The 123,252-nt window shown below is 49.3% G+C and overlaps 3 protein-coding genes across 7 annotated transcripts in view; all 3 read right to left on the bottom strand.

Annotated features, from left to right (window-relative positions):
* Positions 1 to 1,734: 1,734 nt before the first annotated feature.
* Positions 1,735 to 51,751, bottom strand: NCKIPSD (NCK interacting protein with SH3 domain). Its single transcript, XM_036390751.2, has 13 exons — positions 51,516 to 51,751; positions 29,962 to 30,074; positions 29,022 to 29,223; positions 24,570 to 24,657; positions 21,839 to 22,464; positions 16,844 to 17,014; positions 15,600 to 15,686; positions 14,112 to 14,250; positions 8,864 to 8,944; positions 7,531 to 7,659; positions 5,632 to 5,724; positions 3,946 to 4,118; positions 1,735 to 3,381 (listed from the first exon to the last, which is right to left on the bottom strand). Exons 1-13 carry the CDS (start codon positions 51,684 to 51,686, stop codon positions 3,178 to 3,180), a joined length of 2,277 nt encoding a protein of 758 aa, XP_036246644.1. The 5' UTR covers positions 51,687 to 51,751; the 3' UTR covers positions 1,735 to 3,177.
* Positions 51,752 to 59,973: 8,222 nt separating this feature from the next.
* IP6K2 (inositol hexakisphosphate kinase 2) lies at positions 59,974 to 83,470 on the bottom strand. 4 transcript variants are annotated; one of them, XM_036390935.1, is made up of 7 exons: positions 83,374 to 83,450; positions 78,137 to 78,237; positions 66,935 to 67,233; positions 64,588 to 64,810; positions 63,609 to 63,784; positions 62,179 to 62,354; positions 59,974 to 60,758 (listed from the first exon to the last, which is right to left on the bottom strand). In XM_036390935.1, the coding sequence occupies exons 3-7, from the start codon at positions 67,134 to 67,136 to the stop codon at positions 60,261 to 60,263; spliced, it is 1,275 nt and encodes a 424-aa protein (XP_036246828.1). In that variant the 5' UTR covers positions 67,137 to 67,233; positions 78,137 to 78,237; positions 83,374 to 83,450; the 3' UTR covers positions 59,974 to 60,260. The 4 variants fall into 4 exon arrangements, with proteins under 4 accessions (XP_036246828.1, XP_036246829.1, XP_036246830.1 ...); XM_036390936.2 differs by lacking the exon at positions 83,374 to 83,450 and adding an exon at positions 83,259 to 83,361; XM_036390937.1 differs by lacking the exon at positions 78,137 to 78,237 and having other exon boundaries at positions 83,374 to 83,470.
* A 27,262-nt stretch (positions 83,471 to 110,732) lies between these two features.
* ABHD6 (abhydrolase domain containing 6, acylglycerol lipase) overlaps positions 110,733 to 123,252 on the bottom strand; it is a 15,178-nt gene continuing 2,658 nt past the window's right edge. The window contains exons 1-10 of one of the 2 annotated variants that reach the window (XM_036391105.2): positions 122,561 to 122,666; positions 122,363 to 122,432; positions 120,541 to 120,688; positions 117,077 to 117,233; positions 116,550 to 116,663; positions 116,189 to 116,321; positions 114,802 to 114,959; positions 113,946 to 114,000; positions 113,405 to 113,505; positions 110,733 to 112,564 (exon numbers count right to left, since the gene is read on the bottom strand). In XM_036391105.2, the coding sequence (XP_036246998.1) occupies positions 112,388 to 112,564; positions 113,405 to 113,505; positions 113,946 to 114,000; positions 114,802 to 114,959; positions 116,189 to 116,321; positions 116,550 to 116,663; positions 117,077 to 117,233; positions 120,541 to 120,659 (1,014 nt within the window). In that variant the 5' untranslated portion in view covers positions 120,660 to 120,688; positions 122,363 to 122,432; positions 122,561 to 122,666 and the 3' untranslated portion in view covers positions 110,733 to 112,387. Of the gene's footprint in view, positions 112,565 to 113,404; positions 113,506 to 113,945; positions 114,001 to 114,801; positions 114,960 to 116,188; positions 116,322 to 116,549; positions 116,664 to 117,076; positions 117,234 to 120,540; positions 120,689 to 122,362; positions 122,433 to 122,560; positions 122,667 to 123,252 lie in introns of those variants that run through there. The other variant, XM_036391104.2, reaches the window with a different exon arrangement.

Here is a 123,252-nt window from a genome sequence, read left to right as displayed (position 1 = left end):
CTGCACACAGCTCACCCAAGAAACCTCATTTAACGCAGAGCAGCTCATCACTCACGTGCAACAGGAACATGCTGGCTGATCATACATCACACCTCCTCAAACTGGGGCTGTGCCATCAGGAAACCAAATCAGGAGAGAGGCAATACTTCTTAAAAGTAATGAAGGCTTTCAAGTTTATTTGTTCTAATTACCCAGCTGACAGCTCAGGGGAGGAGGAGAAAATTATCAGGGTATTACTGCCACAAAATAGTTGTAATTGAATCATTCCAGACAATAAAGCAGAAGCGCAGGTCACAGGCAACGTGTCACTCCCCCCGCGCCAGCCACCAACACCTCAGTGTTGCACCACAATAAAAACACCAATACAAGGAGACACTGCTCTAATTGTGCATTATTACAGCCAACAATCTCGAGTGTCTCACCTACATGGAGAGCAGGATCTGCTGAGCAGGCTGGGGACAGTGAGTTCACATGCTGCAGTTTGATTCCCTGTGATGGGTGAAGGCCTCTCCTGTGCAGCAGGTGCATCTCTCTGGCTGGACTCCCCAGCCAGCTGCCCCCCAGCTCTTCCAGCCCTTGGCTGCAGTGGCAGCAGGGTGCTGGGGCAGAGGGTGCTACGCTACTGTGCAGCTGGGACAGGGTGAGCAACCCCATGCACAGCAATGGATGCCAATGGGAGCCACCAGCTCTGCAGTCTGGGCTCCTGGCACATAAAGCCACGGGTCCTGCCACTGCTGGGTTTGCCTGGCACAGCAAAGCCTGTGCTGTGTCACTGAGGGCAAGTGCCAGGTGAACATCTCACCACAGCAGCACATCATGGCCAACAACAAGCCTCAGCAGCACTGGGAAGCAAGCCGAGGCTGGCACAGGGGCACGTGAAACCATGTGCTGTACAGAGCAATGGGGCACAGGAGAGCCACCTTGGGGGACACACCAGTGAGCACTGGCAGCCCTTATGTGTCACAACTGAGCCAGGTGTGCAAACTGCACACATCAAGACCACATGCCTGGGGACTTTGGAGACACAGGCCAAAGAGGCAGGAGCTGGGACAGTGCTGGCCCTGATTCTGCAGGTAGCTGAGTTTGATGCCATCCCTATGTTTGGAGTGGCACAGCTTGCACCTGGCACTTACACCCCTGCCCTGGCAGGGCTGTGCCCGTGGCCTGGCTGGCTCCCTTGGCACAGAGCCAGAAGCAGACACCAGTTTCCTGCTGCCAACCTGGTGCTCTGCCCCGTGCCTGCTGTCCTCCCCTGCAGAACCCCTGCCATCCCAGCAGCCCAGAGCTGCAGGCACGGGCTGAGCTTTGGGAGCACACATCCACAGCCAAAGCACGATTCATTACACTTGGTACAGACCATTAAACCCTTCCCTGCCCGGGCTGGCTGCCGGGGCAGCTCTGCTGGGAGCCAGCTGAGGCTACATGTACCTTGTGGGAAGTGAACTGTGAGTCCAGCTCTGCCAAACTCTTCATGTGGAGCAGCGATGCTGGGCAGACCCCAGGAATGATGGCTGTGCCCCTAGCAAGGGCTGCTGCCCTCCACCCTTCCTTGTCAGTCAGCAACATGGTAGCAAAAGACAAGGCAAGAAGCTGAATAAGGGAAAACAACTGCATTACCCCCATTTGGAGATCAGTACCTACTGCTCTGCCTCTGTGGGCAGCAGGCATCCAACCACTCCTGATGCTTTGGTGCCCCCACAACAGGACTGGCAGGCAGGGCTACACTCACAGAAGTCCAGTTTAAGACATTTTTATTCTTCTGCAGGTTACACTTAGTGTTTAAGAAAATACAGGATCCCTTTTGACATTCATACATTTTTACAGGGAAAAAATAGGTTTCTCTACTAGGGTGGTTATTAAGCTTGGGCATTCCCAGGCTGACTTCCTTGCCCCCCCTTGGCTGCCAGGCCAACACCCTCTCTTCTCAAAGCATCACTGCCCTAGTGGCCAGTCCAGGCCTGCAGAGCTTGTGTCATCCCCTCAAGCTAACAAAAGAAAAGTAATTAAAGTAAATACAGTGCTCAGTATTTCCAGTTTCACAGCTCCTACACTGGCTACTGCAAAAGAAGACCTGGAGACAGGGAGTGACCACACTGTGCACACAAATATCTAAGAGACCCACGTTAGTGTGTGTGACTATCTGGACCAGGGAAGCAGGTTAATCCCGTTTGCTAGAAACCTAGAGGAAATAAAAATAAGGGTTCCCCACAATTAGCATAGTCACAAACAGCTACTGGACACCAGGCTCACGCTGCCTCTGAGTGCTGCCAGGGGACAGGGAGGGCAGCGAGGCAGAGCTACTACGAAGCTCAAGGCAGGAAATGCACACGCTGCACGACCCGAGCGCGCCTGCCCAAGGGCAGCCCCTCTGCTCCAGGCAATGCTGCGACAGAGGTGGCAAGGGGCAGCTTCACTTGGCAGGACACGGCTTTGTGCTGTGTCCAGCCAAGGGCTTCCTAAGGGCAGTGTCATCCACGTGGCTCTTACTTCTAGGCTGCCACAGTGTGCAAGAAATTCAGATTTAAACATCACTATAGAAAGCAGATTGAAAAGCAGCTGCTGGGGTAAGACCTCCACGACCCAAGGTGGGCTGCTGCCCAGAGGCAAAGCTGAAGGCTAGGAGGGAGCGAAAGGCTCACTAGACGAGGCGTTAGACAGCGAGCAGCTACTTTCCCTTGGCAGGGCTGCAGCACATTGGCACTAGCAGCAGGAAACAAAACAGATGTTACAAAAGCTTCTTCCAAGCACCAGCGGACTCCACTTGGTCACTGCGGGGAGAGAAACGCACATGGAAAAGAAGTGATACTCTAAGGCAAAGGCCTTTCTCTTCAGGACCTCGGGACACCAGTGCAGCTAAACATCCCCCCATGCTGGCTGCTAAGCCCCCACAAGCTCTCTGCCCTTCCCACCAACACCAGCTGCCCAAATAGCTCCTGCTGAGTCTTGCAGGCAAACCACGTGCCAGCGCCCACCCTGCCCCAGGCACCAGGCCCCGGGGGCACCCCTCACCCTCTCTGCCACTGGCGCTTCCACAGGGCTGGAGAACACTGTCCCAACCTTAGGCCTCACACAGAGGGATGTAAGGTATGAGCTGTACTGGGAGGGAATGGGGACAAAGTGTCAACAAAAGACATAGTCCATCCAAGTGGATCAGACTCCAGTCCAAGCTGAGGAGCATTAGCTGGTACCAGAAGAGATTTCTGGGAACTCCTTATAAATCTCCAAGATGATCAGTTTCTCCATCTGGCACTGCTGGTCCTCCTCCTCCTCGCCCAGGATGCGCTGCAGGATGCCCTGCAGGTCAGTGAGGCGGTGCTGGTGCTGCAGATAGGGCGTGGAGCGGATGATGGCATGCATCAGGGACAGATACTCCATCCTCAGCTGCCAAGTGGGAGGGGAGACAAAACACAGAGCACAGTGAAAGATTTGAAGTGAGGTAAACAAGTATGCCAGCATCCATGACAGCATGAGCACAGGAAAACAGCTGTTTGCTGCTGCACCATCAACCAGAGCACAACTCCAGAGGCACCTGCTTTTCCTTAAGTATCATTAGTAACTATGGAAAACTCTGCTTTTCCCACAGCAAGAGTGCTGCTCCTCCCCTGGCCTTGAACACATGCACATCCCCCACCTCTTGCAACAGCAAACAAAAGAGATTCCTCCTACTACTACTCACAGAGGGTCTCTCTTCCCAAAGGTCCCTGGTCAGAAGTGTGCAGACCACCAGAAGCCTGGCAGATCTTTCTTCAGCTATGCTGGTGTGCTGGGCAGGATAAATCCTCCCTTCCTTCTCAGCTCCCAAGGTTGATTTAAGCACCCAGAAATGTTGTGCCCACCCCAGAACTCTGCTCTTGCCTGCACCAGCAGCCCCCATGAGGGGGCAGGACAAACACCATTGCTCTGGGACTGTGCTCCCACCCCCTGCCTGTGAGTTACTGTGAGCACCTTGTCTCCAGGGGAGAGATCCGCAATCTGCCGCACCAGGATGTCGATCAGGACCATCATGTCTGTGTGATAGAAGATGCTGGCTGTATCCTTGCTGGCAAAGATATCCTGCAGAAACTTCAGCACTGAGTGTGGTGGCTGAGGCTGATGCTTGAAGATGCAAACTGGATCATCTGGGGGAGGCAGGGACACTGCTGAGCCACATGCTCCCCGCTGCCCCTCTGCTCCATCCTCAGTGCACTTCCCCTCATTAGACCCTTTAGAGAGGAGGCTGCCCTGCCAGCCACTCCTTGCCCATGGATAGCTTTGGTGCTCAAAGATGTGTAATCAGGATGGCAGCTCTGCAGGCTACCAAGATGAGAGCAAACTCATTACGATGAGCATTAATCACTGTTTATGTTTCACTGACCATCCCAGGTGAGAGCACATTAGCACACTGCCTCTCAGTATCTCCTGTTTTTGCTCAACAGCCACCACTCATTTTCTCCCTGGTTTATTAAGAGGGGTCCAATAACCTCTCTGAAAAGCCCATCAGAGCCTGTACCAAAAACAAGCTTTCACCAGAGACCAGGCTAGTACTGTTCCAGAAGCAAGAAAAGAAACACTTCCAGGTTGAAATGAGCCACCACATCCTGTTCTCTTGCAAAACACATCCCTGCAGACTCCAAGAGGGGCTCTGGGCCATGGCAGCTCCTCCAGCAGTTGTCAGGAAGGCGGGCAAAACAGAAGCATCTTCATTAGGTTGTGGCCCCCCTTTTTCTTCTCCCAGCTCCTCACTGTAAGGTGATCTCTGCAGGGAATCTGGCAGGGAAAGGGCTAAACAAAGGCTTTGGGAGGAGGCCAGACAGAAGAGCACCGAGGTGCCTGCTGCCCTCAAGCTGATATAGTGTGGAGACAGTGATTTGCAGCCCCAAAGAGAACTAAAGCCAGAGTAAGATGAGCTGCATGCATCACAGGATGGGTTATTTCCAGCAGCTCAACAAAATGATTTCTCTCAGGCAGCAAAGCTCCTGTGCTCCAGAAGGTATTAGCAAGCACAATAGTGGCCTGCAGCACAGGCTGAAAGACCTGGCACCACTCTTCCTGCAGAGATCTCCAGCGTTCCAGCAATCTGCTCTGCAACAGCTCTACAAGTACACTGGATTTCACTCCATGCCTGAAGCAGACACAAGGCTAACCCTCTGCTGGCAATTCAGAAATGGAAAGTTCCACTCCAAGCAGCGTTTCTGAAGACAAAAGCTCCCTCTGCATCTGTCCCCCAGGGCAGATGTTTGCCAGCACAGGCAGAGGTTTCTATGCCAGCACACACTGAGTCCTCTGCCTGTCCAAGGACAGAAGTGGCCCAGGACCAGCTTTCCTCCCAGACAAGAGCTTGCCCATGGCAGCTGGTCCATGCTCTGAGATGGAGCTGATCTGACACAGAAGTATGGAAATGGCAGCCCCTCCTCTGTCCCTAGATGCCTTTAGCCATTACCTTATTCCTTGTGCAGCTCCATCCTCAGCAATGCAGACTGTCACCCTCACAAACTCACCAAGAAGCAGCACAGCACAGCCTGAGCTGACAGCTCCTCAGCCACCTGCACCCCTGACATCCTACCCTGTAAGGAGCATGGCCATGTATCCCCAAGGATCTCTGTGCACCCCCTGCCAGGCATGTAACAGTGCCACACACACACACACTCTCACCTCCTCTGTTCAGCAGCAGCAGCAGCTTCTCTGTGAAAGTCTTCACGTTGGAGTGCTTGCTTATTGTAGTCATGATCACACTGTGTTCTGGAACTAAAAAAGAAACCTGTTCAGCCTCTCACTTTTCTCCTGAAGACCATGGTGATAAAAACACACAATGGGTGGCCCCTATTTAACATCAATACTCTGGGGTGCTTTGGGGAACCAGAGTCTATCAGGGCTACAAAAAGTTTCAGGCCACAGAGTGGGTGGGCAGGGAGAGAGAAGGCAAAATAAAATGGAAACAGCACATGAAACACTTGCAATTTGGTGGGTTCTCCATATATCTGATTCATGTGTGGGTTCCCAACTTGCCAGCCAAACACTGGGAAAATACCTTGCAAAGGCTTTATGTTGTCAAACATTACCTCTGCTCACAACCCTCTGCAGCCAAGGGCTCCATTCTTTGGTACCTTCTTCCTTCCTATCAGCAGTACCCTTCTGGAACTTAGAGTCTTATGAGTTCTCCTAAGAAGCATCCCAGAAGAGAAAAGTTTTTCCCAGCACTCAGCACTGTGCAAGGGCACAGGCTGAAGACTTCTAGGAACTGTCCCCCTGCCTGGTCTGGGAGTGATTAGCTGAAAAATACATTTACCCTAGCAGAGCTTTTGTGTGTGAGTGTGCACACTCAATCACATAAACAGCTCAGTGTGGCTATTTCTGTGGCCTGTAATATTTCACAGGCTGCAGAGTGTTTCAGGATCCTGAAGGCCATCAATATAATATGCATTTAGGAGAGGTTTTGAACTAATGCTGTACAACTGCACTGCATGACAGATGAATCTTGCAGACATAGGGATAAAAATTCAATCCACCAATAAGCAATGTGAACATCATTTAACATGTTCTTAGCATCAGAGAACAAGTCACTGCTCTCAGCTATGCCCCAGGTGGGCAATAATCCCCAGAAACACACTGCCTGTCATGCATTACTGCCTAATTACAGTAGCCAGCAAGGATATGGGTAAGTGTGGGAAGGGGTAATGAATGAAAGCAGCAGAGATATACTTAATCAGTTTCTGAGCACTCAACTTTCACAGGAAATTAGAAGCATTTTAATGACTCACAACCCAAAATAACAGGTAAATTACTGGACATATTGTTGCTGCTTTATCCTCCCCTCTCTCCAAAAAATCAAGGATAATGTCATGAAGTAGATCAAGGGTAAATAATTAACTAAAGACAATTGGAACAACAGGAGACTGGGTTAAGGAATGGCCTCTCTTAGCAGGACCTGGAACTACACTCCAATGTTCCAACAGGCTTCAAAATGTGCAGGCAGAGAGAAGGAAGATGCTCTTCCCTAAAGACCTGATCTGCTGTCTGTCCTCGTGGAGCTCAGCAGGGCAGGGAGGAGAGAAACAAGGGCAAAGAGGGGAGAGCACATCTCAGTCCAGTGCTGAAGGGCCTGGCCTCAACAACTTGGCACTGAATGAGCTTCAGACAGTGTGGACAGGGAAGCAGAAGCTTTGCCAAGACTTGCAGAAGGCAGAGGACTTTTGTTGTGAGCTAGTTTTGAGAAATGCCCACTGAAGCATCTTCTCTCCCAGGTCACCCACGCCTATAAAGTAACCCCACTCATGCTCTGCCAGTACACCCCAACAACTCTTTTGACTGGGCACTGTGGAAGCCCAGTGACAAATCCACTGAGCTGCCCAGAACTGCTGGGCAGGGGCTCTCAGACCATTTTTTCCTCTAAGGTTTTGCACTATATTTAAACCCAGTGTAGTGCCAGAGACTAGGAGAGCTGCTTGGTGGTTACAGCACCATCAAGACCCAGTAAGATTCTCCCTCCCCATTTTTCACACTCTCACTCCAGCCCACTGAAATCCTGCCAAGGCAGAGCAGCAGCAGTTCAACCTGGAATGTGGAGATTGAAGGCCAGAAGGACGTTGACAAATAAGTCAGGCAGCTGGTCAGTGGTGTCTGAGGGCAGCCCGTCCTCAATCACATCCAGCAGGAACTGCACAAACTGGGAGTTGAGATGTTCTGCACAAGGAGAAAGGGGAGTTTACAGCACAGTGAAAATAAACCAAGCAACAAGGGACCATCCAAGCCACTTTTATTCTTAAAAACCATTAGTGTCAGCCTCTGGGGAATGAAGGGCTCTTCAAGTGGACTAGACAGACCACTGAAGCATCTTTGTGTGAGACACAGTGCAGGGGATTGCTGAAATTCGGTACCCCAAATGGAAATATTTTTTTTGAGTAAACAAAACACCAAATCCTGCTCTAGCTGTTGCAGAACCAATGCCACCAATGAAGGCTTCAGGGTAGGAAGATATTGGCATTCTTGGCCACTGGTTCAGTTAATCTCTTTTAAAAAAACCCCTAATAACCTAGATCATTAGTAATAACCCAGTTTTCAATTCAGCTATTAGGAAAGCTCAGGAGCTCATGCAAATAAGTCCACCTGCAGGAAATAACTGTCAGAGTTACACAAGGAGAGAAAAACAGGAGGTGTAGAGGCTCATTCCATTCTCTGCTGCACCACTTTAAATCTTGCACAGGTTTACCCAGGGTTAAGGTAAAGCTGCTGACGAGATATTTATAAAAATCTCTACTGCATTTCTAGGAAAATTAAGCCCAGAATTTCCCAAATACAAAACAGCCGTGGGAAGAAGTGGGCAGGGCTTTCTGGCTGAAATGAAAGGACAGAGGATAAAACAGGGAGACTATTTGCACTTTGTAATTGACCACAATACCCTTAATCATCTCCACTTTCCCTAAGAGCCTGAACTACAGAGAGCTGCACTATCCTACTAGAAGAGAGACCAGAAAGAGGCCACATTATGCAGCTGACAGCCTTAGTGGGTGTTTGTGTAGGGATCTGGGATCTCAGCCTCATCAGCAGACAGTCTCCAAAGCAAGTAAGAGGTGTGTGCTTTCACACAGGCCAGAGGTAAAACAAAATTCCACTTAGTCACAGGGATGGGCAAATCCATGTTGCCTGCAGCATGGCATTCAGTCCTCCATTGCTCTAACCCAGATTTGTGCTGCTCTTTGCAAATCTGGCACCTCAGCCGTGTGCTTCAGCCACCAGGCTCTATTGGTAAAGAACAGACCCTACTCTTGCTAGGCCTTCCACTGAGCTCTCCCTGGCCTTGGCCATCAGGAGAAGCCCCTTTCCTGTGTCTGCCAGCATGCTCCAGACATCCCATCACCAGCTCTGCCATGAGCACAACCACTCTTACCATAGTGGTGATATGGCAGGGGCTCCCCCATGGAGAACATCATGGCCAGCACCAGTGCAGAGTAACACATCTTCTGATGATCTGCAAGGCAAAGGTCCTGTCATTAGTTCTTCCCAAGATGTGAAACCTTTCCCCAGCTGCAGCTGGGAAGTCACACATTTCATACAGGCATTTACCACTCCTCATTCCTGTACTGACTGAGCAGTAAGGGTGTTTGTCCCCATTTTAGCACAGCACACGCCTTCTGTGCCGTGTGTTTCCAAAGCAATTTAAAAATAATCATAACAAGAGTCCTCTATTTTTTTCCCCTCTACTTCAGAGGATCTGGGCAAACTTGATCTGAATAATTAAAAACCTCCCCTGCACAGTCCCAGGACACATCCCATAGTTACGTAATTATTGAACCCAGAAAAAGCATCCATCTGGCCAGCCCAAAATACTGCCTGTTCCAACCAACACCACCCCCAGACATGCTGCTTGTTACCATCTCTGCACTGCTCTACTTTTGCTACCTCAGCTCTGCCTGAAGGTATAAGAGGTCCCTGGGGAGAGCAGATCACTGCTCAGGCTGTGCATCTGCCCACCTCCCAGGCCACACACCCCCAGCACTGATACATCCCACAGCCTGCTCGTCCAACACAATTTTTGCTGGCAGCAGCTATATGTGAATGCTCCAAAGAGAACCCCTGCCAGTGTCTTTCCTGAATTTTAATTAATGGCTCATCAAATGTGGCCTCTGTCCAGTTCAGCAAGTCTGAAGGCAATAGGAAAATGAGTATTACTTAGGTTACCACAGGTACTGGCTAAATAAAGTTCAGCTACATCTGCCAGAAAGAGCCCTGGGGCACAAGGAAACTGAAGGTGTAATTATGAAAAACTGACCAAAGCTACTTTTCATCAGAGGAGAAAAAGGCCTCTTCAATCTATGATGCTTTTCCTGGCCATACTGCTGCCCTGCACAATACACACCAGTTCCAGTGCCCCCTCCAAACCCTTTAAGATATTTCACTTCTCCATGCACAAAGCCACCATCTCTAAGCCTCTGCACCCTGCAGTTTGGCTTTGACTGCACAGGCTGATGCCTTAAATGTCACCACTTACTCCTGCACTTGGCCAAAGGACTTGCAACACTTGGCAGCTCTCAGGTTTACTGTCAGCATGAGGGAAAATGCTATGGAGTCATTCCAGCCCCATGCCCCCTGGAAAGGCAGCTCTGTCAGCAAAGCCTCTCCACTCAAAGCACACTCACACTGTCACAGTTCCATACGATGCCTCAGTTTTCCATCAGCAAGTACTTGGAGTAAAAATAGATCATTTGCAGCTTAAGCAGATACTACAGTATGAACAAGATTAAGAGTTTGTAGACCATGTGGCAGCAAAATAAGGCTGAAAACTGCTGTTTACTCTCTGTAAACAGAGAGGGAGGATATTTAATGACTTCAATATAATTCATACTTCTTATATAAGAAGTTCTCAGCTATAAGGTGACAGTAATGCCAAAGCAGACTGTAGCAGAAAAGGGATCTGACAAACTGTTCACCACATGATTTCTTCATTCTTCCCTCCATGGCTACAGGAGCTAGGTCTCAGAGGAAGGACACTGCAGTAGTAGACACAGGGAGCTGCTGTTTTCATGCTCCTAGAAAGGCTTTCTTTTGTCAACAAAACATTTTCCCTCATCACATCAGCAGCAATGAAATAAAACAGAGCCAGAAGCTAGTGATAAACATGGCAGTAGCAAATATGGAGGAACAGACTAGAGATGGAAGAGTCTAGTTTTGTACCTCCTTGGTCCATCTGCCATGAACTGATGTCCATTCATCTTGGCTGACAGTAGTCTACATGACCAGCAGGCAAATCTTGTTCTATTTCCCTAAAGATGACAAATCAAGGAATGCTGAAACCAGCCAGAAACCTGAACTTGGGGCAAATCCAGATGAACCCAGGACACTCACACTGCATAGGCTCTACAAGTTTTAGGGAGCATCCCAGCTGCAGCAGGACAAGACTCCCAGACTCACCATGCTGAAGAACAGAGTAACTGTCAGTCAAAACACAGCTTTTGGTTTTTACCTTACAGAGCAGCACCAGTGGCTGTCAGAAATTAGGCAGCATCAATGCAGCTCTCCTGAAGCAGAGGAACTGCTGACAACAGACTGAAAAGCATCACTGAAGCAGCCATGACAGGTGGGAGAGATACAGCTGTTTGCTTACCAGCCTGCATTGCTCAAAACTGAGATAGTGGTGAGAAACTGCAATCATGTATAATGTAAAAGCATTTCTCAGAGGCCTTCGAAAACCTTGCTTCCACCTTCTAAACACAGCAGTGTGAAATGTGGGCACTGGAAGCAGACACAATTGTCTATGACTGAGGGGAGAAGAGCCTGACAGCTGGCTTGCATGTAAACTGTGCTGCAACAAGGGAGAAAGTCATGATTGTAGGCTGGATTATCCCTGTCTGTTTTCTTTGGAATTGTTCTGGCCAATTCTGTCTTGCTGTGGCTTATTATAAGGTGTTCTAACATGGACAGATGTGCAGGCCAGCTGCAGCAGAGGGAAGGAGCTGTCCAGAAGCAATAAGACCCAAGCATCTGCAGAAGAACTGGCCAGCAGCCAACATGCCTGCATCAGTCCCAGGGTAAAGCCCTTCTCACCAAAGGCACCCAGCATCCACAGACAGAGCTTCTGCCCCAGCTGCTCTTCAATAACAAGTCAGGAGGGATCCCACAGAGCTGCTGCAGCCAGTTCCAGCTCCCCAGCTGTGTAGTGTTGGCACTGACTGCCCTGGCTGCAGTCACCCACAGGAGGGATTAGCTATTCCACAGCATGTCACGGATCAGCTGCTAGTCCCCAGTTTTTAGTACCAAAATGAGCTCAAGTCATTCTAGGATTCAAGGTCATGTTTTCACACAAGCTTGCCATTTGCTGGCAGCACATGAAGCAGTAAAGCACCAGCATGGCAGGAAGGAACTACTAATGCCCTGAAACACCTCTGAAGGACAGACACATTTTGGCCAAGGATGGTTACCCCCCTGCAGCCCCACTGAAGGCTGAGAGGATTGGATGATGCACAGATGCCATTGCACAAGTGCCTACCATAAAGCTGAGCACAAGGAAAGCAGCACAGGATGAGGACACTGATTTGTGAGGCTCCTGTATCCACACAGTGGTCTGTCAGCAAAGGAGGAGCAGCTTTTCACCCTTCAACTGGACCACCTTACAGCAAGGAGGGAAAAATTCCTCACCTTGAGATGATGCTAGGGAAAGGGAAATGCTGCAGACTGGCAGCCCAGAGGACACAGTAGAGCCACTTCTCACCCACTTCCACTGCCCTACTTTTAGGACCCCAAAGCAGAGCTAGGACTTGCTGAGAGACAGGCCTGCTCCAGCCTACCTGGAGATCAGCAGAGGTGTGCAGAAGTCACACAGGTCAGAGCTCAAAGCTCCACACCCACCAAGAGGCTGAATCAGCTGTGCTGTCTGGGATGACACAGCCCCAGGCAAAACACAGCATCACTGCAACCAGCAAGGAGTAAGAAGGGTGACCAGCCCACTCTGCCTGCACAAAGACAGCTCAGGAACAGGGCAGGAGACAGAACCCTGTTTGGGAAGGTGCACAGGGTGCTCGCTTGGAGACAGTCTTTGTGAATGAATGATGGAGGCACAATAAATGACAGCACAAAATCAGGAGAAATGCTGCTGCAGGAGCACAGTCAGAGTCCCATAACTAAGCAGCATTTGCTTCTTGGGCAGTAAAACCTCAGCCTGGAGAAGATGCTTCTCAGGCATAACCAGATTAAACACCAAGTGTGTGTAAGTTCTCAGCACAGAATTTATAAGCAGCAGTAACAAAAGAAGAAGCACAGCCAGCACAGGAGTAGTACTTGCAGTCCCACAGCACCAGCCCTTCCCCCTGCCCTGAAATGCCACCCTCCTCACCTCTGAAATGCCTGCACTTCAAAGCATCTAGGCAGAGACAAGTGCAAAGCCTTCTGCAACAGGATTGATTTTCATCTCCCATAGCCCCTTCCATGGGCAGACATGAGATGAGCCCTGTTAATGCTGCCCGCAGAGTCAGGTTGGCAGGGACTCATCTGAGGTGGGATGCTGGGACAGGAATGTCTATTATGCACGTTCACAGTGGTCATCCAGGACATTTACTCAGCTCACATAAAATGGATGGGCCAGCCCCTGTTCTCTGCAGACCTGTCAAGCCCTACACAGCCTCATCACCAAATTATACCCCTCCACAGCTCCATGACAGCCACAACAAACTAACAGACTGCAATCAGGGCAGCAAGGCTGCAAACCCCAGGCTCTTCTAATTTGATCCACGTGGTCACTCAACAGCTACTCTAATTGTGGGTCACAATTAGCATAAGACAATGGATTTTCATGTCCTTTTAAGAGGAATATGCCACTGCCACTACTGGTAGCCTACAGGTTGGCTTCAAAATGGGGAGCAAAGCTGTGACTGTCCAAGATCAGGCATGTGTGGGGAGCTGGAAGCTCTGAGGAGTATTACTACACGTTCACCTTACTTTTAGGCTTTTTGCCAGCATGTCCTTCTGGCTGCCTGGAAATAAAGGACACTGGGCTGAGCAGGAGCTCTGAGGGCACAAAGGACATTTCTGTTAGTAGCAGGGACAGTTCATCCTAACAAATGGAGGAGGATTAAATAGAAGAAACATGAGGGCAAAGCCTGAGAGTACGGAAAGCAAAGAGCTGGGAAAACGTGGGCCATGGCACTATCCCACAAGGACCAGGACTGCAATGCTAACAACAGCACTACCATCTCTCTAGGCACAGTGGTGGAGAGAAGGCCCTTTGCTTTAACCAGCACACATCTCACTCACCACAATGAAACATCACAAAAACTGGGTATAGAACACTCAAAACAAACTCTTGAAGAAAATGCAGAGATCTTCCTTGAGATCTGCAAGTGTCTCTTGTCAGCATTATGAAACAAAACTGGAACAACTCAAAACAGTGTTTTAAGACATCTACAAGAAGTGACACAGATCATTAATGGCATGTTCAAGAGCTGGAGGACCTGGCACCATTGGACTGAAACATCCCTTCCTGTGCATTCCCAGTTACAGAGGTAATAACATGAATAACTTCAGAACCAGACACCATTCCCCCCAGGCATGTGGAGCAGCCAAGCAATGGGGGTCCATGCTGCTGCTGCAAATCATGTGATGGGAGCACACATCCCAGGGCTGTGGGAACAGCAGCTCTGGCTCACCCTGTGTGTGGGTCTGCATGTCCCGGGCCAGCTCCATGGGCAGCACAGAATTCACCAGCGTTGAGATCACAGCAGCATCCAGGTTACACATGGCTCCAAAGCACTTCAGCAGCAGCAGGCGCAGGGGCACCCTGTGTTCCTGCAAAACCAATTGGTTACATCAAACCATGTCCTACAGGAGGGCTCACTCTAAGGCAGAGACACAGCTTCTAGAAGCTCCTTTTGTTGGGAAGCCACAGACCTCCCCAGGGTGACATGAACCCAGAAGCTCTAAAAGCTTTTAGCAACAGTACAGGAATCACTTTGCAATAATGTTCACAATTGGGCTGGCTACAGGTTGTTGGCACGTGTGGTCAGAGGGCATGTGGCAGCCAGAGCTCAGATCTGAGATGTCCCACATCATCCACTAAATCTGGTAACACACCAACAACCCATACCTGTCCCCAGCAAAGAGACTGAATGTGCTGGGTAGCCAGGATTCTCTGAGCATGCTAAGGTTTTGTGAACACTGCTCTCATTAAGGTTTCATGACAAGGTAACATTTGCAAGCTCTCTTCAGAAAGTTTTGGGGCATGCAAGGATTCCAGCAAAGATGATGCTCAGCCTGCTCCTCCCATGCAGGAGCTCTAAAGCTGAGGTAACCTGCATACTCCACCCTCAGCCAACAACTCCAGGGTTCAGAGAACACAAGAGAGCCAAGCCCTGGCACTGGGCATGACAGCAGCCAGGACAGGACACCCAACTGCTCCTTACCTGGTCAGGCTTCCTTGGAATTGTGGTCAGAGAAGAGCAGGCAGTGAAAGTCAGCAGGCTCTGACTGCCCAGCCTGCCTTCCTGCTCTCAGCTATGCTACAGCCCCCCAATGCTGAGATCTGGGTTCAGACACACAAGTGCTAGATGAAAGCAAAATGCCACGAGACTTGATGTGCTGTAGCTGGGGACGTAGGGACAAGATGGGGAGTCCTAAAACAGAACACTCCAGGAAGGAGGGGGGAAAAGCAACACAGCATAGGTGTTTAAGGCAAAACTTCCATTTCTTCCTCTAAACTGATTTCCTTCCTCACTCCAAAGGTTTCTACTCATTAACTACTTTCCTAATCAAAGTTATTTACTAATGCACAGGACTGCATCAACTAAGAAGAGCAATCACAGCCTGTCAGATCTCCCAAGGCATCCTCTGAATTCCTTCCTCTAGATAGCAGTGATGGCAATGCTGTCCCTCATTGGGCCAGTAAAAGCAGCAAGCTTTACCCTTGCCAAATGCTAGCTACTGCTTCAAAGTCTCCAGCATCCTCTGCTCTTTCACACAGCTTTCATGCACAGCATTGAAATTAGCCAGCACTCAAAGGGATATGCTGAAGTTTCAGTGAGACCACAGAACTGCCCTATCCAAGGGAAACATCTTATATACATTCATTGTACCAACCCTGCTCTTGTGCATCTTCAAGGAAATCTTAAAAAGACATTTGGTGCATTTTGCCACCTTACCATCTGATAATATGCCACAAGGGATAGGACAGATTCAAACTCATTCTTCTTGCACATTTTCTTGCAAACTTCTGGGTCTGCATCTGTCTGGAAGAAGGAATTGACAGGTAACCCAGTGACACATCAAAGCAGAAGGTGCCTGTGCAGGGCCTCGAGGGAGTCCACTGCTATCAGATCTCAGTAGCCCCAAAATCTCACAAAGAAACTGAAGGCAGAGCACAGAAACAGGTCAAGAACCATCACTCTTTACCATCAAAGTGCATTCTTGAGAAATGCTTCTGCCATAGAACATGTCTTGGGCTGAAAATATCTAAAACACAACCCAAACAGCACCTGATTGAGAGCACCCCACAGTTACACAGGGCAGCTCCAGCCCTGCTCCCATCCTGAGAAGTGCATCTTCTCCTATCCCCAAGTTAGGAGGAAATGGTTGCACAAAATCCCACTCAGCCTTGCCCTGCAGGCCCACAGCAGGCAGCACAGGCTGTATGCAGAGTGACAAAGACCCTGGCATTTATAACAGAAAATGTACCTGTTTTCTCCAGAACTGGAGAGGACTATAAAATAGTGCCAGAGCAAACCCCACCAGAACCCCTAACAGAGACCATGCCACTGCACTGAGGGCAGTTCCCAAATCATCCCTGGACACAGATGGCCTTGTACATACTAGTGAGAGTGCCGGGACAGTAATCCCACTGCTGCTCAGCATGGGCAGGTTCCTCTCCTGTATGCAGAGATGTGTGAGATGATTTATACTTTCTCACAAAAACAGCTTTAAAACTCACTTTCAAGGCAACCAAAGAATGTTCTTTGCATTTAATGAGCTTAACCCCACAGGTACCTCCCAGCAATGGAGGATATCTTAAGTGGAAGATGTTTTAAATGGGCTTAGGAGTGCAACAACCCTCACCAGAGACTTCCAAGTTTTCTGTGGCAGGTTGGGTTTTTTGGAGGTGAGGGTTTATATCCTCTTGTGATAGGTAAATACCAAAAGTACCATGAACAGCTTAGTAATGCTTTTCAGAACAGCTCTGTAAGGTGGAATGGAGAGTAAAGGCAGCTCAAGAGCACTGCAGAGCCCACAGAGAAGGGTAGGGCTTACTGACACTAAAGGATGCACAAGAAACCTGTGCCCCCAAAACAGTAGATCCAGTGGCAACACAGGGGTGAAGGAGGTAAAAAAAAAAGGAGCTTCACCAGCACTGTCTGCTCTGGTCTGCGTGTAAAGAGAGGAATTTACTCACCAGGATGCGAAGCAGCTCCTCCAGGTAGCAGCAGATGACATTCTCATCCTCATAGAGTGCCCAGCTGCGCTGCTGAGCATCATCCTTGTGCCTGGCCAGATCTGCAAAGATCACCTCCAGCCGCTGCTCATCGTGGCAGATCTGGCCCGAGGGCAGCCCCGCACTCAGGTTCTGCACGACAGCAAAACCACTGGTTAGTGGGGCCCTGACAGCTGGCTCTTGTTTGGGTGCCTGTTCACTGCAATCTTGTCTCACAACTGCCAGCTGACCTCATTCAGTCAAGAGCTGGCAGTATAAAACCAGTAAGTTTATGACACATGTTATTTCAGATCTCATACTTTTGGAACCTCTACCCTCTGTAGATTCTGGAAATCATCCTGAGAATGGGAAAAGCCAAACCAGCCCAGTGTGGGCCAGGACCACTGCCAGGCAGCAGCTGAGCACCCCCAGTGCAACAGACATGTCCTGGACAGCAGACCACCACACTGCACAACTGCCTTCAGGCAGAAGTTGTTCCCTCTGCTGCCCAATCCCTCCAGCCTGAAAGGGACACATCTGCCTTGAATTCTTGGCTCTTGTATGGTGCTCTCCATGCCAGCTGCTCTAGGCCTGGATCCTCTGCAGCAAGAACAGGAACCAATTCATCATGGGCTGCTTTGGTTTTCATTCTGAACAGCAGAGCTTCACTGTTCACTACAGCTCTGAAGTGTGTGGCCACCCAGTAAACCTTACTGCACACAGTCCATTCTCAAACTGCTGTCAACTGCATTCCCACCACTTCTGCCTCACACACAATCCTTGCCATAAAGGTCTCACTCTTCAGTTGCCTTTCCTTTGCTCTTCCTCTCCTTCAAGAAAGAGGGGAGTGGTGAGGGTGCATTTAACCCACCTGAACAGCCGCTGTGCTCTGGGATTTGGGATAAGCCTCTAGGACCTAAGTATATCACATGAATCACTTGGTTTCCTGAAAGCAAGGCAAGAAGGGGGGTTCAGTACATGGAACTGAGCTGATCACAGGTGAGGTGCCCAGGCACTATTAAGAGAAGTAAGGACTAATTTGTGAAAGAGCTTAAATTACCTACACAAGGGTTTGGCAGCAGTGACAACAAGCAGCAGGAGATCAGCGAGGTGGAAGAGAACCAAACAGAGAAATTCAAACAACAGGGAAAACCCACTCACTGAGACCAAATTCCTAAAAATTTTTGGATGAGGCTGTCTTACCACATGCAGCAACAAGTCATGATCACTCAGTGAGAAAAGGCCTTTACAACTTACCAGCCAGGAACCTGGAACCTCAGGTAAGTCTTAGTCCTTCCAACAGGCTGGCTGTGCAGGCAGGGGCACAAGCCTTTAGGCAGACTTCACTCTGGGAGCAGAGCAGATGGATTTTGCACAGAGACACAGCCCATGTCTTGTGCCAGTTGTGACACCTGCACATGGATGGCCAAGTGCAGAAGCTGCACCCTTCCTGCCTATCCCCACCCTCCAGCCCTCTCTGGGAAACACTCCATGTTTAACAGTAATGTCTTGCCTGCTCTATTAGATACAGACTTGTTAGTCATTTGCTTTGGGATATGAACTAATTTAGGACTTCAAGTCCATGCTTCAGTCATAAAATAAAGACATTTTCTTGTTGCTGCTTCTTATATAATTTCTGTCAAGCAGGTAATGAAGGAAGAAGCATGCAGGTTTAACACAAGCCTCTGTCCACACTTGAAATTTTGGGAAGCTGTGGGTGGCCTAGCAGAAAAGCAGATAGCCAGCTGTAAGAGAGCACAACAGCTTTCAGGAGCTGAGTACAAGCATAAGAATTTCCCTCTGAATGGTGATTTATCAGAAGCAAATACATTAAGAGACTTGCTTCATCTTGCCACCCCCCTGCTTCTCCTAAGGAGGACCTACAGCACTTCAGTGTCACCTGCCTGTCCTCAAGTGTCCCAGCTGCTTGGGAGAGGGTTCTCCATTATGTGCCTTACATCCTCCTCACTGGAGCACTGCAGGGCCAGTCCCACCTCAATCCACTGCTGGGACTCTTTTTGGATGACCATTTTAATGAGTATTCATTTTAATGATCCCTCTACTCAGCATCTTACCACTAATCTACTTTCTCCAATCCTTCATCTGCAGCCCTTAATGACTCCACTGAGCATCAGGCTTGGATGGACTTGGATGAGATCAATCCATTAACAAGCTATTCCATCTGACCATGTAACTACACCTCACACTGTCTCAGTGCACTTTCAGCACCATTCTCAGCCCTCCCATCACCAGGATCAGGTCTCTGCTTATTAAACATCTTGGCAGCTACTACAACATGCAGCATCATCATATGGCCATTTCCAGGAATCTGCTGGAGAGCCCATAAGCAGAAGGAGGTTTCAGTATTTCTAACAATGCCACTTTACATTATCTTGCTGCTTCAAATAGTTCCCTGCCCCCAGCCCAACAGAACAAGCTGCTACAGGGATTTCATTCTTCCTGAGCAGCCCAAAACCATTTTGGGAACTTTATCATACCCACACTGCTCAGAGGTGGCCACATCTGCCATGCAAACCCAGCTGCTGTCCTGGCCATTTCTTCTTTTCCCCTGCCTCCCTCCCCCATACCCCACCAGCAAGTGCAGTGGATCACCAATACCGTGGGTACACACACCTTCCCTCCAGATGAGCCCCAAAATCATACAGCAGGTTTTCAAACACACTTCATGGGGACTGCTCTGGGAATTCCTCTGTCCTCTGGGCAGCAAACCATTCCCACAACATTATCCACAGAAACCAGACAGCTAACACTGGACCCAACACATGCAGACCTCCACGCTCCTCAGTGAGTTCCCATGAAAGCCAGCTCCAGTTTGGACAGTCACTGCAATGCTGCCTTGGAAAAGAGGTTTCAGTTCCTTTGTGCATCTTACGCGGTCACTGTGACATTTATCAGGAGCTAGCTCGTGGACAAGAAGAGGGACCATTTCCAAGGCCAGGCCAGATGCTGACACAGGGAAGGCAACCTGCCAGGATTGCTCCTGCAGATCCCAAATAGTTTGGTACCTCTGAAGTATCTTTCCTCAGGTGTGAGCTCCTCAGCACCCTCTTTGTCTCTGCTGTTCCCCCAACTTAGTCTCAAATTACCTCTCAAAAAGCAGCAGCAGGATGCTGTCCCAGCATCTTTTATTCTCTAAAAAAACCATGTGCCTGTCCAGACTCCACGCTGGAGGAGCAGCAAGGTAAATAAGATGGAAGTACTATTCAACCTTCAGAAGGCACTGGGGATAGAAGAGAGGTAAGGGATTCTGGAACAGATTTAGTCAACCAGTGAGCTGACTTTAAATTAAGACTGCAAAATAATAGAAAGGATATAGCTAATTAAAGAACATGATACAAAAGGTTGAAGCAGGTATGGTATCTACTATGAGCAGACCAAAGCTTTAAATCAAAGCTGATATCTCACCCTGTTTTAGGAAGTAGAAGAAAAGCCTTGAAAAATATGCAAGAGATGAATTGCCATGTATTTGCATGGATTGGGGAGTAGAGGGATTTCAAAAGCTACAAATTAAAGAAAAAGTTCCTTGACCTAGAACTGACAACTCAGCAACAATTCTACAAGAAACCCCTGAGAGTGTGGAATGATTTGGTATAACGAACAACACAAAGTCAACAATAATAATTTGTACCACTAAACCACACTAGTGAAGCTGCAGCAGTGCAGCCACCCCACAAGCACACATGAGCACCCTTCCAGCTGTCAGAGCTAGTTCAGTCTTCTGCACCAGGTGAACAACCTCACCTGGGACCAGGCCCCCACCTATCAGCAGAGCTGTATCATCTGGCTGGGACACTGAGAAAAAATGCACCCCACATCCACAACATTTACACCTGAGCACTGTGCAAACCCATCCAGGCTCTCCTTCTGAAAGCAGTACTGCTCAAGATAGGTATGACAAGGTATTACGAGATGGGAGAGAATCTTCTGCTGTGTCTCCATATATTATTGGTCATTTTAAAATCCCACAGATCTCCTAGATGACAGATATCATATCAGTTACCAGAAGATCCATACTATTCCCTGCACCAGCATCACTTTCTTCCCATCCTTTTCAGGCTGGTCTGCAGCAATGGCCATGAAATTGAGGCTTTCAAATCTCCTCTGCAGAAACTTGGCACTAAATAACTTCTGTGGAATTAAGCTTATTGTGTCCTGAGTACAGGTATGAATGATAAAAAAAAATATTCAAATCTTGGACAAGGTGCAAATCTAGAAAACTGAACTTCTCACCATGCAAGACAGAGCCAGAACATTTGCTTGAACCAGCTAAATTTTTTTGCTGAATCTAGATCACACATTGACAGGGCATTGTTATTGGAGAAGGAAGCAATTAACCACTGGGTTATGGCCATAGAGACTTGATGATTGCTTATAGGGCCCTCTATTCAGTACAAACAGTCAACCAGATTATGATTTGATGTAAAATCTGAACGTCATTAGTCCTCCGTATTCAAATGCCTCCAAACAGTTCATTATAATCTTGCTATTAGCAATGGAATTCCAATCTTAGAAGTTTGTATGATGTGCACCCCTCAGGGCTGCACTGAGCAAGTGGGAGCTGAAATTTATTATCCCTCCAGCTAAAGCAGAGGGCTGCCCAGGTGCACTTCACCATTTCAATGACTGATGCAGAAGGAGAAAGATAGGATTATTTTGACATAAGGCTTATTTAGAACAAGCTCAAGATAATGCTCCAACTCAAGGCTATGTTGTACATCTGCAGCTCACCTGGGGAATAAACTCACCTGTTTCCCACTTCTCTGCTAACAGTACTAGGACCCGGCTTAAACCCCTGGTTCCCCTGGCTTGATGTTTACCCCCCTCTAGCACCTTTCCATTTGGGATCTCACTGCATTTCTCATCCCAAACATCAGGAGCTCACTGAGCTCATGACACCTTATCCTTGATGCTCAGAGGTGATGAGCAGCATCCCCACTCCAGCCTGACACACATTACCTTACTCTCCACCACGGAGATGAGGATCTGCTCCATGATGCTGCTGGTGGCAGGGACAGAGGTCTGGATGTGGCCGATGACGATGCCGATGGCCACGCGGGACAGCTCGTAGCTGAGGTGGGTGTTCCTGCGCACCAGCTCGATCAGTTCCGCACCGATTGTCTTGGGCACGGAGGCCACCAGGCCACCGGCTTCTGCTGGCAGCGACTCCACCCCAGCTGCCTTCTTATCCTCCAGGCAGAGGTTGCTGAAGGCATCCAGGCTTGCAGGGGGGGCCGGGGCAGTTTTCTTTACCTGAGAAGTCTTCTCCCCATCCACATTGTGGGACCTCTGGGTCCCCCCTTCGGCTGGCGGAGCTGGGGCATTCCTCTTGGACTGGGGAGATTTGCTGGTATCCTTTGGGGAGGTCCCGTAACGGGAATGGGAGACGGAGCCGCTGTCCAGGTTGCGGGTGATGGTGGTGTGCACGCTCCGGCTCGGGACAGGGGGTGGGGTGTTGGCAGGACTGGAGGTGGCTGTGGGGAGAGCGCTCTCGGACACAGAAGAAGCAGTGTACAAGGTATCCAGGGATGTCGTGCTTATAGAGGAGGCACTAGAAGCTGACCCAGGAATAATTTCAACAGCATCTGAAAGGGAACAATTAAACATGCCTTAGCAACAGCATCAAAGGAAAAGAGAAAAAACCCAAATTGCTACAGCACAGTCCATTAAAAGGCTCATTGTGCATCCGACCAGAGCAGTTTAACTCCTCTTCCTGCCTCCCTTATCTCAAAGCAAAATTCTACTAGCTCTCTCCGGAGCATACCCACACAATCACCTCTTTAGAAAGGGGAAAGCTACTCTGTGGAGATGAATACCCTTCAAAGGGCTTAGTGTTTTACACAGGGGAAGGGAGGGTGAAATGGACAGAACTAAGGGACAGAAGTCTTCTCCCGCTGGGTTAGGCTTTCTCTGTGTTAAGGACATAAGCCCTCACTTTTGAAAGATGGTGCCTCAGATTTGCAAGACACAGAAGGCTTCACACACAAGCCTGCACCTCCCTCTTGCACTGACCTCACGCTTAGCACTGACAGTGGAGGAAACACTTGACTGACAACCTCTTTAGTCCCTCCCTTTCAGCACTCTCCCAGCATTTGATCATGAGCCCTGCAGCCCTGCTGGCACCCACTGATTTCACTAGCCTCCACACTATCTGCTCTACTGTATTTCTCCCCCCACCTCTAGTTTTGACTAGCTCTAGCAGTGGGAGTCCCACCTTCCAAGGGAAAAAATCCACAACAAGCAAATAGATATTAAGATTTTTCTGTCCTTTAACCTGGTCTTATATATAGTTTTGGTTAATCTTATCCATTAGTTTCTAGAGGGCACAAATGTATCCGAGTTCTTCCCTGACTATGAAAACAGTTACTTGGACAAACAGTGGGCTAGCTGGAGCTTCCCAAGAGCAGCTGGTGTTAGTGCTGGGAGAGGAGCTGTCCCCCGTGAGGAGCTCAGCTCTCACAGAGGACAGTTACCCACACACATGCCCAAAGGAAGAAGCAGTGGGACTGATGTGAAATGCCTTTGCTGCCCTTCCACAGGCAACTCCAACCCTTCCTGCTCCATCAGTGCTAGGAGCCCTCCACCAGTCCATCCACCACTCCTCCCAAAGTAAACACCACCTAGGCAGAAAAACTGGGCCCTTCACTCCCACACAAGTTCAGCATCCCCCTTTTTCCTCCTCCTCACAGAGGATCTTTCATGACTCATAGCTCCCCCTATGCTTCTTTAAGTAATGAGTTGAAGGAAACTGACCTTTGCAAATTCCCACCACTCCAGTGAAAAATGGCTCAATACCATTAAGCACCATTAAGGAAGCTGGTGCCAGTCCCAGGTCTCAATTACCTGCAAGTCAATAGCTCTGCCCTGCTCCACACAAGGGGACACGGGTGGGCTTGAAATGGGCTGAGTGTCACCAATGGCATCACTGTCACAGCACAGCAGAGCACTTGGGCAAGCTGGCAGCAAGTCAGAAGGATAAGCACTACTCTGTCAGCCCAACCACGCTGAAGATGGAGAAGCTCCAGCCCTGACCCCATGGTCCTGCCCTCAAGTGTTTCTCACTAGCAGCTCCTCTGCCTGTGGGCAGCACATAGGCAGATGTGTCCCTGGTATTATTACTGTTCTTTACAGGTACCAGACACTGAGTTAATGGAAATCCAACCACTGTACAAAGAAAGTTCTCAGCAGATTGGAAGTTGAGACTGCATTAAAAGCCAGTGAGCTCCCCTGGTAAAGTATCACACACTGCAAGGGAATGCTCCCTCTGCCTTGTTGGGAGACAGCCATGGTGTCTGTGGGAGAAAAAGGATCTTAAACCACTGACTCAGGGCACTAGCCAGACTAGCCACATGAGCAGGCAGAGAGTTGCTCCTTGGAGAGCCACAGGCACTGAAGGAGCAGGGGGATGCTGTACCTGGTACCCATCTACAAGCTGCTCAGACCCTCCCAAATCAGAACAGGCTTGAAGGAGCACTGGTAACCAGCTCAGGACCAGTAGCATTAAAACCTATAGGAATCAGGCTGTATACATTTCATAGATATATTTGTAAGGATATAAACCATAATCAGAATTCAAGGAATGCATAAGGATGCTCATCTAAGCACAAAGCAGAAGCATTCAGGCCTCATGGCTGTTACATCATCCAGTGTCTGCTTCATGCCCAAGACCTGGAGAGCAGCTTGTCCTTACTTTTAATGGGAGCAGCAATCTGTGCGTTCTTGCGCTTCTCTGGAGGTGGGGGGGTGACAGGAGCAGCACGATGAGCCTGTGGTGGGATCTGTAAGGAGAGATTGCAGAGCAATCAAAGGAGGTTGACAATAAACATATTCTCTTTATGAAGGCTTCTTTCTCATGTGCATGTGTAGATTTGTCCTTGCATCTCTCTTGTCATTTGGGGCAGTTTTCTCAGGAGGACAGATGCTAATGGACAGCCTCCCAGAAGAACAAAGCAGGACTCAAACTGACTTCATCCTCTCCCTGTGACAGGCAAAGCAGCCCTTGTTTAATTGCTGTGTTCAGAAGCACATGGCACATATGTCGTGTAGACCTGTCAAGCATTTACTCCTCCTTTATTCCAAATGCAATCCCACACACTTAACATGTCTCCACATTACTCTCAATAGCTCCACAGAGGCTGCAAACAGAGTGTGTATTTACACACTCTTCTGGAGAGATCCATTACATCAGCTACAAATACCCTTGCAGAAAGACAAAGCCAAGGACTGCAAACATGTAAGTGCCTTTTCCATGCTTTCAAAGTTATTTCTGCTCATGCAGGGAGAAAATAGGGTTTGACCCTCTGTAATACTCTGTTACCTATAGCAAGACACACTGGGAAAAGCTTTGCCAGGGAGTTGCATTAACTCTCCACATCTGGGGTTTCTTGTGCAAGTCTCTCCTTCTAGGATTGCCAAGCCAGCAGTGTACAAGCCCCAGACCCAGACTCCTACACTCATCTTTTCCTGTCAGATCTAAACACCATGATCACCAATATCACATTCACCCACAGTTACTCCAGTGAGGTGCAGCCTCAGGGTTAACCTCTAATCAGCAGAGCGTTACTGAACACAGCAGCCAAGCTAGGTGGGACCGTATTGCATCACTACACCAGTCCCCACAGCCCAGCAACTCAGGGCCAGGAGACTCTGCTTGGGACCTCTCAGGACTGCTGGGATTCAGAGCCTGCTGCCTCAAATGTGCCTCTGCTTTTATGAGATATTGCAATCACTGTCTGTGGCCAAACTTCCTAGGGGAGCACAGGAAGGGAAAGGAGGTGATAGCCTGAATGCCATGGGTAACCTGGCTTTCAACCATTTGGAAGCTACAATGACATTCAGTCCACCACAAGTGAAAATTTTCCAGGTTTGTTTAGCCCCAGAAGAGAAGTTTTTCTGTGCCCTGTCATTGCTGCATAGACCTATATAAACACCACTGAGGGCACAGAGCTCTGCCACTCTGCCACCCCAGAGTGAAAATCCAAGACAGGCCCCTGAAGGGTCTCTATCTTACATTAGCTCAGCAGAAAAAGAATGAGAAATGTATTTTTACCCCCAGATCTAGGAAGGGCAAAAACTTCATCTGAAATGGGAGCAAAGATATTCCTATAAATAGAACACCTTCAAAAGCCACCTCAAATATTCACAACTCCATGCCAAAAGCTGACCATGTGCTCACAGCCTGTGTCTAGATCCACTAGACAAGTCAAGACAGCAGTTTACACAAAGACTTTTAAAAAAGGATCTCTTAGTCCCTTTCCCACCCAACACCAAATACATCCAACCCTATACCATGCCATATAAAAAGTCCCTTTACAAGTGCCTTCAGCCAGTGAATTAGCACAAGACACTGCTGCAGACTCCCTGCCTGCACACTCGGCTCCTGTCAATCCACCCCACATTGTTCTCTGGGTGGAATGCTATCCAATACTTGCATACAGCTTCAAAAATTATCTGTGTTGGTCCAAAAAGAGACTGCACAGCTGAGAGAGGTCAAGCAGATCAGGAGGGGTCTCTGCATTGCCATGGTTGGCAGGCTGGCCCCAAATCCAGAAAGCTCAGCTGTGCTAAAAGCAGAGCTCTGTCTGCAGAGTGCTGGAGCTGACAGCACGAGTTGGAGCTGCTTGGCATGGCACAGCCACGATTACTGGGGCAGTGGGATTTAGCAGCCAGGCAGGCTCAGAGCTTAGCACAGATGCATGACATTGTTTGGAGATAGCAAGGGTTGGGTCATTCTGGAGTATTTCCATGGCTTCCAAATTTACCACACAAATTTAAGAGTTATCACAGGCGGGTGCTTAAATTAATAGATGTACAGACAATGCTAGCTCAGCCCCTGCCAGTTTAGACAGCCACACACCACAGTACAAGTGGCTGTAAGAAGAACATGAAGCATCACAGGAATTTCCCTGTGCTTGCCTGAGCCACATGATCAGGAGCTGTGGGGTGTAACCAATGGCCATCCCCTCCCTCCACCCCACATCCTAGCCACTACCTGGGGCCAACGGGAGGATGTAAAACACCAAAATCCCCAAAGGAAAACCTCCCTCCTCTGTGCAGCTGCCATGCACAAGGTGACCACAGAGGAGTCCTTGAAGTTCAGATCCCACCTGTCCAGAGGGGAAAAGATGAGGGACCTTACCAAAGGTTTAAATAGAAGCAACTGGGCTTGTGTTAAAACTCTCCCTTTCCCCAGGCCTCTATTAGGGCACTGTGAGCTTCCTCAAATCCACAGATTTTACACATCTGCTGCCTGTCCTTTACTCTTTTTCAAGGACTGATAGCAGGCTGTGCTCCCTGTGCTGCTCAAAGACAAGAGCTGACTTTACCACAACACTCTCATTCCCTTTACAGCCAAGCAGGCAGAGAACATCACCACTCTGACTCCAGGGAGCACTGTTATTATAGTAGTACCCTTTAAACAAAATAATAAAACAATAAACCAAATTAACAATCTCCCACCCACCACCTCCTCCAGGCAAACTCTGCCAAGACAGACACATTGGTCTGTAGCAAAGGTTTCTGGAGATGAGCATCACAAACTCACTGAGCATGCACAAATGCAGCAGACTGACTAAAATACTCCAAGAACCCAACCTCCACCCTTGGCAGCTGGTATGGCAGCAGCCCCAGCCTCCCACCTTATGCTGACTGTGGAGGAGCTGAAGCACAAATGCCCTCACCAACTACTGCAGCCAGTTCAGTCCTGGGAGCAAAACCACTGAGAGGAAATCTCAAATTTTGCTTAGGTTTTCAGATGCAAACAGTAAATGCACTTGAAAATCCCAAGCAATGAAAAGCACATGCCAAGACCTCTGCTCCTCTGGAGCTAGTGAGAAAGTTTAGATTTCAGTAGGTCTCCTCTTAGGCTACTGCATAACCAGTGGAAGAAAGCAATGCTGCTTCCTCTACTTTGTGTTTTCAAAGCACTCAGGAAATTCACTGAGCTGTTAAAATCTCAAGGAGCCCTTTCAGCACAGGGCTAAGCTGGAAGCTCTTCAACTGCATCCTCAGTGCCACCCAGACAGAAACAGTTCTTTGTCAGCCAAGGAAATTCGTCTTCCTCCTTTTTGGCAAGCAACCAAACCACAGACCAGATAAAGACAGGGAATCAGCATGGAGAATGGGCTGTAAGGTGCCCCATTTGCTTAGCCCTTAATGTACAGGCTTGAGAATGGAGCTAGCTTGACTGCCAAAGAACAAAAATGAATGCTGAGGAGAAAAATGGGGTTTGTAGGAATTGCTGTGTTCACCCAGAGCTACCTTTCATCTCCCCAAATTCACAGTTCTTCAAGTGTAAAACAAACCTCATCTGCTAGGGGTGACAGCAGATCAGTGCCTTATAAACACAATACCTCCAAACACTCAGTCCAGAGAGATGAAGAAAAATTACAGTGCATGTATTCATCTGTAGGAGGAATAAAATGCTCATCCTTGCTTGGTGGCTTTAGCCCTAAGATCCAGCTACACCTACACAGGGAAATCTGGCACATCATTCATCCCCAACAGCCACAGCCCCATCCTGGGCTGCTACTTTGAAGCCTCACTGACGCCACACTGTAACCTTGGAACTGCGTGTCGCTGAGATAAAAAAAGATCTGCTTTAAATATTATTTCCTGCAATTTGCCTTTAATTCACCATGATAAGCAACCTTCAGACAAAGCAGGATCTTTGGGGTTTTTTTGGCTTCTTGTTTTGTTTGGAGTAGTATAAATAGGCAGCCACAGCAGATAAAATGCTTAAGGACCAATGATCTTGTGCAGACATAACAAGAGGGAAATGAAGCAGTGCTGAGTGCTTGGAGGGAGCTCTACTGCTCATGTCAAAACTGCTTTTCAAAGCATTCTCCAGGGAGCCTGCAACTCTTTTAGAAAGTTGCCAGGAAATAGTCACACAGTACAGAGTGCATTTTGCATGTTACCATAAAGCCATGGACCCTCAAGGATTCCAAAACGCGTGACAACTGAAAATGGCAGAGGGACTGTTCCAGATTTCTTAGACGCCAACACTTCACACTGCAGTAATCCCAGGTCAGCAGCACAAACACCTGATTTGTAACTTCAGCTGCCAAGGCATTTTATTCAGCAGGACAAGAAACATCACAGCACCAAAGGAGGAACCCAGCACGTGTCCAGCCCCTGTTACCTGGTAGAGACCTTCATCCTCGCCCTCGAACTCGGTGTTGGGGAGGCTGTGGTGCCGCTCGTAGCCGGTCCTGCACACCCCGTTGGGCTGCCGGGACACATCCAGGTGGTGGTCACTGGAGGACTGGGTCATCACTGTGCCCTGGGGGGTGGGAGAGTGGCTCTTACGGGACACAGTCTCCTTCCGGTGATGGATCAGCTTTCTGAAATGGAATGATGACATCAGGAAGGGCAACGCTCAAGGGAGTGACCGTGCTGCAACACTGAAATTATTTTTTAATGATTTATTGCTTTTGGGCTATATATACCAGAATGGGCTACATTACTCTGAACACCAGCTCCAGTTTCATTAACAACTAAGGAAGCACTTCTGGGGGAGGAAGGAAGAGGCTTTGCAAAAGCCCATAATTTATTCAGCAGTTCACTGGAGAAAAATGCCTCTTCCTCGGGGGAGAGTCACATATTGCATTGCAAGCTTCAGAAATTGCCTGCACTTTAGAATTGCTGTTCAACCGAGATTAAACCAGCATGCCTCAGCACAGAGTCTGAGGTGTCAGAAAAAACAAAAATTCTCCTCACAAGCAATTATTTGAGAACGTATTAAAGACCTTGTGTCACATGCCAAAAACCTCTACAATTCCTGGCTGGTAAAGCAGAGAAAATGCAGCCAGGAAGGTTTTGGATTTCTCCTCGAAGCCTACAGTGTGGCTGAGAATCTCCTCTTCTTGGCATACACAGAGAGAGAGGAGCAAGGCCAAAGCTCTCCTTTGCTGGACACAGTTGTCAGGAGAAGCAGCAGCAGCTCAAACACTGGGAAGCAGCAGCACTCTTTGAGGAACAGAGGCTCAAACCAACAACATCCAACATCCCCCATGGACAGAATGACACTGTGATCACCCTCCATCTCTCAGCCAGCTCTCCCATGTGCCCATCATACTTACTGGAGAACATCTCTCTGCTCCAGGTTGTATTTCCCCCCATTCTTCATGGCTGCATTGTGCACAGCCTCAATGGCACGGTCAATGGACTGGAGAACCACATCCTGCTCCAGCACCTGAAAAACAACATCCAACATGTTACTGTGCCCTTCAGCTGAGGTTCTTTTGCACCAGAGGTTATGGCAGGAGAGAGCACAGTACAGTAAACTCCCAGAGTTTATGTTTGGGAAAGAAAGTCACTGTTAAAAGCACCAAAGTCCAATGATCCCTACAGGGAGATCAGAGGCAAAGCTTCAGGATCATGCAGCAGCCTCGAATATTTAGCCTGCTGCAGGGAGGTTTTGAGATCCCACTGCAAAGCCAAGTTTATCCCAAGTCCAATTATTCCTCCTTTTGCTGCCTTCCTGTGGAGCAAATTCATAACTGTGAATGTGACAGCTGAGATCTGGTGGTCTCCCAAGTCCATTTGCTCTGAATGATTTTTTTTGCTCGCTTTTTTCTTGATGGTTTTTTTTTCTTGTTTTGTAACTTGAAACATCTTTTCCAAATCACAGAATCACTAGGTTGGAAGAGACATTCAAGATCATAGAGTCCAACCCAGCCCTAACACCTCAACTAAGCCATGGCACCAAGTGCCACATCCAGTCTTTTAAAAAACACATTCAGGGATGGTGACTCCACCACCTCCCTGGGCAGACTATTCCAGTACTTTACTACCCTTTCTGTAAAAAACTTTTTCCTAATATCCAGCCTTTATTTCCCTTGGTGCAGCTTAAGAAAGCTGTGTTCTCTCATTCTGTCAGTGCTGCCTGGAGAAAGAGACCAACCCCCACCTGACTACAGCCACCTTTCAGGGAGCTGTAGAGAGTGATAAGGTCACACCTGAGTCTCCTTTTCTCCAGGCTGAGCACCCCCAGCTCCCTCAGTGGTTGCTCACAGAGTTTGTGTTCCCAGCCCATCTCCAGCCTCGTTGCCTCCTCTGGACTCACTCAAGTGTCTCAAGGTCTTCCCACACTGAGGGACCCAGAACAAGGTGCAGCCTCACCAGTGCCAAGTACAGGGCAGAATGACCTCCCTGCTCCTGCTGGCCACACTGTTCCTGACACAGGCCAGGGTGGCCTTCTTGGCCAGCAGGGCACACTGCTGGCTCATGCTCAGTCAGATGTTGACCAGTACTCCCAGGTTCTTTTCTGCCTGGGCACTGTCCAGCCACACCATCCCCAGCCTAGAGCATTGCAGGGGGTTATTGTGGCCAAAATGCAGGACTCAGCACTTGGACTTATTAAATCTCCACCCAAGCTGTCACAGCAACATTTATTCCTCCTGCCAGCTGGTTTAGCACTTGTTACTGCAGTTAAAATAAACAGCAGCCTTGAAACACCAAAGACGCCACTCCCTGGGCTCCCAGAGGAGGCTGGAAGGGGAACAGGAAGATAAAGCAGGTTCCTACACTTGTGACAGTCCAAAAGGCTTTGTTTACCAACAGTTGATATGCCTACAGGAGAGAAGACCTTTACAGGACTAAGGCAGATGGCAAAGGACACGATACTGAGTCTCTGGCCCACAGGTCTCCCATAAGCTGCCCCTGGTGCCAGCACCACCCATTCAGTCCCACTGCTCCAGCCTCAGCCATGCACGAGGGGAGGAGGGGAATGCTCAGACTCTAATGCTCACTGCAGCTGTTTGAACACTAAATCCCTCTTTCACTTGCTTTGGCCCCCCCTCTGTGCATCAGAGCCACTATTTATCCAGCCAGGCAGCGGCTGGATTCTCATCAAGGAGGCACCTTAATTGGCCTTAGGGGGCTGCAGAGCACAGAAGGGAAGCCCTCCCCACCAGGGCCAAAAGTGCCTGCCTCCATAACACTGGCATGCAGTTTCCTGATAACATCCTATGTATTATTTATATCCTGGTTAATTGCTTAAGCAAATGTGAATTAACAGCTACCACAGACTGTGGGGAAAAAAGCAAGGTGTGGATGAGAGACCTCTTCTGCAATACTCAGCTTTAAAAAATTTAGGAGGGTTTTTTTGTTGTTTTTTTTTTTTTTTGTTGTTGTTGTTGGTTTTTTTTTTTTTTTTTTTTCTTTTTTGCTGGTTTGTTTTCCCAAGAAAAATAGACAGGGAAGAAAGCAACTGGGGAAAACTTTAAAAATAAAACCAAATTTGTTAAAGTATCAGGTCAAGAACAAAACCAACACTCAGAATTCAGCTTTGGGATGAAACCTCCAAGCAGCCCCATGTGGCCTAGGGATATGGCCTAGGGAGCATTTCATCACCTCTAACCACAGAACGAAGGAAATGGAGCAAAGTGTATTTGAACACATTCCAAGGAGGGTTGGAAGAAACAGCAAGTTATTTCAGCGAGTTCACCTCATTTTCTGAAAAGATAAGAGAAAATTACAGCAAGCTGCATGCTCTCTCTGGGAAAGGGGAGCACTGCAGAAGTCTCCAGGGGAATGCCAGTATTGCTCTGAGTGCCACAGACCCCTGCCCTCTGCACACCCCACCTGCCCTCCTGCACTCCCACATGAGTCCCCGCAGTCTGATCATCCCAGGGAAGATAGCAGTACAGAGCACTGAATCCTACTGAACAGCTCAGCATCTCTGCCCTCTTCCACAGGGCACATCAGCACAGTCCACAGGAATCCATCCACAGGCTGGAATCATAGAATGGTTTGGGTTGGAAGGGATCTTTTAAATCTTCTAGTTCCAACCCCCTGCCCTGAGTAGGAATGTCACTCACTAGACCAGATTGCCCAGGGTCCCATCCAACCTGGCCTTGAACACTTCCAGGGATGGGGCATCCACAGTTTCTCTGGGCAACCTCTTCCAGTGCATCACCACTCTCCAGTTAAGGAATTTCCCCCTAACATCCAATGTAATCCTTGCCTCTTGCAGTTTAAAACCATGCCCCCTTGTTTTAGCACTACCTGCCAATGTAAAAAGTCATTGTCCATCTTTTATAAGCTCCCTTTAAGTACTGGAGGCAATGAGGTTTCCCTAATGCCTTCTCCAAGCTGTACAATACCACTCTCTCAGCCTGCCTCCACAGGAGGGGTGCTCCTATGGAGCTGCTCCTTGCTCTGCAATGCCATTTATTATGGAGAGGGTGCTTCCTTTCTGATAAAACACAGCATTTTCACACTAATGCAGCAGGGCTGTGACAACTGGCTTTTAGCTGCTGTGCCCTTTCCTTTTGTTTCTGTTCCCAACCTTCTATTAACAAGGCCCTGTCAAAGGGCTGGAATAAAGAAGCAGCATTAACTTGCTACTTGCACTTTATGACATTGTTGATGCTGCTCACAAACCATCTCCCTTGCTCAGCTGAGTTGGGAGGGTACATGTTGGGGAAATGGCAGGGCCTTCAGCACAGGGGCTGCCCCACATTCTGGATTTGCAGGACAGCCACCATCAGGGATCCCCTGCTTCGTAGTCATGAAGTTTAAAAGTAAGTATCAGTATCCTGGATGGATCATGTGAGTCAGAGGAATCTGCACGCTCCTTGGGTTAACCAAAATGGCACTGCTTTGTTTAAAGGGGGATGGATGAAAAAGCTCATTGCAGCTGAAATGAGCACAGGTTGCAAGAGGGCAAAAGTCTGATTTGCCAAGGTCTCACCTATGATCTCCTCCTCCCTAGGACTCGAGGGATTACGTGCTCACAGCAACTCTGGGCAGTGCCTCGCTGTTCTCCCCCTGCAATCCAGGGAGATCAGTCACTCTGCAGGACAGGGGAATCCTGCTGTATCCAGCACCCATTCCTGAGGATGCTGGCAGCTGAAACAGGCAGGCACATCCTCAGCAGTACCTCAGCTCACTCATTCACAGGCAGCCCTGGCCACGCATGGCTCTGCAGCCTGCAAAGGAGAGAGGCCACAAAGTGGCAGCAAGAGCAGAGCCCTGGAGTGCAGGCAGGGCTGGGTGCTCCAAAGTCCTGGAGAATCCTGTGCTGCAGTCCTGACCCATCCTATGCTCTGGGCTACACAGATGAAACCCTGTTCATAAGCTAAGGCTCACATGGAAGCAAGGGAATGCATGAAAAGGGCATTGCTGTACAGAGGGCTGCCAGAGGAGACTACCAAGCAAAGCCCAGGAATTCAGCTGGATTTACTGATGCTGCATGGTGGGGGTTGGCAGAGCCCTGGGCAACCACTGCAGCACGCAAGCTGTTAACTGTGTCCTTCACCAGTTTACTGGCTTGCCAGGCACAGGCACAGCCATGCCAGCCACCCTGGGAAGGCAGAAAAGGTGGCAGGGACAGGGCAGAGATGGCAGTGGAAGGCACTGGCCCTCACAGGGTGAGCACTCCTTGGTCAGCAGGGAGTGATGGTGCCCAGGCTGTGGCCAAGAGGCACCAGCCTCCTGCCCAACATACCACAAAGATCAAGGAGTATTTGCTGAGGTTTTGATAACACATTCCCACCAGTGCTTCACCCCAGAAAGGAGTGGCTGCCACCCCTTCTGTCAGGTATTTCTGGTTTAATCAAACAACACTGCAGCAGAGAAATGTTGGGCTCTATACACAGCCTGTCTGCACCACCCTGGTGACAGCAGAGAAGTGACCCTTGGTGATCACAGGCCATACTGGCCATGGGCACTGTATCAGAGAGCCAGGGCTACCACCAGCACCCCACAGGCCAGCTGCTCTGCAAGGAACATGGTACTGCTCAATTAGAGCCATGACTATCAGCCAGGAAACTGAATTTCTTCCTTCATAGCCTGGTGCAGGAAAATCACAGAAGCATTAATAAATCATTATTTCCTCACTCCTTGCTAATAACAGAAGGAAACAAAGGGTATCCCCAGAGCCTGCTCCTAATTTCCTCCCCACCTGATGAGGACAGAGCCAGACCTCAGCACTGCCTTGGGATGATTTGCACACCCCAAGGTGGTTGGGGAAGGATGCCTTTCCCAGGGCCAAAGACAAGCTTTTAAGAAGTAACCTTCCAGAATGCCTTGTGAGTACCTAAGCATGGTCTTGCAGAGACAGGAATGCATCTATCCCCATGCCTCACACTGCTCTCATCCTCACTGCCCCAAAAGGAGCAGTCTCCCCAGAAGGAGCACACCTGCACAGATGTGTCATACAGGCTGGTGAGAGACCTGAGCAATTCAGAAGACACTGCATGTGTCCTTGTTGTACAGGCAGACAACCTCCTCTCCTGCCCTCCCCAGGCTATCAGAAATGTTTCCCCCTCTCTCCTTGTAATCTTTCCACATGTACCACTAGTGTTGTTTAAATGCACTCACACAGAAGAACTTGCTCAACAGTCTAGAATAATCATACCTTTCAGAAAAGCATTTTCTAGACAAACAGGCTGACAGCTGCATCAGCTCAGACAGGCTGAGCCACTCTGTGTGCACAAGGCTCCCACATTTATGAAAGTGGCCCATTAACTTATGGCAGGCTTTTCTTTGCCTCCACAGGGGGCTGATCCAAGAAAACATAGCTTTTTTTCTCCTCCTACCGCCCCATTCATTAGTGATCAAGGGCATTTACTCTTCTGCATGTGCAGGAATCGGTGCCCTCACGCCTGCAGCTGCCTCTGCAGCCAGAGGGGTGCCCAGGCAGGGCTGCTCATCTTCACCCTCATCTCATTGCCCCAGCTTTCACAACATGACAACAAAGGACAGACAAAGTTTTGTCTCCAGTGACAGCTCAGTTTTCATGCAGCTGCACTGACACGGACCACTGGTGAAATTAGTATATTTATCCTGCTGGCATCCACAGGCACAGGCTGGTTCTTTGTTTCACAAATCAGAGAGGAACGCCACCTCTTAGGTCACATGCCCTTCACCCCCAGTCACCGCCAGACTGTCTGCATGTTTATTCCTTCCAGACTGAAATGATCACAGCACCAATTTACAAATATCAACTATCCTTTGTCCATGGCTCAGTGATGTGCCAGATCAGAGTTCCCCCTTTGGGACCACACAGCTCAAACAAATGGGCTGAATTTTGGTTTTTTGCATTGCTGGGGAAAATTCAGCTCCTTTCCCTTCCCTTTTTGCAGCCCAAATCAGAAATTTTTAGTCCTCAGGCTAAGAGAGATGCATTAACTTATTCTTGCCAGCATGAAGATATTGTGCCTCACAGCACACAAAAGCACACAACAAAAACACAAGTGAAACAATGGGCAACTGCCCTGGTTACTGAGCAAATAAAGATGAGTACAGCTCCAAACAAACCTGCAGCATCTCTGACTCCGAGCGAGAAAACAAAGACATGGCTGAGCTCTCCTGACAAAGAGGCAGCCCAGAAGCAGCCCAGGAATTCCTGCTGATATGCTACAGCGCGTTTCTCACGCATCCGTGTTTTTCCACTGTGTGCTGACAGCAGCCGCTTGAGCAGGCAGCCGGCACAAATGGGAAATGAAAAGAAAGGATAGCCAGGGAAAGGGCTTAAGCTGTGCAAATCACGCTAAAGCAAAAGCCAAAGCTCTTGGCAAAGAGATACACTAACTAGGGACAGGGCAGGCACAAGAGGCATTCTGAACAAACAGAACCCTGAAGGCAGCAGAGGGATGCGCAGCAACCAAACCTCAACCAATTTCTCTCCCAAGAGCAGGAGAGAAGAGGGTCAGGGAGCAGGGGGCAGAGACAGGCTGAGGGACAACAGAATGCATGCAACCCAGCACTGCATGCTTGTACTTCCTGAGGTGGAAATGCTTCATCCTCAGTCTCTTCCAGCCATGCTCAGACCCTGTTTACTGGCCACGATGACCAGAATCGGCCACTGATTCCTTCCCCTTATAGTTTTTCACTCTCCAGTAACCAGAACACATGTCTCATGCCGAAACAGTCTAAGAGGATAAAAGCAGAGACAGAATTTTTTAAAATAAAACAATCAACACATACTTATATATCTTGCTGTTCCCTGCTGCTTTGTTACTGCTCTCAATGCTTCCCTGGCTCAGCCTGCCCCAGGTGAGCAGCTGCCAGACAACAGAGCTGCCCCTCTCTTTAGGATCACCTGTTCAGTATCATTTTGCACACAATTGTCAAGTCAAGTCAGTATCTGACATCATCAACGTGGCATTTGTGCAGGAAAACTTACATTTCTACTGACACATACATAAACATAAAATGTATATACATACACAAACATAAATGTATACATACAACATAATGTATATACATACACATACTCGAGTTTTCATCTACACTGAAAAAGAAAACAGTAGATAACCTCTGCTTTGATGAAAATGCAGGATTATGAACCAGGATCTATCAAGGTGAAAGGAAACATACTGCAGGGCAGCACTAGAAGTATACCAAGACTTTTGACATATTAGCCTCTGAAGTCAAAAAAAAGCCCAACAGAAGGGGTTTTGCCAGACTTTGTGTGGTCTTCAGTTTGTAGCCAAAAAACTGCTACAGATGTGATTTGCTCACTGAGATTCAGCACAGCTCCAAGATCACTTGCACACAATTAGCACAGGTCTATAAGACAATCCCTATATTAATTATGATCAAAAATGCAACTAATTTCTAAGTTCCCAGAGTGCTGGGAAGAATGCAAGGTGCTAATCTCAGCCCATCTTTGTTTTGATTGAGTTGGCAAAAACATGGATGTGGGATGAAGATCCAACCACAGAAACTCTCTTTGCAGTTAATCAGATTTGCCAAGAGCTGCCAGAACAAGGAGCAAGGTCAAAGCCCAGAGGAAAGAACAAGACTGGAAAACTCTGCAAGTCCTGGCTCTTTTTCTGGCATTCAAAGAGGAAAGCTCAGTTTCCCCCCACAATTTATTTCCATGGCAGAGACTGTAGCAAAATGCCAGAAAGGTGACAGTTATATAAAACCTAGGATGAAAAAATTCAAATTTCTGCCACGATTGAGAGAACTCTTTCCCTTCCCAATCACCCTTGCCTTGGAGCACATTCCAGTACATGAGGATCAAGTAAGTAAAAGTCTCCAGGGGTCAAGCAGGAAAAAGATCCAATTACACTGTTAATTCAACTGATGCCCAAAGACACATGCAGAAGAGCCCATATGTACATGTTAACCAAAAGAGACTTTCCTCCTGCATGCCACAGACTGGCACTGATGTAACAGCTTGCAGTTACATGTTTGAGAAAGAGGTAATAACTTGTGATTCATCTCACACAGGAATTTATGATTTATCAGCTTTTCTTCCCAAATCCTCCCTGTCCCATGACCAGCATTCTGGCAAGAGTCAGAAAGCAGCAAACTGGAGTTATGATGTGCTTTGGGCATAACAACTGTGTTGGCCAAACCTAAAACCAGGGGCAAATTAAAAAGTGTCTCTTAGACAGACAGAAAATGGGGAAAGGCAAAATTAATTGGACCTGCTGTCTCAGTCCCAGTGAACATGGGAAGACAGGCAGCAGGCACAGGTCTGCAACCCAGGAACATTGGCCAGGCAGGAAGGAGAAGGGGCAAGGAGGGTGCACAGGCCACCATCCAAGGAAGTGCAGAGCCTGTGGGTTTGGCAGGAACAATTTGAGTCTGCCACATGGAGAACAAGTGCTGCTTTCTGGTAGATGAACAGCCACATGTACTCCAATAAAGCCATCAATGAGGGAGAAGAGATTTCATCCTTAAGAGGTTACCACAGAAAAGTCATCAGCCAGTTTTAGTCTGGACAGTTGTAAATTGCACAAAATAGTAAACCAGACATGAATCCTCAGGATCTTTTGAGTAGCACCAGGATCAGACTGCCAGACCTGGCACAGCCCAGGCTCTTTTCTGCTAAGCTGTCACTGTGAGATGAAAACCTGTCTTGCATTACTGTGAGCAAACCTGAGAGAAGCCCTGGAAAGTTCTCCCCAAAGATCATTCTAGTCAGGAGGATCAAAGGCAGCTCACTGCTGCAGGATCAGTTAACAGTCTGGATAGAAAAGAATTTTTCTGTGTTTTGGACTCTACATGAAGAATAAGCATGGCTTTCTCTGCCATGAAGGGACACAGCTCCCCTGCACACTGTGGCAGGACATCTACCCCTCCCCTCCTCTACCACAGGTACTTGGTGCATAGAGAGAACCTGGCTGAAAGGCCCAGCAAGGGGTCATCTCTGGCTCCAAAAAAGCTCAGGCCTCAGCTGAGAATGTATGTCTTAGTCTGGAGAGCGGATGTGGGAAGAGATAAAAGAAATATTCTTGACTGAGAGACACTGTTTTACAAACTATAAAAGACATATAAGTTATCACAGAGCAAGAAGCCTCTTACACACACCCTAACCAGTGTTCAAGACTTCCCCCCAGAGTTTGGATGCAGATTCCGTGGTTGGTTTCCTGGGAATTGGGGGGAAGGATCTCAATGTGTGCCCCACCAACAACTGGATGGTAAGATACACTGAATCCTAAGTTATATTATTTCTTCACTAGCTGTAATATTAATAGGTAGCTTTAACTCCACGCTGTACATATCTACTAGTAGTCTCTTTTTGTCCTTGTTCCCCTGTAGTATTAGTTTAAGTATTATGTCTGTTAGTTTTGTGTCTATTAAATAAATAATTCATTCTATATTAGACCAAATCACCCATTATTAAAGAAGTTGTGAATGAGAGTGGATTTTGGGGTGCTGGTTACCTCAATAAAGCTACTGCCTGCTGCCAGAAGCTGGGCAAAAGGCAAGGACTTATCTAAACCCCATCCATTCGTAACACACACCCAAAATAAAGAGAAAGCCAGCAGGGCAGGAGCAGAACACACTAACTTATAGAGAAAACCCAGCATTTTCCTCTGTAATGAGCATTTCCTTTCCTCAAATTATTGGTGCATCCTACCTGAAACTCAACTTACCAAGTTGTGTGATCAGATCACACATGCAACCCCCTCTGAAATAAAATGACCCTTAGATCACCATATGGAAAAACCTGAGCATTTTTTACCACGAGTAAAATGGCTCCAAGCAAATACAGAATGGCTGGGTTTATGCTGTTCCTTTGTTCAAAGACAGCAGGTCCACATTCTCATTTGAAGGTGGAGGGATTACTTGCCAACAGTACTTTTACTATCATCCCTTCACACAACCCCTAAGCACAAAAGATAAACCAAGGTCCTTGAGCACTTCTCCTGCTAATGATGTTTCAGGCCAGGGACCCAAGACAGCAAACATATTGACAAGGTTTCTCCAAAGCAGACGCCCATATAATGTTCCCACAATATGGATCTCACAAGCAACCTTGCTTCTCTCCACAGCTCCCTCTGGGTCACAGGAACAAAGATTTGAAACATCAGTACTGGGAAATCCCAGGATACCCAACCAGCTTCTCCCCAACATTTTCAAGCTGTACTGAACAGCTCCCACCAGCATTGAGGAGACACATCTCCCCTTTGGTGGGGACGTATTTCCCAACATGGGAATCCCAAGTAAGTCCTCCACCTATGCAGAACAGCATGTCCAGACCCAGCGGGCTTCTTCCAGCTGCTAGGATTGTTCATGACTTTAGACTGCTACAAATTACTCATGCTGGGATTTAAACAATGTAACAACCAGACTCTGTGTAAAAGATAAACCTCACATGCTCATTTGCTTTCAGGTGGGCCACAGTAAAGCTATGGCAAGAAGGAATATCCTCCAAAAGAGGATCCTGTGCCATGGGTTTTGGTAGCTATATATTTTAACATGTTCAGAGTAGCACTATGGAACAGAGGATGTTATTCGTGCTTTTGGCTTATCAGTGCTACAGACAAGAATTCCATCAAGTTAGGTGTGCCAGCTAATTCTAGCAAAGCCATTTACAGACTGTTGAGGGTGCAGGTGTAGGGCAGCAATGGAGGACGTATCAGAGGGGTTGAAAACTCCATACACATCGCACTGTCAAGAGGCAGATCATGGTAATTGGTCACAGACAAAATACCCAAGTGTGCACACATCCTTGTTAGCTGAGAGCTGCTTCTGCATGCACATTTATTCCTTAAAGTAGGTTGGGTTTCTGCTGATGTTTCTATTCCTGACTCTCACCAAATCCAGCAAGTCAATGCAATCATGCTTTATGGGGACAGTGATAAAACTAAAGCTAATTCATACCCCAAAAACAGTGAAGATACCACTGAGATCTGCAGCAGTGTCTTACACTATTACATGTGTGATCATAAAGACAACAGCACAAGCCAAAATAAACCCCAGAAAATCTTGAACTAAAGATCCTGCAGTTGTTTTTGACTAGCAGAGAGCAGAACACTACTTTTCTGTGCTGCAAAACTTCAGCAGACTGACAGTTTCCATTGACCTACAAAAGTAGCTTGAGAATTGCAAGTTTAGCTCTGTTCATCAAAGGAATAAGGCTAACTTGCTGTTATCTCCAGATTCAGTTCTAGAACAAATTCTGGGGTTTGTTCAGTGAGCTTTTTTATCTTAAAAAAAATTAAAGGGTTGAACTGGATTTGCTGACACTTCACCTATAAGGAAGTAAGAGTCACAGAAGCAATTCATTAGTGTCCACACTATCTTCAGGAGAAAACCAGCCTCTGCTTTAGCTGCAGTTTATAATCCCATCTCCTTCTGCAGCTTAGACTAGCACAGACTCCTCAGAAAACACAAAGAAATGGGGACAGGAGGGGAATGTCCTCATAGGACAATGTGCTTCGGGCAGCAAAACAGCCATAATCCTGTTTTCCTCACTTCCCGAGGCAGTGAACAAAAAAACCTGCCTTTGTTATACTGCTCATTTCCCATGTGCAAAAGTTGCTCCCAGCTCCCATGGCTCATTACAGACTTACTGAGGCAGTTAAAGACCGAGTGTGACTCGAGGACGGCGGTGGGACACCTCAGGTGCCTCCCACCAAGGCACACAGCGAGGACAGGGCACCAGGTGAGGCACCAGGAGGCATGGGCACTGCACGTGGGAGAGGGGACAGGTGAGACAGGCACGTGGGAGAGGGGACAGGCGAGACAGGCACGTGGGAGAGGGGACAGGCGAGACAGCTGCACTAAACCCCGAAACCGTGGCACGCCGCTTTGCCACCAGAGCGCCCTGCAGTCATGCCAAGCCACCACACGGGTCCCACAGCAGCTCCCTTGTTTCCTGCACAGAGCCCTATAAAAGGGGGTGCCCAACAATAGAATTTGGCTGACAATGTGTTCTGTTGCATGCCTGTCTCCAACATCAGTGACAATCTGGAAAGGCACAGAACTCACCGAGTTTACACAAAAAGGAATTGTCACCACATCAGATTCAGAGGCCACGGAGGTTTGCATTTGTCTGCTCAGTGGAGAGCTTCAACTTGATGTCTCTAGGCAGCCATCTGGTTTCCACAGGAGCTGCCCTGGTTCTTATTGCAGCACACAGACATTGAGTGAACTCTGCTAACAAAGAGCCCTCCATCCCAAAAATATGTCCAACCACTTCCATCCCCCAGGTGCAAGTGGGTGAGAGGCACCTGTGTGGTCCCTGAAGGCTTTCTTCACACCTCCAGAGAAAGAGGATGAAGCTCAGAGGCTGAGCTCAGCCTCCCAGCCAGTCAGCTCAAGGGCAGTGGAGGGGGAGCAGCAGTAGGAACAGTGGGAGATGACATCCCAGCTACCTCAGTAGCTGAGGAGGTATGGCCCCAGGCACAAACCTCATGGACAGGCATTCAAAGACCTTTTCAAGACATCATCCCAGCAATTCCTGCCTCCTTGTGGGTGAGTGTCTATCTCTGCAGCTCCTGCCTCACCCTCTCCCTTAACCCTTTAGTTTTTGTTCAATATAATAGAAGCTTTGGAGTTGAGGCCTGCCCTAAGGTTTCCATACTACAAGGCATTGTCCCTACTTGTACTACAAAAAACCCCAAGAAATAATTAGTAGTTAATACTTAGAAACTATCTAATCTGAACTTTAAACCTGTGATTTAGCAAGAAATGACCCACAGCCTGGAATTATCTAGCATGCCAACAGCTTGGTTTTCTAAAAAAAAAAAAAATTTAATTATAACTCTTGAGCAGCTGAACAACCTAAAATACCAGTCTATGGTGGCATTTCCAGATCACAGAAAAAATCAACACCTTGCAGACCACTTTCACACACAGCACCCCAGCCTAAGCAGCAAAGGGAGACAAAGCAGCACAGATGTTCCCCCCATTCCCCCCACGGCATGACAGGAGATCCCTATTCAAAAGCCCATCCCACTAGCATGAAAGGCAGCCTGAGTCAGAGGAATGGCTTCACTGCACTTGCAGCTGGGTGACACTGCCTTTTTAGCTGGTCCAGATGAACAGGAGGAAGCATCTTCCAAGGAGGATAGGAATGACAACTTCTAAACAACTTCACCAGGCAAGCAAGTAACCAGGGAAAAAAAAAAACACGGACTTCCCACTTCATCTAAAAAGCTGACAAACTCTTACTTCCCCTTCCTGCCTAAACCTCATGCTAAAAGAGGACAAGTTTTACTTCTTTTCTCCCTTGAAAGGGAAGCAAACAGCTCTGCCACACAAGCTCTGCAGTGCAGGGCACGAACACAGATGATCTCACATGAAGCTGAGCCTCCTCTCCCAAGGTGGTGGGTCCTGTCTTTTGGACAAGACTCTGTTTGTCTGTCAGCACTGAGAGATTTCCACAGAATTGTGCTCAATATCCCTGTGGTGAGAATGCAAAGGGGAGCAAAGACAAACAGCTGCAGTCATGAATTGTGTCTTCTGTTTCACTTCTCACATGACAAGCTTCAAAACCCTGGTTTTAAAATCAAAGGTTTTCCCATGTGATAAAAAGTCAAGACAAATTAGGTTTGACAACACCCTCTTTTAAAGGTCAAAATTTGATTTGTGAGCCACTGGCTGGGGAAGGAAAGTGATGCTCCTCCAGAAGCAGGACCAGGACCCACAATTCCTGCTGTGACTCAGACCTGAGGCAATGAGGTCAGTCAGGGTCCACAGAAAGAATTCCAGTGACCTGCCATTTCAAATGAGAATTTCTCCTATAAATACCACAAGGATTTTTCAGATCCAGGTGCCAATTCACAGAAAAAGCACAAAGTGGGGTCCTCCAGGAGTGCCAGCACCCACTTCTCTCGGAGAGTGTCAGCCTGGAAGCAAGACCTCCTTCCCACTAGAAGCTGGGACCCATCACAATGCAGTAGCAACTCTGGCAGACAGAGATCACCAGCCCTCACAGCCCCTGCAAGCTTGCACAGAAATACACTTCTTCAGTGAAATAAATGGAGTCAACTCTTACTGATGTGGCCAAGATGAAAGCCTCAATTTAAGTTTTGTCTCAGGATGAAACACAATGCACATGCATTTTAATTTAAAAATCTCTGAATACAGAGCTCTGTTCGAACCTGTGTCTTGAAAAATTTTGGTTATGGCAATGGCCACATAGACTGTTAGTATCTGTGAAGTCTAATTTTCTTGCAGACCATCCAATGCTATAATTGCATACTAAGGCTGCTTGTACTTCTCTCCTTATAAACCCTTCTGGAATTCGTACTTCTTCCAATACCCAGGCTGACAGCTCACACACTGAATACATAATCCTGTCTAGGAATGACAAAGTTTAAATTGCTCATGAGTGAGCAAATCTGGGATACTCTTATAAACTGTTTGTTTTTATGTACAGCTAAGATACAAAAGGAACAGAATAGAAAGAAGGCTGCTTCTGCTCCAAAGCTCTCCTCAACAGACAGGTTCAGCTGTTTTTTATGTTTCAACCACTGGCAGATGTAAATACCCACTTTACACCGTAGGATTTGACCTCCCCCATAGGCATTTGTATGCCCAAGGCCTTGCAAAGGATCATCTTAGGTCAGCCAGTGACCATGATATAGTCTGCTTTTGTCAAAGCCTTTCCTCATTTAGAGGCTGCTCCAAGCATGGAGGTTACTCTTCTCTTGCAAGGAGGAGGACTCTTCACACTGTTTTCCCATCGTCACTAACAGAGTCCATTTTTCTCCAAAGACAAGCAACATTAATTCCTCCCTGCTCTTCAGTGTCTTGCTCCCTCTGTACTTCACACAGAGCAACAATCACAAGAAAATCAATTTCCATGAACTTTCTGGTTTATTGGTTTCATATTTCTTTCAATACAAATCTCTCCTCCTTTTTTTTTTTTGCAGTTTGTGCTTGTTTTTTCTAATAGGAGCTCACCTGATGGGATGCTGGAAATCCTCAAAGGAAACACAAGAGTGGGATTGTGAGAAATGATGCAGAAGCACAAACAGAGCAGGATGTTCCTAGTTCAAAGCTGGCAGTTCTTCCCCTTGCAATAAAAAGCTCATCATTATCCAGATGTAAACAAGGAAAGAAAGCCTAGCCATCTTCTCCTGATGAAAAGCATTCAAAAACCATACAGTAGGCAAAAAAAAACCCCAAAACCACAGATTTGATCAGTAAAATTGCAAAGTAACAGCAGGTGATCACCTGTGCAACACTGTGAAATGCTCACAGCCGAGCACTAGAAAGCAGATGTGCAAATGACCTGGCAGACACTATGACCCTGCAGGGAAGCTGGGAACCCATCTGTGTCTGTCTGCTCTGGGTAAGTGCCTCTTCAAAGGCTGAAAAGAAAATGGCACATTTCCTCTTTCCAGTCTGTCCCCTCACCTCGCCCTTCTTCCAAGACAAAGAGAGCTGCAGTCACATGGCTCAAGAGTGGACAAGGATTCTCAGACATGTCCCTACTGCCTGATCGCTTCTGACCAAAGCAGCCTTCATGCTGTTCAACTCTGAAACAGGCTTAATATTTCCAGCCCAACAGAGCCATCCATGTATCCACCAGCGTCACTCCACCCCTGACACAGGAGTGATAAGACCACGCCACCAATGCTGCTCATACCTGGGTGTCCAGGCCACAAAGACAAATTTTATCTGGTATCAAAAAGCCTAACTATTTCTAATTGGAGTAAAAGTGAGAAGAACATGTCTTCACAGCCAAGACTAAAGATCATTACCATAGCTCTTTAATCATTCTGGACCGTGAAAGATTGTAGATCTTCTGGCTAAAATTTCAAGTGTTTAGCTACAGTAATTAGAAATGGTTATAATTCCCTTGACTGTGTAATTTAGTCTCAAGAATAAAACTATATCTCAAAGCACAAGCAACTCTGACACAACAGCATCTCTGCTATGGTGAGACCCCAGAGAAAAATGCTTCGTTCTTTCACTTTCTTGCATGTATCAAGAAACACAGCCTCAGCTACAAAGCACTACCAGCTGCTCATTCTCCAAAATAAAACTTTATTTTTAGCCTAAGCACTTACTCAGGATCTGTGTGAGTATTGCAATTAAGCTCTCACGCCCATTGAAAGCTCTGTCAAACCTGCAGCAGATGACAAACAACGCTGCAGGCTCCAGCGCAGGGGACAGTCCGTACAGCAGCCTGTACAGTCACCACCTGTTCAGGAACAACAGGAGCAGCTCTGCCAAGGGGCAGAGCACCACAGTTAAAGCTGGATTTTAAGCAGATAAAGGGAGAAACTCAAGCTAACAACAACTGCCAAAACTTAGTTTCCAGCAAGCCCAGGGAGGTTGTAGTATCTCCCTCTCTGGAGACATTCAAATCCCACCTGGACATGTTTGTGTGTCACCTCTCCAGGTGGCCCTGCCTTTGCAGGGGGTTGGACTGGATGATCTCCAGAGGTCCCTTCCAACCCAAACTATGTTGTGATTGACAATGTACAACCAACTGGGGAGCTGCAACTCCACGATCTTTAAAGTCCCTCCCAATTCAAGCTATTCTACGATTCTGTGTTCCACAACCATCATTGTCTCCATGGCAGTGTGGAAGGTTTGACACTACCTGAGCTGCCACAGTGATCCCACACAGCACCAGCCTTGGCACTGCTGCTCCATCCCTGAACCAATGCACATGAGATCCTGGCAGAGAAGCAACACAATTACAAACAAGGAGTTTTCCAGCAAGCCAGTGAACTGAATTAACTGAGAGTGGGGGCTCACAAGAGCAGAGGCAGCTTAGGGGAAGGCTGGACAGCAGGGCTGGGTGTAGCATGTGGGATCAGGCTGGAGGAGTGGCCATGAGCTGTGAGACCCACACTCTGAGCCCTGGCATGCCCTGGTCTGCAAGAAAAGGCAGCTCCTACACTACCTCACTCTGCACCACTCACTCTGTCCTGAACACAGGTCAACGCTACAACAAGAAATAGGGCAGAATGGTTTGGGTAAACAGAGTGCTCAAATGTCACTCCCTCACAAAAACCTGTCTTCTTTGCAGCTGGGGAGGTGACACACCACTCCTGTGCCTGCCTGATCAGGACTACCTGTACTCTGCCACTATGCACTTGCTCGTGCTGCAGGAGGATTTTAGTTGTTGCTAGGCTGCACAAAGCAGTCTCTTATTTTTATCACATGTCTGTTTATTCTTGTAGAAAAAGATACTGCAAACAGCAATCCAAGGCATCCTCAAAATGCTTGTTACACTCTATGCTTGGCTCCATTTTCTCACCAAACAGTCCAAAGCTTCTTGGCCATCAGCATACACACCTTTGCACCCAAACAGACCTTTTCTTGCTCCTCCAGAGGTACCATGTGAAAGCATGAACAGAGATTCAAAATTCAAATTACAAACAATTTTTCAGTTATTCCAAATAAATTTAAGGTAATTTTGAAAAGGATATCAATAATAATTTCAAAGCCGTTTCCTAACGGCTTAATACAGCTGGAATAGCTAATTTGTAACAGCCAGCAGGCTAAGCCATTCCCACTTCATCAGGAAACATCTCCCTGTGACTTAGCACTTATTTTTGCACCCCTGACATTTACCAATAGAGCATTTTAAAGCTGCCATTGCCCTCCCCAGCATTTAATGTTAACATTTTCATTGACGGACAATGCAGCCTGGGTCAGTGCAGACACGAGACGAGACAAGATCAGCTGTGGTGCCAGGCAAAGCTCAGAGCTGAAGTAGCCCTGCTGCTCCTGAATGTGAGTCCCACAGCAGGAGCAAAGCACCACGGCCAGCCCCTGTCCTGCCAGGAGCAGATCAGCTTTCCTGGCAGGCCAAGTGTCACCCACACTCAGCATCCTCCAGGACAACCACTCCCTCCGTGCTCCTGGTGCTGCTGTGCCACAGCCTGAAATCTTCATCCAGAGCTGGAATAATAACTCCACATTCCCTTACAAAACTCCAGGTTCTATCATAATATTAGCAACATAGAGCTATTTATCCCACAGAAAGGAATCTTATTATTTGCTAGACTTAGCATTTGTCCCTTTCTGACACTGAGTGAACTTCCTGTGCCTCAGCAAGCTTTCCAAATTGAATCTTTTACAGCTGCACATAAAGCTTTGAAAAGCCTATCTTCTGGAGTGACTGTCTGACTCCAGAGGACACCCTAAGCTCCATTTTAATCTCCGTATTTTTCAGCCACTCATACATCACTTAAGCATCAGCACACAGCTGGAGACTAAAGACCAACCTCATGCTGACGGGCACCTTGCTGTTCAATAGGAAGGCCTGGCACTTGAGCAGACAGTTTTGCTGCAGCAGTATTCACCTGGCATTAGATATTAGCACATTTCTTGCTCCACCAGTAGCTGCAGGCCACTACCCTCGTTCTGTCACTGGCACAGTGCTAGGTACACATTTTCACTTGTCTGGCAGCAGCACCCACAGCCCCTGAGTACATGACCTTGCTGGGCACTATCATGCCTGCTGGTGTCAAGGCCTCCCAAGATCTCCACCAAGGGCATGCAGAGCCAGGGCAAAGCCATATCTGAGGCCACTGTTTCAACAAGCAACTTTCTCTGTGTGCAGTCCACAAGCTGCCCCATTCAGCAGCACAGCCCAATCCTCCCCTCTCGCTGTTTTACGGCCTCAGCATCTATCCCCAGAATGGCACTCAGCTTGAAATGACTCTTAATAACCCAAACAGGAGCTAAAAGGGAACTACAGAAGAGTAAAATCAGCAGGAATATCAGCTGAAGTTGGGCGTTTCTAATTGACTCAAATTAACTTCACATCATCTGTACCTTCTGGTGCTCTGGCTGGGCCCCAACTTGTTTCTTAGGGGCATTCTAAGATGGATTTGTTGGTGGAGCTTTTCCCCCCCTACAACTAACTCTCCTTTAACAGCAATACTGAGCCACAAGGATTTCAATACAAAATCCTGCAAAAAGACATCAGACAAAAATAAGCATTAAAAAATAACTGGGAATTAGTTTCTTCTCTTAGAGAAGCCAAGGCATCAATATCCCATATCTGTGAAAGCTGAGAAAAAAACAACCCTGAAACGTAAGAGGAGCTCAGAAGAAAAAAAATGTTCCTAACAGTGCTCAGCAGCAAGAGCAGCCCCAGCCTCCCTCGTGAGGTTGCTGTGAGGGGCTGTGACTGTTCCCAACCTATTGCTCACCTGGAGCCTTACTGCGCTGCTGAGGAAGGCCAAGCTTACCTTTACAATGGTGACTCCTGTTGGCCAGCTCTCTCCCTGCTAACACCAATCATTAGCGGTGCTTCTCCCTGCTGTGATTGGGGCAGCATTAATTACCTCCCGAACCGCTGGCACTAATTGGTCTCTGTGCCCTTATTAAAACAAAACTGGGCGACAAATGTTTGCACTCCTCCTGGACATTGAGCGAACAATCTCAAGCACATTCTTGGTGAGCAGATGCTTTCTACCATGAATAAACACATGTTTTGACTTCACATCAGCTCTTCAGAGCTGGCAAGATGTAACAGCAGAAAGTCAGTCACAGACACGCAGGATGACTGCAACTGCAGAGCAGCAAATTAGATCCTGCTGCTTCACACATCATCAACAAATTCAGGTGCTGGAAATTTAATGGCCAAAACACAGCTGAGCAGATGCAGGGAAGACTGTTTCCTACAACAAGGTCTAAAAGCATTTGGGAAAGTTACAGCTGAGCTAGAGGGAATGCTCACAAAGTCACCAGCAATGCTGCTTTAATACCAGTGCATTACTAACATGTCAGGAGTTAGCCTGGCAGGCTGCAAGCTGTGTTGAGGCTGCAGCAAAATATAATGTTAGAAAAGAATGTAAAGTCATAGAATAAATACTTTTCCTGTAAGATTTTGAGATGCATACTAGCAAGGTACCTGCAAGAAAAACTGGTATGAGTGAGCAGCCTAGAAGAAGGCTCCTGCACCCACAGCAGCGAGAAGACGTCATGCCACACAAGCAAATGAAGCAAGAGACTGCAGAGAGGAAACTCATGAGCAGCAACCTGGAGCTATGCCACTGTGGGGTTTTAAAATCTAGCAGTTAATAAGGTCTTTGCTCTGTAACTAAATAGCTCCTGTAAAGAGCTTATTAAGGGCTTATTGATACACAAGATGTCCCTTTCTGTCAGGCCATCCTGCCAGGCTGCAGAAGAGCCCCAGCTTCACAGGATGGATGGACCAAGTGGCCATCAAAGAGACCTGGTGTTGCCCTGACACACATACACACTCTCCTGTTAATGCTTGTCTCACTGGAGTGCTCTGCAAAGCCCACACCCACACTTACTTACAGCTTGAGTTACTGCTAATCAGAAATTCAATGGCATCTGAAGGAGCAGCAGCAGCACACTACAATAAAGAGGGTTGTCACCATTTTCAGACAGACTCCAAAAGGCCCCTTTGTAACATTCACATGCATTTCTGTGCAGTTACCCATTCACTGATGCAAAGAGTTTTCAGCATCCAGGTCCCACAGCTATCCTGTGGCCCAGAAGTACCAAAATTCATGGCCTCCTCCATTAATTAATTCTATATGAAATGCCTATTTTAATTTTAGAAGCCATGTTTTCCCACTAAGCAGCCCCTGCACTGTACAAGCCCCATGTAACCTCTTTCCCTTGACTCTTGCATGGCACAGTGCTCACACCCAGCAGTAAAAGGTGCACTACATCCTCTGACCCCAGTTAGGGCCACAGCAGGTGCTCGGACCTTGGGTAACGCCCAGTATCACCAACCTGGCTGTCAGTGCTGCCAGGGCTTCTCCAGGCCCCCAGGACAGCAGGGGTGTGCTGTGGGTGTCGTGCTGTGTTAGCGGAAGGAGGACAATCATCCCTCACTACTCACTGTGGGGGTACCACACACACGGAGCCCCCAGGCTGAACAGCCAGCACGGGAAGGGCCATAGGAGTGCCACTAACTTACACCAACCACAGCTGCTGGCCGGGACACTCCGGTTTACCTGCACTCATGTTTACTCCGGGGAGGAGAATCCCCCTCAGCATCTCCCAGGGATTTTCCCATCTTCCTCTCCCAGTTCTGCAGGAGTGAACAGCCCGTCAGACTTTCAGGCCCAGGAGATCCGTATCCAACCCCCTTCCTAGGGATGAGCGTGCTGAGCTCTCACTTTGTCCCTGCCCCGCAAGGCTGGTGCTCCCCAAACCTGACACCACGGGAGATGTCTCCTGCCCCCTGCCACCACGGGACTCCCATCCCACGGTGTCCCAGACCGTTCCCGCCTGCCGCACACACGGCAGGGGCAGCCACGGCCACAGAAATCGCGCACCCCTTTCCCCAGCCGGGCCAGCGGCTCCCGGAGAACACACGCGAGAGGCACGAGCGGCTGGGGCTGGGCTCTGCCACCGCCCCGGCACTAACCCAGCCTGGGACGGCCAGCAAAGCCCCGCTGCCCGCGAGGGGCCAGGGCAGCGCCGCCCAGCCCCGGGACCTCCGGCAGAGCCACCCCCGCCCGGCCCGGCCCACCTGCAGCCGCTGGAGGTAGGAGGCCGGCGCGTAGCCCGTCTCGCCCGAGCCGGCGCGGGTGACGAGCCACCAGTGCTGGTTGCTGCGCTCCAGCAGCAGGAAGGTCTCTCCGGCAGTGAAGGGCAGCGAGTTGGGCTCGGCCGAGCGGAAGCTGTACAGGGCCCGGTACATGGCGGCGGTACCGGCGGCACCGGCAGCACCGGCACCTCCGCCCGCCCGGACCGGACCGGGCCCGCCCCCGCCGGCCCCGCCCACACGCCGCCGCCGCGCCCCGCCCCCCGCGCGGTACCGCCCCCTGGCGGCGCGGCGGCGCCACTCCCCCCTCCCCGCCGGCCCCGCCCCGCCCCGCGCCGCCCGCCCGAAGCGGCAGGGGGCGCCAGCGGCTCGCGCAGCGTCCTGAGGCGGCAGCGACCCGGGCACCGACCCGGGCACCGACTCCGGTACCAACCCCGGCACCGACCCCAGCACCGACCCCGGCACTTGCACCCGGGACTGACCCCCAGAACTAACACACGGGACTAAGCCATGAGACAGACCCCCGGAACCCGGGCACTGCCCCCGGGATGACCCCCGGCACCGAGGGGCCGTCGGCAGGATCCAGAAGCACGGGCGCTTTCCCGGCACCGGCCCGTTCGTGTCCCTCCTCAATCACACACCGGCCTGGGTCACTGCCGGCTCCTGGGGTCACCGCTCCCGCCCCCCACCCATCGCCCACCGCGCCTGGCCCCTCTGTCCCCCGCCATGGCCCAGCTGGCCCCAGGCACATCGCTTCCCCATTAAATCCGCCCGTCCCGGCCAGTGTCCCCGAGCAGCCCTCCTCTCGGAATGCCGTGTTGGAGCACCCGGTACCACTGAGCCCACCAAGTCCTTGTGTGCCCGCCAGTCCCACACTGGGGGCCCCGAGGGCTCCCCCGGTAAGCTCCCCTGGGCCAGTCCCGTTCCCAACCACTTCCCCAGCATGGGATCGGGACACAACCAGGGCTGGCTCTGACCTGCAGCGAACACAGTGACCTGGCAGGTGGCCATGGGGACCTAGGACACAGCCCATCAGGCCTGGAGCTCTCCATGAAGACACAGCAGCCCCCAGCCCCATTCATCTCCTTGTCCCATTCCAGGAGAACAACCCTTTGGGACACTACCCCCAGTAGCCCAAGACCCCTGCAAGCCGCCCCACCTCCCTGAGGCATCAGCAGCTTCCCTTGATCCCTGCTTCCCAGGGATTTGAGCCCTTCTCGCTGTCCCAGGGGAGTGGGTGGCAGCCCTGCAGGGCATGGTGCCCCCTCCCTCTTCCCCAGACAGGGCTTTCTCCATGCTGCCCTAGGAACAAGACAAATTTTCCACCTGAAAAAGCCAGCACAGATAGCCTAGGAGCAGGGTGGGTGGGGACCTGGTTACAGCACCCCAGTGGAACTAGTACATACTCCTGCAGCCAAGCCCACCACAGACACCCCTCATCCATGCTGCCCACCCCTGCCATCCTGCTGGAATGCAAGAATGCAGAGAAGGAACAGTCCACAGATCCCGGCTCACAGTTACAGGGGGGTTTAACTCATCCAGAAAGCATTCACAACCCAATCCAACCAGTGGTAATACAATAAAAACCAGGCTTGCAGTGGCCACAACCCCCTGCCTGCTCCCAGCACAGCCCACCCAGGCCCTCACTTTCCCAGCCCTGGCAGTGAGATAATTCATTCTGATCCTGGTTACGCAGGGATGGAGGATGGAGTGGGAGTGAGCGGTTGCCTAGACTCCCCCACTGCGGCGGGTACCGGGAATCACTGCGGTGTATGAGCTGGAGTTGGGCACACTCAGGCTGGAAAAACAGCGGGGAGCTTTAACTGACAACTGTGAGATGTAATCAGGGCTGAATCCTTCAGGAGCCCTTCAGGTCTGAACTTCCTGCCTGGTCACTGTCCCTTCCAGATGCCCATCAGGGAACAGCATGACAGTGGGCAAGGGCTGGGCAGCCGGGGATCGCCACTGCAGGAGAGAAAACATTCCCATTTGTGGAGTCATCCCTATCCCACAGGAACAGAATTCTCTGCTTTTCTGTCCCCGTCCTGGTTTGGCTGCAGTGTTCACCCTGCCTGTGTGTCCCCACTCCAGGTGAGCCCTGGCCATTCCCTGGCACAAGCCCAGCTGTTTGTGCTGGAATAACGGTGCTTTGTTTCCACGAAGTCAGCAGCACAGGCTGTGCTGGCAGGCAGAGGCAGCTGAGGGGGATGCAGGCACCCACAAACCACATCCCACATGCACAGCAGCAGCAGCAGCACCCCAGTCTCTTCCTGTGCTCAGCACAGCATCCCAGCTCTACCAGACAGAGGCTGGGAAGGATTTCTCTGTAAAGGGCCCCTTCTTCTGCATCTGGCTAGAATGCAGAGCCCAGGACAAATTCCTGCTGCTGAGTAATCAGCTCTGAATTGCAAGTGCCAGGTGATTTATATTGGCCAGGGAGGGGCAATGAACAAGGATCCTGCTTTGTCACTTGCAGGTGACTTTTAAAGCTGAACTTGAGACCTCGGGAAAATAATACTTGCATCCCTTGTCCTCAGAGCCTTGGGGGACTGGGATCACTGTAAGCCATGAAGGGCTCAGTGCGTGTGTGGCAGCCCCCACACTCCTGTTTTCCTCCAGAGCTGTGGAGGGGAAGTGTTGCACAACAGCACTCATATGATTGGAACACAAACTTGCCAGCTCCACATACACTTATATAATTCTGCACCGTCTGCTCGTCAACACGTTGCAAAACAGCAGTGGGATCAATCGCTCTACTTTTAGGTATACAAATATTATTGCACTCTCACCAGCCCTCTCTGGGTGAAAAGTCGTAGGGATGTGAGGTATTGTGAGGACCCCAGGCCCACAGCTCTGGGGACAGTGTCTTCAGTGTGTCCTGCAGGGGCTGGGGTGTCCAAGGCCAGGATGGCCAGGCATGTCCTTACTTCCCAGTGTCCTGATGGCCCTTCCTCCTGGAAAACCTCACTAAAAGGCTGTAGATAGGACCCTGGAATTGCATACATCAGTATCACTTCCAGAAGATCTCACCTCCCCAACTACATCTGCTCCCTTACGGGAGAAGCCCCCAAACCTGTGCTGCCTGCAGGGAGCTGGGAAGGGTGCTCCGCCGGGCAGGAGCAAGCTCTGCTCCTGCCCCTTGCAAGGAACACAGTGATCCGTGCTGAGCCCGAAAACACCCGCGAGGCGCTGCTGTTTGACGGCCGCTTCTCCGCAGAGCACATGTGGAGAAGCCGAAGCTGCTGGGGCAGTGGGTGGCTCTGGGCCCGCTCTGTTCCGCCTGCCTGCCGGGCCGAGGTGCCCGCAGGGCTCCTTGCGCAACGCGTCCTGCACAAAGCCGGGGCTGGCTGGGGCCCAGACCCCTCCTGTGGCCGGAGGAAGGAGCAGCCAGTGCCTGCCAACAGCTGCACTTCCTAGAAACGAAGAAGACAGAAGGTCGAGAGAGTTGAGGGATGGTGGAGGGGGGCCCGGGGGATGCTGCGGGGAGGATTGGAGCGCTGCGGGTTCCGAGGCAAGCAGCACACAGCCTAGCCTGCCCTGTAGCTTCTCTTCAGGAAAACAAGCTCTTTGGCTTCACACAACAGCTCCCTGTTCTTTGTTAAACTCTGCTCACGTCCAGAGCTGAGCCCCTTCCAACCCACGCACTCTGTGGGCCGGCACTGCTCCTTCCCAGCTCTCCCTGCCGGGGCAGCTCGCAGCCTCCAATGCCATGCTGCAGAAAACAGTGGCTCAGGACAGTGCCACTTTCTCTGCCACCAGCCCAATAGCCAGACAGAAGGCATTGGAGGCTGAGGGAAGTGGGGCACAGGGGTAAGGTGCTTGGCAGCGAGAACACCACACCCTGGGTTCCCCAGGCTGTCCTTCCAGCTGCAGGGCTGCCGGGTGAAGGGCACTCCTGGCTTCACATCTGTCTCCAAGCAGGCCAATGCTGCCTTGCCCAACACCACCCTGCTCACGTCCTTGTCTCATTGCATGTGGGAAGAGTTGCAAAACAAGGGGTTGCCTGGGGTGCAGCAGTGGATCCTGACTCTGTGGGCTGCAGGAGCTCCTCTGCTTCTCTTTAAAAGAGAAATTGAAAGGACTCTACACAGGGCCAATGCAGCCTGTCACAGCTGAACTGGTGGGGACACTGCTATGGTGCAAACCCAAGAAAGAGAAGACAGAGCCTATCACCTCATCTGGAGCTGGCAGCCCAGCACCATGTGAGGCTGTTTCCAAGGGTTACCCTTTGCTGGCCATATGGTTTGTGAGGCAGGAGGGACAGGGACCATGGCCCTGCTTACATCCTTCCCATGAGGAGGAGCCCTGGGCTGGTGGGTAGATGCAGAGGGCCCTGGTGAGCAGGTGAGGGTGCTGGGATGGGGATCCCCACTAAGGGAACACGGTGCTCAGCCTGGTGGGGCCGTCTCCAGGGTTTGTTCTGCTTTCATTCAGGTGTCTGAGTTACAAGCTTCAAACAAAGGCCAGGCAACAGAGGGCTGGGGGAGGGCGCTTAGCCAACCCTCATTTCCATACCATTGAAAGAAGGTGGCTTTTCTCCCAGACAGGGACACAAGCCATTCATTCCCTGTCCCCTCTGCCCTGCCCTACATGACTCCAAGGCTTGGGCACCATTGGAGATGGCCACAGGGCTGTGCAGGACCCTGACCCTGTGCCAAGGATGGATCCATGCACAGGATGGACAGACAGTGGCCCCCAGCCTCACTACAGCATCACTAGTTTTGTTAGCCTCCAGCTAAGCCCACCACCATTAGAAACAGGGAAGGCACAGCTGCAGGGCCACACACAGCAGCCACTGTCTCCAGCAGTGAGTGCCCCAGAGCCATCAGGGCACAGGGTCCCTCTGCCCTCGTGTGCTGAGAACCACCTGTGTCCCCAGTGGCTCGGGTCTGAGCCCTTTGCAGCCCCAGGGCCACAGAGTGAACCATTCTTCCCTGGGCAGGGAGCACAGCAACTTCGGGCTGCTGCCCTGTGAGATGTCACTCTTGGCAACAAGGAAATACTTTGTTCTTACTCCATTAAAGGCATTTGTGTGTCCCTCCCCACTGGCACAGGCCCAGCTCAGGGGAAGAAGTCCAGCAGCTACTCAAGAAGCAGCAGCACAGGATGGGGACAGTGCAGGGACAAAGGTGCCCTCTCTCCAGCAAGGCCAGGGCCTGTCCCCTGCCTCTTTTTGCTTCTGCCCTGCCTAACCCCAGTGGCAGGGAGGCTACTTACCAAAAGATCCTGGCAGGTCCACCGAGCAGCATTGCTCACCCCCCACCTCAGTCCCCAGTATCCTGCCAGCAAAGCAGAGCTCAATTCACTGGAGAAACCAGTGCCAGCTGCAGGAATGTGTTTCATCTCCAGCCAGCTGATGCATGGCAATTCCCATCAGCCACCCCAGTTTTGGGCTAGAAGTGACCTATTTATGTAAGGCAAGCTCTCCACAAGCCTGGGCCTGGTGCAGCACCCTCCAGGGGCAGCCATAGGAAAGCAGGAGCTGCTGCCTAGGGGCTTGGACCTTGCCAGGCTGGACTCAGGCTGTCTCTCACGCAGCCCCTCAAAGCCACCAGTGCAGGGTCAGAGCCAGCCCACTGCAGCCACCCTCGTCAATGGCCCTGCTAGGGCAGGGCTGGCAGGAAAAGGTGGGTCTTCTCCAAGCATCAGGAAGCAGACAGGGAGGAGACCAGACACAGGGGAGCCTTGAGGAACAGGGACGTGCACGCAGCATTGTCCTCCACAGGAGCAGAGGCTGCAGAAATTACAGAATGGGGGCTCCCTGCCAGGGCACAGGCTGTTCCAGCTCCTGTCCCCCATCCCAGCAGCAGGGCTGGTCTGTGGAGGTGCCTCTCCCATGGTGCAGGGCTCCTCAGGACACATGAGGGAACCAGCCCAGCTGCTCCTTCCCAGTGCCCTTTCTGGCACATCCAGCACAGAGGGAAGCTCACAGTCCAGGGAGGACCAGAGCTGTGGGGAGCCATGCTCAAGAGCATGCACACAAAAAACCATAAAAGCCTTTGAGTCTATTCCTGAGCATAACTACTGCTCTCCCATTATTCCACCACTCTGTCCTTTGCCATGGTCCAACAGGTCACCACCAGACCACAAACAGCCGCACCAAATCCTGCTCATCCCATTTCTGTCTTCCAAGAAGCCCAAGCACAGGGCTGGAGAGCCATTTACAGGAATTGTGGGAACCCCTTTCCCACCCCAGCATGCTGGCAGTTACAAAATTGCCTTTCCACAAATAAGGCATTGCCTGGAGGGGTACGTGCAGAACAGCATGGAAGAAAGAAGAAACTGCTCTTGAAGTTTGCAAGATAATATCCGATTTAGGTACTTGCACAGGGGTTACCCCTTTTTTAACCTTCAAGGATGTGGCTCAACGAAGGGATTTTTCCTCTTGATGGCTTGCTGTTACATAACTCGAAGTAACTAAGGAAAAAGGTCTTCTCTGTTCCTGCTCCCTCCCTCCCAGCTGCTGCAGCCCAGGAAGCTCCCAACCACCTTGTTGCTGTGGAGCCCTGGCACAGCATCTCTCAATCCTCAGACAATATTGGCAAAAAGATTTTAGCAGTGCTGGCCTGAGCCACAGGTGCCTCCACCTTCCTGCAGCAGCACCCATTGCACCTGAGGGTTTGCTATTATTCTGCATGGACCCCCCAGTGCTCCAGGTCTGGCTGCTGACACCAAACTGAAAGCATGTCCAGCTGAGCTTACCCTGCTGGCAGGGTTTCTGCAGCTCCCTGCCTGTACCCAGGGCCGTGTCTGCAGGCTTGTTCTGGAGGCAGCTTGCATCAGAGCAAAGGCGATTGTTCTCATCGGATTTTATGAATTCCCTCCAGAGTTCCTACGTAACACAAGTACATTAGGGGACTTTATCCCTGCTAATTTGAGACGACAAAGTCAAACCATGTATCAGATGAATCTGCACAGGGAGGCTTATTCATAAGTAGCAGCAATGATAGGGGACTACAGTGCCTGCCAAGAGACTCGTCATTAGCTCATTAGCAGAGGACATCACATCCTAAACGGGAGAACTGAAAAGGAAACATCACCTTGCAGCCATGGCCCCTCTCCTTGTGCTGAGTGCATCTTGGAGTGCAGCTCATCAATGCTGAAGGCATTTTGCAGTTGAGATGCCAAGAATAAGTAGCCCCATCCTCCCCTCCTGCCCAAGGGTTTTTGCAGCCAGTGTCAGGAGTGGTTCACAGGGCCCTGTCAGCTGCACTCACCACTGGAGTCTCACCCAGAAGCAATATACAGCCTGTTCATGCTGGACAAGCCCATCTCCAGAAACAGCAGCCCCTGTACTGGCATAAAATATTGAGGCCACTGCAAGATCTAAAAATACCTGTTTAAAACCAACATCAGTTGGTGCCTGAACACTGGAACAACACAAACCCGAACAAAACCCAAACAATAAAAGCCCACCCACAAACTCATGTTCAAGCAAAGGTTAAAAACTTCTTTAAAAAGTACAAAGGAGCACAGAAGAGCCATTAGACAGATTTTGATCAGGAGAAATTGATGGCAACTGCTGGGGAATATGAAACTGAAGCTACAGGACTACAGCCAGCTGAAGAGGATGACTTTCCACAAGCAGAGCTGCAGCCTTCCTGTCACATCCCACCTCTCCTAAGCAAGCCTGCAGGCAAAGTACGGGCCAGGGAGATGATTCACCTGACTCTTCTGCACAAACTGACTACTTCATCTTGATTATCTGTAACAGGAACTTTCCCAGCCTTACCTCAGCACTTCCACACCCATTTTTCTCTTGGCACTATCATGACGTAGGTCCTGTATCTAAAAATGGTTAGATAAATGCTTCTTGTACCAGAACCGTTGGTTTAGTTACTCTGTTATTTCAGTTACTCACTACCCTCTCACTTTCTGATGCTTCCTTCCTGTAGGTTTGTATCAAGTAAGATTTTAAGCTGCTTAAGGTTCTTTTCAGGCCTGGCAGCTCTGCCCTGGTTGCTGCTGTTGCAGCTATTCCTGTACAAGTTTTACACATTATGCCTCAGCTTAGGTTCAATAACATCTCTAGCTCTCTAGAAAGAGGTTACACAGCCTCTTACTAGATACATAAGACCTACTTACAAGACCCGGGAACAAGAAATAGGTTGTTGATTTCAAGAGCAAGTTCTCACTGATCAGTCCTCATTCTGGCTGGAAGGGACCTCTGAAGGCTTCTCAGAAGCTGTCTTGACCCCATCTACACAGGCTCTGTTGTCCCAGCCTCTCCTCAAAGGGCAGGTGCTGGGCCCTGCCAGCTCAGTGGCTCTGCTGGGCTTGCTCATTACTCTTGACAGGAGGTCCAGGACAGATGTGCTATCCCAGAGGTGGTCTCATGAGGCAGGTAAGCCTTGCTGTTCAAATGATGCTTCTGCATGACACCAGAGACCAGAGATCTGAGCTTCATCTCCTCCTCAGCCACCAGCAACAATGGAAGCATCACTTACAACGAACAAAAAGAATTTTATTGGAACATATACACACAGGGATAACAGAGGTATCTGAGTAATCAAATATGGAATGTTTAAGAAAGTTAAAATAAATAAGGATACCAAGTTTTGCCAGTGCTAGGTCCAGCACCAATGTAAGTAAATGCCCTCTGAACAAGTCTGACTCTGACAGGATTATCCCTGCAGAGCCTGTAAAGATTCCTACCACCAGAAAGTGGCCAATAATTTTGGAATACAAAGAGTCACAATAGTGCTTTCTACTGATGTGCATTCACACTGTTTATTCACTACTTTCGTCTCTTATTTCTTTAATAATATCTATTAAATTCTGGAGTCCAAAAACGTAACCCGTGTCTTGGCCCTCGTGCACCACAGAATCTTCTCCATAGTACTTGCAGGTTGTGTGGGCAAAGTCTATCATGCGGACATCGACAGTGCTGGCAGTTGGTTTGTAGGCATAGGCTCCTGCCGACTCATCTGAAGATTCCTCTGAAAGGTCCTCTAGGTCCTCTGGATCCGAGTCAACGGCAACTTCCTGCCTCTCCTTCCCATCATAGATGATCAGCAAGGAGCTGGAATAGAAGCGATAGGACTCCTGTTTCTCCAGCACAGACTTGAGTTCAGTGAGTTTTTTAATAACAGACTCAAAGAGTTCCCTGCGCAGGTATTTGCCGTTATGAAAGAACTGGTAAAGTGCTTCTTTGAATCCTTGGACTGAGAGTTTTCTTCCATGGTATTTATTCATGAACATCAGCTGGCCAGTGCCTGCCTGGTAGACCTGCATGTACAAACATAAGAAAAAAAGGAATAGTTAAAATTGCTGGCACACTGATACCAAAGCCATGAGAGGGGAAAAAAAAATTAAAAACTAAAAAAGCATGCTCCTTAAGGCTTTTACAAGATGACATACTAATCTCTAAAACTGCTCTTGCACAATCATAGGAATTGCTGTCAACTGATCCAGCAGCACCTGTGCAACTCAGAGGAAGTGGAAAATTCCCTCAGTTTAGATTTGAGCTTTTCCACCCAGAATGTAAGAACAAGGACTTTAAGTGAGATTAGGAAAGCTGCAGCCAACATCTCCAAAGTCAAGCTACAACTTGTACCACAGCCACTCACCCAGCTCATTACCTGACGCTGCTCTAGGATGTACCAGTTCATTCTCAGCATGCTGAGATCTGAGTGACAGCAAACATTCCTATACAAAACTAAGGTGTACCCCATAATCATCTGTATTTGAAGAAGTCAGAGGTGCTCCTACAGAAAAATGCCTTCCTGCAGGAAGGCACAGGAGAGTGGTCTATACAACTGATAGCCCAATAATGCCTAAACATCTGGGTCAAGAAAGGATTCCAGGCGCTCCCAAAGTTCCTCTCTGTTTTCCAACACAGGTCAACACTGTAAAGTGAACAATGGCAATGACCTCCCTGCTCAAATCCCAGCACACTGTGGTTAGAAATGCAGCTCCCACACTTTCGTTTCTGCCTCATGTTTTTCTCTGAATTTGAACAGTGAGCTGAACACCACACATGCCAACAGCCCTGCTGTGGAACAAGTCCTAGCAAACACTGCTAGCATTCCTGGAATCTATTGGATAGGAGGAGAGAAGCTTCAGGAAAAAACTCCAACACAAACATGTTGTTTCCCCATTTGTCACTCTAGGAATACAGAAACAAGTAAACAAAAAATTCAGGTGAAAGTACACACAATGTCTCCTCATCTGGCAACAAGTCTTATCACATTTACCAAGCACTTCTTGCCTGCACTTTGCAACAAGTCTACTTCAAGCAGTGAAAGATCTGTGGCTTTCAAAGTTATACAACAGAACTGATTGCTTCTTAATATTTTTACAAATTTCCACACCCTTAATTCAAAATGCATATAAATGGCCCCTTCTCTAACTGTTCTCTATGCTATCCTGAAACGTTAATTGAATCAGTAGTTTTAAGTTTTGAACTGCTGATAAGGTGCAGGAGATTGTTGTGTGTTCAGAGCCTGCACTCACTGATGCAGAGCGTGGGCTGCAGATGCTGCCACTTCCAACTGATCAGTGACACTCAAAACCCTCACTCCCCTCTGTGAGGGAAACAAAGCACAGCAGCTCAAGGGTAACAATGGTGAGATGCCTGCATAAACCCAAACTCCACTAACAGACAGGGGTGTGAACCTGTTGGGCACACGTGTGAGCTCTGTCTCACCTGCATGCCGCAGACGCGCACTCCGATCACGGCCGAGGTGCTCTGCTGGCACTTGCGGATCTGATTCGCCTTCTTCTCCTCGGACGCGTCGTCGCCGTGCTGCCGCGTGCCCATCTTCAGGTCCAGCACACACGGGACCTCGTAGCGAGACGTCAGGTTCTCCAGCAAAATGAATTCTGAGCAGTTAAGGAACAAGGCTCACAATGAGGAATACAGGTTTTAAAAACATTACCGTGGATTTTATAGTGCCTCATTCTTAACTTTAAGGATATTCAAAACATGCCTAGTATCAAGTAATCTAGAAAAATTACAGTTACATAAACTTAAGATGCCCTCTCTGTTTTAAGCCAGTTCCAGTTTTACTGGTCTAGAGAGACTAGTGAATTTCCACATTAAGTGAAAACCAAAAACAATCAGGGTTATACAGAAATATAACGTGGCAGCTGATTTTGAATTATGACATATTTCCTGTCTAGCAAGAGAACTTTTTTTTTCTGTGGGAAGTGAAGATTTTATGTGTTTGCATTACCATTCAAAACCAGTGAAGCATTTTCACACTATCTTTAAAACTTCAAAACGTCTGTATTATTACTGTTCCAAAGATATCACACACTTTTTAGGCAAGTGAATAACAATCTAGTGAAATGGTGAGGGTACCATCCAAAAAATCCTATCAATTTAATAATTTATTAGTCATAAATGTTTCAGTAATCCATCACCGAAACTCTTCACACTGAGAAATTTGTTTACCTCAGTATTTAGATACTACTACTTTTGCAGGATGTATCAGTTGCATCCAAGCCTACAGCAAGATCCTTTTTTGATAGAATGCTCAGGGTGCAGATGTTTGCTTATGAATCCACAGCACAAAACCAACATGCTTCAGCCTTCATGGATTCAGTCAGTTTTTTGTTTCTCATGCTGCAATCCTACATGACTGTTTATATTCAACTTTTCTTAAAGCTCATCAAAAAGAGGCTACTAGAAGCAGAAACTCCAGGCACTGGAACATCCTCTTTGTTTAAGAAACTGATGAAAAGAGGAACAGGACAGGGGCTTTTAAGATCACCAACATCAAAACAGTAATAAAAAGTGAAAGAACTCATCTGCTTTGAAAACTCTCAATAGAAACTGGTTTTGTGGAAGACACCAAACACACTATGCTGTAAAACATGTCCACTAAGCCACAACCTGAAGATTTCAATTCAGCTCTCTGAATTTCCCAGCTTAGGTAGTTTGTTACGTGCTGGAAAAGCGCATTTCTAAGAAGTGCTGGCAAACCCTTCAAAGATACCAAATAAATCATGGCTTCTGAGAGTCTCTTGGGACTGCAGTTAAGCCTGCTCTGCACTCTTATCTGGAATGTTCAAGAAATAAGAGGCAGAGCCGTACTCATTCCATTGTTATGAGGTACTTTCAGGAAAGGATACTATATTGATTTCGGTGCTTTGCGTTTTCCTTCATCCGCTGTAACTGTTGCTGGTGACATTTCATGCTCCAAGGATTATGGTGTTTAAACTGAGAACTGACATTTCCTTTTTTCTCTACAGTGTAATACAAGACTTCAGATTTCTTCAGCCACTCAAATTCTTCCTCCAGTTTGTGACTAGAAAAACAGAACAAAGTAACAAATTACAGGTCAAAAGGAAAAATAAGCTCTTGAAGAGGGGTTGTCAATGGATTTAACTTTACAACCTATTTTGCTCAACTTCATTAACAGCAAGCAAAATCTTTATTTTCCTCTCTGTATATGTGAACAAGATGCCCATGAGTAGCATTTCAACCATTACAAAGCCACTTCCATACTAATATAATAGAGCATAAAGCCTTATTATATCCTTATGTATCTTTTACCTGTGTGCATGGCTTCTATGAAGTAATGCAAGAGGTAGCAATGCACTTTACAGTTTATCTTTGCTAAGGTCACTGTTTTTACCACAACACATCACAGCTTACGGTGGGCACAATCAATAGGAATGAACAAGGGGGAAAATGTCACTAGCAGGGATAAAGCAGGATTCCTAACAAAGTATGCCATACATATTAGCACTTAAATATGTTTAGGGTTGGTTTATTTTTAACTGTTGTTCTTTTGCAGGTGAGTGAATGCTTTTTGTTTGTAGAGGTGCTTTTTTGTGGTTAGGTTTCTTTGGTTTGTGTTCTTTTTCTCTTTCTGAAGTGTCCAAAATAACTTTGGGAAACCAGTTCCAACTGACCACAGCAGAAAAAAAGCGCCTCAACTTAGCCTTTACTGAGGGCTAAGGACCTAGTTTCACTAGTGAACCTGTCTGCACTGAAGAGGTCAGGAAAAACTAAAGAAACAAGAAAAGAAAATGAAAGTGAAAAGAGTTCTAGGGAGTTCTCCAGAGTTCTGGAGAACAGAATTTGACAGCTAAAAGTCAAACTTACCTTTTCATTTTTTCCTCTTTCCTGTGCTGCCGAACCCATTCCTTCGATATCTTCTCATTTTCTAACAACACTGTTTTTTTGTTAGTCCACCTCAATAGTTTACTTTTGGGTTCACAGTCAGAGTTATCTAAGTTTTCTAAGTTATCGTGGTCCCCATTTAATGGATATGCTATCAGACATAAGTTTCCATCTTCATCCTCTTCAAAGCTCACTGATACCACACCTGAAGAGAAAAAGGACCCAGACAGTTATGAACTGCTCAAGTGACAAGCAAGCCTTTTAGAACGCGTTCTTTTACACTAAGAATACAGCAACTTTATTTTTTCTCTTACCCCAGTCCTTAGTTTCTATCTTGCCACAGGCCAAACCTCATCTGCCAACCTAACAAATATCAAAAGAGCTAGACAAAAATGACACCTCACAAAAGACAATTTATCATATTGGCACAACAATGATACAAAAGATCATTTTCTCTCTCTGAGGCAGTCAAGTAACAACCAAATAATAACAGGACACAATTTCAATTAATAAAAGTTTTTATTAATTTAAAAAAATCTGACTGGTCTGATTCTAAGTGATATGTAAAACATTTGTTAACATCTTGCAGTGAAAAGTGACCTGCACAAAGTAAAAATTCACACTAAAAACTTCTTAAATTTTGCATGACAGCAGAGCAAAAAGCAGTTCTCCGAACAATACTTGGTTAATAGATCTCAAGGGAAAGGAAAGATGTGCAAGGAGAGCAAAACAAGGGAAATGTCACATTACAACAGAAACTAGTCCAAAAGCTTCCACTTAAAATCACCATGTTTAATTATACATTGTCGTCTATTTTTTGGAATATATTTTATTGATACTGGTTATGCAGCAATCTTGTGGAATAAGTAACAAAAATGCAATACAAAGCAAATCTGTTTGTGGTACAGAAACATGGTGAACCTCAAAAGCATTTTTTTTCTCCTTATCCTCCCCTCAGGAGTCTCTAGAGCACTGCATTGTATTTTAAGAGTCTTAGTGGAGCACTGACAGATGTGCCCAGGACCACATGAGTAAGTCTCAGGAGTTAATGGAGGAGCCATGACAATTATCTGAATTGTTTTGTATTTTGTTTTCCAGTCCTCTATTTCAGATCAGTCTGCACAGTTCTTGCAGCTCATCACTAGCTGGGGAGAGGTCTTGGTGAGAGACTGGAATTCCCAGGCTGGGCAGGCAGCTCCCAGACCTGCAGGGCTGGGGCAGGGAGTACAGAACCTCTGACTGTCCCGATGTCACAAAGGAAAGGACAATGGGGAAAAGGGTGGGGGAGCCAGCTAACAAATGGCTTCTTTGCCTTTACTCTGGAAAAAAAAAAAATCAGAGGTGGACCAGGAGAGGCCCCTTCCCTCTAAATCCCTCCCCATACTTCCCAGAAAGCCACATACACTAGTACAATTGCTCTATTACATTTTGAAAAGTATCATTCAAAGATCAGATTTTCTTCCAGTCCAACAGAACTTGTAATTAGACATGGCAGAAAGTCTCTGTAAATGAGCAGAGATTATTAATTCTGAAACATCACTGAAGTCTTCCATCACTTTCACAAACAGAACACAAAACTTCATCACCATCATGGTTGTTAAAATCAATGTGCTTTAAAAAGCAATTGCATTTTTAAAAAAGTGCTTCAGACATATTAATCATTAGACAGCAGTTAATGGAATAGAAGAAAGAAAAAGAAGTATTCCTGTTAACTAGTTCAGTTCTTAGGAAAACTGGAATTTCCACTCCTACATAACTTCTGACTCAGCCTCATCACAGCTACTTGATCCTTGCCTACCTAAATGCCATGAATTTTCATTTCCTTAATGGCAGAAATAACACTGCAAGTATTCAACAAGACACCTTGCTGGCATATACTTATTGCAACTGAAATGAAAGTCAGAGGAGAAATCAAAGCACAAAAGAAACCACAACTAAGCTTACACAAAACACTATTATCCATCCTTACCAAATCCTTTGTAAACAAACATTAAACAAGTGGCAAAAAAAAAATCCACAAAAAAAAAAGGCAGATAATTACTGAAAATGTTCTCAAGCTGTTAGCTACTTACCTGTGCCTAAGGGAGATATATGGGCTATCACCAGCAGAGTTGCTCTACTCTAATGCTGTTAGTCAACCCAAACACCAACTTGGCAAGCATTTCCACCCTGCATCTCCACAGCCTGCCTCAGATAACATCAAAATACATGAAAAAAACCCCTAAAATCTCTTCAACACAGAAGAGATTTCAGAGAGAACAGAGAGCACAGCACACTCGCATTAACAGAAACGAAAAGCTCGACCCCATTCAAAGGTTTGGTAACTTACCCTCATATTGTGGAGTGAATTTACGCATTTCTGTCGGGAGAGTCTCATAGAACTGGTGTTCTCTCTGAATAAGAGGTTTACAGATGGTCTTGTCATTAAACCGGAGGACACAGGAGTGCCCTCCAACTTGGTGGACAAAAGGCTCGAGTAAGACTCCCTTGGAATAGTGCTCCACTTCCATTGCTCCAAATGCTGGGCTCATCCTTGTAGCACATTAGACAGAAGACGGCGGCAGTGGTAAAGGCAGTTCAGAGCCTAAAGCCTCCGAGCCCCGCAGGTGTTTACTCTGATTCAAAAGTCTGTTAAGGCAAACACAGGAGAGTGGCGGCGGTCAGTGTCTGGGCGCTGTGCCCCGGGAGCCCGGCGAGAGCGAAGCGGAGCCGAGCGGAGCGCGCACCTCCCGCCCCGGACTGCGGCGACTGCGGCCGAGTGCGGGGCGCAGCCAGGAAGGCTCTGCTGGACACGCCCCCGCCGAGCCGCAGCCAATGGCAGCCTCCGGGGGGCGGGGCGCCCAGCACGCCATGCGCACGCGCGCAGCAACAGAAGGAGCGGGGCGGCCAGAGCGGCTCGCGGCGCCCGCACAGGCACCCCACCCGGGCCAGCCCCACCAAGCCCGCACAGACACCCCACCCGGGCCAGCCCCACCAAGCCCGCACAGACACCCCACCCGGGCCAGCCCCACCAAGCCCGCACAAGCACCCCACCCGGGCCAGCCCCGCCGTTCCTCTAAGGAAACCCACCCGGGCCAGCCCCACCAAGCCCGCACAGGCACCCCACCCGGGCCAGCCTCGCCGTTCCTCTAAGGAAACCCACCCGGGCCAGCTCCGCCAAGCCCGCACAGGCACCCCACCCGGGCCAGCCCCACCAAGCCCGCGCAGGCACCCCACCCGGGCCAGCCTCGCCGTTCCTCTAAGGAAACCCACCCGGGCCAGCCCCGCCAAGCCCGCACAGGCACCCCACCCGGGCCAGCCCCGCCGCTCCCCCAAGGAAACCCACCCGGGCCAGCCCCGCCTGCTGCACCCCAGCCCCCGACCGCCGAGACAACCCCCCTTGCGCAGGCCAGCCCGAGAACCGGGAATTAACACCGAGGGTACAATTCCCCCCTTTCAAGCAAGGACAGCAACCAAACAAGGTCCAGGGTTGGGACGTGTATTTTTCCCTACATTCAGCAGAAGGCAGTGGCCTGTGCCAGCTGCACCCAAAAGATCTGCTGCTGTACCCTGTGACCGCACACTGCTCGGTTCTGGCCAAACACCAGTTTCATGCAACCTGCACTTGAGAGCAATTAAAGGAGCGACGCTGAAAACTAAAACATGACTGTCTTGTTCTCTGCCTTCCAGTAAATTTTTAAGTTGAGTTACTCTAATTTTAGACCAAAGCTTTAATGATTAACTTTTTGTGGCTAAAAACAACCTCATGCTCATTTTGCCTGAAGATAGTTACACGGACAATAATGCACTTAATTCAAAGAGACTACAAAGTGTTCTAGGTCACAGGTCTATTTTTATTTGTCCTCCTTAGATATTTAACAGCTTTACATTAACTGGAAAAGCAGAGACCTGCAGGCTTAAAGCAGCGGCACTACCAGAACTACATACGCCTACAGCATGTCCTGGACATAAGAGCATTAATTGAATTAAACAACTAAACTACTTAAAGAAACAACAGATCGATCAACTGAATGAACTCCAGGTCCTGGAATGTTTACCTGTGCCTAAGGATAACAGGTCAATAAGAGCTGAATGTGTTTTTTTTGGTGGGGCTTTTTGGTGTTGTTTTTTTTTTTTCCTCTTTTCCTCCAAGTGCCTTATTTGACAAAACATTATCAGGTTGTTTTTTCTTTTTTTTCCCCCTTTAATTCTGCGGAATAGTATTCCCCAGAAACAATACTGTCTTCTGATAACCTATATTATTAAGATTAGAGCATTATCAATAAACTTTCATTTCTTTGTACTACTTTTAATTTCCTAGTGTTCTTCTTCTAATGCAGCTACTGCATCACCACAGAATTTTCTAACCTACCTCAGCATCAACAATTTGACAACTCAGAGACACACATATAAAAACCTCTCAGTTACACCCCAAACACAAGCCACTTCAAAAAAACCCAACTGCACCAAGCTGAGCAACCCTGGAGCGCCCTGGCAATGCCAGGTAACCATGTATGTCCCCAGGTCTGGGCAGTCCAATGTATCTCTTCAGGTGCCACAGTCAGAAGGGAGCACTCTGACAGCTCCAGAGTCACAGATTTATTTCTCCATGGCTCCCTAAAGTAGCACCCACTCCATGCAGAGCCACGCTGCTCTTCAATAAGGCTCACCTGCAAGCTGGCTTACCAGCACACGTGTAACACACCTGGAGCTGTCTCCAAACACACACTTGACAAGCCAGATTACCGCCTGAGTAAACTCTGAGAATTGTTTCCATTTACCTTACAGAAATCATAAGCATCAACCTGTATACTGCACCAGTAATTTTACAACTCTTGAGCTTTCATTAGGATTTTCTAGAGGCAATAATGCCTCCGGTCCTCTGGAATTTCTGAGGGAAAGCCAGAAGTGTGCCAGGTTTCACTGGAGAAGCATTTCACATGTACATGATCTTGCAGTGCCAAAGCTTTACACTGGCACAGCCACATTTAACAGCCCTGCAGAACAGCAGCAGTACAAGAGCCACTTTTTCCAAGTTGGCATCACCACTCTGTGGCTGCCTTCCTAATTACTCCTGATACACTGATTGCCAACTGCAGTGATTCAGACTGAGAAAGCACCTTGCAACATCCTTTAACCTCAAACACTTAAATCTGTCCCAGTCCTCCTGCATTACAGTTGCATCAGGAGTTAACTCGTGAAAATATTTATGCCATAGAAATGACTCTAGCAAACATCATCTCCAACACAGATGATCTACACCTCGTTTATCCCAACACATCTTCAGGGAGCTCATTAGTAGCAGCTCAACTTGTTTGCTTCCATGGATGCCCAAGTGGTCTGGACAATACTTGTATGCAGATTGCACTCAGCAATGGAACTGCCAAGCACAGAATTGGACAGGACTACTCATTGTACTTCACCCTTTCCTGAACAAGTAATATCTGGCAGCACATCACACAGTGTAACTTCCCATTGGAGGAAAAAGAAAGAGTTTTTTTCATGCTCTGATATTATACAAATTATCTGATAAGTTATTATAAGTTAGGCAGTATTTAGATAAGGGTGGGGTTTTTTTTGAGAGAAACATTGGTAACATTTGTACATAGTCCAACAGTGTACCCAGTGCAGTGTACCCAGTCAGCACTACCACAAGACAAATGTGAAACTACCAGAAATAAAGGCGAAGGCTCACACAAATGAAGATGAGTTTACTGTGCCTGGATTAGTAAGTTCTGCTTCTGCTTTTATCGTCCAAAAACTACAGCACAACTCCCCCATATTCCGTTTCTATGACTGAATTTTTGTAGTACATATCCCTGCTGAAAAAGCTCTATTAATACAGCTCTGCAGCAGAAACTGTGTGCAAGGACTGCTGAACAGAGCATCAGCAAGGAGCTCTTGCTATAAACCCTTTAGCTGAGCTCCTTAATTGTGCAAGGCAACTTAGTGCCTTTTTATGAACCTAAACCAGATTGATGTGAACATTCTAACAATGCTCAAGAAGACAGCAGCAAGACCAGGTGATCTTGTCAACAATTTAGGTTTCAATGAGGCCTTAGTTTTCACTTTGATTAATTAACATATTTTAGCCATTCAAGAAGCACTGTTTATGTAATAAATTCACTCTCTTTTCACCCAATAAAATTCTTCTCACTTGAAAAAAGGTTTTTTGAGTAAGATCTTACATTTTTTCTGCTGCATGCCTTAACATTACCATTACTAACAATCAGGATTTGTTTATCATTTTGGCTCTCCTTAATATTTGGAATTTTGCCATTCAGATTAACAGGGCCTGGACCACAACTGTAATGCCCATCAGAAATGCTTTGCACTGTTTCATTTATAAATACTTTAATTCCATACACAGCCTCACAATATGCCAAACTGGTTGCACTTCCTTACAAATAAAAGCTTTGACCTAAGACCAAGAGTTTCAAGCGGCATTGATGTTGATCAGCACAAGCACAATGCAGTTTTTCATTGCCTTTCCTCTGATTCTACACCCAGTTTGTTCTTAATACTCTTTGGGAAAGAAAGAGCCCAGAACAGCTGGTTTTAGGCAATCTTCCCAGATAGCAAATGCAGGCTCACTGTACCCTGCCCTTTTCCTCCTACGTGCTTTTAAGTGCCTTTGACTAGTTTTTGTTCAAACAACACATCAGCCAAAAAAGCAGATTTACTAACCCTTCACATGTCAAGCATTTTAAGAAAAAAATCTGACATAACTTGAAGGAGCAAATAAACATGTGCCTAGACACAGCAACATTTGCTTGAGCAATGTCATTCCTACAGTAAGCAGCAAAAGATGTTTAAAACCCAAACCTGCAAACCAGAAGTGACATTTATAGACATCATATCCCCATCACATGTGACAATGACCATCAAAAGAATACCACAATGAATTCATGTTTTCAGGCTCTTAATATTAATCTCAGGTGACGGCATTCTTTGGAAGGTACTTCATGTCATTACAGATTCTCAACTTAGTCCCACACGTAACTGCATTAATGAACACATCCTCTGGAGAGCACAGGTCTCAATTAAGCAGCAGCTTCTTCCTTCATAACAATCTTAAAAGTAATCACCTCCTGCCAAAACTTTGTAATGATAGAACTACTGATGCAGAACTGCCCTTCTGTTGAATCTGTTAAAACTGGGTTCTCTCTAGTGCAGGCTTTTTGCTTTGGATGGTTAGCGTCTTCTACTCCACACAGCCATAAATCAGCTTTACAGGGACAGAAATAGCAAGGCAGCAAAGCTTTCTGCCTGTCCTTTTTTCTCAGTTCACTGGGGAGTGCAGAGGAAGCTGACAGGGTAGAGATCTGCAGAGCAGAGCTGCTGCAGGGTGATGAAGCAGACAAAGCAAAGCCCCTTCCCAAGGTTCCAAGGTGTTGTGGTTTGACACTGGCACAACACCAGGCACCCACAACAAGGGTTGCTCACTCACCCTGCCCAGCTGGCAGAGGAGAGAAAACAAAAATTAACAAAGGGTTCACAAGCTGAGCTAAGGACCAGGAGAAACACTTCAAGGGCAAAACAGGCTCAACATAAGGTTGCAAAGTGAATCTATTACTAACAGAATCAGAGGAGGATAGCGAGAAGTAAAATAAACCCTTAAAGCACCTTCTGTCCCTAGCTCCTCCCTCCTTCCCACCAACAGCACAGAGAGACAGGGCACAGGAGTTTTTGGGTGAGTGCATCACTGAGATTTTCTTCTGCTGCTCTGGGAGAGGAGTCCTTCCCCTGTGAAGCCTTGGGGTCCCTCCCAGGGGAGACAGTTCTCCGTGGACTTCTCTGGCCTGGCTCCACTCTCAGGAGCAGCTGGTCTACAGCACCTGCTGCAAGGTGAACTCCCCCCACGGGCACACAGCCCTCCCAAAACTGCTGTGACCTGGGTCTCTCTTCCCATGGGGTGCAGCCCTCCAAGGACAGGCTGCTCCAGCCTGGAAGCAGGGCCCTCTCTCTCCACTGGGGCTTCTACTGGATCACAGCTTCCTCCAGCCATCCACCTGCTCTGCCATGGGAAGCTCCCCTGTGGGCTGAGGGGGGATCTCTGGATCCCCATGGATCCCCATGGGCTGCAGGGGAACAATCTGTTTCACCATGGCCTGCAGAGGAATCTCTGCTCCAGAGCCTGGAGCACCTCTTCCCTCTCTTCTCCACTGACCTTGGTGTCTCCATGTTGTTTCCCTCACATGTTCTCACCTCCTCCTCTTCTCTGACTAGAAGTGGAACTCCATAACTTTGATTTCCTTCTTAAATATGCCTCACCACAGAGGCATTACCACCCTCTCTCATTGGCCCAGCCTTGGCCAGCAGCATGTCCATCTTCAAAGCCAGCAGAGATGGGCTCTGCTGGACATGGTGGAAGCTTCCAGCAGCTCCTCACAGGAGCAATCTTTGTGGTCCCCCTACTACCAAAAACCAGGCCATGAAAACCAATGTACAAGGAAACAGAGGAATGGCACAGTGAGCCAACAGGATAGAAGAGTATCAGTGACCTTAGATCAGCCAAAGAGAAAGCTGCTTCAGCCCAAAGAACATTCAGGAAGAAACAACAAAACTGAGACTGGGCACAGAAAGATGCAAATAACAAGGTGAAAAATACATGGTATGTTTTTGAGAGCCCACCCCTCCACCTGTTTCATGCACAACATTGAAAGGGTACTTGAGGTCTGAGTTGATAAGTCATACATTGCTCAAAGAGAATGACTTTTCACAATTGAAACAGGATAAACACATCTTAAGAGCCTACAATAATACATCTATAAACCAAGAATGGTTACAGGAATTTTACAAGTCTTCATATGATTCAACTACTTGTTCCATTACTAATAATGTGGTACTTTACAAATAGCAAGGTACATTCCTTCAATCAAAGAAAGCAGAGGATGCAACTTTAGAGTATTAAAAGCAGTAGATATGTTAAACATGCTCAGGTTCAAAGGTCTTGCACAGCTTGTGATTTAATTTTTATGAAATCAATGCCATTCCTCCACACAAAACCCTTGTGTTATTAGCAAATATGCCCAGAGTAACATGAGTAATGATTTGCTTCTAACGTTCACTCTAGCTACTGCTTGGCTCAGAAACTGAAGTCACTCTGGTGTGTTCTGTTTTCAGAAGTTCTTAGGATTAGAATGTAGATACTCATATTCTCTAGTGTCCACTCAGCTGGACACAAATTTATCACAATTAAAACAATTATGATAAATGAGCTCTGCATTAATTTATACCAATTGTTTTAATCAATTCCTGATTTTGAGGATGCATTGTACCTCTACATAGAATGCAAATCCCACATTAGGATACTTGTTGAAGCCTTCTCTATCTGCAATAGAATTAATATAACTAAGTAGTAAAAGCTATAGTTTATAATTTTTAACTAATTGAGACAGAAATGCAGAGCCCACATAATAATGTGCTTGTATTAATCCTACAGTTTTGGGAAAAGTCTTAAGAACAGCCCTAAATTCTGCATGATTACAAAAAGCAACATTTATTCTGGTAATTAATTTGGAGGGAAAAGTTTATCTTTGACAGAAAAGTGCACTGACATTGTCAGTTCTCAGATTTTTTTTTATTTATAAACAAAAACAAAAGTATTATAAGCAGCAAATAATTCAAATTTAATAAAGCAGTCAATTGTCTTAAAATACCATGAGGAGTAGAGGGACAGTGTCATAGCATCAAGGGGGAGGAGATACTAGAGTGTTTCTTTAAAAGAAAGACTGGGGGAGGAAAACCCCCTTCTTTCTCATTAAGTACAACTTGAATCGGGGCTGTGATGACAAAATGATGCTGAGCTGTAACTTCCTATGCAAGCCAAGGCTATTTAAGCTCTTTTGCAGCAAATCAATCAATGTAATGATCATTAAGTTACTCATCCCTGAGTACAAGTCGTGTAAGCATGATGTTTTGTACAAAGACTCAGCAGAACATTTGAAACTCAAGAGTAACCAGCTCCTTCAGACCTACATACTCAGTCTATGTGTGCATTCCCTTTGGAAGCAGAAACACTTTTACTACAGCTTTTAGTGGTAAATCATGAGGGTGCTGGGAGTCACACTATAGTGGCACATCTATCATCACCACCTACAGTCACAAAAAGCCAAGAAAGTGCAAATTTTTTTTATTGCACGCCGTGCACTTGGGCTAGACCAATAAAAGCAGCCACCTGCTTCTTAAAAATGTTGATATAATGTCTTTCTTTTTTTTAACTTATCTTTACTAAATGGCTGGAAACTGCAGCACTACATTGCTGCAGCTCAGAAAAATTAAGTAACATCTCCAGATAAATAAGGAAACAAGTGCCTTGGATTAATTTCACAAATTAAGGGCTATGCACTGCAGACATACTGGCTGTCCATGGAAAATTCTGATTCAGGAGAGACCCACAAGGATCATAATTTACTTAATCATGCATAACAGATGGAATCTAGAAACCCAGAATTATATATGAACTTGTGCACAAAATTCCTACAAAAAAATGTTTGCAAAACCTTTGGGAACATGACAACTCCACAGTAGTCTTGGCCCATCAAGGTAGAAAGCCAATCCTGTTTTTAACATTAGCTTTAAAAATACTAGGAAACATTTAACATTAGCAAACAGAAGATTCCCACCAAGGAAGAACACATTTTTCTGCTTTCAAACTGCCAAAAATACCTCGAAATGCCTTGGCTTCTTCTAAGGATGTCACATCTAAAGTACTACTCCTAGGTATTTCATGCACTCTAAAAGGAGAGGACAGTCCAACAGCAGCTGCAATGGCAAAGGACTCACAAGTGCTACATTAAGTCCTGCTCTGTTGTTTCTCAGGAGTGTCAGACAGCACCCTGAGATATCCCTTCTTGTAAGCAGAGCACCAAGCCTTTTCTATTCACTATGAATTTGTGTCTGTGATATAGAAATACCATACACTGAGATGTTGGAAAATGTATCAAGATGGAATCTTTCAAGGAAAAACATTTTTTTTAACTAGCAACATGTTTATCCTATCTCCTTTTAGTCCGTAAACATGGGAGTTCTAGTTTTGTCTTCCTTTAAATAAAACCCAAACACAGACATAAACACTGCCACATGTATTTATACCTGTATATTTAACACCATAGCTACAGAGCCACCTCCTATACCAAAAAGACTTTTGAATACAGGTTTAACAGATAAAACTTAAGAATTATGAAACATTAGGCATAACATATTGAGGGAGCAAACTAAACACAAACCAATGTGAAGTTGCATAATGTTCTTTGACTATTATTCCTCACGCAAAATTATTATTCCTATCTTCCTTAAACCAGGTCGACAGTATTAGGAGAAACTCAGTTCCCCAATCGTTTTGTCTAGGAAAGCAAGACAAGTTACCAAGGCCATCTCCAAGAACTTCTAGCTTTTCCACATTAGTGTGCACAGCAGCCCCTCAGCTGCAATTTCTTAAAATTCAGCAAGGAGGTTATGTGCCCTGTGCAATTGATATTTTAACATCTAAAAAAAGCAGCAGCTTTCAGCCTTCCCCACACCATTTGTAATCTGTAATCTTAACTCCTACAGTTACAGAGTTCTGGAAAAATGCCAGTTTTACCTCTCAAGTAAAGCTATTTTGTCTCTCTGGAACTAAAATAAAGCCAAGTTACAAGTTACTAAGCATATTCAGACAGAAAAGAGCATGCAATTCTGACCCATGTAGTTTTTTCAGGGATTGTGTAATTTAAGAACCAGTCTCTTTTCCAAGTAAAAATACCATGGAAACTAAGAAACCTGAACCACCAAAACTAAGCTACTTAAACTTCCTATTTAGAAACTGATCCATCTTAAAATGGTGTTCTGGCATCAGCGGCCAAAATCACCAGTTGCTACAAAAAGACAGTACCACCCTTTGTCGTGGAGAAATCAAAATAGCATTCAGCCTTTAATCTTCTGAAAATATGACAGCAAGAGCTAAATTGTGTGGATTACACACATGAAAGTATTATTCAAGACACCAACACCCTCAAGAAATTCCAGCATTAAGATGAAAATAAATCCAAGGCTATGCCTTTCTCATTACCATGAATTTAGCAGTCTGGGAACTGTATTTCGAGTCAGCCAATGGAAGAACACGGAATCTTTGTGACCAGCCCTTCAGCTGTGACCCATTTGCCAAATATGATAAGAAAAATCATGTTCATATAGGACAAGCGTCAAGTCCCTTTCAAAGTCCACCCTCATTTAACTACACAAAGATTTTCTCTCCCTGTAATTGCTTCAGAAATCCCAACCTCTAATGCTTTTTATACCATAAGCACTAGGGGCCCAAAGGACAAGATTGTTAAATTAAAGCTTTGATGCCTAAATCCTACAATCCAAGCTAACTCCTTGAGCAAAAATTTCCAAAGGAATGAACAGCAAAGATCATTAACAAATACATTATTATAGGAAGAGTGGTACCCTAAATGCACAGTAACCTATTTAATGGATATCATTTATGTGTATATTCACCTATACCATCAATACCCCTAAAAAGTTTAGTCCCTTTATGTGGGGACTAAAAGTAGCCCAGAAGGAGACAGTTTTGTCATGTTTTGGAATACCCATCCCCATTTTTAACTGCAGTTCTACAAATGTAGGTTCCAAGAATGCTTCTGATGACTACGATAAATGGAGATTGTGCTCCAGAACAGCTCACCTTCATGAAATGCATTTAATATATATTTTAGAACTGTATTTACATTTCAAAACATCTCAAACTACTGCGAACACACCTCAATTCAGGTAACACAACCCAGATTTGCATCTTAAAGGGAAGAGTTGGTATCTCTACAGGCTCTTTCCCTAAAGAGCTGAAAGTAACTGGGACCTAAGACCTTGAACACAACTCCCTGCAGGGTTGCCAGTGCAATTACCGAAGTTCAAATGCAAAAGATACAGTAGAGTAATTTCCATGTGCTTGTTTAACTGCAGCAGATTGGATGAGAGCAAGTAAAGACAGGAGAGAAGTCTTACAAGACAGACTCTCTCTCACAGGCACAACAAAACCAAGGGAAAAAATCTAGACTGTTTCCCCTGGTAAATGCAACTCACTCCAAGAACAGTTTCTTCCCATGAAAAGGACCTTTTCTGCAAGTACACCTGCACAATACTTTAAAAACGCTTTAAAAATTATTTATGTATTTCATGTTTCATTGTTCAGTGACCTCCCCTTACACCATCTGGGGCCAATTACAGGCTTAGCATAATAATCACTGACAAAGAATTAATCCATTTTAATCTCATACAGTTTACATATTCAAACAGCAATACAAAACCACTTGAAAAAAATCTTATCAATTTCAGTAATCTAGAAAAGGAAGCTTCATCAGGAGCTTGGCTGTATTGCTCCTATCCTTGAAGCAGGCTGAAATACATTTATTGATACACAAGAGCTAGCTAGTTTAAACAGCCCAGGCAATGAGATACAGCTGGAGGATGTCTTATTCCTTTAAAAATATCTGTTGCTTTAGAGGCAATTTTTATAGCAGCCACCAAGTGTGCACTGCATAACTGTCTTCAAAGAGAAATCATCACTCACCAAAAAGGGAAGAAGCAGACTGGACGACTGCCAAAAAACTATTTTGTCTTCAAAATTCCACAACATAGCACCACCATCCAGAGTGTGCTGATGTTCCAACTCTGCATTTCCAAAAAACAGCACATTATGAGGGGGAGAAAATATTTCAAGAAGTCAAGCTTATGAAAAAAGCACTTTATTTTTTGAAAGCAAACGTTGCACAAAGTTATGTTAAAACATTATTTGCATTTTAAGACATAATTACGATTCAGCACTTATGTTTAAATACATCAGAGGCTTTGTTTAATGGAACAACTTGAAGTCAGTCATCATCTCACCAGGCAATTCACTGCAGCTCCATCAGCATTTACTTCATCTACCTTCACACTCAAGGGACTACTTATCTATCTCCACAAATTCCAAATTTTGTTCCAACCTTTTTGTTCCCTCCTTGTTGGAAATGCCACAACTTTTGAATTTTTCTTATGTAACTTTGGTCAGAGTTATCGAGAACTATACCCTCAACTTTAATACTCACAGATGTCTCTTCAGAAAACTGACTGGTTCTATTAAGCCAGAACCAATTTTCCTAAGGTATCTTGAACAGATTCCCAGTTGCAATGACAGTTATATTAGTAGGAACACACCTACCCCTCAATTTAACCTTCTATCTTCCATTAAATTGAATCAACCGTCTGAAAGTGGTAACACCTCAGAAAGGTAAAGATTATGCCTATCATGTCAGGCAGTTTCACTTCTCATTTCTGTAACCTCATGATACTAAATTATGTCATTAAAAAAAAAATCCATTGCCATCACACTGTCTCCATATATCCAAAGCACAAGGCAAATAAATTGTCATTTTTCTGGAAAAATATATGAAAAGGGAAAAGAGCAAATGTCAAAAGAAAAGAGGTCATCTTCAATAAGCATGAAATTAAGCAGCACCCAAAATTCCTGATAAGGTTTCAGGCAGTGCAGAAAATTTCTGCATCACAGCACTGCACAGCTATTTGGGTATGCTTAAAGCCCTCTGCACTTCAAGAAAGTAAAACCATTTTTGCTGTGCTCATTCCAATATAGACTTTGGCATAAACCCCCCAAACCCTTGCTTTTTCTAATGAAAAATAACCTCAATATTTGTATCTTCTGTCCTTGAGTCTGTTCATTTTAAGTCTCAACAACCTGGGATGCTATTAACCAGCTTAAGCAAGTCATCCAATTTTATTTTTTTCCCCCCTTCCTTCCAACCTTCTGGAGGCCAGCACAGCAGGAGAGAAGACAGGGACCAAGAGAGGCAGTACAGCTGAATGGCTCCTGTATGAATTCAGTAGTTCCTTCATCTGTTTGTGCCCTTAACTGGCTGGTGAGCACGCGCCCAGCTCCAAACCAGGCACTGCCTGTGCCACCTCTTGCCCTACCATCCACCATGGCACACACACAAAGCAAGACTCTCAGTGCTCAAATCCATTTTATGAGCAAGCCTTTCTTTTTCCAGTAAAAAGGCAAAAGTGGGCAGTAACTGGTTCCAGCTGTCTCCAATAGAGAATCCTGCACATACAGGAGCAATGCAGGCAGAGGGTCAAAGGCTGCACGTTGATAGCTGATAACAGCAGAGTGGTACAGGCTGTACCTATTATGAAGATTATCATTCCCTTATTCTGACACAGCCTGTCTTTCAGAGACACAGGCAGGGCTGCAATGGCTTTGTGCCACACAAGCCAAGAATTTGCAGAAGATTTCAGATTTCAAGCTCTGAACACCTGATTAAACACAACCAATGACAGACCTTCATTTGAACAAACAATTTTGTTTCCATTATGCCTTCCAGTATTTCAGATTTTGCAGGAGAAATTTCTAGTTGCTTGCAGCAAGTGATACAATGTCATACAGCTTTTTACAGAAACAGGAAAGAAACAACTGCTTTGCAATAAAATAAATTACTATGAAAGGCCCAAAATTAACATTCTAATGAGATATTTCTAACAAAAGTTACAGAAACACCTATCTGCAGCTATCCCTTAAAATCCTTAAAATATAACCTCTGGATATTTGTGAACTATCCCTGTATTGTTTCAAAGATGCAACGACCTTGGGCAAGACAGCAAGCCAGATAAAAGAATTAGCAAGAGGAAAAATCCTCTCCCTGCAATGGAAAATTTTCATCTCTTCAAGCAAGGCAGAGATGCTCAGCCGGACCTGCGTTGCCTGGAGACCAACGGCAGCTTCTTGCCAACAGGAGGAGCCAAGCATCAGCAAACTCAACAGCTGATAAGTGGATGAACTGAATGAGAGGCGGCAAGGTTTTTCCACACGTCAGTGTAAAAACCTGACAGCTTTCAGCTAATGGTTCTAGCCCATGCTCACTAGATAAATAAGAATTATTATGAATGTAAAATGTCAGCTTAAGAAAACTTCAAACTGCTCTATATTTGGCTCTTACCCCCACACTTTGGGTGCAACTAGAGCAGTAAATACCACACACAAGATTAAAATTTTAGCTGCACCTCAGTTTCTGCCCTTTCAATCTTTGGATGTGGTATGTGAACTTTTGGAACATGTTCCTACCCATTAAACAAGTTCTGTGTTTAAGCAAGGGTGCAGAAACATTAAGGAAACCAGTGAATTTCATCAAAAAGGAAGAACCTATACCCCAGCTTAGCACCAAAACCCACATCAAATCTTGGTTCACTTCCAAACCAGCCTTTGCCCCCAGCCTTTCTTACTTGCAGCACTGCTCCCCAGGAAGGCCAGCATCAGGGATGTCAGAGAGGAGACACTTGCTTTGCCTATTCTGGTCCTGGACCTGCTCTCAAGCTCAGGCAGGTGTTAACCCAGCTGCAGGAGCAGCACTCCTGACCTCAGAAACACCCCAGCTATCCCCAATTTCTAAAGACCATCAAATTAAGCATCATTGAAAAGAACTGACACTTAGTACCAGTTACTCCAGAATTTCCTTAGATCTTATCTCGTTCAATTCACTCAAAATACTCAAACAGTAAAGAACTAGAGCTTTCTAAAGAATGGTTTCTATTTAATTTATCCCTGTAGGTAAATTCCACAAAGATATCCCACGTCACTAGTGAAGTAGATCTTTCACCACCAACCTGACAGCAGACATTTCCCTGCCTCCAGCTAACCCAAAAGGGCAGACATTTGTGTGTCACCACTGCTGACAGACTGAGACACCCCCAGTGCCTCGAGGTTTGCATCCTTCCTCTACCCTTCAAAATTAAAAACATCCCCAAAATACCCTCACACTCCCCAGCTGACAGGAGAACAACTAAAGCAACACCAATACCACTGATCTGGATGGAAGCCCAACCACTGACAGGCAGCAAAGAGGTTCTTTAACATCTTTTCCTATCCTGTTTTTTCAAAACCTCATGACTGACAAATGTTAAATCTTCCTTCAAAGCAACTGGTAGGGAAAGAATTTTTGTGAGTACAAAGCCCATGATTCATATGATTGACCACTGTCCAGTTTTCCAGCTGCTTCCAAACTTCCACCACCACATGGCTGTGACAGCTCTGATCCACCTTTCCTCCAAAGGAAATAGCAACATAAAGCTTGTGGTGCTTGTATAAAGGAAGTACAAACTGTTACTTCAGAAAGGTATAAACATCAAAGACAGGAAAGGCAGAAGAACAGTTTTTCAATTAAATGAATGTAAATTTATGAAAAGCTACACAGCCAAGTTTAATGTCTGGAATTTCTTAGAAACAGGTACATGTGAATGGCTGTAATCCTTCCCATGATCCTTAACTTCTGAACACTTAAGAATTTTTCTAAAAATAAATTTTCCTGAATTCTGGCCGTTAAATCACTGGTTTCTTCCTTATTTACTAAAGAAAAAAATATAACAGGAATCTAGAAGATGTTAAATCCGCAATAATAAACAAATGAATCAGTTCATTTTTAAAACACACATATTTATGTGTGGATTCATGTGTATAAAGCCAGTTTCCGTTCCTAAATGTTACCAATAAGTCCTGAAAACACACAAATTCATTCAACTTAAAGAAAACTTTGCAAGCTGGTTTTGTCTTATATATGAGAAAAATTATGAGCAAAGAGGCCAATTCTTGGCCAAAACAACCCTGACCTTGTTATGCCCAAGTGTCAGATCTGTTCTACTACCATTTCAGTGCTGCACGTTGAGTAATGACCAATAATACGTCACCTGACTAAGTTAAACCAAACATTAATATTCCAGAACCAAGTATTAAAGCAAAAATTCTAATTATTTGAAACAAAATTGTCCCCTTCGATGTTCATGAAAAGCACAGGGGCACTGGATGCATTTCTAAAACACCTGAGTATATGGGACACATAAGGCACTGTGTCAAAAAAAAGAGGAAAAAAAAAGACAGCCCAGAAGTAGAGGGCAATTAAATGCCAGCATATATCAGGAAAGATATCAGTCTTAAACATGCGTAGTTTTCACAGTGGAATTAAGTCCAAGGGCATATCAGGGTGTAACTACCAAGAAGTTGTTATTCTATCAACAACGATAACATTTATTTTTTTAAGCTGGATGACTATTTCCAAAGCCTCAACCGTAAGTGTTTTTGTTTAAACCGTCTGCAGCTCCCAAGCCACGTTAAAAAGGTATTACAAAATCGTCATCCTCCAAATAGTTCTCAACAAGGCATCACCTAGAACTCCCAGTTTACAGAGAAAACGGGTATTCTTGAGCATCACATCCACTTATGCAACGCATCCCGCAGCACCCGTTTTTCATTTAGAACTATTACCGAGCGTACCAAGCAGCCGTCAGAGCAGCAGCACAGCCATCACCCGGACAAAACGGACAGACAACGTCTGCCGATTCCCAGAACTGCTGAGTAACAGCGTGAGCCGAGCACCAGCCCCGGGCTCAGCAGCCCCGGCAGCGGCACCGCGGCCCCCCCGCGCCCAGCCCGGCCCGGCAGCCCCCGCACCGCAAGCCCCGCGGGGAGCGCAGGAAGCGCTGAGCGGCCGGGGATGCTCCGCGAACGCTGTCACCGCTGTCCCCACCCACCGGCCGTACCCGCATCCCCAGGGTGGCTCCAGGCCAGCGCCCCCCTCCCAGCCCGCCGAGCCCGGCGATGCTCCGAGGCCGCCACCGAGCATCCCTTACGGGCAGCCGCCCATCCCCACCTCGCCGGGCCAGGCACCGATCTGCGGGCGGGCGGGCGGAACTGCAGCTGTTCCCTCAGCGACGACCGCCCCCGGGGCAGGAGCGGCGGCGGGGAGAGCGGGGCGCGCCCATTACCTGGTGCTGGGCCGGCGCCGGCCTCAGCGCTTTTGTTCCTCAGACGTCAAGATGGCGGCGCGGCGCGTGGCCGGCCCTCCTCGCTCCGGCGCGCCCCGCCCTCCCGCCCGCCTCTCCATTGGCTGGGCGCGCACCGCCGCGCGCTGATTGGGCGCTGCCGGCGCCGCTGTTGCCAGGGGAGTCGAGGCAGGGGCGGCCTGGGCTGTGGCCTTCCTCCGCACCCTGGGCCGGCCGCTTTCCCTTCCAGGGGGAACGCGGGGGAGCGGGGCCGCGGTACAAGCGACCCCTCCGGGTCTGCCAGCGGGCCCTGCCAACGCTCCGCGAGGCACACACAGGGCTGGGTGTCTGGGCCGGTGCTGGGCAGCCGGCCGTGGCCCCGAGCTGTGAGGCAGCAGCCAGGCACGCCCAGGCACGGCCTGTCCCGTTCGCCTCCCTGACCTGTCGATTCCACCTCCCCAGCCATGGACAGGGCTCTCCGTCACTTGCCCTCAGTGCCTGCTAGAAAACCATTTGTCCCCTGGTGTGCGACACTGCCTTCAGTTGGGACGGCCCCAGGGCACGGCTGCGGGGCTCCAGCACATCTCGCCCGCTAAGGAGGCGGAACACCTGCAAGAGCCCTTGAGGGCTGTGTGCTTGAGCTCCCTGCACATCCTGTGCTTCTGTTTCTATTCACCAAAAATCTCAGGCAAACGCGGCTGAAGGTCCTGGAGGCTCTCCCCACTCAGCTTTACCCTGGATGACTTTTTCGGCCCAGTGGCTGATGCTCAAAATGCAATCACAGTCATCAAGGTTTGAATGCAAAGTGAACTGCGGGTAACAACAGCCACCATCATTGTAAGGAAAAAAGAATAATGAGATAATAGCAGTTTAAATTACTAAGCAACAGTCTCTCTGACAATGAACTTAGTAACGCTCTGCCATCCACTTAATCACACTAATGAGACAGAACACCTCCACTTAGATACAAATTACTCTGCATTTCATTTAAATAGAGGTCAGAGAGCTAAAAGCCACACAAGCCACCACACTTCTGCTGCACAACACGCCCAGCAACAGGCATCCTTTTTTTCTGGAGGGGACCCAGCCTTTCTGGCTCTGAGCTGCCAAGGCAGGGCTGTGTAGGGCATCTTGCTCAAACCTCCCACTTCTGCTTCCCAACTGCCTGCCTGTGTGGGCCTCGGGCTTCTCTGGCTCAGGAATAGCTCCTTGGTTTGGAGAGGTGAGCACTGGTTCACCAAAGAGGTTTAGAGGGCAAGAGATCTCTGGTTTCTAATTGTTCTAAAGTAAAAGCATGGCTAGAGTCTTGTGTAAGAGACAATTATACCCCTTGGTTCTCACTACATTAAATATGCCTCTTGTTCATCAGACTGACAGTCAAAGCCAAGCAGGCCTGCTTGGTGAGAGTGTTCTCATTTATCTGGCTGGTGCCATCATGATTAGCTTAATATAAAAATCTGGTTTTGTGTGTGTCTCTCACCATTTAAACCTGATGACTTCCCTTAGATTTTTTTTTTCCAAATCTATGCCTCTTTGGGCTGAAGCTGGTCTTGAGAGGGCAGGTCTGTAATTTACTGAAGAAATCTGACTGGCAGTTATGACTGGAGGGTATTGACACATGCTACTAGCTTTAATCTGTGTTTGCAAGACCAGAGCTAGCCCAGGCTCACATCTGATTTATGTTCCCTTGCCACAGGGAGAGGGGATCTGAGGTGACCGTGGGACCCTTCCCCAGTGGGTGGCTCATGAGCCCTCCAGAGGCTGGAACACTCCCCCACGCTCACATCAGCAGCAGCAATAGGTTTCCTCAAGCCTCGCTCCTCGCTGCACTTCTTTGCGTTCCTCTTAATTAGCGGGGGAGTAATTCCAGGCTATTCAAGTTACTTGGCATCTCCTACCTCCTCCACGATCAGCTTCCTTGATACAGTTCATGCCTGTAATAAGATGTCAGCATTCAGTTTAGCTTGGCAAGCCTTTCATTCCCACACTGCTCTTGCCTGCACACGTCCTAGAGTCACTTCCTAAACTTCCACCCCCCATCCCATCAGGTCCAGGATGAGCATCCAGCTAGCTGTGCTCCTAGACACACGAGGAGGGCTGATCCTTTGGCTGCATGACAGTCCAGGTGACCCCACAGCGCTTCTTGAAGCATTTTCCCCTGGCGTGCAATGGCATGAGGCCAACATAAGGAGCTTTAGCTGCAGGAGTCACTGCAATAACAATGCAACTCAGCCCTCCTCCTCATCCCCGGGACAAAGGAGATGCATTTAAGCCTGTGAGGATCTGCTCATGCAGGCAGTTTCTCCCACTGCCTAAAGCATTCACAAAAAAAACAGGCAACAAATGTTCCACCTTCCTCTCCTTGTGTACACTGTGTAAATATACACATATGTACAATTAAGTGCCAGACAGACAGTTTAAAAGAACAAGCACTTCCTGTTATTTACTGAACTGGTACAGTTCAGTACCAGTACAGGAAGCAGCGGAGTAAGCTTCTCCCTCTTGGGTTGTCACATTCACAATCCAGAGGACACACCTTCAAGCATAAAGTTAATGCATTTTTAGTTTTTCATCTCTCTTGCTAAGGATTTAAGAGTTGAACCTTTTACAAGGAGCACTGGACTGGTGTAAAATTCCCTAATTCAATATTATTCTTACCATGTGAGGGTTGCAAAATTTCATTTATATGAAAACAAAGACCCTGAATCAAATAATTATAAACCTCCCAAAATTCAACCACTTCTTACCAACCCAGTTTCAACCCCTTACAATGATCTAACTGCATATTCCTCACCAACAATCTTAATCCCATGCTTTGTCTGCATGGTGTGGTCTGTGCTATTTTATGTGCCTGTGGTAGCTGAAATTAATGCACATGGTTCTAGTTATTATTTACTTGCAAAACATTTCATCAGAGGATGTGTCTGATTCAGGATTGAAAAAGCCAGGCCACTAAAGGAGGACAGTGCTTAATGAAGTAGCAGGGAAACTCATGCTTTAAAGGTGTCTTGCACGGAAATAGATTCCATGCTCAGTCCTCAGTCCTCCCAAGGTCAAAAATAGTAATTATGAGAATGAGCTAGGAGAAGAAGGATAGGAGTGGGTTGGGTTTTTGGCATGGGGCAGCAGCAAAGCCAGCAAAGCCCCAGCAGTTCAGTCATCCTCTGGGCAACCCCGTCCTTTGCCAGGCACTTTCTGTTACTCCTGAGCAGTTACATGTTGATGGATGGGTCACATAAAAAAAACACAACTGGACTTTGTTTACTGGCACAGAGCACAGCTCTGCAATTTCTCAAGAGCTACAGGGACGGAGAGCTGACAGCAGCTGTTCCACCAGGCAGGGTGTGAGGGATTGCAGGCGAAGGAACAGTGCTTTCCTGAAAAAGCAAAGGGTTTTCTTCACCCCAAGTTCCTTTCAGCTGATCTAAACAGACCCAGGAACCACAGGCCAAAACCATCTGTAATTTATGGTTTAAGGTTTAATTTGTTGGCTGTGCTTCAGGCAAGCAGGGAGCACCTGTGAGCCACCTGTGTTGGTAATGGGGCCAGCAGCAGTGCCCTGCTGGCAAGGGACTGAGTGTCACAGCCCAGGAGATGTGCTTGCTGGCTTTCTGCAGGAGTCTGAACTGGCTGTTTGTGCCCACGTCCTGCTGCAGCCTGCTCTGCTCCTAGGGAAGAGGAAAGAGTGCAATCAGAAAAGAGGGCAGCAACAAAGAGCTGCCTCTGAGCCAGCAACACATGCAAACCACTACCTGGCCTGACACAGGAGATCTTCAGCCTCTTCTGAGAACAAAGACCCTTGACAGATCCACTCTCAAATCCACTCCTGTGGGTTTCAGATGAGATCCCCAGCCTCAGAAAGCTTGTCTTGCCCATCTGCTGTACAGCACTCTGGAAACAGTGTCCATGGGCTGCCAACAGAGATCTGTCTTGGTCTCCTGACAACAAAATGCCAGTTACAGCTGTGCCCCCTCACTGCCCTCCCTTCACCAGTCCTGCCTGCCCAGGCTGTAACTCTCCAGTGGGACTCCTACCTAGTGATCTGCTGTCACGGCAGAATTCATGTGCTATTGTAGGATAAAACAACTTGCCAAAAAACACATGAAAAGAACAATACGGAGATAGCAAGTTCCCAAAGGTTAGGAGAGGGCAGAGGGTTTTTTCCATACAATCTTTTCTAAGTTTTCCTGCTGGGCAAGGCAAAGCTTTTAAATGCACAGACAGGACCCCAGCTCCTGGTGGGCACTGGTAACACTGGAGGTGCACAGCCACGGCCTCCCTGGCACAGTGACATCACCCACACATGGTCTTCCAGCACTACTGGGAGGCTGTACTGGGAATCTGTCAGGATGGGGGGCTGTGTTTGGGGCAGCAGACTGCAGCCAGAATGAAAACCCAAATACACAAAGGTTTGGCTCAGCTCCTTACTCCTGCCTCCCATGTCAGTGCTGTGGTGCTCTGTGGGTGACCATCTCAGCTGAACACAGAAAGAACTGGCAGTTTCAGTTTCTTCTTGTGCTTGTAGGCTGCAGTGGCCCTGTCCCCCAGTGCCTGATCTCCTGCAGCTTCACTGGCTGATTCTCTTCTTCTGAGCCTCCCTTAGGCACTCCTTGGTGAATAAGTCCCTCTGCTCCTTTCTCCATCCCACAGGGCCAGGCAGTGGTGCAAGGGCTGTTTGAGCAGGCCAGACTAATTGTCTCCATTTGTATTATTATTTGTGGAATACTAATGCTTATAATGGGTGTGCTTAAGGCCAGATCCCTGTGTCTGGGATTGCACTTTCTGCTCCAGCCTTTGGCCAGAGACCTCAGTCTTGGTTGGGGCATCCAGACCTCGCCCGGCAGCACTGCTCCCTGCCCTCTGTAGAGTCACAATTTCATGATTTTGCCTTCAGCAAAACAGGCCCACCTCCCCAGCATGCACAGCAGCATGACTAAGAGCTGAAACTCCTCCAGTGAACATTTTGGGAACTTCCCAAGCTGGGTGATACTGGGCTTTGGCTGGTGTCCCGCAGACACACACCCCACCACACCACATCTACCCACCTGGTACTGCCAAAATGTCACCAGCACTGCTCAGTGCAGCACAGCAGTGCAGGCTATTTAGGGCAGGGCTAAGTTAGTTCAGATATAAACATCAATCAAGATAAGTTTATCCTTAAGCTGCTTTAAACCTGCCACCCCTGGCCTTTGAATGCCATTTTCACTTCTGCAGCCACTTGGCACAGCCTGGTTTTGCCCAGACATAAACTACAAATCCTGCTCCCACTTTTGTGGGATCAGGGCTGGTCTCAGCAGACCTTTTGGAGGTGTCTGCAGGCAAGAAAAGGTCAAAAGCTTTGTCTCAGCAGCTGCAGACATCCCTCATTGAGTCCCTCAGGTGAAGAACGGGTTAAAACTTCTCATCCCCATTCAACAGACTTAATGCTTGCAAGATTTTGCACCAGTAAGTCAAATGAGAGAAATAAAAGCTGGTAGAAATAGCAATTGAGAGGGGACTGTCTGTATTTCACACGTCACAGGGCACCTTTCGTGCAGGAAGGAAGGTGCTTCTGACCTCACTCACCACAATCTATCTTGCTGCAGATGGGCCAGGTGCTGTCTGCAGTACCTCCTTCCTCACAGAAATCAAGTATGGCTCCAGCTTGTGACAGCACAGACTCACCAGCAGCTCTGTCCCCGCCCACCAAGTCCACAGAACCAAATAACCACAGGCTCATGTGCAGACACTCTGGCACTAATGCCCCACTGCAGGAACCAAAGCCTCCCTCCTCTTCCCATCCACCTTTCAGTGTGCCCCTAGAGCCACTCCCCACATTGCTCTCACATTTTATCTCCTGTGGAGGAGCCTGGATGTGAGTTTCCTCCTGTTCCTTCCCCTTGCCTGCTCCTCCAGTTGTTTCCCCTGAACAGTCATGCATGTTACTGCAGCCATCAAGGAGGAAATGATGCTGTTGAAGTCAGAACATCAACATGTCCCTTTGAACTTTGCAGATAAGCATTTTCATCCCACCTTGAAGGTGGAAAGTTCTGCCAGGATGTCCTAAACAAGGAGGTCTAGCTCATATAATAAAACCACAACTAAATCTCTTTAGTCATGGAAGACCAAAATCCTTTCCTTCAATGGATTTGCTCCCCCTGAAGAGGTGATGGTGCCAAAGGCAGAGCCCACAGTATTGCAGGGCAGGCTGGCAGTGACTGTGAGCTCTGGGGCTATGAGTCCCCCTGGGGCCATGAGTCCCCCTGGGGCCATGGCCATGGAGGGAAGCTCAGCCTCATGTGATGGGCACCATGGAAGAATGGGCTGAACTACTGCAGGTCCCACAGTTAGTTCATGGAGGCTTCCCAAGCAGATTGCTTCACTCACTAGCAGACCAGTCCCAAAAAAATCCTGTAATGTGTGTGTCCATGGCTGTGCCTCACAGCTTCCTGTCCCTTGCTGAAGACTCTCAGTCCTTCCCTACCACCCAGCTATGGTTTTCTCCATCAGCTTCCCCCACCTGCTCTCCATGGATAAGAATGCAAGCCAGAAGACCCACATGAGAGTTGGGAAGGATGGGGATGAGCAGAGCTGTTTCCCAACTGAGATGAACAAGCTCCATCAGGTCTGCAGGACCCAGGGAGCTGGCAGCAGCAAGTGCTCCTGGCCCATGGCCCCTGCTGCAGCAGCACTCCAGGCAATGCCAAGTGGATAGACTGAATCAGCACTGATTGGGAACGTAATTTCTCGTTATTCAGTCCTCCCATCTATCCCTTCCCTGCAGTTTCTCATGCTGTTTCAGGAACTCTTCCTCAGGCTATTTTTAGTACCTGGTTACATCACTACCAGCATCTGCTGCTTTGAAACAGGCAGTGGCTGCAAACATCCAGGCATCAGCAACGGCGAGCTGTAAGGTTGTAAGGATGGGAGCTTTATCACTTGGGCAGGAGACTGAGAGACTGCAGACTGCACCAGCCAGCTGCTGGATGGAGCCTCTCCATCGTGTCCAGCAGGGAGGAGGAGCAGCCTGCCCCCTGCCACAAGAGCCCCTGCTTCCCTCAGGACCAGGGGATGCTTTCTGACAGCACTGCCATTGCCTAGCTCTGCAACACCAAGCAAGTTAATTAATCCTCTGTGCTTCTCCTCTTTCCAAAGACAGCGTTTATGTTGACCTACTTCTTACAGAGAAATTTGCAAAGGGTTTCAATGCCCATGATGAGCAAGTGGCACCAAAAGCACTAATTATGCCAGCTGTTCACAGAACCCAGACCACTGCTGAGCCAAAACAAGAACATCGTGGCACTGGAGCAAGTAAAAGAGAGAGCTGCTATGGCAGGGAAGTCATGATTTCCAGCCTGGCAGCTGGCTCATGCTTTTGGGCAAGAGCAGTTCACGTGCTGACCGGCCACGTGGAAGGGTGCCTCAGCTTGTAAGGTGGCACAAGCAGCCACGTGGCATAGAGGAAGCTTCAGCTGGCACCTCTTTGCAAAGAGGACATGGAGGTCCCTGCAGCCCCTGGGTGGACAGCTGTGGGCAGCTTGCCCAGGGCAAGCGATACAGGCCTGGGGCAGCAAGGAGGGGCAGGGATCTCCATGAGCCCTTGGCATGCCAGAGCGGCTGCAAATGCTTGGCGTGCCATCCCAGGCATGCTGACACTGTCACTGTGTGTACCAGCACCTCTGGGGCCCTGCAGGGGATGCCTGAGACACAACGGGTTTTAACCTCTCTCCTCCCCATCTCAGAACTTCCCTGGTAGCCAGCTACAGAAATCTGTGCCAGAGCCATCAGCAGAAATTAGGAAATAAAGGGATTCAAGCTCTCAGCACCCTTAGCCAGGGACATCCCGTCCCTAAAATCCCTCTCTGCCCTCCTCCTGCATCCCAGCTGGCCAAAATCCCTTTCCCAGAAGCATCTGGCCAGAACAAGGGCTGGAGCTCTTAAGGAGGAAATTCTGAGTTAAATTCCTTCCTCCCGAGTCATTCGCAGAAGGGAACAGCATGTTCTCCCAGAACAGAGATGACAACTTGCTGGCCTCCTGCTGCTCTCCAGCTGCTGTCACCACGGGGCTAAGGCTCTCCCAGTGAGGCAGCAGGAGGGCTTGGCCAGTGGAGAAGGACTGGAGCAAACACCTCACCAGAAAAGCTCACCATCTCCCAAAGGGGAGAGGCTGTACAAAGTCATCAGAAAACTGCAAAGATCCTTTCCATTTCCCAGAGGAGTAATAGGAGATTACAGATTATTTGTGAGCACAACATAAAGCAATTATCACAAATTCATAGAATAATAGACTATCCCTGAGGAAGGGACCCACAAGGATCATTGAGTCCAGCTCCTGATCCTGCACAGGACAACTCCAGAAAGTCACACTATGTGCCTGAGAGCATTGGGAACTTTGTGATCTCTGGCAGCTGTGGTGCCCTTACCACTTTCCTGGGGAGCCTGTTCCAGTGCCCAATCACCCTCTGGGTGAAGAACCTTTTCCTAATATCCAGCCTAAACCTCACCTGACACAGTTCCATGCCATTCCCTTGGGTTGTGTCACTGGTCATCACAGAGAAGAGATCAGTGCCTGCCCCTCTGCCTCCCCTAGAGGGGAAGCTGTAGATCACAATGAAGCCCCCCAGTCTCCTCTTCAGTTATTACTGAGAGATCAATAATCAAACCCAAAATTAAGCAGAAGAACTGAAGCCTCATTCAGTGCAAAACCAAAGCTATTTGAAAGCTTGAACCCCATCCCAATTCACACCAAGTTCCTCTGCAGGAATACTGAAACAGTTAAACAGCCCAAGGAAGCTGTGAGTTCTGAATTTACACTGAGCTGCTTCAAAAGCAAACACAGCATAAGGGCGTGCAGGCGAGCCAGCAGCTGTCACTGACCTCAAAATCAAAGATGCTGTGGGCTGATCCAAAGTAGGGCAGGCCTCATAAGCTGAGTGAGCGCAGCAGCCGTGCTGGAGATGGGAGGAATGTGAGCTGTGTCTGGCATGGAGCAAGGCAGCTGCCCCCCTTCCTAGGCCAATCTGTCAGATGGGTCATGGAGATGATGAAGTTTCCTGAAAAAAACATTCCTGATGATTTTCTCTGTCTCTCATCTCAGAGATGAGGCAAATGCTGCCCTGATCTGGGCAATCTGTGCATGGATTATTAAATCAAACTCTATCTGGGCCAAGGTTAATGAAAGAGCCTGCAAAATCCTCCTGGCTGCTGTGTTTTGGTTCCCTCATTGCAAGCAGCTTGGCTCTGTGCCATGGGGAGGCACAAGGCCTGTGGCGTGCACACGTGCGGGAGCCACGGGAGCCAAAGGGGCTGACACTGGCTTTCCCATCCCTGGGAAGCTGACAAGAGGCTCACTTCAAGATTGCTTGTGAAGCCTGCGGCACACCTCTGCTGATAACTGACAGGGATTGTTGTCACCTGTTATCACTGTCACCCCACAGGGACACAGTTTGTGTGGCTCTGTCAGGGCTGCAGCCCTCTTGGAGCAGCTCCAGTCCTATTTGCCCTATCTCCAAGATTTTGGAGCACAGCTTGTGCCACCCTGCCATGACTGGTGCCACAGAAGCAATCCACAGCCAATCAACATCACAGAGAGAGCATCTGTGTCCTGTGCAGGTACCCACACAGGAGAGTTTTCCTTAACCCCCTGCAGAGTCCCAAATCCTGCATCTCTACTGGGGCAGCTTCAAGGCAGCCTCACTCTTGTGGGCTGCCCTGAGGAGGATGGGAAAACACACTCAGGCTTTTTTGCCCCTTATTTTAGGTGAACAGAGAAGTTCTTCAAAGTGTGAATTTGTGGTTCTTCATTTTCCTGCCTTTCTTATCACTGAGGGCTTTGGAAAAGGCAAAGTGGGGACATCACAGCATGAGCTCACACATCTCTGCCCTGACAGACTCCCTATCACTGGAGCAGCTTCCAGCATCTCAGTTAAAACCAGTACTCTGTGACCATCAATGCAAAGCAAAACTAGGAACAATGGCACAGTAGTCATAAGGGCAATAAGGTTTTCTGCTTCTACCAGCTTGAGGCTGCCCAGATCCTACTGCCTAAATCTGCTGGGAAACCCAGGCTCTCCAGTCCTAGCCTCTTCCCCAGGGCTCTCACCAGGGTGCTTCCCTTCCAGTGCCACCACCTCAATACATACTGGTTGTTCCCATCAAATTTCTCTCACACTGGCTGGTGACGCCAGCCCTGCTGGCAAGCAATCAATTCCCTATTCACTGAGTCATGCAAATTCATCAAAAATCACCCCAGATCCATAGAGACAGGCTCCTCAAAGTGTCGTAGGAGGTTCAAGGCAGAGCTTCAGGGGCGGCCCATGACCTGGAGATGCAGCATAATTCATTCCTGTTATATCAGCCATCTGCCCTCATGCCTGGCAGACAGGTCCATGAGGAGCTACTGCAGTTGAGATAAGCAGAGCCCATACCCCATCTTTTGTCTCTTAAACATCCTCCCTTCAATAAGGCACAATTATCTGTTTACTTAAGAGCAAGGGTAATTAACCACCCAAATGGTGACCAAGGAATGCTAGAGTCACAATACCCCTCATTATGGAACACATCCACTTAATGGAGACCATTGTTCTTCCTGGCCTTAAAAACCTGGCAGAACACCCCAGAACTTTCACCCACTGAGACTGGCATCAAAAACACACAGGGAACTGATATCCCTCAAGGACAGCACTGGGAAACAATGCTAGCTGGTCTACACTGTCCATGGCTAGACCAGAGCAGGGCAAGCCACCAGCTAGCCAACATTTCTGTTCAACACAGGAATCGGTGCTCAAGGTTTCCCAACCCGGAAGATCACTGGGCTAATTTGAATGCTGTAAATATTTGACTTTCATCTGCAATTTAACCCCGCCTGCATGCAGCTGAAAGTAATTTCTCAGTAAAAAGCTGACTTCACTGTGCCTCAGGCTGGGAGCTGCACCACCAGCCCCCAAACTCTGCAGACACTGCTACCAAGCAGATATCCTGGCACCATGGTGCTCACTCTCAAGGTCAGCTCAATCCATGCCATCATTTTCAATGTCCTTAACTTCCCAGGTGTGGATTTGTATGGAGTAGAAGGAGGCCAAATAATCTCTGCTGACTCTGCCATCCTATCAGAGCTGTGGGCTTTGCTCCTCCTGCTCTCCACCTCGCAGCCATGCTGAGGATATTTATGTCACTGGGCCACACTTGTGAGATGCTGGTGGTGTCATTGAGCTGCGTTTGGCGGGCACAGCAGCCACCTGTGTTTACCCACTCCTGTCTCGTGCTGGCACGTCCTGATTGCAGCTTTCGCTTTGAGCCGCCCAGCTATTTATATCAAACGCCTTTGAGCAATGTGCTGACGCTTCCTGGGAGTGTTGCTGTGCCAGGCCAGCCAGCCTGGCACCTCCTCATCAGAGATGGCTGCAGGGTGACTCAGTGCACCTACACAGCAAAAAAAGCTCCTGGGATGGTTTTCCTGCCATCCACGACACGCTTACAAGGCTCTGAAGCCACACTCGGGGGAAATATGCTGGATTCTGCTAATATGCAGCTGAAGCATGGGACACCAAGTGACTGCATTGGCTCTGTCCACCAGGACAGGGATCTGCCATGGTGCTCAGCTGCTCTCAGCTACTGTGGAGCAGCCTGAATGGTTCTGCTCTGCAATTCCAGGACAGTGGGGCCTGGCACACAGCAGTGCGATTTTGGGGTCAGCCTTTGGAGGTCAGAAGAGATGAGTGAGCAACAGAAAGGGATGCTGTGATGAGATTTGGTCAGAGGCACCCTCAGAGCTATTATCATCAAAAATAAAAGGAGGAGACAGCCCCAGACAAGCTCACCCACCCACTCCCATTCCCAGAACCCTAACGAATGTTACACAACCATGCCGGGAGGCTCTCTGCTGACGTCACACCTGGGCAAGAAATGGCAAGAGCTGGGCACTTGTAATCAGGAGCAAACCCTATTTATAGCACTATATAACAAGTTACATCTGAGAGAGAAGATGAAAGGCAAGATGAGTCAACAGGGTAAACAGGAATGAACTTTCCTGCTAGCGGGGCAGTCAGATCATGTAATGAGAGACATTACTGGGAGAGCTCTCCCCAGCAGCATTACTCCCAGTGGATAAAGGCTGACAGCCACATCCTGCTCAGGACACATCCAGCTCCCCCAGAGGCAGCCCTTGATGCACCTCTGGAGAGAGAGGCAGGAGCTGGGAAGACCCAGCTATTCAGTTATGGTTCTTTAGCTTCCTCCTGCTCATCAGCTCCTGACTTTCTCCTTTCTGGAGGTGGGGAGAAGGTGGGGGCTCCAGCATCCCCTGGCTCGCCCTGCCTTGTGCACCAATGCCATTTGCAACGTTCCTGTGGGGATTCTGTGTCCTCATGCAGCCATCAAGAGCTCACGCAAGGAGAGGGGACATCTCAGGAGGATCACATTTCAGGAGAGGGGATCTCTGCCCCTAATGCAGCATGACCAAGGTTAGCTCCAGAGAAATGCAATCCTGAGCTTGGCTGGTGAACCAGCCACATGCTCCAGTGAAGCAAGGGTTAACCATTGGCAGGGGTCTCCTTGGGCACAGCCGTGGGGACCACCAGGTCCCCTCACCAGCTCAGCAAGCAGCCCCTGCTCAGCCTAGTCACTCACACTGCTAGAGTGATGCTATTTTTAGCCTCCTCACTCAGCCTTTCATTCTAAAGCCACCCATGAGAAACATTTCCATTTTATCATGAAAACAACTCTGCTGCAAAAATAAATTATGGTGACATCAAAGTGCTAAAATAAAATAAGAAAAAGAAAAGGCCTCCTTACCCCAGGGAGCAAGGAGAGCAGAGGGGTGACTCTGCTTCTTCCCAGCAGGATGGACACAAAGCAATCCCCTGAAGTTCTTTCAGAACAAAATAACAGTGTAGCAGATGAGAAAAGCATGTTAAAATGAGAAGGAGAGCTGCAGGGTGAGTGGATACACTGGCAGCAATGCAATGAGCCTTCACAGGGCAGATGGATCTCCTCCATCCAGGGCTATGCATGATTTCACCAGGTTGCATCCCAGGGTAAAGTCTGGGTCCCCAAGAACTAATGAGCACCAGCCCTTGGCTCCTTGCACCTTTCCAGGCCATGAGGAAGATGCTCTAGTTAATGCCAGAGCTTTTGCTAACCTGTGGCATAGGGAATGCAATGTTTGCAATGTTTCTGGGCTGCACAAACAGCTGTAGGCCTGCTGGGATCAGGGAGGGGTTGCAGCCAGTGCTGCCATCCTGCTGCTGTGCCAGCTAACAGCATGTGCCACCTCTCTCAGCTGGCAAAAATGGGACACCCCGAGCATGGGGTCACCCCAACCGCTGCACAGCCCCCATGCCTTGAACTGGAATGCTGGGGGATGTCCTGGAGACCCTCTGTGTTTTTCCAGCATCCTTGAGAGCCCAGGAGCAGCTGCTGCAGCACAAACAACCACACCATGCACGGCAGTCCCACGCCCCAGCACCTGCCCATGCCAAGCACAGGGCATGCAGCAGAGGTGCCCTTCTGGCCTCACAACAGCCACAGCCAGCACAGCCCTTAAATGAGGGCAGGGCATGAGCCAAGAGCCTGATCTCCATTTGATATCACAGTGGGTGAAACCAAAGCCTCAACCCACAGTGTCCATTACATAATTAATGGGTTAGAATATGCCTGAGGAAATACACCTTTCCCAGCCCAGTGGCAAGGGCTCTTGCAGGGGAGAGGAGGCAACTGCCCACGTCCCCACACCAGTATTCTCACGTATACACAACTGGGCAGGAACAAGTTCTGGGTTCAGCTGTGCCGGTTTCAGCAATTCAAAGCCTTCAGCCCTCTGCAGAAAACAGGGGAAGAAATCTGTAGAGGAGCAAGGCCCACAGCCTGGGCCCCCAGGACACATACCACACCCTCACAGCACCCAGGGCACAGCAGGGAGGGGGAACACACAAAATTAGCTGTCAGCTGCCAATGTTCTGGGCAGAAACCACAGACAAGTCACCCCCCTGGGCTGGTGACGCAGAGAGCAAACCCCAAACTCTCTGTCCCAGCACACCCTCAGCTCCACCCAACGTGGGGTCCTGCATGCCCCGAGCTAAGCAGGGACCCATTTGATTGTGGTTTATGAGATATCCCACTGTGCTGGGAGGCAATGGTGTCCCACACAGGCTCGTGATCCCAACAGATGTGATATCACCTCCCTGCTGTGCTGCTCAGTGGGGACCAGGCTGTGCTTGCTTCTCTCAGGGCAACTTGAGTCAAACATGTAATGATTTTCCAGGAAAAATCCCTGCAATACTCCCCCCCTCCACAGCCATCTGATGCTGGAACCAGCCAGTGGCTTCTCACAGGAACTCACCTGCTCCAGAGTCCTCTGTCCTGGGCAGCCAGGTGGGGCTGAGTCACTTATTTTTGGAAAATGTTGCAAACTTACCTGGATGGGAAGGGATTGCTAAATTACCCTGGCTCCCTCCTTCCCCCTGCCCCTCGTCTGTGTGTCAGGGCTGGCACCCCTCAACTCCCTGCTCCTGTTAGCAATTAACTGTACTTAGTGGAAGGTCATTCCTCAGTCCAATTTCTCAGAGAAATGCCCTTGGGAAAAATGCCCATGTGTTGTATTACTAACAATGACATCAGCCTATATTCACCCCAGAGGAGTAGGCTGGCTGACACAGGCATGGACAGCCACCAGAGCAGTGGGTGTAATTCAGCCTTGAAAAATGTCTGTCTGTGATGAGACTGGCGAGGGGCACTGCTGCAGCTTGGGGGGTGTCTGCACAGCTCTCCTGGAGCCCTCTGCTTCAGGACTGTGCCAAAGAGAAAGTGAGAAACTGCCTTGGTTTTACTCTCCTTGCATTAAACAGACTGGTTATTTTAAGAAGCTGGCACGGCCAGATGTACACGTGATTTTTTTGAAGTACTGACCTGTGCCAGCTGTCCCCAGAGCCATCCAGCTCTGTCATTAGCAGAGGTGCAGATCAGAGTTCTGGGTAGCTCTGTTTGCTTTGGGTATTGTACCTGCTCCTGTACACCTCGACATCTGCTCCTGCAGCTCCAGCTGGACACTTACCAGGGTGCAGCTCAACCAGCTACCCCTGAGGTTCTGACGTCCCTGGTACCACATTCCCCCTTGCTCCAGTTTCAGATAATTTCAGACTATACTGGCTAAACATATAAACAAACAATTAATTCCTTTCTGAGAGGTGGGACATTCCCCACTCTGCAGAAAACAAGTGAGGATGTGAAGCCAAATCTTGCCAACATAAAGAATCCTGAGCAAGTAAGGTCTGACTGACAGGTTCTGACTGGCAAGGCAGCACATTTCTGCTGTAAACACAGGGCTGAAGTTCACCCCTTCCCAGGACATGTCCTCTGTAGCTCAAAACCCTTTCACCAGATGGACGCCTATGGGGTCCACCCCATGTGGGGCCACACAGACCCCCAGAGCACAGCCAAGGCTCAGCTCCAGCATTTACTCAGAAACAGCAATTTCTAGTGCTTGATGACATGGAGCTTCCGTGGTCCTTGGTGCTGGTACCCTGGTGTCCCACCATACAAAGTTACTTTGTCCTGCTGACCATGGTGTTATTCAGCGCTGACCCCAGAGGCAAAATTTCAGTGCCTTTTGACCACAGGAAAGCTGCAATGGGGCTGGAGCTGAGCAAGATCGAGCCCCATACGTAATGGAGCACATCCCAGCAGCCACACAGAAGCAGCCCCAGAAAACCTGCTGGCTGGTTCCCCATCAGCAGGCTCGATTGGGTTCCATCCTCTCCAACACACTGCAGGGGCTTCTGTCCGTGTTTGGCAGCACTGGGGATTCCCTCAGCTCCTGGTAGAGTTGACGCTGGGGGCATTTCCCAGGTGCTCTCGGAGCATATAGAAACCTGCCAGAACAGGTTTGCAGCCCGGGACAGCCCGTGCTGTTCCCGCAGCAGGTGCGGATGTGGCAGCTCCTCCCCGCTGCCCAAACACATCCCCGCCTTCCTTAGAGCGGCTGCCTTTCCTACCCGGCTCCCTGCGGTCACACCTCCGTGGGCGGCTGCCAGGGCACGGTGACACCCGGAGGCCTTGCAGTAGCCTGGTGGTGACGCTCAGCATCATCGGAGGTGGCACTTTGTGCCAGCTGAGCTGGCAGCACGGGGAGCTGGAGCTGTGCCTGCTGTGAGCCAGGCAGCGGCATTGCCCCGCTCAGGCTTCCCTGCCCGCCCGGGCACACCCGGACCTGCGGCACAAACACAGCTGAGGGGATGTCCTACACCTGGAGCCCTTCCCACAGCGTGTCTGCTGCCAGGCCAGGGGCAAAACCACCCCACATCCTTCTGCAGCCTTGGCAAGGGGGTCCCCAGGGTGTGCTGACCCCAGGTTATGCTACCTGAGGGTGGTGACACGTTACCACTGCCAACATCCATGCTGGGGACAGCAGCCATTTAGGCTATCACGAGATTGTTGGGAGCTGACACTTCTCTTCCTGCAGCTCTGGCCACACACATCAGTTTTGGGGGGTCTGTGTGGCCCCACATGGCCCATCTGGGTCCCAGCCCTCAGTCTGGAGCACAGTGGGCAGACACACAGACGTGTAACCCCCCTGCACAGCACACAGGCAGATCCCTCCCTGAGAGCACCCCAGCCCTGCCCACCCAGCATGCAGGTTGGACCTGGCTGCTGGCACAGGGCTCAGCACAGAGTGAATTATTACACAATGTTGGAGCCCAGTGGGTTTCCGCCCTCCTGCTGCCCTGGATTTCACCCCTCCCTCCCTTCCAGGTCTGCCCCAGCTCCTCCAGCTCCAGCTCCCTGGCGTCCCTGGCTCTATTTTAGTGCACGAGACCAGTTGTTTCCCTGTCAGACGTTCATGTTTTTATTTAACTCCCTTTCAGCTTCCCAAATTAGCACGGACAGGCTCCTGCACTGTTTGCCTTGGAAGAAGATGCGTTGCCACAAATTATTTCTGATTCAAGTAAACAAAACCTCTTCTCTCTTTTTTTAACCCCCGTCCTCTTTGATGTTGGTGGTTAATTTCAGTGCTCAGAGAGAAGCACAAGGGCACTGGCCAGGGCCCAGCATGAGGCACTGGGCACACTGTGGGCTCCCTGCCCTGCCACTTCTGCAAAGCCAGCAAAGACCCAGCCCTTCTGCAAAGGGCTGCTTGTGACCCTGGGCCCCAAAACAGCCCCAAGCTCTAGTATCACTCCAACAGCAGCCCCTACACCTCTGGTTTCCAAACCTACTGGCCAGTGGCACAGCCCCTGGTGCAGTACCAGCCTGCTCTGTCCCTCCAGCACTGCTGCTACATGTGCCTGCTGGTGCCAGGACAAGGGCCAGGCTCCCCACTGGCACACTGCAGATCACTGCATCATGTCCCTCACCCATGCCACACCACAGGCACAGTCTGGAGCTGCTGGGGAGAGACACAGGTGGGCAGACACATGGCTGCCACTGCCATCAGGCATCACACAGGAGGGCAAGAGGAAACCACACCTTGGAGCTGGTATAAAATGTACCAGCTTGACATTCCTGCCTGGTGACGTGTATGAGGACAGATGGCCATGCTGTGAGGGGACAGCACCCATTCCCAGCAGGTACAAACAGTTGCAAAATAAGGGATTTGTTCCAGTTTGGCTGTTCCAATTGGCTAAGCCAGGAGACTAACCAGTATAACAATTTCTTCCTAACCTGGAGGGAGCAGCACAGGTTCCTATTCCAAATGCCCAGTTCGTTGCTCACCTTCTTCACTGACCCACCCAGCCCTACCATGTTCTCCTCAGACAGTTTATTCTGCTGCCTCCATCCCAAAATCCTCTGCATTTGCAGTTGGGAGAGCACACAACTCCCTGGGGGTGGGGAAGACTGGCACAGGGGAGCAGCAAATTCTGGGGTGAAAGTATTAAATTGTAGGGTGCTGGGAGCCCACCCTTGGTGCCCGTGGAGCACTGCAGGGGCTGCAGCAAGCCCTGCATGGCACAGCACATCAGTGTGGGTGAGACCATGGGCAGGAGGAGGCCGGGTAGGACCGCACAGCAACCCCACCAAGCCAGGCCCTGCAGCTGTAACGGGGCCAGAGGATTTTTGGATAACACGCTGGGCAGGTCCCATGTCAGAGAGAGTGCAGGGGGTAGTGTTTATCCAGCTATTTCTGGGACCTGTTTTGCAATGGGACAGAGCCTCTGCACCCATTGGCATGCAGCTACCTTGGGGCACAGCCCTTCTCAGCATGGCCAGCATGGGGGGGCCAGAGCAGCAGCCTGGTACAGAGACCCCCTCCCCTTGCAGTGGGGTCAGCCCTGACAGGGGACAGTGCCCCCTCTGTGCTCCACACCCTGCAACCCACCCCGACACATGCATGGCTATTTATAGCTGGGGCTGGTGTTGATTTGGATCAAGTGGAAGATAACAGGGTTATTTTTAGGTTTATCTCTCAGCTTGTGAAGGGAAATAGGCTTTGCTGGCTCAGACAGGCACTACCCAGCCTGTCGAGGCACAGTCAGGTTCTGGGACAAGTGACCCCAATGCTGGGGTTGGAGAAGGGACACACTCCAGGCACAATGAGGGCACAGAGGATGCAGCAGAGGAGGCCTTGGTGCACTGGTGTCCATCAAGCCACCCTGCCTGCCACCTTCATCCAGGTCCATCATTCTGGACCCCACAGCTCCAGAATCTCAGGTCTCAAAAAAACCAGAGCCCACCATGTCTGTGCCCCTCAAGCCCCTCCATTCCTCCTGCCAGGGTGGGCAGGTGCCCAAGGGGATCCTGTCCCTCCCAGCAGGGCCATCCCCTCACTGGGACAGGATGCTGGCCCTGCACATACTTCTGGGAAGGCAGTTCCAAACCAAGAGCTCCAGCTTGGCAACATCCAACTGCCAAAACAGTTCCTTTAATTACAGAGTCCTGACACCAGGCTGAGAGGCATCTAAAAATATCAAAAAATACTAACTCACCCTGTAAGGCAGCATTTAGCAGAGAGAGCCACCAGAAAAAAAACAAAGCAACAGCAAGGGAGGCTTTTCCATTGGGAAAGCTCATGGAGCCACCATGTTCTCCTCTAAAATGCTCCAGTGAAACCACAGCTTTGGAGGGGGGGCAGACAGCTCCTCTATGGCTGCATATTCCCTTTGCTTCAGCTGCCTGTGTGACCCCTGGGGGCACAGGGTTCCAGCAGGACAGGGTCTGGGAGAAGTGAGAGGATGCCACAGGTCAGGCCAGACTCATCCCACAGGGTGCCAGTGCCTGTCATGCCATAATATCTTATATTTGCTTTTAGATTTTATATTTCCTTTCTGATTATGCAGAGGTGATGATGTGACTGGGTTTGGCCACATTAAAATGATTTCAGCAACAACTGCCTCAGGCAGTGACCTGTCTCATACGCTGCCAGCCCTGCAGCTGAGATGGGGAAAAGCAATGGGCAGCTGCAAATAAAGTTTCAAAAAAGGCAATTTCTGGGCCATTGTAACACCACATGGTACCAGCCAGCCCAGCCTGTAGCAACAGGATTGCTTTGCAAGTGCTTGGAGAGGTTTAATGGTCAGAATTTGGTCATGCTGAAGGCACACTGGCAGGGCTGCAGGGGGATGGGTGTCTGGTACCAGGTCTTGGGTGTTGCCAGCTCTGGCATGCAACCTGGAATTACTTTGGGGCAGATTTCTGAAGGACATGGTGATCATTACGGATGGGAGGTGGTGCAGAGCCTGGAAATGGGGAACCAGCTCCTACTGGTGACAAAGCTGGAAGAATCACTCCAGCTGCAGAAATGGTCCCAGGAGTCTGATCCCCACCCCCAAAGAATAAATCTTACACAAACTGCTTCTGATTTCTCCAAATCTCTGAGAATCTCTGAGGTTCTCTGAGAATCTCTGAGGTTCTCTGAGAACCTCACTGCTGCTGGTATCTGGGAGGGAAACAGGGAGGCCCCGCTCTCACCACCCACCAACCTTTGTCCCTCCACAAAGGGAAGGGGACAGGACACCAGCTGTCCTCAGCTCAGGGAGAGGTGTGTGTGTGGTGGGACCAAGCTTTGACCACAAACAGGCTGCAGAGGAACACCAGTGTCACTTCCCATCCCTGCAGCCTGGGACTCAAGGGCTTATCCCAGGAGAGAGCCTGGTTGCGGTTCAGCTTTTGATTTATGGCAGCTGTTATCAAGAAAGCTTGTTGTGCTCTTTATGATGGGGAAGACCCAGATAGGACTGTACAAAGGTTTCTGCCACTCTTTTAGTCCGTCCCAGCACCACCCTTGAGAGGCTGGCACTTCCCAGGGCTACTCTCACAAAAACATAAGGGTTTGTGCTCTCCAGAGCAGGGTGATGTTCCCATCCCAGGAGCTGCCTGAGGCCACTGCAGTGTTTGCTCCCTTTCCTGGGGATCCCTCAGTTTCTTGAAGCAACATGAATAACTCCAGCTGAACCCACTGGCACAGTCAGTAACCTTCCTGGCTCTAGGGGCCACTCAGCACCCCAGTGCTGACACACAGAGTTTTAAATACATGGTCTCGCCTGTGCAGCCCTGAGCAGGCAGGAGGGTGGTGCCTGGGCACACTGCCCTTGGTGGCCTTTTGTACACCAGCCTCCCTCGGTCATCAGGCCAAGATATCAGGCTCCCTGCTTGCCTGCCTGGCACAGGATTGCACCAGGAGATCTGGAGCTGACCCTGAGCTGACCGCTGGCAGGCACCTCGCTCCCTCAATTAAAGGCAAACCCAGAGAGAGCAGTGTCCCAGGCTGGGGTGAAGTCAAGTGACAAGTGTTTGGTTTGTGGCATGCCCAGCGCACGAGGGCACAGTCACCTGGCTCCTGGGGACCCTAGGGATGACCTAAATAACAGCCTGAAAAAGCTTTTTGCAGGCAGCTGCTCACTGCCTCACCTGATCCACCACTCCCAAGCCAGCCACGGGCACCTCCCAGCAGCTGCCTTGCATGGTGGGAAGGGCTGGAGGCAGTGAGAGAGGAGCACTCCTTCCCCATGGCACCCACCAAGAGCAAGAGGCCCAGGAGAGCACCTGCCCCCTCTCACAGCCCCTCAGTGCCAGGCACACACAGGTCACTGTCTGTAGCTGGTGATGCCATCAGCTCTTGGTGCCCAGCACATGGAGATGGGGGGAGGGTTGCCCTACACCCCACTGGTGACAGAGCACCCCAGCCCAGGGATGGCACATGTGCCAATGGCACCACGAGCATGTGGGCTTCATCCCCCAAGAGCCAGGATTGCAGGCTCCTGCCAGCACTAGCAGCCTCTCCAGAGGTTGTTTTCCCAAATGCCACCCATGCCCTGGTGCCCTCTGAACCATGGACAGCATGTCAGCCACACATCTCTTGCTCTGGCCCCTGGGTTTTGCAATTTTTCCCTGCTTTCCCCCCACACATCACTAACAGCTTCACCTGGGAGCTCGATGGCCACACCCTACATCCCTGTGCCTGCTCTGGGAACACAAGCAGAAACACAGTGAAATCAGGGCTACACACAGAGAAAATGCCTGAAATCCAGTAAATATGGGTCTTGCTAGAAAGATGCTGGTTAGAGCACTGTGCTGTGCCTTACTCCTGTCCCCAGCTTCACCCCAGGACCAGCAAGGAGAGGACCAAACTGGAAGTGGGGAGTAGGGAAGTGGCATTTGGCAGGTTTCAGAGCAGAGTGGAACTCACATCTCAGTCCTGTCTGGCCAGGAGCCTGAAGCCACATGGGCAGGGCTCACGTGGGGCTCTATACAAAAGGGATGAGATCAGCTGTCCCTTGCCTGCAGCACAAGGTCTGGAGCAGGGGTGTTGGTACCCAAAGCCCCTGTGTATGTAGGGGATGGAAGCAGTGGGCTCATGCCCTGGGCTGAACTATTACATAAGAGCAGAAACACATGTGGGCTGCCAGGCAAAACTGTAAATGATGCTTGTGCCAGAATCCCAGCTCCAGAGGCAGTGGGACTGGGGAGTCATGCTCAGGGGAAGCCAAGGCTGGGCAGGTGAGGGCAGCTGGGGTGGGCACAGAGAACTCCTGGAGCAGGACACAGCACTTCAGGGCAGGCTAGGCAAGGTTCATGCCCCTTCTCAGCCTGTACTATTTAAATTCCTTGTTTGTGAAAGCAAGACCCAAAACAAGCAAATAAATATTAACTGAAAAAACAAAAGCCCTGACAAATCTCCCAAAAATTCTCTACGTGGGCTGTGCAGCAGTTGCACAACAGGAAGGAGCTGTTGATCCCATTTCTGTGTGCTGGCGCCGCTCTGGCCTCCACCCAGAGCTGCCTGCTCCGGTCCAAACACAGCTAAAGCAAAGTCAGGCACTGCAGAGAACACTGCCAGGGAACCTGGGCACAGGTGTGTCCCCACTAACTGAATTCACACTGTAGCTCTTCAGCACTGCAGGGAAAATTGCAGGAGCCCTCTGACCACAGTTCTCCGGTCGCTCAGATGGGAATTGCTGGCAGGGGAATGGATTCTGAACAGAGGTGCAGGGAGGAGAGGAGAATGCTGCAGGGACACTCCTGAGCCATTTGGGATGGGGGGCCTGACATAATTTCTCCAGGACAAAGGGAGTAGATACATCACCCTCACCTCCTCCAGCCCCCCTGGAATGGGATGCCTGAACTGACACTACTCCCAGCAGTGCTAGCCTGGCCCAGCACCACCTAGTTTTCTTCTTTCACATCCCTCACATCAGCCCCCTCTGAGACAGGACCCAAGACCAACAATTGTGAACTGGTGACAGCACCCCCAGGAGGGGTTTGCTTGCAGGCCATATTGAGGCTCTTGCAAAACAGGTTAATTATTTAACTCCTTGCAGGGGTGACTTGCCCTTAAACTCCAAAGTCTGGTCCTCTTATGGAAGGAGAGAATTTGGCCCCAAGAGCGCCCAGTTCCAAGCATGAGACAGGAATGCTGGGCTGTGCCCTTGGACGGGTAGCACACGGCTCGGGGACACACACAGGACCCAGCTCCTACCGAGAGAGACCAGACCCTGCCCGGACATCAGCCCCAAGCCACGGGCTGGCCCGCACCTGGGTGCAGCTTGGAGCAGGGGTGCAGCATTTCGGCTCTCCCTGCTCCCCTCGGAGCGCTGCAGCCGCTCCCCGTGCTGGTCCCTTGCTGCCACCTGGTGCCACCTCGCCACAGCTGCCGGGGAGCCGGGATGGTGAAATTTGGGATGCCACGAGTGTCGAGGATGGGAACCCTCTGGGCACAAAAGCACCTGTGAGGTCCCCGTTCTCAACAGCCATGGCCCCGAGCAGCCCCATGTCCTCCAGCCTTCACCTGGCTCTGCAAACAAGCCAACGACCTCTTCTGCCTACAGGGTCAGAGGCAGGACTCCAAATATTTCCCAACCTCATGGACAACACCAAGGGTTATTTACGCTAAGGCAAATATGTGCAGGCATTGGATGTGGTGCCCGTGGCATCCCCGAACAGCTCGGGAACGGAAGCACAGAGCACCCAGAAACGCTCAGGGTGGTCAATAAGAATTAGTCCTGTTACTCCAAATCAATTTTCTTTTGCAATCGGACAACAGGTCCCGGAAGCAGAGAGAGCAGCAAGGACTGGATTTCTTTAGTACGGTCTTTGCTCAGCAAGACTCTGTCATTCCCACTGGGAAAATAAAGAAGCTCAAGATTAACTCAACGTGCAAGATGGCTGCAAAACGCAGCAAAATTCTTCTCATTAGTTACCCGTGGCTCCCTTGGAAAGGGAGGAGACAGTGGGAGATTCTCCACAGCTCCATCAGTGGCGCAGCTGAGACTGCCCCAAGGGGATGTACTGGAGGGCTGTGGTAGAATACTGATGACCTTGGCAAATAGACAAAAAAAAGGGGCTGGGCAAAGGAGGATATAGTTTTGGAAAGATTTACACAGTATTCTGCTTCCAGGTATGAATTACCCGTGTGCAAAAGCAGGCTGGGGATCAAGGCTGCACAAAAGGGTGACTCATAGGCTGAGCCACCTCATTTAGGGTGGTGGAGGGGTTGTTATTGTTACTATTTATTTATTTTAAACGAAACTGACTGGGATGTTTGCCCTTGAAACACTGTCGCAAGATACCCTTTGTTTGAAGGCAGCGAAGTGTAAGCCCAGATCTTGTGCCCAGCCTGCATTACCCCTCCAGGTACAGCAGCAGCTGGCAAAGCCTGCAGGATTTTATTCCGGACACAGGAGATCTGTGAACATCAAAGAGGGAGCTGCAAGGAGCTGTGAACACTCTGCCAGCATCCAATGGGAACAGGAGAAGTAATAAGCCTAAATTTCAACACAGTTTCAGGATAATCATAAGGATGCCCTCTGAACCCATCAGCTCCTGGGGAACTGTAGTGGAGTGTCCAAAAGCAGTGGGGACCTTCAGGGCTCATGCAGGAGATGATCTGGGGATGGCCTGGACGGTCTTGTGAAGATTTCTCCCAGCTCTACATTACTGCTGTCCCATGCAATGGCTTTGCATGGGCTGCTCCTTCAGTGCACAGACACTGACCTGGCCCTCAGGCTCTCCTGGGCATTCCCAGTGCTTGGTGGCAAAGACAGAGGCCATGGCAGACCTGACTGAAGCCTCCTCTGCTTGTCCTGTGCCTGTCCCCTGAGAGGACTTTGCATTGTCCACCCAGGAGTGCAGGTCACCTGAACAGAGTGAGCCAGAGCCCGGGCCAGGGAACGCTCTGCAAACCCCGGGGAAGCAAAATCCCAGCACAGTTACCAGAAACTGCCCGCTCACCCCGTGCTGCCTTCCCGGAACACAACCAACCAACCAAACAAAATCACTGGGGCAGCACAGCCGCGCTGGGTGGGGCTCTGCTCTCCAGAGGTTTCTGGGAAAGAGTGGGGTTCCCAGAGGGTGAGATGGCTCTGGCTGCTGTGTGCCTGACTCTGGAGTCAGAGTGGGGTTCCCAGAGAGTGAGATGGCTCTGGCTGCTGTGTGCCTGACTCTGGAGTCAGAGTGGGGTTCCCAGAGGGTGAGATGGCTCTGGCTGCTGGGTGACAGGGGCTCCAGAGTCAGAGTGGGGTTCCCAGAGGGTGAGATGGCTCTGGCTGCTGTGTGCCTGGCTCCGGAGCCCCTGTCACCTCGTCAGAGCACCCTGCTCACGGCTATTTGCTCCCACCACCTCTGTCCCTCCACACACCTGGTGCTCGGCAGCAGAACAGCTCGCTCAGAGGCAGTATTGGGGTTTTTTCGAGCCAGCCCTGTTGTGTTTGGGAACGTCTTTCCAGGATATAGTGAAACAGCCTCAGCAAGACTCATATCAACCTAGGAGCCTGTCTTTGTATGAAAGGAAGGTTTGCTCTCCATGTCTGGAGCTGCAGAGGCTGCAGCCAGGCAGCGCTGTCGGCCAGGCAATGGCACGGACAAGTCACCGACTGCCAGCGGCTCAGCGAGTGCTCAATGAACAATCCCAAACCGCCCCCAAGAGGCTCCTGCTCGGAAAACGGCCTCCCAGAAGGAAAAACAACCAAACCCGAACCCCCTGCCAGATCCTGTATTTTTTTTTCTTGTATTGGGTGCAAGTCTCAGCTGGAGGGTCCTGGCAGGGGACCCTCGACATGTCACAAGGCAGCCACCGGCGGCACAGGGAACAGGTGCCCCTGCCACCACAGGGACAGGGGTTTGCAGTGCCCCCTGTACAGTGGGAGAGGGGAGCCGTGCTCCAGGGCACTCTCATCCAGGCCTCCATGGGAAAAATAGTGTGTCTAAGAGGACTGTGACACACATTGGGTCAGGGGAAGGTTCAGCTGAATGGGGGCCTGCCAGAGTGGGGAACACCCACAACAGCAGCCAAGCCATAGTGCCAGACCCCCTGAGCATCACTCTGCCCTTCAGAGGGTGCTCTGTGCAGAATGTGCTGGTGAAACCCTCCCACAAGGCAGCAAATGTTGATTAATCTCCTTTACTTGGGAAAAAAAGAGAAGAAAGATGCTTTCCCACTGCAGACAAGCGTCTGTCTGCAGCTGTGTGGAACAGGACCCAGCCCAGGGTTCCCTCAAGGTCCATGTTTCAAGGCCACCACATTTTACCTTTCAGCATCAACTGGGCACACACCAAGTATCCAGGTACATGGCTGCCACCAGCTCTGTCCCTCCTGCTCCCAGTGACACTCCAAGAGCAGGTACCACAGACTTAGATGCTCAGCTTGCTCAGAGGCAGTATCAGATTTATTCAAGCCAGCCCTGTTGTGTTTTGGAGCCTCTTTTCAGAATACAGTGCAAGAGCCTTATCAAGACCCACAACAACCAAGGGCCTGCTCCTCAGTCAGCTTTTGTGTGAACCTCCATGAGCCTCATGACCCAGCACAGCCCAGGGCAGACCCAGTTCAGCCACATGGCTCCAAGGAAAGCAATCCTCATGCATGGGGCAGCACACCAAAAGGACACCTCCCCCCTCCTGCCACACCAGGATGCTCAGGCCATGTGCAGGTTCCCAGTACCTGAGCTTGCCACAACTGGGATCCAGTAGTTTCCTTATGGTCCCATCAGTTCTGCCCTCAAGACACAAAAACCCAGCAGGAGCAGCCCAAGCCTCTGCCCCTTCCCAGCCCAGAGCCACCCCTGTACCTGATGGTGACGAGGGCTCCCTGGGAGCTCAGTGCCAGGGGGACAGCAGCCAGAACCAGGGGAGTGAGCCCTGTTTGGTGTGGGGCTTTTCTGGCTCCCAGCAGGAAATGAGGGTTGATGGGAGCAGCAGCCAGGTGTGTTTGCAGGTGCAGGCAGTTTGCATCCCTGCCTCTCCAGTGGGCTCAGCTGCTGTGGGGCCAGTCTGGGCCCCCTCCAATATAGACCTGAGGGTTTTCATTGCTGAACTACTGCAAAACACGATGCAGATGCCCTGAACCACCCCAACCTCAGCCCCTACCTGTGGAGGAGAAGCCCCCTCCCACCTCTGTGCTGTGATCATTAATGGGGTCACCTTGATGCATGCAGCACTGGAGCAGTGGCAGGGCACAGCCAGGAAGATGCTCCTCAGACCTCCCTGCAGCTCCTCTGGCAAACAATGCAGCTGCTGAGCCTCAAGAGCCTCCTGGGGAAAGGAGAAATGCAAATACTTTTGCCTGCAAATTGATGTAATGCTATTCCTAGCACAGTGTATGAGTTCAGTAAGACTTGCAATAATAGATGAAATTGGTATTTAACATGCTTGCAAGGGTTTTAAGAGGAATCTTGGTGCTTAAAACACAATTCCCTTGCCCCTTGAGGTTTTATTTTCTTCTTGAGTGTTTGGTGCCACCTTCTCCTAATAATATGAAATAAGGAAAATGTGTGTTGTCAAGAAATGAGACTTGAGCCTTCTGTGTCTTCAACATCTCTCTTTCCATGACAAAATATTCCTTGAGCCGAAACCTGCATCTCCCAGAAATGTGGCAGGAAAGAAGCAGCAGAGCAAGATCCCTCTGTTATCCCACACCACAGCCACCTTCTTCAAAGGAAAAAAGTAGTCATTGCACCATGGACTCCTTAAATCACTAGATTTTAATAGCCATATAAATCCTTTGCATACAGCAATCTGTGGCATGAGAAACCGTATAGATACTGAACAAGTTTTTCTGGCTTTTACCACATAAAACTACCAGCAATTTTGTTCTTTAAATCAACTCCTGTAGTAGAAACAATACCAAGCAATTAACAGCAAATTTCTATTTTTTCTAAAAGAACAACGTTTCTTCTCTTAAAAAGAGCCAAGAAGCTGACAGGGAGTTTCAGATGTATGTACAGATCTGGGTACCTCAGGAAGCTGTCAGTGGGGGGGGACACTAACAGCACCCCCTGTCACCCCCTGAGGAGGGCTGGGGGTGACTGAGGGGTGACAGCCACCTGCTGCTCTGCCTTTGAGGGCCCCACACACTGCCTTGCCCTCCAGCACCCCCTGGTCCTGCCTGAGACCTGGAGCAGAGCTCTGTCCCTGGGACAGGCAGTGAGGGGCCACGCCTGGAGAGGTGCAGGATCCATCCCTGAACATCACCTTGCAGCCTGTAAAGTGCAGCTTGCCTGTATTGCCTGTTCCTACCCATAGCTTCACTTGGTCAGGAGTTGTGCTCATGGAGAGGGTGCAGAAGTACATTGTACCTTTCCCCACCACAGCCCAGCACCTCGTGGGCGAGCTGACCCCTCCTCACCATTCCCTGTGCTGGGCACACACAGCCCCCCTCCCACCCCTCAGCCTGTTCCAGTGGCATTGGCTTTTGCAGAATTCACAGAATTCATTAAGAAAATCGTTATTTACATCCAGGTGTTCAGCAGCACGATGTGATAGAGGAGCTGAGACAAGAGCTCACCCTGGGTGGCTGAATCCCACCCTGGCCATGGGTTTATTGCTGACTTGGGCTCAGGGCTGCTCACCCTGGGCAGCTCCCACTGCCCCAGCCCCACAGCAGTGCCAAAGCTGCTGCCTGCACCCCGTGGTCACTGGCTGTGTTCACCCTCAGGTAGAACCAGCCCTGGGCAAGGTGGGCTGTGCACAGACACCACGCCCTGGGCAACGTTAAGGCATTACAAATACACAGGAGCTATTCAGAGATTTAGAAAAACCCACTCAGAGTGTAAACATTTTTGCACATACAGTCATTGGACTTCCACACATGAAGTTTTCTGTTGTTTTCTGGATAAATCATGAGATCAAGATCAGGAGCTACACAAAGAGCACTCAAGCAGACGCCTGGAGCACTTGGGGGTTCTCTTACAGCACAGCAGCATGCAACACGATGGACTCTAAGTAGTAAAAATATTGTTAAGTCTCAGTCTCAGTCCAGGATTCCAGATATCTTCCTACATTTCATATATAGTTTAGGTAAATGTCATGAACAACTACGTGCTGGTAACCCAGGTAAGATGGGTGGCTGTGTGATGAGCACTGGGTGATCTCAGCTCATTTCTACCTTACCTCTAAGTAGAAAAGGGAGATACTCTGCTTCTGTTCCTGCATCTATGGAGGTTGTTCAATGACCCCAGGTTGCTGTGCCAGTGGTGCTATAGGTTTGGGTATCAGTGATTCTGCCTTCCTCAGGGACTTTGGCACATGGACCCCAATTCGTACAAGATCCCTGAGAACGTATCAAAGCTGCAGTACTTTACAAGTTAACCTGGCATGGGCACGTGGCTCCCTGCCACGCTCATGCCTGCTTCTTGTTGTTGTCTATGCTGTGCAGCAGTGCCAGGAACTCCAGGATGAGGTTGGCTGTCTTGCGGGGCCGCTCCACCACCACCGAGTGGCCGCAGTTCTCCAGGATGTACACGTGGCAGTCTGGGATAGCGCCTGCCAAAACACTGGCACCAGAAACATCCAGGACCTGCACGGCAGGGGAAAAAGCAGCCACTGCCACAGTCAGAGAGGGGGTTTGCTGCACGCTGCAGAAACCCTGCCGGGGTCCAACCGAGATCACAGAATCACAGAATGATGAGGTTGGAAGAGACCTCTAAGATCATCGAGTCCAACCTATGCCCTAACACCTCAACTGGACTATAGCACCAAGTGCCATGTCCAGTCTTTTTTTAAACACATCCAGAGATGGTGATTCTACCTGCTCCAGATATGGAGCAGGGATGCACAGTCTGTGTGATGCCAGTGCCCTGCCTGGGTACAGGGCAGAGAGGCTGCAAGTGCCAGTCTCAGCATGCAGCAGGCAACTCTCTTGTATGCTTTTCAGCTGCTGTCTCAGTGCAAAGGTATCACTGCAAGCAAACACTTGCATCTCTGCATTTATAGAGCCCTCTGCATGCCTGCAGCCTGCTTCCTCCCACATCTTCCCTCCCACTCCTGCCTCTGAAACAAACCCTAAGATTTTGCCTCAAAGCCTGCCCACAAACAGCACATCTCTTCCCAGTTGCCAGGACAACTCTCTTCACTGACACTTTATTCTTCTTCCCAGCCCTTGCCTGCTTCAGTGCTGGCACCTACCCCCCACCTGCCCCCCTGGCACTGCCCTCTCCTCCCTCTGGAAAGCTGGCTGTCAGCTTTCTGCCCATCACCCTGCTGAGCCTCTGTGTCTAAACCCACTGGGGACTGACACATGTGCCAGCTCCCCGCAGAGCAGTGCACAGCTCAGCAGCACAGCCCCCACTGTGCCCCACCGGTGGGCACAGGCAGAGATGGAGACAGGTCTGTGGGGGATGTGCAGGGTGCTGCCTACCTGGTCCTGCTTTCCCCAGATGACCTGTGTCGGTGCTTTGATCTTGCTCATGTTCTCATGGAGAGAGTGCCTGGACTTTTCATCCACGATCTCTAAAAACACTAGTGGGGCAAGAGGAGAGTCAGTCCTACAGGGAGATGTTTGGCCTTCCTGTCTCAAAGGGGGCCAAGTGGTCCTGCTAGTATCCCCTCACTGGGAAACCCATGCAGAGATGATGGGCTGTCCTTGCCCCGCCACCAAGCCCAGCTGCAGAGGGGCCCTGAGCCAAGACATCTCCTCACAGGTACTTGTTGTACAGATGGAAGGGCGAGGGTGAAGCAACAGCCCCGTCACCAGTGGGGGTGGCAGTGCATTGCTACCAGTGACGGAGGTGTGTCCCCAAATCTGTTAATGACATTGCCCCTCCCACCCTCAGCAGGACAGCATGGGGATGCTGGGGCACACCCGTGTACTGGGGCCCTGGGGGCTGGGAGCAGCTGGCCCCCAGGCCCTGGGGATCCTGCTGGAAAGCCCAGTGAGGAGGCTGCCACCGTGCACTTACGTTTCCGGTAAAATTCATTGTGTGGGATGCGAACGTCAACAAGGCCCTGGAGGATCTGCAGGGAGACAGAGGAGAGCTGCTGGAGGGGACCAGCCCTGCACAGGGCTGAGCATGCCCAAGGGCACTCAAGAGCAGCCCTAGTCTCCCCAGCAAGTCTGGCCCCAGCATGAGCTTCTTCCTAAGCATGTGGGGGTGTTGAAACCACGCTTAAGCAACATATATTTCAGCAATGAGCAATATTGTCTTTTATGATGCAGACCCAATTTCTGCCCCTGGCCAGCAGCCACCTCAGCCATGACTGCACTTTTCTTCCTTCTTGCACTCTTTTGACAAAAACACAAAAGGTCTTGGCACTACCTTACATTTTTTTTCTTACTCTCCAATCTACTCACTCCAGACTTCCTAAGGAAAACTAGTATAATAGCCAGCCCCTCACCAAGTTCCTCTCGCTTGACAATGACGTAATTAACATTCCCATTACTTTTACATAAAAAGCAGCGAACAATCTCCCTCCACATCAGACAACAGCTGCCTTAGTTATTTAATGCTTCCTGCCAGCCATATTTACTAAAAAACCCTTCTACATCCCAGCCTGCTGCCAAAAACTTCACAAGAGGAGGAATTCCAGCAGGGACTGCCAGAGGGAGCTTGGAAAAGAGGGTTTGAAGTGAAAGTGCTGGAAAAATGCAGGGAGTGGGGCTGGGTGTGTCTCACCTGGGTGATGGCAGGGTTGGCAGCTCTAGCTCTACTCCCAGCACTGCCTCAGGTGCCCCATGTAGGCTCAGGGAGAAGCAAATCTTCTCACCACCTCCAGGCTCCCCTTTCCCAGCCTCCACAACCAGGGTCAGCTCCTCACCTGCTGTGGCACCTTGAAGCGAACGTAGGAGCAAAGCTTCAGCATGTCTGCCATCTCCTCAGGGGTGGAGGGGATTAAAGGGATCCTGTCAATGCGCTTGGACTCCTGCAGCTCCCGCAGCTGCTTAATGAACTTGCTGTCAGTGGTACTTGGCAGGCCTGGGTGAAATGAGAAGGGGTGAAATCCAGATGAGATTCCCCCCCCAAACAGCCCAAACAAAAAACATCCTTGTGCTGACCTCCCTCATCCCTGCCTCTGGCTTCATGCCTGCTCACTCTTTGAAAAAAATTTATAAACAGAGGGGGAGAAAACACCTCCCCTGTACATACAGCCACTTCAGTGTGCACCCAGAGGTACCCAGCCTCCCTCCTGCTCCAGGGCTTGGCACCCCCACAGGCTGGCACGGCACGAGGTGTAGACAGGCATGACTACTTCAGCAAAGCTATAGTGCTTATTTTTATGTGCTCATCACATGCAAACACTAGTGCCCAGGCTGCCACTGCACAGGGCTGGAGAGAAAATTTCAGCACCCCCATCTGCATGCACCACTGAAGAAAAATTCCCCAGAAATTTAATCCTAAACCTTTCTGCAGCCCCCACACAGAGGTTTCACATCCAGAAACAGCCAGAGAGGCAGTCAACACTTCTCCCAGAGGGGAGTGGGAACCCAACACCCCCAGAGCCTGGTAGCTAGGTAACATTTGCTTTGTTTCATTCCTTAGTGCTTATTTGGAAGCTGCTTTCCTTGTGTGGGAGGGGAGAGGAGCTGCTATGACAACTGGGATGCAGCAAAGCCTCCCTGGCAGAGAAGCTCCCTGCCTGCTATGCCTCCTGCAGCATATCATGCCCAGGCTTCCCTGAGCCCCCTGTCCAGGGGATGCTGGGGATGGAGGGGATAGAGGGGACACACTGCTGACCTGTGCCCAGCCCTCAGGTGCTCTTCCCACTGCAGGCACCCAAAGGTGGGAGGTCAGAGCTCTCCAGCTCCCAAAGCCCCAGGCCTTCAGCACACTAGGGCTTTCAGGAGGCCAGAATGGGGGGGCCATTCCTGCTGCAGTCTTGAATCCTGCTCCTGAAGGCTGCAGACATGCCATGTAAAATGCCTGCCATCCCAAGGGAAAAGGCATTTTTCTCCAGAGCAGAACTTGTCCCATTTGCCCTAGTCCTGACCAAAGCACAGTGGGGCAAACACCAAACCCCTGGAGAAGAGTAGTCAGCACAAAGCTGTGATTTTCTCTTGTTCCTTGCCAGAGATTTCCAGAGTGTAAATACAAATTATTTCTAAATGCTTTGCACTACACATCTATGCTGCATCCAGCACTGCCCTGAGCTTCTGCACTGGCTGCTGCTTGCCCTCTCTCTGTCTCCCCTCCCCTGCCTTGCCCACCTGCAGGACAGATGAGGGTCAGGCTGCAAATATCTTCTGGGTACTGAGCAGCATAGACACCAGCAACATTTCCCCCCATGGAAGTGCCAACCAGATGAAAGGGCTTTCTGTTCAGCTTGATGCACTCCACGAACTGGCAGGGAGCAGAAGAAGCATTGTTAGGAGAGAGGAAACGACAGCATGGGGTCAGGTCATTAGAGAAAGTCTACTCTAAAGCTTGAGGCTGGTGGCTCTGGCTGCCTGGGAAGGGAGAGAGTGAGGCCACACAAGGCAGACTCAGGGGCCTTAGCATCCCTCATGTCCCCACGTCCCTCACGTCCCCACGTCTCTCTGCAGAAGTGATGGGATGCTGGAGCTTTACCTGGTGTATTCTCTTAGCTTGCCCACTAATGGAGTAATCATCCAAGTCCGAGCGGGTTGTGCCCTCGTGCCCAGGCATGTCCACACATACCAAGTGCAGGTTCTTTGGCAGGAACTGAAGAAACAAACCAGGGGTGGTTACAGTGCAGGGAAACTGCTGCAAAGCCCAGGGATGGCAAATGGGGAGCCCAGGTGGGTGCAGGGGGGCGTCCACTCTCCCCATGACAGCCCTGGTTGCTCGTGCACCAGGATAAGTCAGCTTGTGTAAGGATGACATGATGAGAGAGCACGGCCAAGACTTGCTTCCCATGGAGGCAGCAGGTGTGTACTGCTCTTCCCCTACAGCCCTGCACGTTATAGGGTAAAGGGAGGCAGCAAGCAATGGGCATGGAGCTAAGCAGCGTGTTCCTAGCATGTTACAGCAGTCACCCCATCCCATGCATGCAATCACTGGGCCCCCCACACTGCCCCCAAGCCCAGGACCATCAATTCTCAGTAAGGAGCAACATGATAGAAACAGAATCCCACCTTGACTATGGAGAGCCACATGTCTTTGTGGGCAGAGAAGCCATGTAACATCAGGATGGATGGCCGGTACCCAGGCCTTCCTCTATAGGAATAACAGAACTGATAATCATCGTAGGTGGCATATCTGACCTGCATGCCCAGGGCTCGGCGCCAGTACCTGCAAACAAGGACAAAACACCAGTGAGGAAGACAAGACCAGGGCCCAGCCATGATGGAAGGAAGGTGACAAGTCTGAAGGTAGCCACAGATCTGTTGGCTTATTAAGGCCAGTTAGGTTGGGCTCTCACTGGTGCCATAATGGGACTACTGGGATTAATTCTGTGCATCTGGTCCCTGGACAGATGCATTAATCCCACCAGTCCCAGGTGTACTACTGGTTGCTGGCTGCACTGCAGATGGTTTGTGGAGACACTCTGTCTGTTAAGAACTTAAAAAAAATACCTTAAATAACTCATTTAGCAATGGAAATAGGCAAAAATAACAATGGTAAAAGAGAAAATGCCCAAAGGCTGGTATGAGGACAGAGACTCGAGAGAGGGGGGCAGCACACGTGGCAAGGCAGTGTACAGGATGGGCAGGCCAAGGGAGACAGCTCTCCCAGGTGGATAAGGTGGATCTGTCACAGGGTTATGTGGACACAGTCCTGCATCAATGGGAGTACATCACCCCACAGACGAGCACATCAGTTCCCAGCCAAAACAACCATGTCACCCTGGAGCACCACAGAAACCCAATTCCCATGGACCAGCTAGATAGCCTTTGCAAATGTATTTATACACACACAAAGGACTGGAGTGGACCATCCTTACACTGGGTTTAGCACCCCAGAAGATAGCAGGCTAACCCCAAGGCTGTTCCTCTAAAAGCAGAGGCAGACAGTCCTGCCAGCGCACGCTTGCAGCCTGCTCAGAGGATGCAGCAGAACTGCTGGCCAAAGGACCTGGGCAGAGATTATCAGTGACACTTGGGACACATGATGTGTACGTGCAGCCCACGGCAGGGAACGGGGCCCCTTTGTCTGCCTTCCCCCTGTGCTCAGATACAACCCTTGCTAGGACAACTGCTGGGCTACTCCTGGTGGCCAAGACACTGGCAAGTACTTTTATATGCTGTATCAGAGTTTATTTAAGGCACAGGAGCAAGGTCACCAACGCTTCTGGACTGTCCTACCTCTCTGCCCACTCAAAGCTTATGCATAGTGAAATCCTCTTTTAGCATAATCCCTTTTTCGAGGGAGTTAGTGGGACTTAAGCAGCATCTCAGCTCTGTGCTGGTCCTACAAGGAGAGGTGAATTTCTCCCTAATAAGTGTCTTAAGAGTCCTTGCCTCAAAGGCACTGGTGTGAACTACCAATGGGCAAGATGATAACATTTTTAGCAACTGATCCTAATGGATCAATTCAGCAGAAGGCAAAATAATCTGTGCAAAGCTGAACTGATCCCTCACAAGGTGTTAACTCACTTAGTGGCAGCAGCTAAACTGATTAACCCCTGTGGCAGCAGAGGCAGAGCGGTTCCAGGGCTGGGGTCAGTGGGGCAGCCCTGGATATCCTGCCAGGCAGGAAGGCGCATTAGCAGCAGGGAAAGCAGTGAGGCTGTGGGTGAGGGGGGCCCAGAGTGACCCCTGACTGTGCCAGCTGAGGACACAGACTGGCAGTGAGGAGAAGGAGGGGGCAGGGAATTAGGGAAGAAGGGAGAAGCTTCCCCCGGCACCCCCCAGGAACAGCGCTGCAAAGCTGGAGCTGCATGGGGCTGGAAGGGGAGGGCAGCATGGTGTGCTTCCTGCACCTCTCCTGCCTCTGCTGATGGGGAAACAAAATTTCACCCTCCAAAAAACTCCAACTTGGAAAGAAGCCAATAGAAAAGGAAGAGTAAGGGCAAACCCACGCTTCTCGTCCACTGTCCCTAACAAAGGAGGTGCCCATGACACACAGTGCATTGCAATTACTCCTGCAAGAATCCATGCTGCCAGAAATGCTGGAAGAGAGAGATGGGGGGACCACACCCTGCAAAAGAAGACAGTCCTTCTGACCCCTGCTCACATGCTCCCTCCCTCAGCCAAACACAGACCAACCTGCCCAGAGTGCATTTTCACTCAGCTCCTTATCTGCAGCCCCAAAAGAACAAAGGCAGCAGGACATTCTCTACCTTCCACCCAGCCTGGCTCCTCCAAGCTCCTGGCACAGACCCTGCACCTCCTTTGCCTGTCCTGCCACCCTGCCTGTGGCTGCTGAAGGCTTCACCCTGACCACACTCACCCTGCAGTGCTTTCCAGGGATCCTCCTCAGAACCTCAGCCCATCAGGGTCCTCCCTGGCTTCCACCAGCTGCTCACATATCCAAAGGAATAAACTACTTTGCCTGCCAAGCCCAGTACCACCCAGACACCCATGGGGCAGCAGAAGGCTGTGACACTGCCTGCTCTCCTTTGCAGGGTGGTGATCCCATCACTGGGGCTTTCATCCCGTGCTCCCTCCTCTCTCAGATGCTGTAATAAAAGGCTCCTAATTAAAGTGCCTTTAGAAACAGGCTTCATCCCATTGCTGCACCTGGGTGCTGGGATGGACAAACAGCTTCCTCTCACGGGAGGTCACTTGGATTTGGAAACATCCTTGAGCTGCACTGTAGGAGCCACCATCTACCAGCAGCATGTGAGGGCAGCCTGACACCCTCCCTGCTCTGCCTGTGCTGTCTGCTGCTGCTGCCTGCTCCATGCTGGGGGATGAGACTCTGCCCTGACTTCTGAAGAGGGTTACTCCAGCTTTTCCTTGCAACAAACCCAGAGAGGAAAGCTGCCAGTGGGCTTATCTCTGATTTCCAGGGACAAAGGAGGACTGGAGGATTTAGTGCTTGCCTCCTGGTAACAGAAAGGACAAGATTCAAGGGGATAAGGAAAAGCATCCCTCCATCTTCTCTGATGCTCCATTCCAGAAGAGAAAGAGAGGAAGAGAAAAGCCTCATCCATAAGTACTAATGAGGGACAAGTCCCTGCCTGTGAGCAGGCTGTCAGCTGGGATGGAGCATGTGAGCCCAGGGACACCCACAGCACAGCCACATTGATGGGGTGGAGGGAGGTCACCAGACTCCATAGCTGCCAGGCTGGTGGAGATGCTGCAACAGCAGTGCTCTTCCCAGTCTCAGTCCTGTCCTTGGGGAAAGCAACCCAAAGAGGTTTGGAGAGATTTTGCAAGCTGGCACTGCAGTGGCAGCCTGGCCAGGTGCCCCTTGGCACAGCCAAACCTCTGGGACAGAGACAGGCCTGACAGACACAGGCCTCCACAGCAAAAATGCAATAGGAAAATGCCATTTTCTTCTCCCAGACTTGTTTAAAGCTGCACACAGCTGGCATGGCCCTGGAGGAGCTCAGGAACACCCAGCCCTGTGCACACCACCCTGAGCCATGGGGGGGCCCTGCTGGGTCTGGGTTCCCCCCCAGCACACCGAGAGCAGGGGCTCACACACTCACCAGTAGTAGATGCGGATCAGTGCCGAGGGCCAGAGGAGGAATGAGGCCACGAAGGCCAGGATGGGGATAGCCAGGGTGCCACCAGCGATGACAAACATGTTCAGCATATCCAGGTCCATGCTGCTCTTCACTACTCAGCCTCACCTGCCTGCATTTAGGGAAAGTTCTGAGGTTAACCACCAGAAATTATGACAAATAATTGCTAAATGAGAACTCTGCTGCCAGATGAGGAGGAAAGCAGATCTGCAAGAGGCAGATATCCTTCAGGAGCACAGCAGCGTCTCCTTCAGTTTTAAAACCCACCTATTTCTTCTGGCTCCTTAATGGATTTAATCACTGCAATGTTATCCTCTCAGGAGAGCACATCTCAAACAGGCAATGACCCTCCTACCAGGCATGGAACATGTCTGGGGTGACAGGGCACAGCGTGGCCCTTGGGACACTTTGCAGACACAGCAAGCACAGCCCCCAAGGGGTGCAGGCAGCCTTTCCCCCCGCCATGGGTGCAGGCAGGGCCAGCTTCAGGCAGGCTCCATGCTTCTTTCTGGAGGCAGGCACCCAGCTTTGTCTCCCCTCTCTCCTCCTGCCTGATCCCAAATCCCCAGCACACAACCACTGACCTAGAACTGATGGGTTGAGCCCAGCTCTCATTACAGCTCTGCACAGGCACCAACTAATCAAGGCAGCAGAGCCTATTAATGGGCTCGGGAACAGAAGGAAACAACTTGGCAGGGCACTCTTTAGTGTCCAGCCCTTATCAGAAACAAATTTATCCCCACCTCCACATCCTCACCTCTGCCCCACATTTTGCACTTCCTGTGGATAACAGGTCCCCATCCCTGCTCCCCAGCATCCTCCAGACAAGTCTCAGGGACAGCAGGTGGAGGACACTCGGAGCAAGGGCAAGCTCTTGCACAATGTCATGTTTGTCCCTGAACTCTCCCTACCACAGGCAGCTGGGATATATTTTTCTCCTTAAGAGATTAAACGCTGCCACACACACATCTCCTCTAATTCCCCCTGCTAACCAACTCACGGCTCGCCCTTTGCTCGGCACTACACTTTTGTCCCACATTTGTAAAACGAAACATCCTCAATGCCTGTTCTCCCACCAGCCACTCACCCCCCCATCACCACCTCCACATTTCTCCGTGTCAGGACAGTCAGATTTTTTCCAGCTTCCTGCAAGACTCCCGGTGGTGTGTGCGGTATATGATGCCATGGAACAGACACACAATCGCCACAGTCACAGCGTCCCGCCCCCAGACACCGTCACACGGGATCACACTGGACCCCACGGTACACAAAACCCAGAGAAACGGTGTCCAGAACCTCTGAAACATCAGCCAGAAATGCCCTCTTCCCCCAGGGGAAATAGAAAAATAACTGAAGTTCGAGGAATGCTGTAAATATTTCTACCAGGCACCTCCTTAACAAAGCTAAACCTCATTTCCGTCTTCAAGCCGCAACAACACGTCGTTATTCGTTTAATTAACACTTTGTAGAAAGATCCTTGCTCTCAGCGTCGCTTGTTCATAGATAAACATTTTATTATGCAACCGATAAACCTTATCCATGCGAGCAGGGCTGCGAGGGAGCCCACCCCAGAGCACTCGCTGCCTTTTGCTATGTCACGAAAACAGGGCAGAAATTAAGCAGGGAAATCGCCATTGTTGCCCTTGGTGACCCGTAACGAGAGAAGGCCGCAGGAAGCAGAAAGCGCGGGATGGTGGAAGCCCCTGTGATCACCACCTCCGCCTCCATCTCCACACCGCTTTTAGAAAGCTAAACGAGGAGAAAGCCTTTAAAAAGCCCGGCTTACCTTGCAGAGATCCCCTCCTCGTCTCGGCACAAGCCCGGCTCGCTGTGGGCAGCGGCGGAGTCTGCAAACGCTGTCAGGAGAGGAAAAGAACAAGGTCAAAATCGCAGCTCTGCTTTCACTCCTCCCTTCAGGCTCCGCGGCCCGGTGAGTTCGGGGTGTTTAAGCCACCAACTTCCTTTCAAGACGTCTCATATTCACCTTCTGACCAACCTCTCCCCTGTTTATGTAAATACGGTCCTTTGTACAATACAGCCCGCTGGGTGCACTTGTTCCAAGCAGGAGCAGAGTGCGAGCTGCCATCGGGAGGGAGCGGGAGCGCGGCGGGCAGAGCCGGGCCCAGCGCCCCGGGCAGGCCTGCGCGCACCCAGCGCCGCGGGCTCATGCTCGCCCTTCAGGTGATTACTGCTATTAGAACAAAGCCAGCTAAGCTCCTGCTCATCCCCTTCCTCTTTGTCTTAGAGGTGCTTTTCCAAGCGCTCCCCGTGCCCCTCCCCTCTCCCCTGTGTGAGACGGGCTGGAGCGGAGTGCAGCCGCCGGAAACTACCGGGGAAGCAGCAAAACGCTGGCCTGAACTCGCTGGCAGATTTTGGCTGTGAAATTCACGGGGGACGATCAACAGGTGCACCGGAGCCACGCGGCATCAGTTCTGGGGGCTGCTTCAAGCCAGAAAATCCCGGAGAGGTCCCCCTGCCACGGCCGCAGGTCCGGGGGCAGTCGGGGCTGCTGTCCCTATCAGGCGGGAGCGTTTCGGCAGGGCCATGGCAGCCGCCCCTCCCCGGGTGAGCCCGGTGCCCAGTGCCGGCCCTGCACACCCGGCGAGCCCCGCTCGGGCCCCTCTGGCCGCGGGTGCCTGGGGGAGCAGGGGCGCGGGCAGCCCCATGGCGCTTCCG

This window comes from Molothrus ater, chromosome 11 (assembly GCF_012460135.2).
Source record: "Molothrus ater isolate BHLD 08-10-18 breed brown headed cowbird chromosome 11, BPBGC_Mater_1.1, whole genome shotgun sequence".
Lineage (NCBI taxonomy): Eukaryota > Metazoa > Chordata > Aves > Passeriformes > Icteridae > Molothrus > Molothrus ater.
The sequence above is the reverse complement of the archived record's forward strand: the minus strand, read 5'-3'. Positions and strand labels throughout refer to the sequence as shown.

Excerpts from the sequence above, each read along its gene's own strand:
- NCKIPSD (XM_036390751.2), bottom strand. The coding sequence starts at position 51,686 with ATGTACCGGGCCCTGTACAGCTTCCGCTCGGCCGAGCCCAACTCGCTG. Across the intron at positions 30,075-51,515 it reads CCTACCTCCAGCGGCTGCAG|GTGCTGGAGCAGGATGTGGT; the intron begins GTGGGCCGGGCC and ends GTTGTTTTTCAG. Across the intron at positions 22,465-24,569 it reads GATTGCTGCTCCCATTAAAA|ATGCTGTTGAAATTATTCCT; the intron begins GTAAGGACAAGC and ends GTTCCCTTTCAG.
- IP6K2 (XM_036390937.1), bottom strand. The coding sequence starts at position 67,136 with ATGAGCCCAGCATTTGGAGCAATGGAAGTGGAGCACTATTCCAAGGGA. Across the intron at positions 63,785-64,587 it reads AAAGAGGAAAAAATGAAAAG|TCACAAACTGGAGGAAGAAT; the intron begins GTAAGTTTGACT and ends CTGTTTTTCTAG. Across the intron at positions 62,355-63,608 it reads AAAGCACCGAAATCAATATA|AATTCATTTTGCTGGAGAAC; the intron begins GTATCCTTTCCT and ends TTAACTGCTCAG.